Here is a 132,811-nt window from a genome sequence, read left to right as displayed (position 1 = left end):
CTTGCAATTGCCAGCATTGATCTTGCTCAGGTACCAGGACTCTGCCTTTATCTGAAAGTGCTATATTATTTCTTTAAGTCAACATTACATTTTTTTAGCACTCGCACATTTCTGCAAAATACCGTATGTTTTCAGCCAATGCAGCCTAAGGCATGGGGATCTTCAGTGAATAATGGAATTGCTTCAATGGTTCCTAAAACACCAATGCCAGTTGGTGTTTCACCATTCAGTTTCATACTGTCTTGAGGAATGATAAATAAATGCATGTATTTATTATAGGATAATAAATACATTTATTTATTATATTATCCTGTCTTAGAATGGATTATGACCCATAAAATACACAGAATAAAACATTAACATGGATTTTTGTTAAAAAAAAAACAAATAAAACAATAATAACCATTAATATGATAATGCAGCACATATTTTTTTACCATTTATATTGAGCCTTATGCCCAAAAGACTCTCGGTTTCTCTACTGGCTTTCCATACTTAACAAAATCAAGGATTCCAGTGAATTTCAAGTGTGGGTAACATTACTTAATGATAGAATTCACCCATTTTCTCCCCTTTCCTGTCACTCTGTGGCTATCCTAATTTTTTTCCTCTAGTATAAAAAAAATAACAGTGATTCAAGGACTATCACATCTAGGTTAAAAAAAAATCAGAGAATGACTTGACAGCTAAAGAAAACTCTTAAATCTCTGCTTCCATCTAGTGATCATCTGGATTTGTTCAACCCAGAATGAGTAGTTAGAAACTATGCTTTACTATGGGGTCAGAAGAGGTGTAGGCAGCAAATCTGGAAACTAATAAAGAACCATAATTGACTCTTCTTTATTGGTATGCAACAAGGGAAGGAGAGGCAAAGAGATCGGCTCTGGTCTCATGCCCTAAATAATATACTGCTCAAAAAAATAAAGGGAACACAAGCAGAAGACATCTGAGATCTGAATGAATGAAATGGCCTTATGAAATACTTTGTTCGTTACATACAGTAGTTCTGTGTTTCCTTTAGTTGTTTGAGCAGTGTATATTCCTCCTATAACTTTAACTGAGATATAAATTCTCTCTTGGGGAGGGAGGGTTTATTTCCAACAAGCCGCATTTGATCTCACAAAAAGAAATCCTTTCTCCAAAGCTATTAAAGAATCAGAAAGCCCATCTATACCACAGTCTTGGTATGATCATAATATTATTTGACAAATGTTGCCATTACCAGAGTGTATTTGCATTTCTTCTTTATTTCTTTTTTTTTTTAAATATACTTTCACAAAGTGGGATCACAAAGTTTTGTATGGTCAGCTCTGTCTTCATAATCACCCAGTGAATTAGTTTAAATTTACATAATAATCTACTTACTGGGTCTTTCTTATAAATGGCCAGTTGGCAAGTGCCCAAAATGTGAACAAGTGCCCACAGGACAGGGTGTATGCAGCCACTGTAACTTCAAAATTGGGTCACAAATAGCTTGGGGTAGAGGTCGCTAAACAATCAGTCAAAGACCACTTGTATTGGCAACAAGAAAAATTAAGCATTTAATTTCATTTTCAGGTAGGGAAAATAACTGTAACCCTAACATTCCCCTTCCCCTCCCCTTTTCTGATAAGCATCAGCAACAGACTTGATTTATGTGATTTTGCCAACCATTTAAAGACGAAGTCTCAATCTCTACTGGATATATGAACAAGTTACCATGTTTGTTCAAAACATATGTATCCATTATTATTTTTATTTCCTACTTTTCCATTTCTCCAACAGGTTAGCCAGATGTGGCCTTCCTATCTGCCTTCTTCAGCTTTTCACGAAAGCTAGGTCAGGCCTGGAAGCCATCTTTTACATTGGGCCTTCAGGCCTGCTACATTTAGAGTTGTGAGAAACTGGGAGGGGGGATTGTATGGAGCTGGGGAGATACAGTATATAGCCATAATAACATTCCTTTCTCTGGGAGTCAAGGACATCCTGTCCTGCACTTGGAGGGGTGTGACTGGGAGGCATCTCCAGTTAGGACGGTGCATTGATTGGGCCATGCAATGGACATGTGTGTGCTGGGCAGGAACGTGGACTTTCCTTTGGGTGGGGAAACTCTGGAAGCTTCAGATTTGGGTTTTCCCAGATGTGTCAATATGACATCTCTAATAAAAAGGAACTTCGAGGAACTTCGAGCCTCAGAGTCTTCTTTCGTTGGGAGTGTTACTTGACCCCCTGACAAGCTATCTGTGAGGAATAACATTGTCCCTTCTGCCTAGTCTTCCTTCAGTGGGTCTTCTACAAAACTCTCTATCCCAGTCTTGTCCAGGCTCTCCTGAAATGAGCAAGGCAACTATAACAACACTATCCAGCACCCAATGGTTTGCCAGCCCAAATAGGCTAAGACTGGCTATGTATTTGATCTCAGATCTTTTCTCTTGTTTATCTTTAGCCAGCATATTTATATGTCCATGAGGCAATATTCTTATTTGGATAACTGGCTGTTTAACAATTTTTCTAAGTCCAGGCTCCTCTAGAAGATTTGAAATTGAATTTTAGAAATATTTATGACAAGTCATGGTGTTCCTTTTTCAGACCACATGCTGGGCAAGCCATAAACTAAACTTGAAAAAGAAAGAACTTGGCTGTGTTTAATGAAAGGTTTTTCAAGATCATTGCACATAGGAATCCTAGAGGAGCAATGAGGGCTACAACTACTAAACGGCCCAGATGGATATCCCATGGCAAATGACACCAGCCCATATTTTGTGCTACCTCCCAGTATTTTCTTTTCACCAAAGCATGATTTTTTTTTTTTGAAAGGAAAAAAAAGGAGAGGCGAGGGAAGCAGAAGGCTTGGTTTTCTTGGGGCATTTGTTTCCAATTTTGCAAACACCATGAATGTGGTTATTTGCAAAGCCATGTTATGAAAGCATGGCATCTGAATCTTCATCTTATGGTTAATTATAAATCATTTCAGAGGCCCACAATAAAGTTCTCAGACCCTGAAACTGAATTGTTTTGTGATCACTATTCTCTCAGTCCACTCCCATCTCCTGCTGTCAGATCCTCTTTTGGGATGCGGGGGGGAGAGGAGGGCTTTATTTTAAGATGTTGCTCTTGGCTTGGAAATCCATAAAGTGTCAGTTCCAAAATATTTTTTTTCCCAGAGCAAGATAAACTCGTTTGGATCATCCATCATTTGGGCTTTTTTTGCCTGACTTGACAGGACCCCACATTTAAATGCTTTTTGCAGGATCATATCAGATGGATCATGGGAAGGTTGTTGTTTTTCACGAGGATGTATTATGAAAAGCCCCTTTCAGAGGCATTGGGCTTCCACCCAGCTCTACTTCTTTAACAGTCTCCACAGCAATGCTTTTTCTTCTGTTCCTTTTAGCACCATTCGCCTGATTTAGATAATATTTTCAGAAGGAGTCATCTGGGGTAGGGAATTCCTCTGTTCAGCTACTTGTTTTGTTTTTCAGAATAATACTCAACCCTTTTTAAGGATCTTGCAGCATAGTTCATCTCCCACGTGTTTATTCAAACAAATGAAATGGAGCAAATATTTAATTTTGGAAAATTACACCATATATATATATGTTGGACCTTTCTTACTTAGAACAGGTCAACTCTACTCAGACAGTGTGGTATTTATAAGAAATTAAATATTCAATTAGATTTTCTTGCTTTTATTTTTAAAAGATCAAAGTCTAACGCAGCTCCTACTAGATATATGACTTTCCTTCTGGGGGTATGGAGTTTAGAATAACAGAGTTGGAAGGGACCTTGAAGGTCTTTTAGTCCAACCCCCTGCTTAGGCAGGAAACCCTACCCTACACTTCAGACAAATGGTTATCCAATCTCTTCTTAAAAACTTCCAGTGTTGGAGCATTCACGCTTCTGGAGGCAAATTGTTCCACTGATTAATTGTTCTGTCAGGAAATTTCTCCTTAGTTCTAAGTTGCTTCTCTCCTTGATTAGTTTCCACCCATTGCTTCTTGTCCTACCCTCAGGTGCTTTGGAGAATAGCTTGACTCCCTCTTCTTTGTGGCAGCCCCTGAGATATCAAGGGTGATGACTCTACATAGGAAGGCATTTAAATTCAATTAATTCACAATAATTGAATTTATTTGATCAAACAAGATGTGGAGATGTGGTAATTTACAATCGCAAGAAAATGTGTTAGTCGTGTGAAGGTTCAGTGTCTTTTAAGGCTGGGGACTGAGAAAAATCTGATTTTCAAAGTCTGTGGAATCTCCTCTGTTTGGTTCATTGTCACTGTTGTGGCTTTGGGAAGTTATTTTCTGCTTCTTTCTCCTTTTCCCCCTGTGGATTTCTGTCTCTGTCTTTTCCTTTCCATGATAGCTCTAGTTTCTACTCTCTTATCTTTTTTTTATTCATTTATTGTTGTTGTTGTTGTTGTTGTCCTTTCTCTTCAGAGCTACAGAAGCTCTTCAGCTGCTGCCAGAACTTCTATTACCTGCTGCTCTTTGTATATTGGATGCTTCGTGTCTGTCTGCTCTCTTTTCTTTTTTCTTTCATGTAGCTTAACTACACTAGCTTCACTTTAGAATTACAGTACATTTTTAAAGTCATACATAATTTAATAAAATATGCTTCGATTTCTTACTCTAAGTTTAACCAAAAAATTCATTTGTTTTAAAAAAAAATACCAAACAAACCAGAAGCTATTGCCGTCTGTTCTCCTAATATATGGCACTGGCTTGGAAATTCAAGGTTTTACCCTAAAAAGCCTAGAAGCCTAGAAGGTCCTAAATAAGATTCAGATAATGAAATTTAATTGCATGTAAAACTATTATATCTATAAATACTCAGATTCCATTATTAATCCCTGACAGTAACCAAGACAAGGCAAAGCTTCAGAAATCAGTCCAAGGTAGGATGTTCAAAAATAAAAAAAAAATTAGACAAGCAACTCTGACAGCAATATCTGTTCCCATGTTGACACAGAGGATCGTCCAAAGTAAAAAAGTTTTGTGAACTTGTTCTTTTTAAAGGAAAATTAAGCCTCTTTATTACATTAAATTTTAGTATTTTGTTTATATTAGGATCCTGGGATTACTTTATATTTGTTAAATGCTGATTTGTTTATATTTTGGGGGTGAGATGTGGTATGTTTATTGGAATGGGATACTTTGGTATTTGGGGTGGCTTTCTTTGAAACTGTTGGCATTTGGGATGGAGAATGTACATTGGAGCTTATCTTTTTTTTAAAAGGAGAAGTGATTCTTTTTGATCATGTTAAACTTGGGGGTTTTTTGTGGGGGTTTTTTGCACTAGATATCAAGAACATTTTAGGGCTTTGGCTTATGGCTAAGAGTTGAGGTATGCAATATTGATTTTAGATATGTTAACATTATTTTAGAACTCTGCTTGGACTTTTAGCTGGACTGGAGGAGACAATGCCTGTTATTAAGAGAGAAGTTCTGGGATGAAGAGTTTTATATTTGTTAATTAAGAAGAGGCAATGAGATTATGAAATTTTTATGCTTGTCATGATTAGAGTAGGAAGTTGCTCTCTTGAGGGGGAGATCTTTTTAATTTTTTAGGGTTTTTTTGCTTTCTTGCATTTTTTCTCTTCTCATTTCTTTTTTAGTTTGTGTTATATTTCATTGTTGTAAGTGAAACTTTTAATAAAGTTATGACAAAAAGGGCATCTTCTTGCTTGCCAGAAAAATAATAGGCATATTTTCAAAAGTATTTTCTGCAGAACATAACAGTTGAATAGGTTTATAAATGGGAGATGTAGTCCCTTAGGTAATCAGATCCGGCTTTAAAATATGGAGCTGAAATCCATCGAAATCCTCTAATTTGGATATAGAATATTCCAAGAAACACGTGAATAGTTCCTTTCTTCCTTCGAGAATGTGCCAGTTTGGCCATTCTAGTCTCATTTGGTCATTTTCTAGAGGTATGTTTCCAGAACAGAACATGATTCAGTGCCATTATACAGTAACTTTAAATGGGCACTAAATGAATTGTTGTAAATCAAGGATTACCTGGATTATATTTTGTAATTTGTCCAGATAATTCTTATTGGCATCTTTGGTCTAACCTATTTCCCTATCACCCTGCCAACAAAAGTGTGTATAGTCAAGGCTATGGTTTTCCCAGTTGCAATGTATGGGTATGAAAGTTGGACCATAAGGAAGGCTGAGCGCCAAAGAATTGAGGCCTTTGCACTATGGTGCTGGAGAAGACTCCTGCGAGTCCCTTGGATTCCAAGGTATCAACCAGTCAGTCCTAGAGGAGATCAACCCTGACTGCTCTTTAGAAGGCCATTGTCAGCCCACATCGTCAGGGCTGTCATTCCGGTGGGAATGGAGGTAGACAGAGTATGCAGCCCACGTTCCTGCCTGGATATCTTGCCTTGCCGTCACTTGCCTCCTCCTCCATTCAGACAGTGGAATCCACTTCCTTCAGCCATTCACAGGGCCTCCAGCTGAGGGTGGATAGGACTGCACTTGCGTGGATAAGATGCCGGCTGCATTAGCCAGCATTAATGGAGGCTTACCAGACCTATCCCGATCGGAATGGCCCCAACAAACCAGGACTAAATGCACTGAATTACTGGCCGAGAGAAGGCAGCTGAAGCCCTCCAATCAGCACAGGGATTTGGGGTGGAATCTGGGGGACGAATAGCAGGGTGGGGCGTGCTAGGTTTAGAATGGGAAGGGAAAGCATGTTAAGGTTAGAGCTGACAATATTTCACTGTAATTGCACTGAGTGATTGTCAGAGCGTGCCAAATTTAGGAAGATAAAACTTTAGAACAACATCCACCCTGTTGTCTGCTATTTATTTTCTTATCCTGATTTGGAACCTGACAGCCAGATCCTGAAGATGAAACTGAAATATTTTGGCCACCTAATGAGAAGGAAGGACTCGCTGGAGAAGAGCCTAATGCTGGGAAAGATTGAGGGCAAAAGAAGAAGGGGACAGCAGAAAATGAGGTGGCTGGATAGAAGCCACCTGAAGCAGTCACTGAAGCAGTCGGTGTGAGCTTAAATGGTCTCCGGGGGATGGTAGAGGACAGGAAGACCTGGAGGAAAGTTTTCCATGGAGTCGCGATGGGTTGGACACGACTTCGCAACTCCAAGTTTGAATAGTATGAGAAAAGGAGAGAACTATCTACCTACTTTTTTACGCTATCCCTGATCTTATGAATCACTGTCATGTTGTCATCTCCCTTTTTTAAAAAATGCCTTAAATACTGTAACTTCCCTCATAGCAGAAAGTGTCTCATTAAGTCTAACATAATCATTATTTGTTCAGTACATGGTAAAGATACACCTGCTCCTATTAAATATAACTGCTGTGGTTATGGAAGAAAAAAGATTTCTTTTTCAAAGTCATCAATCTCAATTTTATTTAAGCACCATAAAAGCCCAATTATATTCTAGTACAGCTGCAAAGAAAGTATATGCTAATTCAGTATCAATGCAATTAATTACACAAACTTTGCAGTATATTTTAAACAAATCAAATCTGTTCTTAATTATCATGCAGAGGCAATTTTATTTTAAAATCTCAGTTAAGATATTTCTACTGCCACCAAATTGCAATATTTTAAATCTGCAAAATATTGACAGCTACGTGCTTGCAAGTGTTTAGTCACTGTATAGAAGACATGAGTAATAGCTCTGTGTTTTTATAGTGGCCCTTCCAAAATTTCCACATAACAGAGGTGTTACATGTGCAGCTCTAGGGGCACCCAAGACTGCTTGGGCATTCTGCAGTAGCTGCAACTAGTTGTGGTAGGCTACAATAACAGATTCTTGCAAGTCTTCTTGTGTTTTACCCTCCCTCCTCTCAATGAATCAGGGAGGACACAGTTTGAGGGTTGTTGTTTTTTTCTTTAACTATAACACTATCTCCTTTTGTAGGAGAATGAGGTGGCTGGATGGAGTCACTGAAGCAGTAGGCGTGAGCTTAGATGGTAGAGGACAGGAAGGCCTGGAGGAACGTTGTCCATGAGGTTGTGATTGGTCAGACACCGTGGTGGGATTCAAGTAATTTAACAACCAGTTCTCTGCCATAATGATTTCTTCCAACAAACAGTTTGCCAAACTGTTCAGAAAGTTAACAACTGGTTCTCCTGAAGTGGTGCGAACTGGCTTAATCCCACCACTGGTCAGACACGACTTCGCAACTAACAATAATCTCCTTTTATGGGGCTTAAGAATTTTTTCTGCCACTGTTGTTTTCTGTAACAGCTTCTGAATATTCTTTTCAAAGATCATTTCTGTCTACAGAAGGACATTGATCTGTTGCACGCATAAATTTTGAGCTACCTGCTCTGGACTTTGTAACACTGGAGAAACCACATGGAATAACCTTTCACCCTTCAAAGCAGGGGTGGGTTCTACTTACCTTTACTACCGGTTCGCAATGGAGCCACGCAAGCGCAGAAGTGTTTTCATGACATCAGGGTCAGTAGGCAGGGCCTCCCACCAGTTTTACTACTGGTTCTATAGAACCGGTGTGAACCGAGGGCAACCCATCACTGCTTCAAAGGCTGGGAATGGCACACTCAGCAGCATACAACATCTTCAAATAACATTAACTGCATAATTTGCAAAAAGTATATTAAATACGCTATTTGCATGATGATATCATTTATGATATCACTTCCTACTTCCTCCTGTGTATACCACTCAGTGTTAGCACTGAGAAAGACCCTTCCTTGGATTGTGAAAGACAATTGTGGTCAGCATGGATGGAGGGGGGGGGGTATTGTTAATAGAAGGAAACAGAAAAGATACTACATGTTTACTAGCAAATAGTTGCAATAAAGAAATCAGTCAAAGTTAACCATAGATAAGAAATTTACAGTCTATGTGGCTCATCCAGAGAGATCCTGCACATCACCTGAAGGCAAGACTATATGATACAAAGATCATGTTAAGTTAGCAGCAGGATCCTAGCTTCCCTGCTGAGAGGAGGTCTATTTTAGTGGGCTCCTGGGAGTCAAATTGAACAATCAAAATAGATATAATGCCTCTATTATCCTTTATCGGTCTTCATTTGACAAAACCCAGGCTTGGGATATTATTAACTTTCTAAAACCCTTGCTGATGGAGAATTGCTTCGTTACTTTACTTGCAGTTCATATAGCCATGGCCCAGTTTTTCAGGAATTATTTTGGGATCAAGAGTTCTTTCCTTGTATCAGATGAGAATAAAGAATGTGCCACCTGGCTGAAAGCATCTACACTTTGCAATTATCTAATCGAGAGGTAGAAAGTAGCCAACTCTTGTTCTTTCATGTTTTGGTTCCTACCTCTATTTTAAATTCTTTGTCAAGTGCTACCTTGATCAAAAGGCCTGTGACAGCATGACCAGAGTCTGCTTCTAAAAATGCTGCCAAACACATTCATGTCATAGAACCATAGAGTTGGAAAAAGCCATTTAGGCCATCAAGTTAACCTCAGAGTAAGAATCCAAGTGAAAACATACCTGACTGACGGATATCCAGTTGTTGCTTGAACATGTCCAGTGAAGGGGAGGCCACCATATCTCTAAGTAATTGGCTTCACTATCAATTTGCTCTTACTGCTAGAAGTTCTTTCAACAATAAATTATTGCAATTATTCTGTAGTAATGAGAACCAAGGGGAAAGCTGAATTTCAGTATGTCCAGCCAGTAGGAAACACCAGATCAAAGATTCAGGATGGACAATAGGAAACTATTATTCAAACATGAGATAGTTAAATATAGCATTGCCTACTACAGAATGTGAAAGTCTGAAGGATCAGGAGCATTGTGGGGACTGACCATCCTGAAAAAGATCCATCTATGTCACTGTTACGAGTCAACACCAATTTGATGGCACATAACCATAATCACTATAGAATGTGTTAATGGTTGTGATCTTACATAGGATTAAAAGAGATTAGATATATTTAAGAAGACTGCTCATATCAATGGTTACACATTCCAATAAATTCATGATCCCAGAATCGAAGGCAGTATGTCTTTAAATACCAGTCATTAGGAACAATAGCAAAAGGCAGCTTTGACTTCATCCTGCAAGTTTCCCATTAGCGTTTAGCTAGCTGCTGGGCAAAACAGTACCAGAGAGAAGATTTTAGATTCAGACATCAGGATCTTTCTTCATTCCAATAAGGTTATTGCATATTAGCACACTTACATTTTGCTTAGGAATCATGGTGGCCCAGTGGTTAGAATGCAGTATTGCAGGCTATTTGCCCACATCCAGGAGTCAACCCTGAACGATTCAAGGTTGATTTAGCCTTCCATCCTTCCAAGGTCAGTAAAATGAGGACCCAAATTGTTGGGGACAATATGCTGACATTTGTAAACCACCCAGAGAGTGCTGTAAAGCACTATGGAGCAGCATATAAGTCTAAGTGTTATTGCTAATGCTATATAAGGAAAAATTATCCCTCACATTTAGACTGTCAGAGAGTGTGACTACTAGGCTAAAACCTGCCTCCAGGGAATTTTGCTTTCTGCCTGAATCTGTGAAAACACTGGCAGACTAAAGGGTGAAAACTACCAAGCTGCTTATAATGCATGGTCAGGAGTTCCCAAAATGTAGGGAACCTCCTCTACTAAATATCTGTAAAATACATTTACAGAACATTGTAGATTATTTTAAAAAATCAGGTTTTGATGAAATAGTTAAAAACTTGTAGCGAGAGCAGAAGCTTCTGTTGCAGAGGCTTAAGTAACAAATTTCACCCCTTAAACTTTCCTTCTAAAGGTTGAAAAGATTGATTCTGCCCACTTCAGAGATGCTTTAAGTATGGACCACTTAAAAGGAGTTGGAGTACTTTGCATGGCCTGCAAGCCACAGTTTGCCCATACCTGGCCTTAAATGCCCTGACTCTCTAGAAAAACTGATAGAATCAATAGATCACCTTGTTCAAGTTATTTGTGGGGCTCCGGATGGTTCCATAGTGCCATATTTGTTAGACTAAAAGCAATTCCACGACCATACCTTCTTATTATCTTTCTGGCATCATTTGCTGATGATTATTACGTTGCTTGGTACACAAAGAGCTTCTGCACCAAAGACAAATTTCTTGTGTGAATAATCACACTTGGCCAAATAAAGTATTCAATTCAATTCAGTATTAATGTGCTATCCACCAGTTCTTGATTTGGCAGAAAATGCAATATGCCAGCATAAATAAAGAAGCCACACAAAATCTGACAAAATCTTTGAAAGACACTGTTTAGACATGGCACAGTTATATCTGTTCTGATCTCTCTTGTGGCCAAACCAAATGCCAAGAGGGGGCAATGCTCAGTGATCGAAGGGAAGGGGGCATGTCTGAACCAGCCTAAGTAGACCCATAGGAGGTGAACTGATTCTAACCTCTGACTGCCTCCACAGCCCACAACGAAGTATAATAGATCATATCCATGGCAAAAATTGTGCTAGAAAAAGAACACATTACTTTAAAACTGGAACAGCTAAATATAAGTTTAAACTGCCTCCACTGTGGGCAATATTATGTCATTTAAAATCAGTTAGTGGGGTGCGAGGATTAACTCTGATTAGAGGAGCACTACCAGTACCAGCAGCAATGATACCTCTAATAATAGTTCTTTTTAAAGTCTTTAGCAAACACTGCAAACTTTCTGAAAGATTCCCATTTAGTTTATACTGATAAAATTAAGCTGCACATTAAATGGGAAGAACCAAAATAGATCTTGTGCCTTCTTTTATCATACTTCCTGATATTTTTGTTTAGCAATGATCTATCAACAAAGTGTAGAAATGTCTGGTCCAAAATGCAATTCATAATTTACAATGAAATGAGTATAATTTCCCAGGTAAATTCTTCAATTCAATTATTTGATGGAAAACGTAACTTTATTTGCAAACAAGCAACATACAGCATTTTACTCTAGAAATAGATTAAGTGAAATATCATATTTCCAAATAATTAATCTTTAAATTATCCATTCAACTATTCATCTCCCAAAATAATAATTTTAAAAAATCTTAGATGTAGAAATTGTCCAAAGTACTGAGGTTTGTTAATGATTATCATGTTACTGTGGGTTTGATTCAGCTAATATCCTGTGGAGGGAGGGGTGAGGTTCAGCCAATTCAGACCCGTTCGGGGCGGGCGAACCAGTAGTATTGACCTGCTGATGGGCCCGCCCTGCCCACCCACCTTCCCTGGCACTATGCCATCCTATTTATCCGCAAATTTTAAGCCACGCGCATGTGTACAAACCGTGCACACATTTTCTGTGCTGGGCAAACCGGTTGTTAAATTATGTGAAGACCACTTCTGTGTGGAGGTATACTGAAGTCACTTGAGACTTAAACTTACACGTTGCAGCTGTTTCCATAAATCAGTAAAACTTTACAATGTTGAACTTTGTCTCAATTGAGATGTGAGTTACCTGGATAACTACCTACTAACAACTTTTGAAATCTCAGATCAACCTTTAACTGTGCAACTTCTATCTGGTTCTCTTGGCAGACTGTTTCTGAAACGTAGCAAACTTGTCTTATTTGAGAGGCATTTTGTAGGCCACAATCATTTCTTAGGAAGCATTACAAAAACACAATGGAAACTGTTACGGTTGTGTTCGTACTGGTAGTTGGTATTAGCAGGACTGCTTAAGTGAAGCAAGTCATTGTTTTGAAATTGGTGTCTTATTCTCATTGTTCCACTAGATGTCATGGCAGAGCACAGAAGCAGACTAGATTTGATTAACAATTTCTGATTCACATGAACATTTTCTTGTGGCTAGTGACACATGCAGGACTGCTGTTCTCTTTTATCCTCTCCTGACACCAGCAGTGTTGAAATCCAGTTTATAATTTGGGAGCCTTCTGTGTGTCACTAGAGAAACGACCGTAGTGCTCTTTTGACAGGATCCAAGAACAAGAGATTTGCAAGGCTGATTGACTTCGCCAAGGAGAACGGAGTTAAATGTCCATTCCATTCTCCGATATGCCCTGGCTGCTAGGATACCAACGATTCTGGGCAACACACTGCTGCCAGTAGCACACAATCAACATTAATTATTTAGGGCTTAGCAACTTTTACAGCCATTTTATTATCTTGCCTCATTCTAAAAGCATCTCCCTGTGAAAATGTTCCGGGATGTACTTTGCCATCATAATATAACCTTTATTGGATTTTTTTTCCCCAGCTTATCAAACATCTGCAAGAGTGAATTCCTCCCTCAAACATAAACCTCATTGGATACTGAAGTGTACTTATGCATTGTCCCCTCACAGCTGAGCTATTCTTTGAAAATGGTAGCCTTCATGGGTAATAGCCAGCTGCTAGCTATTCTTTAAGTACATACAGGCTGACCTTAGATTTTCCCAGCTGTTAAGTATGCTGGACACATCTTCCTCCTGTATGCATTCAGATATACACTGAATAGGAAATGCTAGTCAAATGCTCGTGTCCAAAGATACAGATTCAAATACTAGGTTCATGCTTGCCTACGGTGTCCTGGTGATAATCAGAAACTGGGAAAACAACCACTGTACCTGAAAGTTAACACAAGAGGACACATAAAACTATCCATTACTTTGTTGCCATCATGGCGGTCCTTCATCTATTGCATTTTAGCAACTTCTCCCATATTTTTGAAACACTTGATAAGCATCTGTTATACATTTCTAAATAAGAACTCTACTCTTACAGTGTGAACGTAAAATTTACATTTCATAGTAAATCTTATAATTTAGGACCTAGGTTTGGGTCTGACACAAATAAAATCTTGAGGCCAAGATTTGGACATTTGTACAATTTTTCTTCACAACCATCTGAAAGAGGAAGGGAGGGGGAGGGGGAGAGGAAGAGAGACAGAGGGAGGGGGAGGGAGAGGGAGAGGGAAAGGGAGAACCTAGTTTATATTCCAAAAATTAGCTTCAGGTTTTGACATGCAGGACTAGCCAGAACTCACTAGAAAAAATGTCCTCTTTGGCTTTTCTTTCCTCATGATGAGGTGCTGAATTTGTTCCAGCTCTCTTCCATATGACCTTTCCAAGTCTTTCAAGACACAGGGGAGATGAGGTAGAGTCCTATCATTTGCTGTCAACTTACAAGCGGCCTAAGTAATCACTGATGTGGCCATGCGGACTAGAATTTTTCCTCCAGGCCTTTTCCTCAATTACTTGAGGATCATGTCTGCTAGGAGAAATAACCTCTAATCAGCAGATCAACAGTTTTCGAACAGCAACATCTGAAGAATATTTTTCCTTCTCTAAGAATTCTGTATTTGGCCACTGCAACCCTTGAAAAAAAGATCTGCCAGCATACAAACCATACAAACACCCTCATAACACACATACACATACATTCATATACATGCTGGTTAAAGCAAAGTGAGAAGGACATATTTCTTAAGATTTTAGAACGGCATCCACTGATTTCCCCCCCCCCAAAGGGGTCTCTCCACCAATTTTCCAGCAAGTTGTAAGTCATGCGAGGAAACACCCGGAATTATTTAACTCTGCATTTCTGTGAGGGAATCTGTTTCCCCAATGAGTCGGTTTGACAATTCATCTATTAGCAGGTGTGAATATGTCCCCAGCTTCTCCTCCTTTCCTTCCTTTCAGGACCCCCAGGGAGCCACAGATCACTTTCTTAGCAGAAGGAAATGTGCTGTCGGAGGCAAGGAGGGAGCCAAAGCCTTTTCAGGAAAAGAAAAAATGTTTTGTTAGGGTCTCTCCTACCCCTTTTAGACCAGCATAATGGAAAATTGATACGTACCGAGATTTGGATGCCCTGATGGGCAGAGAATGGCTCTCGCTTTGTGTAGGTTTTTCCTTGGGGAAAAAGGCAAGATGGGTATCATGGCTAAAGAGAAGCACTGGCATTTCAGAAGAGGCTCAGATAGCAGCCTTGTTCAGCTTCTGTTTCTTATTCATTTGAGGCTTGCGCATTTGGAACATGACTAGCCTCCCACATCACACAAAGCAGCCTTTAATAATTCTATAGGTAATCATTTCAGGCGTCACCTCTGACAGGGTTGAACAACAGAGCCAAAGTAAGACCGGAGCACAGGGAAGACTGGGCAGCAGGCAGGACTCAATCAAAGCAACAGAGATGTCTGGGGGTGGGGGGGTGTAATATGGTACCGTAGTTGTGATGGTATAATTGTTACTCCACCCCTGCTTTAGCCATTTTGTTCATAAAGAAAGGGAGAGGGGCTTTGATCATGATTTGCTTTTGCTACATTGATTTTTGTTATTACATATTATTAAATTATTGACTTCTTATTGATGCCTGTGTGGCCCTGTGTGGCCTTAGGATGCCTTGCATGGGCCTAATAGTTGTTATTTGTCAGCTATTCCCAGTTAGCTGAGGAACCACTTTTGCTAATATGTAAATAGGAAATGTCAGCCAATCAGGATCTGTACTGTAATGCACCTTATGGACATAATACAGATGGGTTAGAAAGCTTTAGTTTAGTTAAATCAATTATAACACTTTATTCAGCTTTTTTAGAGCCAGTGATGCTCTAATCCAGTGGTGGCGAACCTTTTACTCACCGAGTGCCAAACAGGTACATGCTTTGTTTATGCACGGCTCCCCAGTGCGCTGCGCACGCAACCGCACCATCTGCACATGAGCGTGGCTTTCGTACGGCTCCCCTTGCGCTGTGTGTGCATTTGCACCATATGCACATGCGCGTGGCAATGTATGCACACACAAATGCCACCTGGGCATGGGTGCGCTGCATGCAGGTACTCACACACACATGTGCAAATGTGCACACCTGCACAGGAGAGTCCCAAAGACCAGCTGGGTCTCCGGAATTGCGCACATGCACACCAGAGGTCCGAACACCAGCTGGGGCCCACACGCATGCACAGCTGCAGGTGAGTTGGGCAATAGCTCGCGTGCTCAGAAAGATGGCTTTGCGTGCCGCCTCGGGCACATATGCCATAGGTTCGCCATCACGGCTCTAAACAATGTAAACAATACAGATAGTCCTTGACTTACAACAGTTCGTTTAGTGACCATTTGAAGTTACAGCAGCACTTTAAAAAGTGACTTAAGACCCCTTATGAGCCTTGCAGCATCCCCATGGTCACGGGATTTACCGTACATTCAGATGCTTGACAACTGACTCACGTTTATGACGGTTGAAGTGTCCCAGGGTCATGTGATCCCCTTTTGCGACCTTCTGTCAAGCAAAGTCAATAGGGAAACCAGATTCACTTAACAACCGTGTTACTAATTTAATAACTGCAGTGATTCACTTAACAAATGTGGCAAGAAAAATCGTAAATGGGGCAAACCCCATTTAACAAATTTCTCACTTAACAGCATAAACTTTGGGCCCAATTGTGGTTGTAAATTGAGGACTACCTATACAAGAAGAACGATAGGAGAATATGCAAAAGAGTAAAAAAAAAATCAGGCACAAATAATTCATTCCTATCAGATACTGTATTTATCATGCGAAACAAAGTTAAGTTAAATTTTGCAAAGAGAGGGGATTTTATTCCCCTCTTTATCAAACTCCAACTTGAAGACAGGGATGGGGAAGGATAGAACAATTGGAGGAAAGCAACTCAGAAAGGAACCGCAGTTTGTTTTCTGTTTGTTTCTCATTTTTAATGCATTGCTTTTTCTTGTATACCACTCAGAAGCTGCTTGGAATGGAGTGCTGTAGAAATCTTTAAAAAATAAATGAAAATAAGAACATTTTGCATGACCATCACTGTCCAGAAAATAACTGCTAGGACAGGGAGTTAAGGGAGTTGCCCTCCACAGCAGAATAGTTGGCAGGACTCCCAAGCAAAGAAATGCTGGATGGTATGTGTTACAGAAAGTAAAGCAATAGTAATAGGCCCTACCATCTGGCGCCAGAATTACTAAAGCTAAATTTACCCATATATCTGTGTCCAAATCCAGGCTCTGTGCACTTACTTGGAACAAAGCAGAAAGCAGCAATTCTTCATAAGCTGGCATTAATGTGTCATTTTGCTCTAATTAAACAGGATTGGTAGGAACCATCCTTCCCATTAATCAGACTGAAGTAACCTCCTCAAGTTTGGTATCATAAAAGAGTAGCAAATTGTTTGTACTTAAATATAGAATGATATTTTACTGCAGCGGAGGAGGTTATGGCATTTTCTCAGGCAGCCAAAAATTTTGGGCTGGTCTTAACTGGATTTTCTCTATTTGAAGTAAATATGGTGGTTTTAAATTACCAGTATATACTGTTTAACTGAAACTAGATTGTGAGTTTTAGCAGAAGCCATTTCCCATGAAACACAGATTTCTGGAGTTTTCTGTTAAAAGTCAATACTGCCTATCCCATGCTTCTGCAGTATAACCATTCTTTGCCTGAAGCTAAGTTACATATCAAAAAGGAGAAGTAACCCATACTCCACAACAGTTCAGTTGATCAACTAGAAGAATCAGATCTTAGAAAAAAAGAAAAGATATCTTAAAGGGCTTCAGGTCATAATTGTTGGCATTCTTCATTAATAACGGAGTTGAACAACAAGCCCAGTAAGCTGTGGTAGTCATCCTGCAACCATAATGATGGTTTATTATATCTCCAGGCTGACAATCTCTCTCTTTCTCTTCCTACTTGAGTCACCTTTATATGTGCAGTCCACATGTAACGTGTTCTTTAAACAAAAAAAAAAAAAGCTTCTTCCTTCCTTATCTTTTCTAACAATCAACCAAACCAGCAGGAACCTTGAAAATAAGATATAAGATCTCAATATGGCCATTTTAGGAGCACATATTTAACACATATGCAAATCAATATATCTCTTTTCAGGTGGGAAGAAGTATGTGAATATAGTGATTCCATTTTAAATTAATTTTGTTGTGAAAAAGATTTTTTTTAAGATAAAAAGGAAATGAAACTAAAATGTTAAGAAAAATGACTAGATTTTTTTTCAAAACTTTCAAAATTTTGCCCAAGCATAAATCCCCTCTAATCACTTCACAGTAAGATTTCAGAGAGTTTAATGACAGTTCTAAAATATACACATACAGAACCATCACATTAGTTCCTATCATGGTAAGCAATGTTTTGCAAAACAGAAGAATTAAAGGCATGAGATAAGAAAAGAAAATTTAATGTTGGTAGCTATTGTTTACATCAAACCTTTCAGCAATTTTTTTTGTACATTTCTGTCCTTGCAAACCAAGTTCGCTTTCATCATACTCAACTCCATAATCACAACTATTTTTAGTCCTCCCATTCCGCTCAAGCAGCACAGTGGTTCAATGGTTAAGATGCTTGTTGGCTGGAAAGCCAGCAGCCAGGTTTGAGAAAACTAGCTGAGTAAAATCACAGGGACTCCTTTACCTTTCTTGTTTTAATTTCTCTCACGCATTTCATTTTTCTTTCATTCTCTTGGAATGTGGTCCACGCATTCTCTCTCCATTACGAAACCACCTCAAAATATTTATTCTGTAGTGGTGCTTCTCTTTTATATTTAATCTATATCCATTCAGCACACATTCATTTTTTTTGTCTATATGTCTTCTTGTTGTTTTATGCAGACTTCTGACAGAGCCAACTCTCACTTCCATAAAACAAAGGCTTCAGACATTATCACTTCTTTCAGCAAATGTTCATTTCTCACAACAGATCATATGTTATGCACAACTTTTTGTAAGCATTTGAAAGCCTTAAAGATTCCCCATCCATTTTCTTGTTGTTACTAAATATTATATTGTGGTGTACAAATTAGTCTCCAGACTTTAAGGCTTTTGTTTTACCTTTTATTTATAATCTCTAATAATTTACTCTGTTTTCTCTGTCAAGCCCAACTACTTTGGTCTTTGGTATATTAATTTTCAGATCCACATTTCTTATTGTATCATGCAGTCTAATCTAACATTGTGGTTCTCAGCCCAAAAAATGACATCATTTGCCTACAAAAATACACACATACTTATATCTTCAATCAACACTTAACATCAACATGATCATTCTTTATGTGCTTGTCCATAAATAGATTAAAAAATTAAGGGGATTTTACACATCCTTGTTTTTACCTCCTTGTCAACACTGAACCATTTATTAAGCATTCAATTTATTGTCATGCCCACTTTACTTCCAACATATCCCAAATGTAACTGCATTCAACAACCAACTTACCTTTATATTCACATTATACTATCTATGATCCATTGGGTCATTGTTTCACAGCTATTTACCTAAACCAATAAACAAAAAATGCAGTGAGAGCAAAAGTGATTTCTGACTTCCTACTTCCTCCCATTGACTTTCTGTGTGGAAATCTGGTGGGGATGGTCAGAAATCATGATCATGTGACAGCAGCTGATGGCAGCAGTGTGGTAGCACTGTAGTGGCTACAAATTTCCCAACATAATTGGTCTGAAGATCCTTGAAATTTAAATTCCACAGGAGTAAGGGGTCCTAGTTTTTGGATGTATTCTTTAAATTAGCCCATTTGAGATATCTTGATTTAAAAATTGTCACCCTATGATGCAGCAATTTACTGAATTGAAGATTACAAATGGACAAAAAGACAGGAGAGTTTTAGTCTTATATAGGTACAGTAGATAAATTCTAGCCATTTATCAAGTACTTCCTTTAAATCAATCAATATACAATAGAACTTTTTCTCCCACAATCATATATTTCTCAATGAGCTGTTGAAGAACAAAAAATCTGGCCAGCCCATCTGTCCAGCATAGAGCTGCCCTGCAATTCCTATATTTTGCTTGTCATCATCTCTTTTATCTGTTCAATTGCTATTTTGCCAAAGATCTTCCACGGCACAAACAACAAACTGATTCTCTCATCATTACCTTTCCCATACAAATCTTTAAAATATTCTGTCAAGCTTTTCCTCGTTGTGGTTTCACCCTGAATGATTTTCATTTTTAAAAAAATTCTATTCATTGCTAGAGGCTCCATATTGAGTTCTCACACAGTCAAAAGTAAATAGTCTCATACTAGATCAGGCTATTATCGAAATAAAGAACAGATGGATGCAGTATCTCCCACTCAAAAGCGATTCACTTCTAGTTCTTTATGTAGAGTGGGCAGAGGAACTAGACAGAAGAAATTTGATTATTGTTACAAATAGAGCTTGGATTTGATACACATTGGACAATTCACTGGAATTCTTTCATAATGGCTTCATAGTTTTGCAACAATAAATCCTATCCCAGCCTTTGTGTCTTGATAGATGTATTCTTGCAATATTTTGTGTTGTTAGCTGAGAAAAGCCTGACATTTAGCTGTCTTCCCACATTTCCAAAATATTTTTTTATTCCCATCAAAACCATTTTCTTTGCATCTTTTAATCTAAACCATTCCTTGCTTTCTCTGACTGCATTCTTGGCAACATATTTTTTCTCTCCTCATGTGTTATGCAATTTCTGTCTCTCATCCCCATTTTTATAGCACTCATCTGCATATATGCATTGGTTTCTTCAGCCTCAGATGTTTGAGGTTAATCTGTCTTCTGATAATTCTTTGTACAGAATTTGTACTTTCTCTTTCTCAAATAATTCTACATTCCTTCCAGGTTTTTTCCTCCACTTTTCGCCTTTTTTCGTATCTATTTCTTTCAAAGAACTACACTTGGCAGAATCTCTTATCACCACTGTATCCTTCATAATTCTCTATATTTTTCATTATTAACAATCAATAAATCATGTGCTTGGGTTGATTCTTTTACCATTTTTATCTATGAATGAGCTTATGCTTAAACTATAAAAATAAGCAGATATTTTTCTAAGCTAATACATTCCAGTCACCTTTCTCATTTATTTTTGGATCTCCAAATGGCCCATTCACTTTTTCTATACTCTGTGTCTCCTTTCCACCTATGTATTCATGTTACTTAACAGAATCATTCCTAACCCACTTGCCTGGATCAAATTAAGAATGTTCTCGTCTCATGTTTTCATTTATCACTCAAAATTAATCATCCATAATCACCATGCATTGGACCATAATTATGAAATTATCATCAACTTATTCACCAATAACAATTAAATGATACTAACCCATATTTCTTAACTTCATTTTAGTCCTTTCATTCATAAGCAGTTAAAGTGTTGGGCTAGAAATGAGGAAACACAGATTCAAGTTTACCTTCAACATGGAAGCCTGCTGGGTCACTTTGGGACAGGCATTCTCCTTTAGCTCAATCTTCCCCACAGAATTGTTGTTGTGAACAATTATGGAGAAGGGAGTGCTATTCATGCTAATTTGAGCTTCTGAAAGAAATGTGGAATCCTTATGAAGGGTCTGTCACATAGAGACTACACTACATAGTGTTGATGCATATTCTAGGGAGTGGAGTGGAATGGAGTAAACTAAAGTATAAAGTAAAGTAAAGTAAAGTAAAGTAAAGTAAAGTAAAGTAAAGTAAAGTAAAGTAAAGTAAAGTAAAGTAAAATAAAGTAAAATATCAGCCAATAATTAAAGCAATGAAGATGAATTCTTCTGACCCATCACAGCCATTTAACTCACAACAAGGTTGTGCAGTATGTTATAGTCAGTATTCAACGAACTCCTTGTCTTAAATGATTATTTGGGCCTCAATTTTCTTGCTGTTGATATGGCCAAGTGACCCTGATAACTTCATAGTCTTTTCTCATCCTCTATCCACTAATTTGGAAAAGAAAATTAATGCAGATTAATAAAAACATGTCACTAATTTATAACCCTATGGACATTTGAGTACATTTAAAATGTAATATCAGACAAGCAAAGGACTGACAGTTTAAAAACAGATTCAGAATTTCCAGACCTAAAATTTCCTCTTTCAGGCTTGAGACACTGGTGCTTTCTGGGACTTAGGGATCATCCATTTTCCCATTGCTGGAACTTTTGTCTCATCTAGTTCCCTGTCGCCTGGATTCAGATCTCTGCAGTAGATTTCACAGGGAACCCCAATCTTAATTCTTCCTATCATCTGCTAGCCAATTAACAATCTCTGTAAAGCTGCAATGGCACATTATGATGCAATAGAAACACATAAAAATAGATTTATGTTCACTGTTTATGTCTGTTACCAGTTTGTGTGGAATGGAATTCATCAGTGCTTGGAAAGATGTCAAATGTTTTTAATTTTCTTCCTCTTTGTTTTGTATTAAAGTACAATAGTTATATGCCCCTTTACTAGATAAATCCTACCTTGGGGTATTCAAAAAATTCCTAGGTATATGTTCTTGTATTTTTATTTGTTTAGTAGGTATTTGAGATTTTTGTTTTGTTTTTTTTTTTGTTGTTGTTTTGTTTGTTTTAGACTGGGGAAACATTTTATGAATTACCTGCCCTCTGCCACATATGAAAAATTAAACTGTTCTAGGAATGGTGCAACAATAAGATTCTGAGTATAAAAATTAAAAAGTGCCATAGATTAGGGTGTTCAATTGCTGGGAAAATAAAATTCTATTCTGCATCAGAAAAGAATAGGACTGGAACAAAAAGCAGTATTTGAAAATACAGTAAAAGCCCTTGATTTAATTTCTCTACCTCAAATCTTCATTCAAATACTAAACACCTCAATACCTTTTATTGCTTTTTCACAGAGACGATCTTCATTGAGCCCTTCCCTTCCCTGTGATGGCTCTGCCCCATGAAAAGACAACATGCCCAGCAAACTGGTGTTCTTAAAATCAGGTTAATTTCCACTTTCAATTTATGAAATAAAAAAATGTGGCACTGAAGAGAAAAACAAGTAGGGGAGCAAAGGTAGGACCTCCATACCTTCCGCCGGGCCCTGAAGACTTTTTTATTTCAGCAAGCCGGGCTGGGTTAAAAATCTTTTAATTGGGGAATTTTATGGGTAAGGGGTTTTTAAATTGGGGAAGCCAAAGATAAATTTAATTTCGTTTTATAGTATTTTAATGTTTGTATTGTGTGTTTTTAATTTTGGCTGTTCACCGCCCTGAGTCCTTCGGGAAAGGGGGCGGTATAAAAATTTAAAAAATAAATAAATAAATAAATAAAAGAAAGGGGGGTGGGAAAGAAGGCAACTAAGTCACCACTTCTTGTGGGTTCTGAATTCTCAAAACTAATCCAAAACTAAGTGAACAAATTGCTTATAGTTCAAATCAGACTTATTAGGTCTTTGAGAAATTGGCTATCTTAATATGCTCAAAAAAAGGCAATACAGTGGAAACCCTGTAATCTGACCACTTCTTGTACCTCTGTTCTGCAGATAAGGCCCAGATGAAACTGCCATTTCCAAAGCAGATGTCCCACACACAGAGAGACACATGTTTTCCTCTATGGACAGTTGGTTCCAATGACCTTTATGAGATGGGAGCAGGCTAGGTTTGAATCAGCTGATAATAGTCATGCAATGGATGGAAATGACAGTTCCTCGCCATCTGTTTCTTCTTCCTGGAACAATTGCTTAACAGATTATTAACACTGCATTATTGGTAACTACTAGAATTACTAGCATGAAGCAGAGAAATACTATGGACATGGTGTACTTGAGCCACAGAAAAGATTTCAGTGAAGTTTTATGAGATAGTCTCCTTAATAAAATGGTAAAATATGAGTTAGATGAAACTAGTATTGCATGGATTTGTCTTTGGTTGAATGACTATACTTTAAGATTATTCATTAATGGCTCCACTTGAGCTTGGAAAGATGTATCAATAACATTGTCACTGGGCTCTATAATGTTTTTATCAAAGTCTTGGATGAGTGAGTTGAAGGGAAGGCTTATCATGATTGTAGATGACATAAAGCTAATACTGAAGATTATTAGGGAGGGATGGCTAATACTTAGAAGAGACAAAAGTCAGATAGGCTGAGCAAGCAAGAACAGGGAGCTAAATTGAACAAGATGGAATTTAACCAGAAGAAATGTCAAGTTCTCCATGTGGATAGGAAAAATGAAAGTTAGATGCATTACTCTACTTACAAACTTTTGAAATGCAAACTTTTGCTGATGTGAACAAACTTGTCCATAATTCCAACCTAGAAAGTAGGCCCTGGAAGTTGGGGAAAATGAGACAGGGTTAGTTTCCATCATGCCACTTATGTAGGCAGTGTTTTAGAAAATAACTCTTTCCTGTGTTCTCCTATCTTCCTTTCCCTGACTTCCACATAGATGCACTGTTCATATAGATGCACTTACATACTGTCAGGTAAGAACTATACCATGCATATTTTGAATGCTTGTTAGACATGTGCACAAAACAGACTAATGAACAGCCTCTTGGAGCATAACCGTTTTGTAAATAGAGCACTATCTGTACAATGGAGGAAACCTGGCTTGGTGATAGTACATGTGAAAAAAATCTGAGCGTTCTTGTCAAATTAATGCAGCAGCTAGAAAGGAAAACGTTATTTTGTAATGCAGCAACAAGAGCATAGAGTTGAGATTATGGAATGTCAGCTAGCAAACATTCTAGACCAGGAGTGTTAAATTCACATCATCACAGCAGCGTCATGTGATGTATCGGGACTTTTTTCCCCTTCGCTAAAACGGTCATGGGCATGGCCAGCGTGTGACGCATCCGGCCCGTGGGCTGTGAGCTTGACAGCCCTGTTCTAGACCATATTTACCATGCCCTGCTCTGGTACCACAATTAAAAAATGGCAGTGATGTTGGGAGCAAGTTCAAAGGAGGGCTATCAAGACAGTGGGGAGTCTGGAAATAATGTGGATATGTTAAGACTTCAGAAAAGGTGAGGGAAGATGTGGTATGAGTATTGTATCATCTAGAGGATAAATATCTAAAATATCTAAAGGGTTGTCACATAGAAGAAGAAGCATGACCAGAACCAATGGGTTAAAATTAAATGGAAATAAATTCAGGTTACACATCTGGAGGAACTTTATGCCAGTATGAACTGTCAGCTAGTGGAACAAGCCACATATAAAGAGATGAGTTCTCCTTTGTTGGAAGACTTCAAATAAAGACTGAATAGTCATTGATCTGGGATGTTCTAATCTAGCGGATCCTGCACTGAGAAGGATAGTGGACTAGAATACTTCCATAGTCCTTTCCAAGTTATGATATATTTGTGTTGTGCTTTAGAGGCTACAATGCAAATATGATACTAAGATTAAATTGGCTGCAACTTTATTATTTGAGATACACCCCACTATATTACAAAGAATAATGCCTTTTATGCATAATGTGTATATGTCTATGAAAATTCATTGCAGCATTTTCTCCAAGAGAATACAGATATTCTTTATAGATATGGGTAAACAACTTTTAAAAGTATTGAACACATAAAATCAATGTGGGTTCTCATCCCACAATCCTTTTGTGTTGTGTTTTTTTCATGGACAGCAACTAGTCTCTGTGCAGTTGTCAGTCACTGGACTATGATGTGCAGTTCAAACAGGAGAGTTGAAACTAGATATACCTCTCAGAGATACTGCTTGGACTTTTCCAACACAGCTATACTGGTATGTGACTAGACTAAACAATGAAATTCTTTCTTAGAATTTTCGTTCTTTCTGTATTGATTCCTTAACAGTCAACATATATCCCTAACTTCCAGTTGCTTTTTCTTGTTAATTGTAATTCATTTGAGGATGGGAAGAAAAATGACAAAGAGATTGTAAATCTGAAGTGTATGATATTTGTCAGAGTAGGTGAATTAATAAATCCTGATGGATGTCATCTACTCAAATCTGATTTTGGGAAAAAAAATTAATCTAAAAACTTTAGCATAGAGTTTTAATATACAGGTAGTCCTCGACTTACATCCACAAAATTTCTGTTGCTAAGTAAGACATTTGTTAAATCTTAAAACTTAAGTTTTGTCCCATTTTATGACCTATCTTGTAACAATTAATTGAATCACTGCAGTTGTTAAATTAGTGAGTCGGTTGTTAAATGAATCTGGCTTCCTCATTGACTTTGCTTGTCAAAAGGTCGCAAAAGGAGATCACATGGCCCCGGGAAACTGCAACTGTCATAAATATGAGTCATGCATGAGCATGCAGAGCTACCAAAAGGCGGGAGTGGTTACTCAGGAGGAGGTCTCCTCGAGAGTAAGGCTTGGGGCTAATTGGCAACTCCCTTAGCCTATTTAAGTTTGCACACAGCTTGTAAAAAGGTGCAGGAAACAACGTGTGATCGTCTGTTCGTCCGCTGATCATTGAGTTTGGACTTTCTCTGCAAACTTTGCTTCTGGGCTATCTGCCAACTCTTGTTAAGACTCTATCTTATCTGTGGAATTTCGGGCAGATTGTTCAGAACATTTTATTAACAGCTTGCATTTGCAAAAGACTGCGTTTTGAAGTAAACTGTGTTTTGTTCAGATTTTGTGTGTGCTGCGTTCTTTGGGATCCATAGTTGGGGCAGAACAATATTATTATTTTTACAATCTTTTCTTTCAGTATATAATGGTCTGTACAAATTTAATTAAGAGTAAAGATACAGGGTTGTCTTCTCACAAAACAGTGTCAGAAGCAAAAAATTGAAAAATATTCAGGAACTATTTCTGCCTTTTAAAATGTAGATACAGTTAATATTTTTATAGAAGTTTCATTTCAGCTCTATTGATTGTTAGTCAAAAGACCCGTGCCACAGACTATCAAAAATAAACATAATCAAGGAACAACAAAATCCATATATATCCTAGATCCTAAAAGACAAGCTAAAAAGAAACATTTCAGTTTAGCAATTATATGCTGTCTGAGCGCTTAAGTAAATGGGAAGGTGAGATGATTGAAGGACCCTCATAGCTTCTTTGTGCAAGGAGCCACTGGGTTAATATTTGAAAATTAGGCTACTAACAATAGACTGTCATATAACAATGACAATCTGGCAGGATGCTAAGAATACAGAAGCATATTCCACTATTCCGTGCTAATAGTACATGAACATGTAGCTGAGTCCAAGGCAAGAAAAAAAGGAAAAGGAAAAAACTGTCTGACAGCTGTTCAGTTTCTGTATTTCTTCTGTAATAATGTATTCTCCTTGCAGTGGAATGCCATTGCCTCTGGCAAGGTATCCCTTTTTCTGAGGCAAATGAAAAGCTCAAAGCTATGAGAAAGTAAGTATGCTCTTGGTGCCTACAGCTACTTGTACTTTTGTGACTTTCCTTCAATGCTAAAAGTACATATTCCTCAAAGATTCCAGCCACTTTAACTCTAGTCCATGATAGAATTGTTTCAGTAATAATAAGCACTAGGGCACAATGGATGCAGATTTCAAGCGTAACTTTTCATAGAATGTTGTTCAGTTTCTATAAATTCTCATTCCACTTCTGCACTTACTCTCCACAAATAATAGTATGCTTCTTAGCAAGGTGATCATCCAATCCTATGATTTTTTTTTCTCATATTGAAGAGTGGAAAATCTTTTCATTTAATGATTTATTAACCTTATACAGTGTGCATAGTCCCCATATTTTTCTAAAGATCCATCAGAATCCATCTGAATAGATTTTAACGTTGAATCCACCCATTCACTGTTATGTAAGTTTTATTAAGTGTAAAAACTGCATTGTAGGAGGAGGAGAAACACCACCATACTGTATATGCTTTTGCATATTGCATTTAAACTATTATGCCAACTCAGGCTCTTTAAAGAGAAATGGCTGTCCTCCAAATCTCTTCAGAAAGAAGTAGTGTCTTTACTTTTGACTAGCTGTCCCTAACAATGTATATACTACTGAAAATCTCTTCGTGCATTTCTGTTTGTTTGTATCCTCAGGTGCATTATATTGCAACAAGTGTTGAATCAAGGTATCTAAAATCCACTAACTTAAATAATGCATTGAGAGTTGTTTGCCGCTACAATTATTTTTCTACTTAGAATTTATACTCTTTTAGATGACCCAGCTTTGAAATTAAAAAAAAAATACTGTCAGCCTAAAATCTAATGTTCATTCTGATCACATCAGACTGCACTACCTTCCTCTCAAAGGATGACCCTTAGGGTTGTCTAGTTATCTTTAAAAGGCTTTCATACTGATTCCACTTTATGAATCCAAAAAGTCTGAATTAGGTAATTTACTAAGCTCCACATAATGTAGTTTCTGTGGTTTCCTACCTGTATAGGAACACAGCCTTTATTTGTTCCACATGAAACTCTGGTTGACACATCAGCATAAACCTCTCCCATTTCTGCATGTGGCAGTTCTGAAAACAACCAAATCTTTCTCAGAGCATTTAGACTTGGTAAAATGAAAGTTGGTCTCACTGTCACTGATTACAGTTTTTCTAAAGCTTTCAAAGCACTTCATGTCTTTAATGATGAAGCAAAAAAAAATGGTTTATATAAATTGAGATAATTCTGCAACTTCAAGGAGAAAAATACACCAGTGCTTTGTTGACTGAAAACTGTCACTCTTGTGTTCTAGCATTGTAGTAATTCTAGTATACTTAGCTCGCTTTAGTAACTAGGGTTATGACAGCATTTCAGATTTCAAGGAAAACCATGGTTCTGATCATGTGAACATAGGACTTGCATTTAACATTAATCAAAGATGTATTTTTCTCAGGATGACTTATCTGGAACTAAACCCATGAGATAGCACTGAGGAATAACAATTACAATGTTGTAACAATGTTGTAACAAACATAATTACATCAGTGGTGGGTTTATTTATTTATTTTATTTATTTATTTATTAGTCATATTTCTATGCCGCCCACTCTCCAAGGACTCTGGGCGGCTTACACCAAAGACAGTATACTAAATAGCATATTGCCCCCAACAATCTGGGTCCTCATTTTACCCTCATTTTATCCATTGGAAGGATGGAAGGCTGAGTCAACCTTGAGCCGGTGAGACTTGATCCACTGATCTGCTGAACTAGCAGTCAGCTGAAGTAGCTGCAGTACTGCACTCTAACCACTGTGCCACCTCGTTTGCTCCTGGTTTTCCCCGGTTCAGGCAAACGGGCGGTGGCGGGAGGCTCCGTCCACCCACCCAGACATCATCAAAAATGCTCTGCACATCCGCAAAAGCGCTGCACGCTCACAAAGTGAGCACGCACACCCGCATGCTACTGATAGTGAACTGGTAGCGCCGGGATTTAAAACCCACTACTGAATTACATTGATTCCATTTTCATTAGGATTTGTACAATTTAAACTGAGTATAGGGCTGGATCTTTAGAGTAGAAACATCTGATTATGAATGCTGCCCTGCCCCAACAATTTACCAATAGGTACTACTAGCTGATTCAGTTTTCTTATGTTGTCTATCAGCCACATCCACTTTGGCTAATCAGAAAAAAAAAATACCCAGTGCCTGCAGCTTGTTTCTCTGGTAAGCAGAAAGAGGCGGAAATTGCTAATCTTAAAACCAATCCTAATTAGATCAATGGTGGTCACTTTTGAGTTGTACAATATTAATAAATAATGATAAACAGGCTTTCCAAACAAGGTGCCCATGGGTTTTGCATTTTTTAAAGCAAAAGCAAAAATTTACTTCCATCTAATATGATTCGAGCAAAGAGAATAATAGATTGTAGCATAAATCTTTTGTGGGCCAAAGCTTCTTCTATCAGATGCATCATATATTCTTACTTTGAACACAACAGCTATTATTGAGTATTTATTTTTTATTTATTTTATATGCCAAATTCCAAACAGACTCTCAATGCCTTACAAAATTAAAACACAAAATGCAACACACATAACACCAAAAAAACAAACAAATCCTCATCCCCCCAACCCATTGACCATGATTGGTGTCATATCCCAAACACTCTCAAGAACTCTACCAACAACTTCTTCTGGAAAGCAGATAATAATAATCCTAGTCAAAACTCCAAGAGGAGGCAGTTTGTTAGTCCTGCAAGATAGATCAGACTAAGAAACCAACACCACATGGGTCAGGAGTACTTTTATTTTAACATGCACACAAGAGAATTCGCTTTTCCCTTCCTCCATGTGAACTAGGAAGAGACAAAATACATGGATGGAGGTAAGGGTTTTTTCCCCTCTCTCACGAACATTGAATTGAAATATTCCAGACAAAAATGTGGAATGATCAGCACTAATAAAATGAAGTTCTACACTCAAAGGCAGGGGTGGGTTTCACTTACCTTTGCTACTGGTTCGCTTGCTCATGTGCGCATCACTTCTGGCATGCACAAAGCTTCTTTGCCTGCGCAGATCGTATTTGATGACGTCCAGGTGGGTGGGGAGAGCTTCCTGCCGCCGCTACCAGTTCGCCTGAACTGGGGCAAACCGGTAGCAACACACCACTGCTCAAGGGTATGTATACTGTGGCATTTGCTAGCAGATTGGTGTTGTTAGCAATTCACAATTTTAAAAGTGAAGTAGACAAAGTCATTGATTGGTGGATTGTGCTATCCCTAGCTAATAGACTTAACTGCTCTGGAACCTCAGACAGCATACCTTAAATACTTAAAGCTACTTAAAGCTTTTTTGGTTGGCCACAGTATGCCACAAATACTGTATGTCATACTTCTTAGTAACGCTGGCTGAGCATTCTAGAACGTAGCAAGTTATTTATACACAGCAAGCTGAATAAACCAGAATGGATTGGATTCACATAGCTTGCTGTATCACAGGCAAGCAAACACTGTTTGGTAATGCTGTGTTTCAAATCACAATCTAATAGATCTGTAAGTTAATAGATTTGGGAAGTGAATATTGGTACCCAACCTCCTTTCCTATGATGACTGTCATTCTGAAAAATGATTAAGAGATGCCTTTTTCCATGCTTGTAGCATAATTGGATGAAAAGTAAGATATTTTCCTACCTAGGTATAGGCATCCCTTTCATCAACCTAATCCTCATCAACTTAATCTAATCACTCTCTTGGGTGTTGAATTACTTCCAGTTTATGATGATTTTTAAAGATTAGGGTTAAATCACAGGGATCTGTAATTCAAGTGGTATATTCATTAGACTGATTTGTTATTGTTTTAATGGTACACTATAAAGCATGCATTTCTTTTTTCATTTTTGCATACCCCATCATTATAGTCATGATAGTTTGAAAGGACAAGCAATGTAAACAATACGAAATATGAATAAAAGGAAAAGACCAAGTAAAACCTACCCAACAGGGGAAAAGAAAGCCTTTTTTCCCCTGAATACACCCATCCTTCATTACTGGAAAGAATGACTAAGCTTTAGGGAACTTGTGTGCAAGTTAAAACTTGAACGTGCAGGGATGTTGAAAGGTACCACCCTGTTTTCAGTGAAATAAGCAGGACTATCAAAGTGCTCTCACGTGCAAAGTAGTAATTATCTCTCTTCTATATCACTAGCAATCAACTTGAATAAAAAAAGCTTGGTACAGGTGCACGTCAGCAGCTAAATTCAAATATCAACACAGAAAAGGTATAATACATTTAATGTTAGGATATATTCTGAATAGATGCATCAAAACACATGCATATCTTCAGACAAAATATAACATTGGAATAAATAATGGAGGCAATATAGGAAGACAATTCAGTAAACATTTCATAATTTTAATTTAAATTTCATAAAAGTTATTTTAGCCTAACTTGGAGAGTTTATAATACCATAAGAGAGCTTTATAATTTCTGTGTACTAGCAAGTAGATGGTGATGACGTTGAAAACAAAACCTGCAATGTATTGTTGGCATGTGGGATGAATCAGTATTCTTTTGAGGTAGTTTTTTTGCATAAGTCGTCATAATTTTAATTTAAACATGTATTCACAAATCTTTTTTCATATTAATAGTTATAAGTAAATAAAATACAAAGGGTTCCTCAATACTGATCATAAGGAGAAAAAGATCCAGAATGAGAAAATATCTTTATTGGAACAACGTAACTGACGTATATAAAATAAATCTTTACATTTCCAAATCTTAACTGGTTAGCATAATCAAAAACCTAGGGAAGGAAAAAGTTCAGAGATTGTGGTGGGAAGAAATATGGCTACTGTTAGGACCACTTTTGGGAAACACTGCAGATATATAAATCAGGTCCTATCAAATATAAAAATGATGTTTATTTCTACTGCAGAAGAATCAAGCAAGAAATGTGGTCATCTCCAATTTTGGAAATATAAATTTAATCTATAGAAGTATAAATAACAGTTTCCACTCTTTTTTTTTAATGTATTTGTTCAATTTATAAGGTACCAAGCCTAGAAACCAGGAAATAATGAGTTCTAGTTTCACTACAGGTAAGAAAACTGGTTGGGTGACTTTAGGGCCAGTCACTCTCAGTCCAGCTCGTTTCACAGGATTTCTTTTGTGGGAGAAAGAGAGGAAGAAGGAATATTAGGTATATTCATTGCCTTGAGTGACTGTATTTATAAATATAAAAAAAGTCAGGATAAAACAGTCTAAAAAAACATTTAAGTGACCCTAAGGAACAAACATATTGAATTGAAAAATAAAAATAAAAAAGTAGTCAACAACAAAAAACAGAACTTATTATTATAACAGGCAACAATACAGCATGAACACCAAATTATAATATCCTACTCAGTATAGGATCCCAAATTGCCCTGTCCCAAATCTGTACTGAGCCAAGGTGGTGCAATGGTTAGAATGCAGTACTGCAGGCTACTTCAACTGACTGCTAGCTGCAGTTCAGCAGTTCAAATCTCACCGGCTCAAGGTTGATTCAGCCTTCCATCCTTCAAGGTGGGTAAAATAAGAACCCAGATTGTTGGGGGCAATATGCTGACTCTGTAAACTGCTTAGAGAGGGCTGTAAAGGCACTATGAAGCGGTATATAAGTCTAAGTGCTATTGCTATTGCTGTTGGAAAGTTACATTTTTAGGGCTTTCCTAAATAGCAGCAGGGTGGAGCCTGCATACTTCAGGAGAGGGGTGTATGATATTGCTGCAGTGGGCAGAGGTAGCCACAGAAAAGCACATCTTTCGAATAATGCTATTTAGCATGACCCAGAAAGTGTGCCTTGTCTGTTGCAGCACCCACCCTCTGGAATAGCAACCCCCAAGAAATCCATGTGGTTCCCACCCTAATGTTGTTCCAGAATCCTTCTTTCAGGGTCCAGAGTAGGGTATTTTGATTTCATATTGGGTATATTTTGTGTCCTGCTTAGACATTTATCTTCTTTTTGTTTAATATTATGGATTTTTAATTTTTATAATGTAAGCTGCCCAGAGTTGTTCTGCACTTGAACAGCCTTAAATCAAATCAAATACAAATCAGTAAATACACCTCCAAGATCCACATTTTGACATATTTTTAACAGTGGGATCTTGAGCATCATCACTTGTCTAGATTTAATAGGACAGTAAAATAAAATTGAAGAAAAGCAGTCATAATCAGAACTAAACCAAGAAAGACTTTTGTAGATAACAACCAGCACATGGAATTTTATCTAAAGGCCAACAGAGGAACGGTGCAGCTTGTGAAACATAAGTGTTACCTGGGCATATAAGGTATACCATAACTGCTTGAGCCATTTCAGCCTGTAGCTTCCAAGTGGTCTTCAAGAGCAATCCCAAGTAGAACAGATTGCAATAATCCAAATATCATTGAGTGATTCTAGATAGGGCTTCCCATTCAAGGAAAGGGCATAAATGGAACACAAAGTAGATCCCTGCAAAGGCTCTACTGGCCATGACTGCCACCTGCTCTTCAAAGAATTGCTCAGAAAACTCACAAATTATGCATAAGTTCCATCTGGGGAATAAAACTCCATCAAGAACTAAGATATTTATGTTGACATGCAATGTGCTATATTTAAAATAGAAGGCACCAGGCTAGAAACCAAGAGACTGTGAGTTCTAGTCCCTCTTAGGTAGGAAAGCTGGCTTCATGATGTTGGGCCAGTCACTTTCTCTCAACAATCCAGAAGTAAACAATAGTTCAATCAAGGAATTACCAACTCAGGCAAACAACTGAAGGGAAACAGTAATAAGGATATAATAAATAATACTAGAATATAATATACTGGTAACAGGGGTGGGTTCTATTTACCTTTACTACCAGTTTGGAACGGGATTGCGCATGCGCACAAGCGAACAGAAGCTTCTGCGCATGCGCAGATCACTGATGACGACTTCTGGGGCAGTGGGCAGGGTCTACCGCCAGTTTTACTACCAGTTCTTGCGAACCGGTCCGAACCGGAGGCAACCCACCACTGACTGGTACACTAGAATTAGTAGAAACTTGTTATTCTGTAACCATTAAGTTCCTGTAATACATATATAGCCTTTCTATTTGTATAACACACATATATTGTATCTTTATATCTGTAACACAAATGTATGCCTTTGTATTTGTATCACATATATTATGCCTTTATATTTGTATCTCCTGTAACAAACATATTCTGTAATGTACCTGGTATTTGTCAAACATATGTTCCTGTCATTTGATCTGAACCCATATCAATCTTCTTCCTGTTTTTCTCGTGCCATCTAAGAGCATGGTACCTATCTCAGTTGGAACTGCAGACATCATCCGGGAGATAATTTACACTTCAGCCCTAACTTACACCTTTGATCTGTTCCCTGCAGCCCAGGGGGCCAAATGAGCAATTGGGAGAACAAAGGAATGTTCAAGGAAGCGATAACGCTAATTGGGAGGCTTTTATTCCTTTGCATGTCAACAAGGAATACACAAATCTAAACTAGGCGGCCAGAACTGGGTACTAAGCTGATGTCTCTGAGGGTATAAAAAGAATGCCATATCTTCCCCAAGGTGTGGCTATCTCCTCACATGCATTGTATCTGTATGTTCTAGATATAGTCCCATCCAGTATTTTGTTTTTGGCCATAAATAAAATCTGCTTCTTTTTGCAAATCTCATCTTGAGTCTCTCTCTTTGGCATTCTGGTGACTCAAGTATATTTTGGGACCTTACACAACTAACAGTAAACAATAACCCGAAGAACCACCAAGAACACTTTCACCAACACTGACAGGGCAAGCCACTGGCGAGCAAACCGCACTACCTACCAGCATGTTACCTAATTTGGCATTGAAATTTCTGCAAGAAAATAAGCAAGCTCAAAGAGCACCAAAACCCCATAGTTCAACCAGAGGTATAAATATTTACTTCTATCTGCGTTCTTCCCAGCCAATTCACCTCACAGGATTGTTGTTGTGAGAAAAAATAGAGGAAGCAGAGTTAGTTATGTTTGCTGCCTTATTTATATAAAAAAAGAAAAGTTGCTTTAAACATAAAATAAAAATAACATGTCAAGAAGTGGCTTGAACTACTTTGGAGAACATCAGATGCTGGGCTTTCCAATAAAAAAGAGGTAATGTCATTTATGGAATTAGATCTAGATTAATTAATTACTAGAGGATTCAGTAATTAAGTAGGAGATGCGGTGGCTCAGTGGCTAAGATCGAAAGGTCGATAGTTCAGCGGTTCAATCCCTAATGCCGCATAACGGGGTGAGCTCCTGTTACTTGTCCCAGCTTCTGCCAACCTAGCAGTTCAAAAGCACGTAAAAAATGCAAGTAGAAAAATAGGGACCACCTTTGGTGGGAAGGTAACAGCGTTCCGTGCGCCTTTGGTGTTTAGTCATGCCAGCCACATGACCATGGAGGCGTCTTCGGACAGCGCTGGCTCTTTGGTTTTGAAATGGAGATGAGCATCACCATCTAGAGTCGGGAACAACTAGCACATATCTACGAGGGGAACCTGTACCTTTAACCTTTTTAGAGAATTCATTGGAAAATGAATGCACTACTATTAATCTTCTCATCGTTCCCATCACCCATCTCCTCCCACTTTTTGTTTTTTAATTTGATTTATATGCCACCCTTCTCCGGAGACTCAGGGCGGCTTACAATGCGTTAAGCAATAGCCTTCATACTTTTGTATATTTATACAAAGTCAGCTTATTGCCCCCACAATCTGGGTCCTCATTTTACCTACCTTAGAAAGGATGGAAGGCTGAGTCAACCTTGAGCCTGGTGAGATTTGTACTTACAGTAATTGCAGACAGCTTGATGTTAATAACAGTGCTTTAGTCTGCTGCGCCACCAGGCTCAAGCAGGCCCACTTATGACTGTATGACTGTAACCTTGTTGCTGGTATCCTTACGATTTATATTGATATTGTTTCCTGGTTGCTTATTTGTAACCTATGACTATCATTAAGTGTTGTACCTTATGATTCTTGATGAATATATCTTTTATTTTATGTACACTGAGAGTATATGCACCAAGACAAATTCCTTGCATGTCCAATCACACTTGGCCAATAAAAATTCTATTCTATTCTGTTCTGTTCTGTTCTGAAAAGACCCTGATGTTGGGAAAGATGGAAGGCTAATGGAGAAGAGGACAGCAGAGAATGAGATGGTTAGATAGTGTCACCGACACAATGAACATGAATTTGTGCAAATTCCAGAAGATAGCAGAATCTGGCGTGCTATGGTCCATGGGGTTGTGAAGTTGTGACTCTTCACAACTTAAGTGACTGAAACATCACATTTAACCTTGTGAGCAAAACTTATGCATAACTGCTAGACATTAATCCTTGTGGAATTCACATTAGAGTTAGCAGATCTGGACCACTACCATAAATGTTATTTGGATGTAGTCTGGCACATTTAGGAAAGAACAATTAAGCTACTTCTCCACCTTCAAGTAATATGTTAAACAAAGTCTGAATTTTCCCTTGTGATTGCATGCCAGAAAATAACTATTTAAATGAAACAGACTAACTGGAAATAATTTGCTGTCTTTAAAAGTACACGTAATGTTTAATTTATAAGTGTAGCTTTGTGTCCAATTAGGACTTTAGGTTCTTTTCAGAATAAGGATTCCAGTTTCAGATCACTGAATAAGCTTCAATAACAGAAACAAAAATACGAAATGAAAATCTACATCTCTTCCGTATTGCTTTTTGGCAGACAAAAACAGTTACGTGGACATTCAACTGCTGAAACCTTTAATTTACAGCTCACTTAAAGTTGCATCATTACCGCTTCCTTTACCACGAATAACTGCCGCTGAAATCCAACTCTCCTGCGCCCAAGAAAGCAATTAATTAAAACTTCAATTCCCAGCAAGCAGTGCGGGACAGAGCTTTCTTTTTTTCTAAATGCTTCCAACAGGGAAGAAGAAGAGCCCGGAAGATTCCCAGGATGCCGTGCGATGGAATGCTTTACCTTTCCTATTTTCTAACAGGCAACGTCGTTTCTATAGTTCAGGGCTTCTTTGCGTCCAAGACTTCATATCCCAGCAGGCTTTGCGACCATGAGCTGCCGGTTTCCGGAGGCAGAACCGAGTTTGTCTCTCTGTGCCGTTGGCGAAGCTGGGGAGGTGGCAAGGCTAGACGGGCCTGACCTGGCGGTGCCGTGGCTGACGAGCGGCTAGTTGGGCTCCGAGGGGAAAAAGAAGTCTGGGGAATTAAGAGGGGACTAGACCGGGAGAGGGTCTCTCGGCGGCGCCACCGCCACGATGCTCAATATGTGGAAAGTCCGGGAGCTGGTGGACAAGGCGTGAGTATTATAGGGTGCCTGGGAAAGATCCGTGGGTCTCTTCTAGGCTTCCCCATCCCTCTTAGTAAACCCACCCAGATTTATGCCTGTAATTCATTTATTTTCCCTTCCACCGCAGCTTCTTCCTCTCTCTGGCCACGGGTTTCACCCACCAGACGATTTCCCCCCCCCTCCCCCGTCTAATGCTTCCTACTAGATCCTAACCAAGATGCCATCCACGTTGGCTCTTCTCTTTGGGTTGCCTCTTCCGCCGCCTTTGCAATTTAGAAGCCGTCACTGAAACTTCTTTCCTTCCACCTGCTGTAACTGATATTCTTTACCTGTTGGCGCTCTGGAGACCTGGCCTTTGGTTGTGGTGTGGGGGTTTTAACCGTCTCCACCTTCCTAATCCCATTTGATTGCCCCATATTAACTGATTTCAGCCATGCCCCATTGACTGAGGGGTGGTTGGCTTGGATTCCCAGGGTTTATCCATCTGTACCAGTCTCCCCACTACACACTGGTAGTTGCCTCTGGCTGATCCTGAGCATTTCCTTCCCAGGGAGGAATCATGTTTAGCATAATTGTTTCTTATCTTGCCAGTTCCCAACCCCCGCCCAGTACATTCACAGTTCTTCATGGGGAGGGTGTGTTGAGTATGCTGGCAAAGTATAACTTTGCATAGAACGGTGCCAGTTCATACAGCGATTGGAAGCGTCCAAAGGTTTACAGAAATTCATCTCTGGCTTCCATATCTAACACGGTCTCCTTATTACCTTGCTGTTCTGCTAAGCCTGCTCAAAAATGGAGGAGGAGGAGAAAAAGGATAGTGAGAGCGGAAGTAAAATAACTTGCTGTCTTTGGCAAAGGTGTGGTGGTTGCCATGTGTAAGAAGTACATTAATGGCTTGTTGCATTTCTGTAATTGAACCTTTGTGTTTCTAACATAGCTGTCACAATAATGCTGGTATCTGCCAGTAATATACAGACTGGATAAATTCAGTAATTTTCTACTTTTGCTTAATAGGAGGAAGCAATACTTCCATTAACAGCCTTGTCACCTAAAATGAAAAAAAAATGTAGAATGAAATTGTTTCTCGAAACATGATATAATTAAATAAGTTTTCAAGATCAGTAACTCTCAGAAATGTTGCATTATTATTTGACTGCTGGTTAAAGGATATGTTAAATTGTTCTTCCCACCAGCACCTTGTATAATAAGTAAGTAAGTCCAAGTTTGACTTAGCGTGAGCAGGGGGTTAAACTAGATGACCTCCAAGGTCCATTCCAACTCTGTTACTAATTACTTTTGTAAACTAAGAAGGAAAGGAATCTTTTAGGGACATTTTGAATAAATTTTGTTTTTATCTGAACAATCTAAATTTATTTTTGATGTCTTGGTCTTTGATACAAATGGGCCTACTTTTAAGGGGCTATGCATAAAATACACAAAGTACTTGTTTAATGGTTCTTGAGAAATAACATGTAAGGAATGCTGAATGCATCTTCTAATCTTTACAGATTACAGTTGAGTTAAGAAGAAAATTAATTCAATCAGAAATGTGTGTTTCACAAAATAGTTCACTGATAGATTGGATTTAATACCAACTCTTTATGTTCCATGTAGGTAATATAGGTAATCCTCAGTTTATGACCACAGTTGAGCCCAAAATCTATTTTGCTAAGTGAGACAGTTAAGTAATTTTGCCCCATTTTACACCTTTCTTGCCACAGTTGTTAAGTGAATCATTGATTTTGCTTGTCAGAAGATCGCAAAAACTGATCACATGATCCAGGATACTGCAGTCATCATAAATATGAGTCATTTGCCAAGCATCTGAATTTTGAGCATATGACCAGGGAATGCTGTAACAGTCAAAAATGTGAAAAATGGTCATAAGTCACTTTTTTCAGTGCCGTTGTAACTTTGAATGGTCACTAAATGAACGGTTGTAAGTCAAAAACTACATGTATTGTAGAAGTTTATTGTAATCAGAAGTAAGTTTTAAGGCTTAACTCAGCCCGAGTAATGTGGTCTTATATTCACCAATTTACATATTTGTTTTATAAATAAAAATGTGTGAAAAGAAATACTAAGTCCAATTTAGACAATTTCCTACATCAAAACAGTTAAATGACACTACAGTCTAAGGAATATGGGAAAAACAAGGGCCTTAAATCTTTACAAGGAACTGTGCTTTTGACAGAAAACACATCACCTCTACAGTCTCTGTACCAGAAATTGAGTTGATGAGAATGGCTTCCTGGTGTCTAATAATAACAATAACAACAATAATACAGTTAAACCTCAGTTTAATAGTCCTCAATAAAGAGGGCTTAACCATTTGTATTATTCTACTGTTGTTTAAATGATAAAAATTGGTACAAATTAAATTAGAGCAATTTGCTTAGTTGCATCACTGTGTAAATAGTATAAATTGCCATATTTGTTTACTTATTTAACAGTAATTTGTGAATAGTTGATGCCCTTTCATTAGTAGTTGGAATGAAATTTCCCTGGATATCCCATTTATTTAATGAGCATACTATTTGAAGCAAAATTTTAGGTACTTTTCAGTTTGAAATTAGTTTTGACCTTGGAATTCCTTGCTGTTCTTCACTAACAATTAAAAACAAATGGAAATTAATAACTTGGAAAACAAAGGAGGTGGTGAATTTTTACGAGTTTTATTTTTTGTAAAACTGTTGTGTCTCTTGGTTGTGACTACCTTGGACAGAACATGCTAAATTGAATATAATAGGTTATTATGATTTATATTTCTGAGTTTATGATCTTGTCAATTTATGATTTTTGGGGCACATAGACAAGTATAAATGAATTTAGAAATTTTGGATTATTTTGGATCCTCTTCAATATCAGCCTTATATGTTCAGATTATATATAACATTCTGTTTTGCATTTTTTTTTATAAAAATCATTTTAATATACATAAAGGACAAAAGAAAACAAGTGAAAACAAAAGCATAATGTATGCAAAAATAAAACTGTTCAGTTTTTAAACATTAAACCATGACCGCAAAGAATAATATTGATCAGAATTTTCCATTATGTTCATAAACATAGAGTTCTTAAACAGAAAGTAAACATCAGTCTAAAGCTGTAAATCTGAGATGGCACTAACTATTGCAAAAAGGGTAATTGTGTTTGTTCATAGTTCATGCATGATAAATTCATAATTCATCACATACTGATAAATTTAATTTAATGGAAAGTTCCAAAATGTTGGCATATATTTAAAATCACATTCACTTCTTTAAATTGTATTACTATTGTAGTCCCATACTTTACTAACAAATGTATAGATATTAAACCAAAAAAGGTCAATAGAGGAACAAATCCTTATGAGATGTGTAAGTGTCTCATGATTTTACATTTCCAGTATAATGAAGTTGACCACCAACTTGAGGTGGATAAAAATATGGGGAAGGAAGTACTTTGTTGAATTAGTCTCATCCTAAAATTATAAGTAACCTCTTTAACATTTTTTCACGCCATTAATGTTTCAGATTTCTTGCAAATTAACACTATCCATTTTAGGAATAACTTGTAGGCCTTGGTAAACTACCCATTTAGCAACCTTTACAGCGGTCCTAAAAAAAACCCTAATTTTGCAATCAATCCTTGCATTTACAACTTTCACTGGTGTGTAAAGCAAAGGAAAGCTGAAGTAAGATCGTAAGCAGGGGTCACAGTTTCACTTAACAGCCAAGTTGCTGGACCTGGGATTGTACTTAATTTTTTTAGTTAGATATATAATTCTGTGGTTGTATATAGACTTTCAATGTAACAGGTGGGTTAAATAAATTATAATTTAAAAAATATAGTATCAAAACTAATAAAAGAGTGGTCACCATATGTAAAAATGGCATAATTATATAAGAAAGCAGGGAAGATTAGCTAGGTTCACAGAAAAGGGTACCATGTAGTTCTGACCAATTCACACCTGTTTAAAAAGAGCTTCTGCATGTTATTCCAGAGTGATAGAACTTCACCAGGTTATTTTTTTAAAGTGATATATCTGAACTAGAACTTCTTGATTGTTCCTGTCCTAACAAATGAGAGTTTGACCTTATTTTCTCAAATTGAAAAACAAGCTAGGAATTACAGTTTTACTACACAGTTCTTTTTTCTTTTCTTGTGGGCAAGTTCTTGGTTACATTATTTTTGTTGGCAGAAAGAAGCAAATGAAGTAGTAAAAAGTAGAGATCACCACAATTTTAGTTCATGAGGTTATAGAATATATCCCTTATCTACTTTGGCATTCCTAAAATTGATGTCTCCTCAGAAAAGTTAGGATTACAACTAAGATAGTCAATATGGCACTCAACTTGCAGAAAAGGGCCTCCTTTCTGGATGTACCCATCTACATTCCTGATGGTGGAAGCATCCATCAATACGTTTCTTCTCAGAAAAGCTACTAGGGAATTAAATAACATCAGATTTATAATCAATTTAACTTTTCCCAAATAAGCTCTCTATTTACATACGTTTACATAAGTCCAAGAGAAAAATATAGGTATAAAATATAAAAAATACCAAGGAGATCTACTTCATTGTGAAAAAAGAGACAAGTACTATACATAGGAAAATTTGCTGTATAAATTATACTATATTGTAATTATTGTTATTGAGATAAACTATAAAATCCATCCAAGTTTGATAAAATTGTGGTTCCTGCCTCTGATGTCTCATTAATTTAACTTTGTAAATTTTTTAATGCAGAATTGAAGTTTTATTAATCCACAACTCAGTTGTTACATTGTAGTTTTCCAGTGTTGCACAGTTATTAATTTAATAATTAATCTTAACTGCTAAGATTAAATATTTTTTAAGCTTATGATTTGATCCTGTAAATAAATTCAGTAACCCTAGCTCTGAGAAACATTGTCTTTTTATTAGTGTTGGTGCTTATCTTCCCCCACACAAATGAAAAATTACCCTTTTTTGGATGACCCACCAACATTTGGAGGAACGATTTTGATATATATGAGCCAGCCTAACAAGAGTCAAGTCTCAATGATATATAATCTTCCACTACATTTCTTGCATTGAACTGGAGCTGCCTAGTTTTCATAATTTCTGCCAATTGGTCTCCTGTATGGAATTACTAAAATGAGTATCCCAAGCTTCCTTTAAACCATATGGTTGGTCCTCTATTTCTGATTATAGTAACAACCTATACATTTTTGAAATTTTTTCTTTTGATTGTTCTAAATAATGAAGTATTAAATTCTTGAAGCTCTGTACTGATTACCTGATTGAGACTTTAAATTTTGAAAATGGCTTTTTTCCATTGCGCTGCTCCTCCAATCCATGGATGGGTAGTATCTCCTAGTTGCTGGGCAGAACTGAGTGCTAATCACTTCCCTTAGTTAGGCCACTCCCACGTCCACCAATCAGCATCAGTCTTTCTCACTCAGTTGCTGTGAGAACTTGGCAATTTGAGTGCTCTTCAATTGAATTTTAATCCTTCCCTTTTATTATTTTATTTTATTATTTTTTTCCTGTTCTCTTCATCTAATTTGAGTTTCTGTGTGAAGAAACCTCTGGTGCTGTGTGCTGAGGGCGAGCTTGGGGCTCCAAGCCCTCCGGCCTATCTCCCCACCGATCGGGGCTTCAGCACGCCGGATTCCGACCCGGCTGGGCGGATCCGCGCTTTACTAGCTGCTGGCGACGCGCTAGCCTACCGGGGAGCCGGTAAAGCTGCCGTCGCTTCAATCAACACCTTCAGCAGCGCCGGAGCGCCTGCCTTTGCAATCGGGCGGCCTCCGATGATCTTCAGTCAGCTGTGAGGCGCGAAGAGGGCACAGCGGCTTCGGAAGCAAGCGCTTGCCGGGAGAAGACCTTCGGCGGCGTTTTGAACTTCTACGCATCCAAGCAGGGCGTGAGTTACAAGCCTCCTTCCCCTCAGAGCTTAACTGGACGCCTCACAGGGACGCAGTCTGTGGCCGGCCGCCATTTTGTTTCAAGTTTTGTCGGCGTGGCGGCCGCCATTTTGAGTGCAGTTTAAAAAAAAAAAAAAAAAAAAGAAAAAAGAAAAAGAAGAGGAAAAAAGGGACAATAAATCAAAAGCAGTGACCTTGGGGGGCCTTTTTTTGCTGCACTTAAATACTTGCCTGCCTGCCTCATTGGGTTCTGAGCCCGGCGTCTTCTGGGCCTAAGTTAACCCCTACTAAGCGAAGTCCTCACTGTGGGCATTCCCTTGAAGGGGCCTCGGTGTTGCACTATTGTGTTCCCTTTGTGACTCTGCTCGCCCTGTACCCTGCCCTCATATACCATGGCAGACATACCTTTGTCTTCGGACTCAGAGGGCGCCTGCAATTACCCTGCCGCCCATCTCAAGGCAGGAAAGAAGAAAGCAAAGTCCAGGAGACATAAATCTGGTTTGGCCTCTAAATCTGCTAATGTCAATAAAGCGGAACAGAGACGCCATGAAGCTTTAGAAAAGCAGTTCGAGAGGGCCCAACAACATCAGGCGGCTCTGTCAAGACAAGTTGCCACTTCTGAGGGCCTTACAGAACCTTCTGGTACCCTACAAGCCGGTGCCCCTGCAGAACCATCAGCAGGGCTCACAACTTCAAATCTACACCGCTCCAGAGGGGTATCAATGTCACTACCAGATGTTTCTAGCCATTCTGATGCATCCTTGGCCTGCAGGCGGATACCAGAGGCTACCTTTACACCTACAGCGGCGGGGCTCCGCCCTGAGGTTCCTGACACTCCTGTGAACTTTCAAGCCATGTTATCGGATGCCCTGGCTAAGATCCTGGCAGCGGGCATGCAACACGAGACGGCTAGATCCAATATTCCATGCCAGCCTTCTCAAACCCAGGTCCCTGACAATGAGGCTGTGCCTAGTACCAGTAAACAGCGACCAGTCCAATCTTCTTCAGAGGAGTCTGAAGAGGGCGAAATTTGTCCAGAGGATGTCGAATTCTCAGAGGATGAGGATCTCCCCCCTGAGAAGCCCTCCTTCACAAATTTGTTTAGACCTTCTGTCTTCAAATCTTTATTGCATAAAGCTAAGATGGCTACAGGATTTGGTATTGCTGAAGGGTCCGCAGACAAACCAGCTGACCTGCAGCACCCTCACGATACTCTTTTCCAAGTGTCTCCACAAGACCAGGATCTGATTCCATGTCCTCCCTTATTTTCTAACGTTGTTAAATCTGCTTTTGGCCAACCAGGTTCCCTGACAGCTCCGAGTGGCCTGGACAAACGCCTTTATTCTGCTGAGTCACAACTAGAGGAGCTTCTTGCAGTACCTTCTGTAGACGCTCCGGTCGCAGCCCTATCTACTTCTTCTCTGCTGACAGCTGACGTGGTGGATGGCCTTAGGGCGGAGGACCGCAAAATGGAGATGGGGTTTTGTAAGGCACACCAAGCGGTGGCTTGGGCTATAAAAGCGGCCACGGCTACATCATTTTTCAATAGGGCCTCGCTGATATGGCTCCGCCAGCTGCAAGAGAGGCTTCCCCCTTCTGATACCAGGCTGCACCAGGATATTAACAAGCTGGTGGCAGCAACGGAATATTCCGCAGATGCCTCTTTGACGGCAACAAAATTTGCTTCTAGAGCGATGGCTGCAACAGTTACCAACAGACGCCTTTTCTGGCTGCGCAATTGGCGTGCAGATAACAAAGCCAAATGGAAATTGGCATCAGCGCCCTTTACAGCTCCGTCTCTGTTTGGTCCTTGTCTGGATCCAATTTTGATAGAGGATAAAGACAAACGCAAAGTGTTACCATCCTCCTTTCGCCGCTCTGACCGGAGATACGCGCCTTATGCTCCGCGTCAGTCCTTTCGATCTTCCGGTTCAGGAGGCTCATACTACCAGCGCTCCTATTCCCAGGCACCTGACCGGTCTTCGGAGAGACAGCCATTTCGAGACAGGGGCCGGAGCCAATACCAATCGAGGCGTCCAGTCCGAGGCTCCTCCTATCGACCTCCACGCAGGGGAAAATGACTTGTTGCTACAAGGCACCATTGGAGGTCGGCTCCAGCAATTCTCCCTCCAATGGGGCCTCTCAACCACCGACTCTTGGATCCTAACAACCATTCATCACGGCTTGAGATTAGAGTTCCATACGTTTCCGCCCACCACCTTTCGCCGCTGCCCCATTCCTCATTGCAAAGTCCAGAGAGAACTCATGGAAGCAGAAATCTCACACCTCCTCTCCATCAACGCAGTGGAGCCAGTCCCAAAAGGCCAGGAGAGAACTGGATTCTACGCTACCTTATTTCTGGTGCCCAAGTCATCGGGGGGCCACAGGGGCATCTTGAATCTAAAACGGCTCAATCAGTACATCTTGTATCGCAGATTCAAGATGCATTCCCTCACTTCAATCCTGGCGTCCATCAGACAAGGGGACTATCTCCAATCTGTAGATCTGCGAGAAGCATACCTGCATGTGCCTATACACCCGTTGCATCGTCGCTATCTCCGCTTCGAATACAACAACATGCATTTTCAGTATCGGGCGATGCCTTTCGGACTGTCCTCGGCCCCCAGGACTTTCACGAAACTAGTGACGGTGGTCGCGGCTTCCATCAGGTCGCGGTCCATACGTCTCAGCTGTTACCTAGACGATCTACTAGTAATGTCAGCATCACAGTCGCAGGCACGCAAGGACATGGAGGTGGTCCTCCAGACGTTCAGGGACCATGGTTTCACCATCAACTGGCAAAAAAGCCATCTGACACCTACGACGAGACTTCAGCACTTGGGAGCGGTGATCGATTCTCAGCGAGGACAGGTGTTTCTGTCTCCAGATCGAATTCACGACATCAAATCTACGGTGCAGGTCATTCAATCTCAGAGGAAGGTTTCCCTCCTTCAGTTGACTCAATTGTTGGGAAAGTTGATATCCTGCATTCATGTCGTTCCGTGGGCACGCAGACACTCCCGGCCCCTCCAATGGCTGTTGCTTCCCTTTCAGAGAGCGCGCCGCAGCACATCGTCGCATCAAATTGTCTTACCTCCTCAGATACGTCTATCGCTCACTTGGTGGAGGTCCCCTGCACTTCAAAAGGGATGTTTCTTTCTCGAGACGGATCGAGTGGTCCTGATTACAGACGCCAGTCTCTCGGGCTGGGGCGCACATCTGCAGAATGCAGTGATTCAAGGTCAGTGGTCTCCAGCGGAACGGGCGAACAGCATCAATTGGCTGGAGTTGAGGGCTGTTCGTCTCGCGTTACGTCACTTTGTCCGCGACTTAGAGGGGAGACATGTGCTAGTCCGGACGGACAATGTTACCACCAAGGCACACATAAATCGGGAGGGAGGCACACGGTCCAAGTCCTTGATGGTGGAGTCGGAAAGTCTGTTAGCTTGGGCGGAAAGGCACACTGCTTCTCTAGTGGCGGACCACATCTCCGGTCAGGACAACATCATGGCGGACTGGCTCAGCAGGGAACACATAGACCCTGCGGAGTGGTCCCTCAAACCTGCCCTCTTCCAGCAGATTGTACGTCACTTCGGGCCTCCGCAGGTGGACCTCTTTGCCACGCCCCTGAATGCCCAGCTACCGAGGTTCTACACACGTTACCCAACCAGGGGAGCGGAAGGTTACGACGCTCTGCGCTGTCGTTGGCCTCACGACCTCCTCTATGCTTTCCCCCCTCTACCGTTGATTCCACGCCTAATTCGGAAGATGTTATCGGAGGGAGCCGAGTTGATTCTGATTGCACCTCAGTGGCCTCGTCGGCCCTGGTATGCGGACTTAATGGGCCTATCTACAGCTCCTCCATGGCCGCTGCCGCTAGAGAAGGACTTGCTCTGCCAGGGAGCCATCTTCCACCCCGATCCAGGTTGGCTCCGATTGGCCGCCTGGCGCTTGAGCGGCTCCAGCTACAAAAGGACAGATTATCATCAGATGTGATTAGGGTGATTCAAGCGGCCAGACGGCCCTCTACCACTAGAATTTATGAAGCCTCTTGGCGTGCTTTTTCGTCCTGGTGTTTGTCCCATCACGTGGACCCAACATCGGCGGATATCCCAGATGTACTAGCTTTTCTACATGAGGGGTTAGCTAAGGGGTTAGCTCCCGCCACTCTTCGTCGACAAGTGGCAGCCTTATCCACCGTCATCTCATGCGAGAAACACCGGGCTCTCTCTCACAATCCTAGGATCAAGAGTTTTTTACATGGAGCTTCCAACATCTCTCCGCCTGTAATACACAGATACCCATCTTGGGATCTCCCCTTAGTACTCCAAGCGCTTACCACTTCGCCCTTCGAACCCCTAGCCTCAGTGTCTCTGAAATTTCTGACGCTTAAGGTCACCTTTCTACTGGCTATTACATCAGCCAGACGTGTTTCTGAACTCTCTGCCTTGTCTGTTCGCAAGGATCTTTGTATTTTTCATAGCGATAGAGTGGTTCTGCGTTTGGACCCATCTTTCTTACCAAAGATAAACTCAAGATTTCACCGCGCTCAAGAATTAGTCCTGCCTAATTTTTGCCCGAATCCTCGCCATCAGTCGGAATCTTTATGGCACACCTTGGACGTTAGACGTGCCCTCCGGCGTTACATCAAACGTACTGAGTCCTTTCGACAGTCGGAATCCTTGCTTGTGTCTTTCACTCCATCCTCGATGGGGAGGAAGGTGTCATCTAATACTATTGCCAGGTGGATTAGGGCTTGCATCACGACGGCCTACGATGCAAGAACACGTCCTCGACCATCAAAGATTTACGCTCATTCAACTCGAAGTGCGGCTGCATCAGCGGCTTGGTCTACCAATGCATCGGTGTCTGACATCTGTAGAGCTGCTTCTTGGGCGTCTGAGTCATCCTTTATCCGACATTATAAAATTGATCAATACGCCTCGTCGGATGCATCCTTTGGCCGTAGAGTCCTACAACAAGTGGCCACGTCCCAGACAGAAGATTCCAGTCAGCCTCCCCCCCGGGGCAACTGAACTTGGGTACATCCCATCCATGGATTGGAGGAGCAGCGCAATGGAAAACGGACGTTGTGCTCCTGAACGTCCATTTTCGGGGCGCTGCGACTCCAATCCATACCCACCCATTCGGCTTCCTGTTCTGTTATTGTATGTTTTGCTTTGTTGTGGTTTTCATTGTTGACCTTGTTCCTGCGCCTTCGTGAGGAAAGACTGATGCTGATTGGTGGACGTGGGAGTGGCCTAACTAAGGGAAGTGATTAGCACTCAGTTCTGCCCAGCAACTAGGAGATACTACCCATCCATGGATTGGAGTCGCAGCGCCCCGAAAATGGACGTTCAGGAGCACAACGTCCGTTCTGTATTGGTGTAACAACTCTTGTCTAACTGCATTTTATTCTTGTTAACTGTTTGACCACAAGAGTCTTGGTCAAATCTCCCTGAGTTTTACATATCATTAAATTAGATAAGAGCATAGAGCTTTTTTATATGTCTATTTAATATACATTAAAATTATAAGCAACCCAACTCATATTAAGGTAGCATGCAAGATAAAAATAATCCAATATAGTTCAAACAAAATAGATGATAATCTGGAAATTAATGTACCAAAAGTAGAATTCTCGCAGAGATATTTCCTAACCTAGCACCTAGGGAAGAAACCATGTCTTTAAAGCTGACTTAAAGGATGGAAAGATTGAGGTAACCCAAACCTCCAGGGGGATACTATTCCAGAGGGCAGGTGTCACACCAGAGTAGACCCCCCACTTCAGTCCCATCAGATAATACAGTTTTAAAGCTGGGATCTGTAGCATACCCACTTTGTCAGATCTTGCCAGACAGGCAGAAACATTAAGAGAAAGCTGATGTCTCCAATGGCCAGTCTCTAGGCCATGAAAATCTTTATAAGCCACAACCAACACCTTGAATGGCATCTGGGAGAACAAGTGCACTTTGTACAGCAGAACAGTTATGTATGTGTACCCAGATGTATTCATAACTGGCACAGGCAGTAGTTTCCAAATGGACTTCATTGGCAGCCACATACAGTATAGAGCAAATTGCAGACGTCCACACATGAGATGTCTATAGCATAAGTAAACATGAGAAAGGATTCCCAATCTGAGAAAGGGCATAGTTGGCACACCAAGCAAATTTGAAGAAAAGCCCCCGACCAACAGCTGCAATTTGAGCAGGAGCTGTGATCCAGCAGAAACTCAAATTGTGTCCTTGTTCTGTCCAGTGGAGAGCTACCCCATTTAGAGCTTCAGGTAGATGGGGCTTCAGACTTGACCTCTCCTGCCTCCATCAGAACCAGCTGCAGAAAAAAAGAGGAGAATCACTTCAACACTATACCTGGCACTCCTGATCCCTGTAGTTGGGCCAAAAGAATACCATAGTTGAAAGCTGATGAGAGATCTGAGAGGATCAAGACAGTTGAATCACCCCTATCCTAGTTCCACCAGAGCTAAGTCCAAGTGCAATTAGTAGTCTCCATGTCCTGGCCTGAAATCTGACTGAAAATGCTCCAGATAATCTGTTTCCTCTAGGTAGAGTGATGGGAACCCATCAGTGGTTGTTGGGCATCCCAGGAGTTCTGAGTTTTTAATTCCTGTTTTTATGGTTTTGTGATTTTATTTCTATGAGCTGCACAAAGTTGTACTCTAAGACAAACATACAAATATTTTAAATAAACGAACAAGCAAGACCAACTATTGTATTAGCTATTGAATAACAATATATTTTTGGATAAATTCATCTTGTATTCTGGCCTAGTGCCCAGGAGAAGAACCATATAGAAAGCCAAACCTTCAGTGGAATGATATTTCATAGGACAGGTGCTAGATATAAAACAATTTGAAGTTCTAACAAGATAACATTAGCGGCATTCTGCTACTATATATTGTATAGGTAGGAGATTTTTTTAATTACATTTTTTTTTCTTTTAATGGAATAGCTCACTTAGTGCAGAGTTTATAAATAATTTATTACAGAAGTAGTACCAACTATCACAATAGCTCTAGTAGAATTTCTCCAGTGCATCAATTTTACAGTGAGGTATTATCTGCCTTAGGGTATAACTGCTTCTTGCAGTTTTCTCATTGGATGTTTTTATCCTTCCTTCTGTCTTTTAAGTTAATTTTAAACAGTGGAAACAACAAGACCTTTGATTTTATGAGCTTGAAAACAGTTCTTCAGCAAATGAAATTTCAAGCAAGAGACTGGTTTTTTCCTTGGCTCTAGCAATTTGGCTGAAGAACTATCTAATATTTGGATTTTCCAACTTCTTTCCTGCTATTCGCTATTCTTCTGAGTGGTGTGGATTCGATTATTTTGTCATCAGCTGTTTGTCGGACTGACTGAATTCTGTGTCGCGGCCGGTGGGTTAGCCCTGGGGTTCACACCAGGGGGCTCCCCTCCGTTCGCTACTGCCTTTAATTCTACTTCATCAAAAACTATTTTAGAGTGCCAGGGTAATAAGCTTTGTGAAATACTGTCCAAATATTTCACAAGTTGATTAACTTAGAATTTTTTTAAAACATATATTTTTTCACTATGGTTATTCCTTACCTGTCTTGACCTGCCCTACCCTTCTGTACCCTTCTATCTAACCTTCTTATTATTTGTTCTAATTTTGTTGCAAAGTTATGACTAGTATTTTATATATTAAATATTTAGAATTTCTTCCTTTTCATTCTTGTTGAACAAGATACTTTGTTTTCCCTTAAATGAAAAGATTGTACAAAGAAGCTTTGGGGGGAAAAGCTCTAGTTGTTAGCATTTTTATCTTCTAAATTAATATTCCTTGATTCAGTTCACAGCAAGAAAAGTTCAAGTATTATTGGCAAGCTCCTTTTCAATTATATTTTACCTATCTGAATTGGTCTATTCAATATCTCTGTAGCAACATTAATAGTGAACTGGTTTATTTCAGAATCTGTAGCAACATTAATAGCGAATTGTAGTGACAGTTCAAAATTTACTTTGTGAATTATCTATTGGTTCTCAATATTTAAGTAATAACTAGGCAGAAAAAAGTAAGGACTACTATAAAAATCTTAAAGTTTAAAAATTGAAAAGCAGAAATATTGTTAGTTTGAAACATTTACTCGTATAAATTTTCTCTTGAAGATTCATATCAATAACATTTACTCCATGGAATTCAGCAATACTTACATTTATTATTGGTTAGTTGTTAGATTTATATGCTGTCTTTTGCAGAGAAGGTCAAGATTCCTCCTGCTTTTTTTTTTTAATCCCCACAATAAAAACTCTTGTCAGGTAGGTTGGGTTGAAAAAGATTGGCCTAGTATTGGGGATAAATAAAATCACTACACCACAATGGCTTACTTAATAATATGAAGCTAAACTCTGACCTACCTAATTTAACTAATTAAATGTTCAAGCTTGGTGAACTATAAAGTGCAGCAAAAATTGTTTTGGAATTAAGGTGCTTACTGCCTATCAGCTACATCTAATGCAATGTGTGGGGATTTCTGTTCATACAATAGGTCTTCCTCTCACTCTTTCCCTACTTGTTTCTGTCACCAAATTTGACATTTGGATATCTAATACAGATATGGAATGACATTTATGAAAGAAGAAAAAGCCATTAAGTTAAATGGACATATTTGGATTCAATTACATGCCCCCATTGCATTGCTTTATAAACAATGTCATAACTTTCCCTCAATTTTTTTCAAAGAAAGGTTAGTTGCCTATTACGAGTTATAGTTATGTAGGCAGTTGAGTGGGTTGGTAAAGGAGAGGTAGAATGTTCCATCTATTTTGTATATACAGCAGAGAAACCAAGCAGCTTCCACAAGGTGGAATCATGGCTTCTGCACCAGAGGCAATATTGAGGGGCAATATTTCTGAATGCTGAGATGTCAATTATGTCAACAAACAATAGTTGCCCAACATCAAGGCCAAGAAACACAAAGCTAAAAGATTCTTTGAACTATGGTAGAGTTGGAAGAAAAAAGTCTTATAATTAAACCATAATGGTTATAAAAACGGTAATTGCACCTTCTAACTGTGAGATGTCATGTCTTTGAGAGCCTTAAGTAGGAGTTTAGTCAAATTATGTCAAGAGTTTTGCCTATAAGCAGGATGCTCTGTACCTGATTTAAATCAATAGCTGACTGTGGCAAGGGTGAAGCTTTCTTTCCATTCTTTGCATATCCTCTTTAGATTAGATTAGTATCGGTGTGTGTTTCTGTTTGTGTGTGTGTGTGTGAGAGAGAGAGAAAGAGAGAGAGAGAGAGAGAGAAAAGCCAATTTAAAAACTTTTGTGGGTTTTCCCCCCCAAGGTAAAATAAAAATGCAATTAAGATTTAAACAGAATTAAAATAATCTTTTGAAGGGTCTTAAGGCAAACTAAATATGAAAAAGATAAATTGGTAATAAGGCCTAAGAATGAATTGCGTCATCACAGTGATGAGTAAGTGTGTTGACTTACTTGTTTTTCTTTTTTGCAATTGTTTTATTTATTTTAATTTTCAAACTCATATTTCCATTCAAAAGCTGCAGAAAGTATACAGTATTTTTATATTGCATTGCATCAGCAGTGCTTGCAGAATCATAAGTGTTGAATTATTTAAAGCAGTTAAAACTAAAAGTGATTTAATATATTAATATATTAAAATTATAAATAATGGCATACGTTTGACTATGCTGTATATTTTTGTTTCACCTTACATCTATTTTTCATTGCATGTATTTTTTCATACTCGTATTTTGATTTCAATAGCTACAGTAGTTACTGTATCTTTAAAAAGTGTAGACTACACTAGAAATTTGGGGAGAAGGAATAAACTGCTTCCTTGTTGTTACTAAACTTTTTAAGAAGCTGTTTTTAGTGTTTAACAATGGTTTTTAATATGGAACACAAAAGCTATGGTTTTAAAATAATATCAAAAAAATTCTCAAGGTATTTGCAAATTTGAGAGTTGGGTATTAAAACATGTAGGTAAAAAACATTGACTCCATTCAGAGCTAAGCCATATTCAAATCTTAAATTTGAATTATGTTTAATTTTTAAAGTAATTTTTTAATTAAAAAAATCAGATTTAAGTTACATTATTTTTTCTTTGACTAAGTATATTAATCCATCAAAGGATAAGGCACATGATTACATTGGGTAAATTTGCAACAAATACTAAATTGGGTTTATAATTAAAGATTTCAGGTGAGCTCATTTAAAATTGTATATATTTATTTTATTGGCATCCCACCTTTATTATTTTTTACAAATAACAAGGCAGCAAACATATCCAACATACCTTCCTCTTGCCATTTTTCTCCACAACAATTTTTTTGAAGCATATAGAAATCCATAATATGAAAAAAGTATCCAGACAGAGTGGCAAACAAGAGACAGTGTAGTATGTACAGTGTTCCTTCTTCTCTTCTGTGCTGACAAAAGAAGGTTTTTGAAACTTGATTTTCTACCTAATAATAATGTCTAATATGGATATATTAGTATATCCATCGGATATACTAATGATCTATAGGATATATTAATATTAAACCGTTACATATAGTTTGCCAGAAAATCTATCACATTAGGCCAAAAAGATGTAATATGGATATTTTTCCCCACCACATTAAATCGCTGGTTTGTATAATATTTTGATTGCATATATTGCTGCATAGACCTACCCCAAGTGTAAAGTGCATTTAATCATATCACTGTAATGATTTATTCTAAGTTTTTAATTATATTGTATTAGTTGTTAAAATGATGGTCTTTGAAATGTTCCTTCCAATTTCTCTACTAAAAAGAAATAACACTTTGTTGGTTCTAGATATAAGTGCAGAGATAAAGACTATTTTTAAAGGGTGGTACAAGTTTCTTTTTCTTAATGTATTATTATAGTTTTGAAAAAGCATATGTTGTTGGGACTTTAAAAATATTATCACCAAATCAAGGAAATGTTTGACATGGTATGATTGAAATCCTTTTTGTCAGAGTTTAGGCAGTGTGACTAGTATTATGAGATAAACCCAGGAGCAAAACACAGCACACAGAGCCTTTAGATAATTAACAGTGGTTTTATCTACAGCTAAATATATACAGATTTATACATGGTAAATACCTTATCATATAGCTACTGACACAGAGCAATGAGATACATGATGAGAGAGAACATGAGGAGAAGGGAGATCCCCTCTAATGGCTTCCCTTATATAGACAGCTTCTTACCCAGCTTCTTAAAATGGCAGTAACTCTGCTGCCTCATTCCCATTGCATCGGCTTCTGGTTGCCTCTATTTACAACATCTCATCAACTTACAGCTATTAAATCTATATACCCTGACACATTTGGTATCCACATACAGTATGTAACACCTCACAATAGAGGTCGTCAGAATAAATGATACCCAGAGGTATCACTAAACAACAATTTTTGCTGGCCGTTTGTGGATTCCAAATGGTGAAATAGTAATTAGCAAAAGAAATGTAAATATTCTTTATATTATCTGCTATAGTTAAATATAATGAAAATCAGCACTTGATCTCAAAGTACAGAATTAACTCAGAAGTATCCATTACTGCTTTAGAATTGCATTTCCCGAAGTTCAGTATCTTCCAATTGGTAAATTACTATTCCCAAACTTCTTACCAATGATCCTAATAGCTAGGAAATCCTGGAAGCTGAAATCCATACTCTTGAAGAGCATTGGACTGAGGAAGTACCAGGTTTCTCTGTCTTATTTTTGTTTGACCCCTCCCCCCAAAATAAGGCCTTGGCCTTATTATTGGGGGGGTCTTATTATTTTGGGGGTGCAGGAGGGGGCGAGCGTGAGACTGGATGTCCCATTGCTGCCATTGGCTCCCCTCCTCATTCTTTGCGCAGGCCGAGCAACTGGCCGCCGCTGCCCTGATGTGTCCTGCCACTGCCGCTTCCTTGTGGAGCAGGACTCTGCAAGGCTTGTGCCATTGCATGCACGAACTGCAGCACTGCCGCGAGCATCATCATACCGGCACAGCTGGCGTCCTGACGCTCACAGCTATGCCAGTATGTCGAACCTTGCGGCAGTGCTGCCATTCGTGCGAACAACGGCACAAGCCTTGCAGAGTCCTGCTCTATGAGGTGGCAGCACGATGAGTCTCACAAAGACTCATTTCTGACAGGTGGGGCAGGGAGAAGTGAGATGCCTGGAGCAAGACGTGGCATCCTCTTCGCCAGACATGGCAGGGCTCCTGCCCCTTGCTTAGCCACCCGCTCCCTTTAGGGATGCAATTTGGGAGTGGCAGGTGGGGCAGGCAAGAAACAGGACACGCGTCTTACCTTTTCAGCACTGTCACATTCCTCGCCGTTGTGTCCAGGGAAACACATTGTAAAAGAAAACTCGAGTTCAAGGAGTTTGATTGAACTTGTGAGGGTTTAAAGTGGCTAATGATGCAGCTGCGGTCTGGCTGCATACATCGGACAAACCAACAGACGAATAAGTGCACGCATAGAAGAACACAAGAACTCAGTCAGAAAAGAGGAACCAACTTCTTCCCTGGTCCAACACCTTAAAGCCACAGGACATGATATTGACTTTAAAAAGACCAGAACTATCGCCAAAACTGAACACTTTAACAACAGAATAATCAGAGAAGCCATCGAGATAGAAAAACGCCCACACAGCATGAACAAACGAGACGATACCTCCCGCCTACCAGCCATTTGGAAACCCGCCCTTATTGACAAACGAGTCCCTAACACGACGAATGACACCAGACCCACACTCACGAGAGCCACACAGGATGTCACCACCACACATCCACGCAGAAAGCAGACTCAAACCCACACTGATAATGAGCCACGACCAAGGACCAGAAGCCAGACCGCAGCTGCATCATTAGCCACTTTAAACCCCTCCAATCCATACATGAAGCAGACTGACACCCACCATGAAGAGCTCGCACGGCCACAAACACGAAGCCAAACAACAACAACGCAGCTCACCAGCTCAAATCCCCCTGCAACTCAGACTAAGCTGAGCACAACCAAGCCCCCACCCAAACAGAACACACCCCCAGCCAATCAGAGCACAACCAACCCCCCATCCAATCAGAGCACAGCCAAGCCCCTAACCAATCAGAACACACCTCCACCCAATCAGAACACAGCCAAGTTCCCACCCAATCAGCTCACACCCCCACTAGCAGTTAAAAGGAAGAGACAGCTGCGATCTCACATTGCTCCTGGAAGCACGAAGCCGAGAACACCAGCCTGAAGATGACGAATGAGACTTCGTCGAAACGTCGCCAAGACACTTCCAATTTTACGTGGGAGAAGACCCGAATAACCAAAGACCTATATATATAGATAGATAGATAGATCAATTTTTCATCCATCCCCATTAGAATTTTATAAGTATTATTTTTTCTATAGTAGTAATGACTCCTTATACTTGTATGTCTCAGATTCCTCTGTTTTCTGGGGGGGGGGAAACTGGGAGGGGGGGCAAATCTGACTAATTAGAAGTATTTTGTATTATTTGTGAATCAAATAAATAGTAGATCTGACTTTACTATTCCATTTTTTTCTTTTCCTACATCAATGACTAAATGAGTTATAACTCTTCTTGCAACATTGTTTTCTTTCAGTTACCAAGACAACATAATGTATATTTTTATATATGATTATCTGTCTCAAAATTGATTATAATGTGCTAATTATAAGGAGACCCAATTTTCTGCAGATTCTGTAGGAATCGGCTCTTGTTGCCTTTTCCTTTCATTTCTGGTCATACGGTGAAATTTATTTCAGTTTACTGGTGAGTAGTTCATAATAATACCACCCAATTATTTTGACTCCAACATACTGTAGTCATTCCTGCAGTGATCATGGCTCATGGAATTTCATGAAATTGCCTTTCTGGTGTGAACCATTTAGTGATTAAGTTCTATTTCTTGGCCTCAAAACAGTACCTATTAAGTTACTGTGAGTCTGTGTGTATATTTATCCATCCATCCATAGGTGCATATAAAATGAATCATAAAAGTCAGTTTACATTATTTAATTAATGGTAACATTACATCCTCCTATTTACCTCCTGTTATTTGACTTTCCTAAAAGGAACCTTTTTAAAATGGTCATTAAATTTTATCTTGCATTGAAGATTTATTTTAGTTATTATAAACACTCTTAAAGTAGAGATCACTTTGATCATGGTAAATGAGACATTTAACCTGTAACTATATAAATTAACCTCTTCTGATGCTATATTGAAGATCATTAAGTTATTTTGGTATTTTGAACCATCATGTATTTATATGCAGAAAGTTGATTATTGGTTTATCCTGCCTAATTATGTCCCCTCCGCTCTTCTATAGTACAAACTGGGGAGTGACATTTTATAAAATTAGATAATGAAATAATTTTGTCCTTCAGAATGTCACATGCAGTGATTTCCCTAGACCATTGAGTACAGAAGTTTAAGACAGTATTTGGTACCAAGATAAACATTATAAATTAAAATTTAATTCTTATACAGGGTTTGTGACATGTGTCTTTAAAAAAATGAGTCAGCCAAGTTCTAAATATATGCCATTTGTATAACTGTTGCATTTCCTGTGTCTTACTTACACTTAAGTGGCTGTATATGTATCTTCAGTGCCTATAGCAGGTGGAATGGGTGGGTTTCAAAACCCGTCGCTACCGGTTCACTCGTGGGTGCGTGCGCACAACACTTCTGAGCAGAAGCATCCAGTCGGGTGGGCGGAGCCTCCCACTGCTGCTACTGGTTCATCTGATCCGGGCCGGACCGATAGCAACCCACCACTGAGGTGGAATATTAGCTGATAACCTAAGCAAGTTGGCTGTGATTAATACTTAGATGAGAAAACCTCCAGTGAACATCAAGACTATAAGCTAGATGGCAAAGTCAGAAAACATCCCTAAAGAAGGTAGTGACAAACTACTTCAGTGTAGACAACAAGAATTCAACATCAACATCCATGTCCATTTTCGCAACATATATATCACTAAACAAGAATGCCATTCAATTAGGAGACTTTTGTGGATATCTTTTGCTGTTTATTATTGACTCCTAGCAACTGATTGGACTAGCCTCTAGTTTGCTTGGCAACATTTTCAGAAGTGTTGCCCTCGCGTTCTTCCTTGGAATAAAGGAGGAAGACTTTACCCTCAAAATCACAAGTTGGCTTTGTGCCTAAAACAGGATTAAAAATCACAATCTCCAACCTGGTGCCTTAACCATTACACCAAACTGGCTTTCTTGTCTAAATTACAGATATTAAAAGCTAATTATATTCTACCTTTCATACATCTAAGTAACCTTATTGTATAGTCAGATGAGAGCCATTAAGACCTGGCAGTTCTTCCAAGCATGAGGGGTCAACTTAGTGGAAATTCTCTCATAATTGTTTTGTTACTTATTTGGTTGCTAATTTATATTTGGTATTTATATACTGTTTAATGTTAATGTGAGTTCTCTATTTCTGTCTTTGTTTTTGTGCTATACATCACCCTGGTTGAGTTGGGCAGTCTTGTAAATCTAATTAATAAATAAATAAATAAATAAATAAATAAATAAATAAATAAATAAATAAATAAATAAATAAATAGTCATGGCTCTGGATCAGCCTCTGTCATTCTGATGTCTTCAACCACAGCCGTGATTCTTGAATAGTATGATCAAAAGATATTTTAGGTCTTCTATCAGCAACCTGCACAGGTTTTTAGATACTTGCCAAGCTTCCACATTTCTTATGTGTGAGCTCAATTCTTTTCCCTTTATTGTCTCTTATCTATGATGATGTATGCAATCTTTTTTCCTCAATCATTGGGCTTTTTTCAAAAAGTTGAAAAGTTCTGTCAGTGAATTGTTGATGTCCATTGTAAGCTGCTGTTACTAAGTAAATAATCAGAATACAAAAGTAAAATGTCTTCTTCGCTGTTATAGCTGTTTTTCTGGCCCTAGATGATTGGCTTGATTTTGCGTACTGTTCATCAATTGCTCTTTTTTAGTATGTAGGGCTTAATTTGAATTTATTAACCCTAATAATGGGAGCTGAAATCTAACACTTTGATCGCACTAGTGAGAAGAAGGTTGTTTTACTTTATTGGTGTGGAAATAATAATAACGATTCATGTCTTGATTATATACAGTCTGTTCCCATAAAACAAGGAGCCCTGAATGCATTTAGAATTAGGGATTCATAGCTTTAAGTCTGGATTATTACAATCTGAAATATGGAAGGAATTGAAATGTGTCGCAAGGTGATTAGGTAATATACATAGCATAGCAGTCTGATTAGCAACAGTTTTAGGTAGCTGGAGCCATAATTTTAAAATAAATTTTAATTTTTTAAAAAAACATTTATCATTTTTGGATCACTTTTATTTTAGAAATTAAAAATGTACAAAGGTCAAAAAACAAATGTCATAATATTTGGCAGTCTCATCCCTACGGTTTCACACAAATATGCCAAAATATTTTGACATTTCTGTCTGAAAATCTTGAAGGGCTTCAAACCAGAACAACCTTGTGCAATTTTGATTATTTTTCTTTTAAATGAAGCAACTTTGTTAAGAAAAAAAAATTTGGAGACTTTGTACGCATATGTATTGAAGTATTTTTACACTATGTTGGTCATTCATGTCATCATCATAACATCTGATAGTCCTTATTTGGAAGTCTGAAGAAGTATAAAGAAAACACTTTTGGAGTCTGTAATATAAATAAAAATATAAATAACTTAGTGGTTAAATATTATGAATCTTACAGCAAGGCTATGGTTAAAATTGTCCTGAATAAAGAAACTGCTAATTCTGGGTCTGCACCATTTGGACTTCTGCTGGGTATTGTAAATAAGGCAGAGCACACATTACGGCTTTTAACCCAAAACTAATTACTATTCTATCTTTCCAGCCCATTGTGCAACTTCTAATCAGGTCAATTCTTTTCTTTCTATTTTCCTGCAAATATCTTCTGTATAAACACTTGTGCTGTCTAAATTCTACCTAAATACCACATGAAGGCTATTAGCTGGAATTAAAGGGCAGCATGAGTTGCAGAATTAGTGAAAAGCACTAGCTCTTAAGTTTAGATAAATTGGTATGTGGAAACATGAGCTGCTTTGTTCACTTTAAATGAAGATGTTAAAGGAGGGCATTAATTCTCTCTGGCCCTTTATTGGTGAATGCACTTCAGTACTCGGAAGGGAAAGTAGAATTTTTCATGGTCTGTTTCTCCCTGTAGTTTTTGGTAACTACATGGTGATGGTTTTGTGCAGCCAATAGTGAATGCCTCTAAATTGCTTTGAACTGTCTTAACTTTTCTTACACACATCAAGGGAAAAATAAATCCCCTTATTTCTTGCTTAGAGGCTGCTTAAAAAACCAGTCATCTGTTCCAGGCCTCTAGATTTCATGCATTTAATTTGACAGTGGAGAGTTAAGTCTAGTGGTGACACTGATAGTAATAGCACTGTGGCAGTGTGTGAGAGGTGATATTAAAGGCCATCTGCTAGACATAACCATTTAAAGAAGTTTAGCAGTATGCCTTTAATACGTAGTGTCATCTTGAAATGTATAGTTCATTGCCAGCCATTTCCGAATCTTAGGAATTCTAAATGCCAAAGCATGTACCAATTCCATAAACTACCTGCAAGTATTTTGTATAGATTCTCTCCTTTTTATTTTTTTACATTTTTCTTCTTTTTCATATTACTCCTTGTCCATGTTATGGCCTTCTGGTTTATGAGCACAATTGAATCTAACAGTATTCCTACTTGTTTTGGAATAGCATAGATGTACTAATAAGTTCTTATTCCTCTCCATTCAGGTTATTTCATGAGGCCTCTGTATATTGGGACCTCCCGAAAACTGAGCAGTCCTAAAAACATACAGCACTCTGGAGGGTGTTACGGCCTTATGGCTATGTACTTACGTTCCATCTTCTAACATAAAAATATGTTTCACATTGTAGTCAAGGGACAGATTGTCTAGTCAATGTATTTCTTCATTTGACTAATGAACACATAGGTGAATGGAAGGCAGCAATTAAAAGTATAACATTCCTTCAAGTTCAGTACAAGTTGAAAAAACAGCTGGATGTGGAAGAATTAGGAGTAATGCTGTGTATTATTCCCCATGAAGGGAAAAATTGGGGCCTGAAGTCAGTATATCATGTTGGTAACTGAGTGTGACCATCACATTTTCTCCAGATACAGTGAAGGATATTACCATGAACAAGCTTAAATTATTAAGCTTGCCTTTGGTGAGGTAAAGACTTCTGTTTGGCTCAGATTTGTAGGTCTGGCTTATAGATCAAAAGACAATCCTTATTACTCTAAATATTCTAAAATTAATATTGATATTGGTATTCATTATTATACGTTGTATTTTTATTTGCTTCAGTAACCAAGTAGTACATGTCAGTAGAACAACTTGCCTCCAGAAATTGTGGAGTAACAACCAGAGGTTGTTAAGAAGAGACTGGACAACCATTTGTCTGAAATGGTATAGGGCCGTGGTAGTGAACCTGTGGCACACGTGCCAAAGGTAGCACGCAGAGCCCTCTCTGTGGGAATGCGCACTGTCGCCAGCTGCTCTTCTGGGTTCTGTCATGCACATGCGGGCTGGACAGCTGCTCTCTTCCGGGTTCCGGCGCTATGGCGCGCACACTCCAGTTTTGGCACTCAGTGCTGAAAAGGTTAACCATCACTGGTATAGGGTTTCCTGCTTCAGCAGGGGGTTGGACTAGAAGACCTCCAAGGTCCCTTCCTGTAGGAGCCTGTAGTCTGCTATGTGTAGGACTGTTTCCTTATCTTGGATGGCAAACCTCAGATAAGGAAGGTTACTCACATGTAGGCGCCAGGAAATGGCATTAAGACCCTAACTCTATAAACAAGAGGAACAGGAGGAAAGGAAGTGGGATGTGTGTTAACCCTAGATAACATTATAAGTGCTTAAGCAAAGCAGTCATGGTTAACCAAAGACTCTAGTTACCTGGAAGGTTCTGTAGCCAATGAGATGCTGCCAAGTACACTGTAACTTGAAAGTAACAAACTATATAATGTCACTATGTAAGACAATAAAGTTACCACATACATCCTCTGCTGTCGTGCAATGCCAGGTCCGTGGTAATTAAAGCCCCCCTCATTTGCGATCTTATTCAGGAGGGGGGGAGCGGACCTGGCAGGTATTACGGAGACCTGGTTGGGCCATGAGGGGGGGGGTCCCCTCGTGAGTATGTGCCCACCAGGTTTCCGAGCATTCCATCAGCCGAGAGCTCAGGGCAGGGGCGGGGGAGTGGCGGTTATTATAAAGGAAAGTCTTGATCCGAGGGAGACCACTGTTCCACAGATAGCTGGATGTGAGTCCCTTTTTGTGAAGTGGGGTCGTGGAGTACAGATGGACTTGTTGATCATGTACCTGGCTCCCTGCCGCGTGGCAACGGCCCTGCTCGAGCTGCTCAACATCATAACTGAGGTGGCGGTTGGTACCCCCAGACTTCTAGTCATGGGGGATTTCAACCTGCCATCTGTCGGCGAAACGTCAGGTGGCTCGAGAGTTCATGGCTTCCATGACGGCCATGGACCTTACTCAGTTAATTCATGACCCTACTCACACGGGTGGATACACTCTGGACTTAGTTTTTGTCTCTGGTCAGTGGTTGAGTGGCCTTGATACAGGGGATATAGTCATCGAACCCTTGTCATGGTCTGACCGCTCGCTCCTTCAACTGGACTTTCTAACCGCTGCACCCCGCCGCAGGGAGGCGGGACCGACCAGGTGGTCCACCGCCTGATGGACCCTGATAGGTTCCAGATGGAGCTTGGGCCATTTCCTGAGACTCTGGCTCATGACTCGGCTGAGGACCTGGTGGCCGCCTGGGATAGTGCGGCTGCCGGGGCCTTGGACCGTGTCGTGCCTTTGCGGCCTCTGACCCGGCACCGAACTCACCTAGCTCCTTGGTTCTCCGAGGAGCTTAGGGAGATGAAGCGCCGGAAAAGACGCCTGGAGAGTAGTTGGAGGACCAGCCGCTCTGAATCCGACCGAATACTGGTGAGGTCTCATATTAAGACCTACCTAGTGGCGATAAAAGCGGCGAAATCTAGCTATTTTGCCGCTCTTATCGCGTCATCAGATAATTGCCCGGCCGCCCTGTTTAGGGTGACCCTCTCCCTCCTCCATCTGGAGGTGCGGGATGACCCCTTGTAGGGCCGAGCTGAGGACTTTGTGCAGTATCTGTATGACAAAATCGCTCAGATTCGGGAAGGGCTGGCCTCTGACTGGGTATGTCCGGACGGGATGACTGAGGCAGGTCTTGAGAGTGTTATCTGGGGGGAGTTCGATCCTGTGGCTCCCGAGGACATGGACAGGGTCCTGGGACGGCTGAACGCGACCACATGTTTATTGGACCCATGTCCCTCCTGGTTGGTACTGGCTTCCCGGGAGGTGACACGAGGCTGGCTCCAGAAGATTGTTAACACTTCTTTGAGTGAGGGGGTCCTGCCGACTGCTTTGAAAGAAGCGGTTGTGAGGCCCCTCCTCAAGAAGCCCTCTCTGGATCTGGCTGTTTTGGCTAACTATCGTCCACTCTCCAACCTTCGCTTCGTTGCGAAGGTTGTTGAGAGTGTGGTAGCGCAACAGCTTCCCTGGTACCTGGATGAAGCCGTCTATCTAGACCCGCTCTAGTCCGGCTTCCGGCCTGGGCAAAGCACGGAAACGGCATTGGTCGCGTTGGTGAATGATCTCTGGAGGGCTCGGGATAGGGGTTGCTCCTCTATCCTGGTCCTGTTAGACCTCTCAGTGGCTTTTGATACCATCGACCATGGTATCATGTTGCACCAGTTGGCGGGGTTGGGGGTGGGGGGCACCGTTCTGCGGTGGTTCTCCTTTCTCTCCAACCGGTCGCAATCTGTGTTGACGGGGCAGCGGTCGACCCCGAGGCACCTTGCTTGTGGGGTGCCACAAGGGTCGGTCTTCTCGCCCCTTCTGTTCAACATTTATGTAAAGCCGCTGGGTGAGATCATCCGTGGCTTCGGGGTGGAGTTCCATCAGTACGCTGATGACACCCAGCTGTACATCTCCACTCCAGGCCACCCCAACGATGCCCTTGAAGTGATGTCCCAGTGCCTGGAGGCTGTGCGGGCCTGGATGGGGAGAAACAGGCTCCGACTCAACCCCTCCAAGACCGAGTGGCTGTGGCTTCCAGCGTCCCAATATAGCCAGCTGACGCCATCGCTGGCTATTGGGGGCGAATCACTCGCCCCCACGGAGAGGGCTCGTAACTTGGGGGTCCTCCTGGATGCACGGCTGTCTTTAGAAGATCATTTGACGGCAGTGGCCAGGGGGGCTTTCTATCAGGTTCGCCTGATACGCCAGTTGCGCCCCTTTCTAGATCGGGACTCCCTATGCACAGTCACTCAGGCACTCGTCATTTCCCGCCTGGACTACTGTAACGCTCTCTACATGGGGCTCCCCCTGGGGTGCATCCGGAGGCTCCAGCTGGTCCAGAACGCGGCTGCGCGGGGGATTATGGGGGCGACGAGGCGCTCCCATGTGACACCTCTCCTGCACGAGCTGCACTGGCTCCCGGTGGTCTTCCGGGTGCGCTTCAAGGTGTTGGTGACCACCTTTAAAGCGCTCCATGGCTTAGGGCCGGGGTACTTACGAGACCGCCTTCTGCCACCAATAGCCTCCCACCGGCCAGTACGCTCGCACAGAGTGGGCCTCCTCAGGGTGCCGTCCGCCAGACAATGTCGGCTGGCGACCCCCAGGGGGAGAGCCTTCTCTGTGGCGGCGCCCACCCTCTGGAACAACCTCCCCCCAGAGTTACGTACAATAACAGACCTCCGGATTTTTCGTCAGGCCCTGAAAACCTATTTATTTCAACTAGCTGGGCTGGCTTGAGTTAAATTTTAAATTGATTTTAAATTGGGTTGTTTTAATTTACGGCCAAAATATTTAATTATTTTAATACTGTTTTTTAAATTTTGTATGCTCTGCTTTTTACTTTGGCTGTTCACCACCCTGAGTCCTATTTGGAGAAGGGCGGTATAGAAATGGAAACAAACAAACAAACAAACAAACAAATAAATAAATCCTCAACCTTTGTGCGTGTGTGGTCTCTACACCTTCCAACTCTGTTATTCGGTTACATGCTTAATACATTTCATACATAAAGCACTTCTTGGACTTCTTGGTACTTCTGCTGTTGCAGGTAGGAATCATAGAGCATCTTTTCTGAGAAGGGATTATCCAGTTGCTTTTCCTCAGAGTAGTTTTTTAAAATATATTTGCTGACAGATTCCTGTAATTGAATTATCTCACTTTATTTATAAGACATGATAGTTATTTGAGAAATGTGTGCTACCAATTTTTAAAAAATGATGTCTCTGAAATCTGTAGAGATTTAATATAGATCTGGAGATAAACAGGGCATAGTCTCTTGAAGGAAATAGCAAAAGAAATGTTGTGAAAGACTGCTGAAAGAGATCAATTGTCATTTGTACCTGAGTGAAATAATAACAGAATTTGGAATGAAACCTGGAACTTTCTGAAAATACAGTGGCCAGTGTAGTTATTGCAGCATACAAATGTATATCTAATGCAAAAGTTATAAAGGTACAATATAGCTTTTTTTATGGATAAACTGTATGATGCACAAGGAGGTAGGCCATTATATTAGCAAGTTTTATTAATGAATATGCCCGGGAATAGCTTTCCTGACTGTCTAATAATTCAGAGAAAATAACAATATACAGTACTAGTTGAAATCACTATAATCATCAATGAATTTAAAAATAATATTTATGTGTGACATACTATTATTTTAATAACATAATTTTAGATATTTAAATTTAAATTTTATAATTTTACCTGATAGAAATTGAAAGTAAAACTTGTCACTTTTCTTTGAGCAGCATTTTAAAGGCCTTACATACTGTATATTTTCCTTGGCCATGTAAAGGCCAAGGACAATATAGAATATATTAAATATATGACCAAGGGATAATGTTCACCCTACTGTAATATTTATTTGCTTTTTTAGTTTAGTTTTGTAAATTTAGGAAAATGAATGGCAAGTAAAATTTGTCAACAAGGCAGGGATCATTCCTTATCAGTGTTTATGCAGCTTCTTCTTTAGACAGTTGCCTTCTTCTCCTCCCCTTCCGGGTTGCCCAAAAAAAGAGAGATGAATCATATTAAATACATGATGATAAGCAAGAATACAGTTTTTAAATTTGTTAAAGGTTTGTTTTGTCATTTTTGGTGCATCAAAGTCATTGTTGATTTCTGGAGACTCCCTGAGCAATTCCCTGCAGTTTTCTTGTCAAGATGTCAGAAATGGTTTACCCTTGCATCCTTACTAGGGCTGAGAGAGAATGACTGGCCCAGGGGCACCCAGCTGGTTTTGTGTAAGCGGGACTACAACTCAGAGTCTCCAGATTTCTAGCCTGAAGTCTTAGCCACTACCTCAAACTAGCTACTGTTGATTAGAAAACAATTACAGAAAATTGCTTTTACAATTTGAATGAGTAACATATCCAGCATTTGGTGATAAAGTCATGTATTTGTGTCTGTAGCCAGTTTTTCCAAGGACAAGAAGCTGTATTTGGAGATAGATTTACTTGTTTCTGTCTCTGCAGCTTTGGTATTGGATTTCGTAGGAGTTGAATTTCTTTCTACATTTAGTCCCATAGTGGCTATGCCAGAAAAAAAAAGACCCGTTAAGGTCAAATTTTAATGTTCATCATGAAAAGCCTTTTGTTGAGATATTGTTTTAGCAATATATTTGTAAGTGGTAGCCAAATACCTGCTCTATTTGGAATTATATTGCAGATTCTCAAACACTTAAAAATCGTAGGAAAATAAAGAGCTATGTTTACTTAAAGATCATATGTAAAGTTTTAGTACAGCGATATTGGTTTTAGCTAAATTTTAAAAACTCTGAAATATTTTTTTATTTAATTTTTAATTTCAAAGTCATATTTGAATTCAATCTCAGGAAGCTCATTTCATCCGTTTGAGTAATTCTATTATATTAGTTTTCTTTTAGCTAGTAATATAGATTATCTACAATAATATAGTCTAAACATATTGACACTATAAATCCCAGAATCCTTAGACAGCTTTATAGCTGGGAATTCTGGAAGTTTTAATTCAATAGTATCTGGAGATAGTTTTACAATCAGCGCATGAAAATAATTGGATTTAAAATCTTTACTAAATATGCATGATGATATGCATGAATTTAATACATTTTTTTTTCCTATGACTTTTTTGTTCTTTTGTTCAGAGCAGCAAAATAAACCAGGAAACTGCAGTTTTGAAACTAAACAGCAATTTGCTGTAGCTTATAGTAACAGTTTGAACGCTAACTGCAATTTCTTGACTTATTTCAGAAAAAGTGTGCCAAGGGAATAAAAATATTTTACATAGCCGTACACTGATGATTCCTAATGTCTCATGCTAATATGCATTAACAGAATGTAAACTGCTGGGATTTACATGTACCATATATAGCAATAGCTACCAGTGCTTTAGGGAAAAAGGATTGCTGTAGTTAGAATATGGCTGATTTCACAATGATATGGGCAATCAGCTTGAAGCAGCTTTAAATCCCCAGTGTATTTAACTCAAGGAATTCTGTGCCAGATTCAAACTTTGTGAATAGTTTCATTCTTCCTAGAGCTGGATTGAGAGCATCCAGGAATGGGTAATAGCTCTATCTTCTGCACGGAGACTGAGCACATGATCTTTATTTGCATATCTGGTCACTCCTTCCTCGTCTAGTGTTTCCCCAGTTTGTCTCAGTCTTCACGCAGAAGAGATGTCTTAAAGAGAGCTGCGCTTTTGGGCTGGATTCTCTAATCGTGAGCTTTACCAAAAATTTTCCTTCCTTAGTGGATCGCTTCAGCGATCAGGCAGCTTTGTGGTCCGCCGATTAGCTGCCTCCTTTCTGGCTTCAATCAGCTGAGGTCCCAGCCAGCCACAGTTAGTGGTAAGGGCCTGGATTTAGGATCCGGCTCCTTGGAGAGCGGAGGCCCAAGCATTCCCGCCAGAAGAGCGGAGGGGGACTCAGTCCCTGCCCAGCGGTGCCTGGGGCATAATGTGATGTGGCTGGAGCATGGGGAACGCAATTTGAGCTGCAGCAGCAGCTACCCATTGCAGGTCCGCCTGCCTTACTAGAAGAGGGAGATGGCATCTCGTGCGCCCTCGTCTAGCCAGTAGTCATCAGTGGGTGGCAAGAGATCTGGCCCCTGGTCTTCCCCGATTCCAAAGCTGGGCTCATCTGGACCGAGAGTGGCAGCAAAAGGAGGTACAACCAGGAGCCAGGCTACTGCATCTAAGAGTAGCAGAGGCTCCAAAATGGCTGACAAGGACCCAAAATGGCGCCAAAAAGTTATTGAGAAAGAGCTGTCTATGATCCAAAAGACTAAGAAAAGCCTGGATCAAAGAGGTTCCCCTATGGGAGGGGCAGAAGTTTCCCACCCTCAGGAAGAAAGGCCATTGGATCCTGGTAATAACCCAGATCCTCTGCAAGCAGCCTCCCACAGGGAATGGTCGCCAGATGGCGCCAGAGAGGCGTGCTATCCAACTTTAGGAGAGGTTTTGGATAGAGCTGAAGCCTTTTCTCTTGCAAGTTCTAACTTGCCTGTAGCAGGATCAGTGGAGCCTATCTCTCCTCCCAGAGCTAGGCCAGAAGCCTCGTTTATTCCTATAATGGCAGGGAGCCACCCAGTGGAGGAAGCTGGTTCAGAATTGCCTGAACATTTAAAGGAGATTATTTCCCATGCTATTACGCAGGGAATAGCTGCAGGCTTGTAGCAGAGAAATCTACCTTCTCAAGAGGCTTCCTCTTACCAACATCAGTGCACAGCCCATGATTCAGGAGGATTGGCTGGATCCTCGGGAACTTTCTTCTCTTGCTTCTTCCATGAGGAGTGGGGACTCCTTGGCTGAGGAGGAGGAATTTCAGACCTTTTCTGAAGATGAAGGGCTGAATCCGGATCCATCGCCTTTTACAGGCCTTTTTAAGTCGGATTTATTTAAGTTATTACTACGTAAGGCCAAGGCCATAACAAATTTGGATCCTGACCAAGTTCCAGAATCGACCCAGAGTCCTGGGGATTTAGGTCATTTCCTCTTTTCTGAGCCCATGGTGGAAACGGAGGTGATCCCATCCCCCAAATTATTTCTGGACATGGTTCAAAGACAATGGACCAATCCAGGAGCTGGCATGCCTCCGTCTAGATCTGAGAGAAAGCTGAACAATGTAGCCTCAGATCTTTCTGAAGCATTGGAAGTACCCACAGTGGACAAACCAGTGGCTGCCATGACTTCAGTGGCACTCTTGCCTGCAGAGGTAATGGATTGTTTGAAGACAGAGGACAAAAAGGCTGAATTGTCCTTGCAAAAGGCCCACCAGGCTGCTGCCTGGGCAATTAAGGCTGCCACATCAGCTTTTTTCTTCAACAGGGCTTCCTTGCTTTGGCTTCCCCAGATGCAGGAAAGGATTCCCCCAGAGGATGTGAGAATTCACCAGGATATAAATAAGCTGGTGGCTGCAGCTGAGTTTTCAGCAGATGCCACCTTGAATGCGGCCAAGTTCGCATCCAGATCACTGACCGCCTCAGTGACAGCCCGTCGCCTCCTATGGCTTAAGCATTGGCAGGCTGACAATAAAAACAAATGGAAGTTGGCTTTGGCCCCTTTCACAGGCAATAACTTGTTTAAGGAAGCCCTCAACCCCATCCTGGTGGAGATAAAGGGCAGGGGCAGAACCATGCCTCCCCTTTACCGGAAGGGAGACAGAAGATTCTCACCTTATTTTAGGAGGCAATCCTTTCGTACTCCAGAGTCGGGAGTCGAATACCAACAATTCCAGAGGCCATATTCTGGCAGACAGGACAAACAGATGGAGAAGTCAGAGTTCCAGGGCTACCAGCAGTTTCAGGGTAAGCGGCCCTTTCGTGGAGGAGGAAGTCATCCATATCGTCATTCAAAATGACTGCAGGGTTGCAGGACCATTCCACAGCTGGGCGGTCGGCTCAACCTCCATTTCCATCAGTGGAAGGCCACTATATCAGACAAGTAGATACTCAGCACAGTGTGATCCAGTTTGGCTCTGGAATTTCTCTCCATTCCCCCAAAGTTTTTTATCAGCTGCCACCGGGCAGCTGATAAAAAACTTTGGGGGAATGGAGAGAAATTCCAGGGATGCAGCCAAAAGAAACCTGATGGACTCAGCGATTCAACACCTGCTGGAGATCCAGGCAATTCAACCTGTTCCTCAAGAGGAATAGGGACAGGGCTTCTATTGAATACTGTTCTTGGTGCAAAAGAGCTCCGGGGAGTGCAGAGCTATTCTAGACCTCAAACATCTGAACAAGTGTCTGGAATACAAATGCTTCAAAGTGCAGTCACTCCAATAAATTTTGGGGAGTATACCACAGGGCGACTTCCTCACCTCCATAGACCTCACAGAGGCATACCTTCATATACCCATCAGACCTGCTCACAGACAGTTCCTCCGTTTTTCATATGCAGAAAGGCACTATCAATACAGGGCCATGCCATTCGGCCTGTCCTCAGTGCCAAGAGCCTTTACAAAGATATTGGCAGTTCTGGCGGCTCACCTTCGATCCATACCAATGTTACTTGGATGACATTCTGATTCAGTCCTCGTCAGCAGTTCAGGCAGAGGCAGACCTAAGGATCATGATCCAGGTCCTACAAGATCATGGCTTTCAATAAACAACAGGAAAAGTCATTTTTCTCCAACCACCAGATTATTCCATCTGGGAACTGTAATAGACACATCCCTATGCATGGTCTCTCCATCACCGGAGAGACAGGACAGCTTGCAACAATTAGCAAAGTGCATCACGGCCATGAGCATAGTACCACTCGCACTCCTGTCGCAGCTCCTGGGGAAGATGTCGTACATTGTACCGTGGGCATGACTACACACCAGGGCGCTGCAATGGTTCCTCCTGCCATACCAACGATCTGGCAGGAGCAACTCCCAGGACAGGGTAAGAGTTCCCCTTCAAGTACTGCAGTCCCTTCGGTGGTGGAGGTCACAGGCCCTCGGGGGATGCCTGTTCAAGGAGCAAAGACCGTCTGACCATCACAACAGACACCAGCCTTTATGGTGGGGGGGGCATTGCCAGTCACAGATTGCACAGGGCCGGTGGACCCAGGCAGACGTGCCTCACAAGATCAATTGGCTGCAGCTCAGGGAGGTTTATCTGGCCCTCAAGAGCTTCATGGAAGCCATAGTGAGACAACACATTTTGGTCTTAACAGACAACATGACAGCCAAAGCCCACATCAATCGCCAATCATTCCAGGCCTCTCATGGCAGTGGCAGATTGTGTGGGGCACTGGGCGGAGAGACATCTTCAGTCTATAAGGGAAGAGCACATCTCTGGGGTCCTGAATGTGCAGGCAGATTGTCTCATCAGGGTGACAGTGGACCATTCAGAATGGCGTCTGTATCCAGCACTTTTCCAGGAGCTGACAGTTCGTTACGGGAGACCAGTTATAGATCTGTTTGCCTCTCCAGAAAACACTCACCTGCCAAGGTTTTTCAGCAGGTTTAGGTCACAGGGAGCGGAAGGGACAGATGTCCTATGCAGTCCATGGCCTCGGGCCATGCCTTTCCTCCCCTAGCCTTGATTCCAGTAATCATTAGGAAGGTACTCACGGAAAAGATGAAGGTGATCCTGTTAGCTCCCTATTGGCCCAGGAGACCATGGTTTGCCGACCTGGTCCACCTGTCAGTGAGACCTGGTGAATACCTTGGGACAATATACCTCAGCCAGGGGGACTTGGTCCATCCGGAGCTCAGTGGCTCCAACTGACTGCCTGGCGCTTGAGTGGAGGTCCCTGAGGCAGGAGAATTTCTCTCCCAGAGTCATCCAAATTATCCAAGCCTCCAGACGACAGTCCATGGATAGGATATATAATACGACCTGGAAGGCATTTTGCACCTGGTGCTCTAGATCAGGCTCCGATCCCTCAGAGGTTTCAGTGGCGCAGGTCCTGGACTTTCTCCAGCAGGGATTAGACAAGGAGTTAACACCCAACACCATACGGAGACAGATAGCAGCGCTGTCTTCCGTTTTATCATGTGGAAGTTTAGATTCACTTACTAAGCATTCCACAGTGTGCAGATTCCTCAGAGGTGCCTCCAAATTGCACCCACCTGTGGTTCATAGGTATCCCACCTGGGATCTAACTAAGGTTTTACAGGCCCTCACGGAGAGGCCTTTGAGCCATTATGATCAGCCAGTCTACGTTTCCTCTCATTTAAGGTGGCCTTCCTAGTAGCTATTACATCGGCCAGGAGGATTTCGGAGCTGGCAGCTCTTTCCGGGAGACAAGACCTCTGCATATTCCACCCGGATAAAGTAGTCTTATGTTTGGACCCTTCTTTCATTCCAAAAGTCAATTCATGGTTTCATAGGGCCCAGGAGTTTATCTTGCCCAACTTCTGCCTGGGCCCGAGACATGGCCTAGAACAGAGATGGCATACGTTGGATGTTAGACAGGCCCTCCGTATCTACATCAAGCGCACATCTTCCTTCTGGAAGACTGAATCCTTGTTTATTTCTTTTTAGTCATCTACATTAGGACACAGAGTCACTCCTTCAACGGTGGGTCGTTGGATTAGAGTTTGCATTGCCAAGGCATACAAGGTTCAGAACTTGCCAACACCTAGGCACATAACAGCGCATTCCACCAGAAGCGTGGCCACGATGGTGGCGTGGGCTACACAGGCCTCTATTGAGGAAGTATGTAGAGCAGCTACATGGTCCTCCCCATCTCCATTTATTCAACACTATAAGTTGGACTCCTTTGCCTCAGCAGAGGCAGCCTTTGGGAGGTGAGTACTCCAGAGGGTTCGTAGTGTCGGGGGGGGGGGACTTAGGACCAGACTGCACCCACCTGTAGGGGACAGGCCATCTTTGGTATGTCCCATTCCTGGATGCTCTCGATCCAGCTCTAGGGAGAATGGGCAATGGTCCTACCTGAATGCCATTTCTAGTAGAGCTGGATCGAGAGCATCCAGCCCCACCCTTACTAACATCTGGCCCACAGTCTGGGGGGCTACTATTTTTCAGATCACAAGTCTATTCATCGCTATGCCTTCGCCGAACTGGGGAATCACCAGACAAGGAAGGAGTGACCAGATATGCAAATAAAGATCACGTGCTCAGTCTTCATGCAGAAGATACAGTGGGGCAAAAAAGTATTTAGTCAGCCACCAATTGTGCAAGTTCTCCCACTTAAAAAGATGAGAGAGGCCTGTAATTGTCATCATAGGTAGACCTCAACTATGAGAGACAAAATGAGAAAACAAATCCAGACAATCACATTGTCTGATTTGGAAAGAATTTATTTGCAAATTATGGTGAAAAATAAGTATTTGGTCACCTACAAACAAGCAAGATTTCTGGCTCTCACAGACCTGTAACAACTTCTTTAAGAGGCTCCTCTGTCCTCCACTCATTACCTGTATTAATGGCACCTGTTTGAACTTGTTATCAGTATAACACCTGTCCACAACCTCAAACAGTCACACTCCAAACTCCACTATGGTGAAGACCAAAGAGCTGTCGAAGGACACCAGAAACAAAATTGTAGACCTGCACCAGGTTGGGAAGACTGAATCTGCAATAGGCAAGCAGCTTGGTCTGAAGAAATCAACTGTGGGAGCAATAATTAGAAAATGGAAGACATACAAGACCACTGATAATCTCCCTCGATCTGGGGCTCCACGCAAGATCCCACCCCGTGGGGTCAAAATGATCACAAGAACGGTGAGCAAAAATCCCAGAACCACATGGGGGGACCTAGTGAATCACCTGCAGAGAGCTGGGACCAATGTAACAAAGGCTACCAAAGGCTACCACTACGCCACCAGGGACTCAGATCCTGCAGTGCCAGACGTGTCCCCCTGCTTAAGCCAGTACATGTCCGGGCCCATCTGGGCTAGAGAGCATTTGGATGATCCAGAAGAGGATTGGGAGAATGTCAGATGAAACCAAAGTAGAACTGTTTGGTAGAAACACAACTCGTCGTGTTTGGAGGAGAGAGAATGCTGAGTTGCATCCAAAGAACACCATACCTACTGTGAAGCATGGGGGTGGCAACATTTCAGGAAAGGGACCTGGAACATGCCTACCCTATCCGATCTAATATTGCAAGTAAAAAATGGTTTTCACTTGTACTAAACAAGTTGTAATTTAAACAACCATTATTCTGGGACTTTGGATTCAGTGAAGATCATTTTTTTCTTGGTGTTTTCCCAGAAGTGCAGAGTCCATTTTCTTTTTCTCTTCTCTTCTCTTCTCTTCTCTTCTCTTCTCTTCTCTTCTCTTCTCTTCTCTTCTCTTCTCTTCTCAACTGAGCATTAATCCATTGGTTGCAATAGGAATGGGCTGAGAGTGACTGGCCCCAAAGTCACCTACCTGGCTTTCATGCTTAAGGCAGGATTAGAACTTCCAGTTTCCTGATTTCTATTTTGGTGCCTTAACTATTAGACCAAGCTGGCTCTCTGATTCAGTATAAACAGGTGGTTAAAAAGCAGAAAGCCAATGATTTAGTCTGCCATTTTTGAAGCCGAAAAGGAGGGGAAGGAAAGCATGCAATCCTGGAATTTACATAGTATGGAGTCATAGTTTCTTATGTGGGAACCAGGCTGCTGTTTTTATTTAGACTAATGGGTAGTTTCTGTTGCTTAAAGCAAACTCTTGTGTATCGTGTCTGCTCTTCAGGCGTATCTATACAAAGAACCACTTGTTGCTGTCCCAAAATGTGCGGCACTCTATATAAAATGCCCAAATAGGAAAGATACTGTTATTTTCTCCAGAGCTGAATGTAAAAATCCTTGAAGGCTACAAGTTAAAACAGAAAAGAAAGAAAGCAAAACTACATAAGTGTAAATTCATTTAAAAGTACATTACAAAGTGAGAGAATATATAATAATTTGGCATTATTTTGCATCTGAAGAGTTTTCTGTAGATGCAGCATTTATATATTTATTATATGCAACTTCATCATATTTGAAATATTTAAAAATTGCCCATAGTTCTGCCTTGTGTAGAACCAACATCTGAACTAGTTATAATAGATTGTATCTGCAAATAAATAAGCAAATAAATGTAGGCTTGAAAAGAGAAAGAAAAGAATTATAGGAACTAAAGTGTTAAACATAGACGAAGTTCATATTCCTGGTCCTGTATTCATTTTCTATTCGTTGAAGAAAATGAATTACAATGGACGAGAGAGATCAATATGTTGAGTTTTTTTTCTCCCTCTTCTCCAAATAACATTTAAAGCTTCACCAGCAGGAGGCAACTTCCTGCCTTACAATACAGGAAGCTAACCCTTTATGGCCTTTAAAGCTCTCTGGTCTTTTAAAAAAACTTGCAGCTTTAATTAAAGGGCTACCTGAAAGATCTCACTTGTATTTTTAATCTTTCAAAGTTCTCCAAACCATTTTGACAAATGTGGGAGTTCTGAAGAGTGATTCCCTAACCTGAAAGCTTAGCTTAAAAGAAAAAGTCTTCATTAGCAAAGGAGAACTTGTCACACTGTGTGCCAAGACTAGAATCAAACCCATGTCCTCAATCTTCAGCTGTTCTGAACGCATAGAAAAAGAAAGTCTGCATAATGAGCTTTTTTCAAAAAAACCCACAGCAGATGTGAGTAGGAAATGGTTTTTTATGGTTCCTTCGTACTCCAAGTCATAACTCAGTTGTGGACGTCAGGATGCTCTTATCTTTTTCTGTTTAGTTTGCCTTGCACATTTGCCATATAAAGTAGTAAGATTTGTACATTACATCTGTAGATAATTTTTGTGGCATTTTACAATCTGATGATTCTTAACCCTGTAGCAACTAATTTGAGAATTGCTTTGTAACACATTGCCTTGAGGATATTTTTGAATAAGAAAGGGGAAAAATCTCTAAAATCTCAAATGGATTCTGAACTGGGTCTTTCAAAAAGCCAGTCCACAGACCCGATCTATCATTTGTATTTATCCATGCAATTATGTGTTAACAGGATTGGATTGGTTCCCCAAATTTTCTTCAGCAGCTATTAGAGATCAAGCTGCTGAAATCTATCAGTAAATTCCAAAGTTGATTTATTTTATTTTATTTATTTTATTTTATTTTTGAATTTGTATACCGCCCTTCTCTCTGAGGACTCAGGGCGGTGAACAGCCAAATAAAAACATCAAATACAAATATTAAAACACATTTAAAAAATATATATAGATTTGGCCCCATTAATTAAAACGATAAACAAAACAAAACAATTAAAAAACCCTTAAAAAGAAATTAAGCCAGCCCGGCTTGTTGAAAAAAGAAAGTTTTAAGGGCACGGCGGAAGGCACTGAGGTCATGGATTCTTCTTATTGGAGAATTGATGCAATTTTCCAGAGTCCATTTTTTTAAAAAAGTATCTAATCACTTCTGCAATGTTTGCAAGTGTGAAAAATGGCCTTAAGTCACTTTTTTCAACATTGTAACTTTGAATGGTCACTAAATGAATGATTGTAATTCCAAGCACTATCTGTATACATCTGTATCTCTATTAAAAGTAATACATTTCGTGTTAACTGAATAATCCATGAATCAGGTTTACTGTGAACTTCATATATGGAAGAATTGTTGTTTGTAATCTCAGAAAATTGTAGTGGCCCCCCCTAAACCTTTTCATAAGGTCTGATCTTAACTGCCAAAACTGTTCCCAGGCTTGGGTTTAGGATGCTTGTGGAGCTCCTGTCGTGCTTTTGACTAAATATTATTGTTGCTGTTTTGTCCTAAGGATTATGTTTTAACTGTATTTTGAAATTATATATTTGAAATATTGTAAGCACCCAGAGTCTTTTCTGAGTTGGGCAACTTTAAGAATCAAGTAAATAAGTACATAAAAATAAAACTACTTTTCTCCTGACATACGCTGGGTTTTTGACAATAAAGGCAACAGACTGTAATTGACTTATTTGCGATTATGATACTTGCCAAAAGTATTTTATATTGCCAGTATAGATATATATTGGGGTGGGGAAAGTAAGTTAATTGAATTAATTAAATTAACAGTTTCTTGCTTTCTAACAGTGGAAGTGTTCTTGAAAAATACAGTGCTGGAGAATATTGTTATTTTTACATCTATGCTTAGCTTCTTCCTAGTCTAACTCTAATCCCACACACTGTGTTAAATTCAGTTCCCAAGGTCTGTAAGGGAACACTGAGAAGAAGAAAGCATATAGAGTCCATGGTGCAAGCCATCTGATCTTTTGCTGGCCCAGATTATAGGACTTGAAGAACCAAGCAGCACCTGCGCTTCATTTAATCTTGAATTTTTGGAATGATTGGCATTGCTGCTAGTGCAAGATTGGCGGCAAATGAAGTTATCTGTCATCTGTTACTCTTCCTCATGTTTTAGTATTATCATTTAGTCATTCAGGCAGGGAAAAGGAATCTCTTTTCCAATTAGGCATTTTACGGAAACTTGAAAGTACCAGAAGGAGGGACCTACCTAACAGATGGATGTGTCTAGGCTTTCAGAAATGCTTAATTTGCTTTGTTAGAGTATACAAATTCTTCCGTCATATTAGTCACTAGCGGCATGGCATATTCTTCGAGAGTTTTATTAATTTAGCTTTGGAGGTGGCACCAAGATCGTTTACTATATATGTTGGGATAACGCCTCTAGGAATATTGGTGGAAGACCTGTTGACTTTTTCTGTGAACAGTAGGTAATTGGTAACAAATCATAAATGCTCCAGTTCATATCTCCATTCCTTCCCTTTGCTGTCTAGCTCTTTGACACCTCGTATCCAGAGTATCTTCCCAGGGTGGTAGTTTGTTCTTCATGGGCAGGCTGGTATCGAGTGAGGTGCAGTGAGGTGGTTCTGTGGTTCAGAATTACAGTTCTGGTCCTTGAAACGAATATACTTTTGCTGTAGGATTAGAGGGGAAACTTGATGCCAGTTGTTGTTAGTGCACGGATCAGCAATAAGGGACCAGATTTCGGTACGTATAGCTTGCTTTGGTGTCAGTGGCATTTCCTATTGTCCATAGTTGATGGCCTGCTAGTTGTTCTACAGTGTATGTACATTTATTTTAAAACTTAAAGCTTAATAGCAGAAAGACAAAAATAGGAAGAGCATATTCTCACACTGTGAAAAAATAAATGCAGCCTGATACCAGATTAATCCATGACCAAAATGAGAAATAGATGGAGCTTGTCTTTCCAGTCCAAAAGAGAATAGTTTCCTGCCCTTTTCATCATAGGTAGGAGAAAGAGTCATAAGAATATAAAGAGTGATTTGTTTTGCAACTGCAAAACATCAAATTTTGCATTTGATATGCAACTGTTGCTGGAACTCTTTCCTAATGGCTCCATAGCTTTTCTACAATCTCTTTAGCTGAGTATTTGTTTTGAACTTTTTATCTTGACATTTAAGGAGCCTGAGAAAACATTGATTGAAGTCATCACTGCTGAAGGAGATGCTACCAATGACTAAATCTAAAGTTTCACAGTTTCCAAGAAGGACTTTGAATGTTGGTTCAGAGTGTTCAGTAAAGCCACATTACAGTTCATTATTTCGGATGCTGCTGCTTTAACTACAATCTCTTTATCAACAAGACTTAAACGGAGTTCTGAACAGATTATAAGTATTGGAATACAACTAGTCCTCAATTTACAACAGTTCATTCAAAGTAACAACGGCACTGACAAAAGTGACATGACCATTTTTCACACTTACGACCATTGCAGCATACCCATGGTCATGTTATCAAAATTCAGACACTTGGCAACTGACTCATATTTATGATGTTTGCAGCATCCCAGGGTCATGTGATCACATTTTGAGGCAAGCAAAGTCAGTGGGGAAGCCAGATTCACTTAACCATGATATTTAACAACTGCACTGATTCACTTAACAACAGTAGCAAGAAAGGTCTTGCTGTTTTGTTTTTAGGATATTTTTGGATGGAGGGCAGGGTGGTAGTGGTGTTGGTGTTGGTGGTGATGATGACAACATCTTCTGAATTCTAAGATGCAATGATAGATGGTCATCAATAGAGGGAGTACAGTTGATAGGATTTTTTTTTCATTGCAGAGGTTAATTTTTGCATGTGGTTTGCTTGCCTCTGGTGGTTCATGAACAGTGCTGAAATTCTCAACTGCGCCCAAATTGGTTGCATTCCTGAGCAAATGCTCTATTAGACGTTTCAGGCTCAGCTGGGGAAGCATTACATAAGTTACTTTTATAGCAGATGAAAAATACTTCTGGAAAATAGCTTATAGTAGTCTTTTATTGAAAGAGATGGATGGGCAGGCGTATGTTACAGCCATGTAATTTGCATGTAAGCAAGCTGAAACCTGGAGTGTAGGCTATCTAAAGTTGATTTCTAATTCTCTACGAAGAAAGAGAAACTTTAATCCATGAAAAGTGGCTATAAGTTTTTCTTCCTGGAAAACATACATTATGTGATGACCTGGGGCAAGGCACAGAGGCAAAACAATCAGCAAATAGTTCAAACCGCCCCTTTATTGCTCCAACTTTCCCCCAAACGCTCCCACGTTTCTGGCAAGTCCCAGAGCAAAGTGATCACACACACACCTCCAGCAGCCTCTGGCTGTAAGTAGTCCAGCACAATGCTGGGAGCACAACGGCTGCAAAGCAAGAAATCCAGCAGGACAAGGGAATAAGTCAATGAGTTCAGGAAGCAAAGGAACAAGGCAATTAATCCAGGAAGCAAGAAATAAAGCAAGAAGTCCAGGAAACTTCAAACGTCAGCAATGGCACACAACACTCCATGAATTCAGCATTTGTTCCTGACAAATGCCCCTCCCCACAGCGTCCTTAAATCTCAGTCCCCAGGTGTGCCTTGTGAAGAGGGGCAAGGTGCTCTCCTCCCAAGTCGTTGGGTCATCCTGCGCTGTTCCCACCTTCTCTCTACTCTCCGTGCTCAGGGATCAGGAGGGGATGGTCCTTGCTCATTGCCTGAACTCTGTCTCTCCTCATGTTCACTGCTTAGCCTCTCTTGGTCATCCTGCCCCCATTCCTCCCTGCCTACAAGCCGTCCCAATCCTGAAAGGCCATGGCCTGACTCGGCCTGCTCCTCCCCACATTCCTCTGAAGCTAGTGAAGCCGCCCCCTCGATCTCTGTTGGCTCCAGCTCATCTTCCTCTGCAGATTCAGGCTCCGGCAGGGGCATGACATATTATGTTAACTGTCCATTACACTATAGAGAACTTTGCTCTGCTTTTTCAGCCAAAACATTCTCAGAACAACTGATAACAGTTTTATACTTTTATCCCCTCCAATAACGGAAATTCAGAAGCTGAATCATATGGCAATCCCTTTCTTATCTTATATATATATATCTGTTCACCTTGATGACCCATGATTACTGTGCTAAAACTGCTATGAATCATATTGTGAAGTATGTGGATGAGACGGCACTGGTAGGTCTTATCCAGAACGACAGTGAAGAGGTGAAGGCTCTGGTGGACTGGTACAATAAAAGTAACCTGGTTCTAAATGTTAATAAAACAAAGGAGATCATTGTAGATTTTAGAAAGAGAAAGATACTCCACTCAGTATCTAGGATGCAGCTGTAGAGGTGGACAACAGTATTAAGTATCTGGGGGTGCAGATAACTAACAATCTGAACTGGTTTCTCCACATGTCATCCTTAGTGAAGCATACAAAGCAGCATCTGCATTTTCTGCATTGAACGAGGAGTCCATAGCTCTCCTTCACTCCTGGCCACTTTTTACAGAGGCATGATTGAGAGTGTTTTAACAAACTGCATCACTGTTTGTTTTGATGGCAGCAGTGCCTCAGATAGTCCATTCAGAGAGCGGTAAGGACAACCGAGAAGAGTATAGGAAGCTCGCTTCCTGTTATTTAGGATACTGCTTATAAGCGTTATGTGCTTTGGCATTGTTAGAGACCCCACACACCCACTTTACAGTTTGTTTCTGTTGCTCCCCTGTGAGAGGTGATTTCAAAGTATTTCTAGCAGGACTACCAGATTCTGTAGCTTGATGGCTTTGTTCCCTATGCCATCCATCTTGTAAATATGCAAGATTCCTTTTTCTCACCATGTACATGTATACATTCGTACTAGACAGTGTTGTTTATGTCATATATGTAGGTATATGCATAATTTTGCATTTATTTATTTTGTCATGTTTATGTAGTGTATATTGGAGGTGACCTTTTGAGAGCTATATGCAATGAAATTTCATTTTAATGTATGCCGATTAGTGTACATTCAAATTGACAATAAAATTGTCCTGTCCTGTCCTGTCCTGTCCTATTCTAGTCTAGTCTAGTCTAGTCTAGTCTAGTCTAGTCTAGTCTAGTCTAGTCTAGTCTAGTCTAGTCTACACAGATTACTGAACTCTTATTGTTAATGGTAATCTTCTAAAAATGGTTGTTCTTCTATTTGCTACATTTAAATTCATTTGCTGGGGCTTCTCATATTTGTCTTTCCTCTTTTTTAACATATGTGAAATACACTTCTTGGCATTTGTTGATACTAGGGCACCAAAACATGTACTTAATTAAAATTTGACTGGAATCAAACTTCCAGATTTCCTCAGCACAACTAATTTTCTTGGCCACAGTACTATATTATGGTGATTTGTATAGCCACCTTCCAGATTTTTATTTTTATTTTTTACCTTACAATCTACAAAATATCTCCTATGTAGATGTTGACCTTATCTGATCAAGCTTAGTTTGAGTTTGGCAAGATTATTTAGATCAGAGTTTCTCAACGTTGACAGCTTGAAGTTTTATGGATTTTAACCAAGTTGGCTGGGGTATTCTGGGAATTGAAATACACACATCTTCAAGTTGCCAAGGTTGAGAAACACTGATTTAGATGCTATATTGCTGACGTACAATAAAAAAAAATAATTGAACTTTGCAGAAATGCATTCTAGGCTTACTAGTCTATTGATAGGGGATTGTATTGTTATATCCCTTTTCCGCTGTTGGTTGCATTTCTGTGCTAGGACTGGAGGATGAGGCTCTTCTTTTTGGTTTGCCTGCTTTACTTTTATATATTTGCCTGCATCCAATTAGTTCTTTTTTGCATACCATGGTACCTAGTGCATAAGTACATGGTTGAAAGGGACTGATGCAGATTCATAGCAGGTATCCACACGTGTCATTTGGGCCCTTTACACACAACTATTGCTTCCTTCATCAAATACCAGTCATTTTACCTTTTCTTGTATTACTGTGTCATAATACCTTGTTTCCCCCAAAATAAGACATCCCCTGATAATAAGCCCAGTCGGGCTTTTGAGCGCATGGCAATAAGGCCAAGCGCTTATTTCAGGGTTCAAAAAAATATAAGACAGGGTCTTATTTTTGGGGAAACACGGTATAGTAATGCAATACTTTGCCTGTCCTCTAGCAGGGAATCCACCTTTTAGTAGAATTGCTTTGCTTTATTGTTCAGAGTTGTAATTTATGCAGAAATGCTTGGTTGAGAAATAGTGACCCGGAGGACTTTATCACTAAATGGAAATTTGAACCTGGGTCTAACAATACTCTTAAGCAGTATAGTACAACAGTACTTAAGTAACTGCCAACACCTTTGATACATTTAATCCCTAATCAGAAGTTTCTTCCTTTTAGTTATATGGATCTTTTAGAGGTTTGTCTCCTGGAATTTAGCAGATTAGGTCATTTTTCAAAAACAGCACTCTTTGTAAAATCCTAAATGTGGCTTTTTTTTTTCTTTGAAGGAATGAATAGCTCATGTGACTTTTCTAGGAAAGGCAAACTAGAAAATATCTAGAGATAATCCAATATAGGCAACTCATTCACTCTGGGGATTGTGGTAAAAATAGCCACCCCATAAAACTGTGACACTGCCGTGATCCTAATTCAAGATTGGGATTATTTTTATGTCCTGTATAACAGAAGGAAAGGATAAGGAATCATTATGTGGTGTGTATGTAAAATATGATTATTATTTTTGAGTTTCTAAAATGTTAGGCAAACTGTTTTGGGGTTTAGCTAGCTAGACAATCAGTCCACTGTTGTGTTAAGAAAGGACTTAAATGTTTTCAAAGCTGTGTCAGATCCTAATACTGAATGGCACATGTTCTAAACTTCCCCTAGAATAAAAGAAGGCAATATAATGACTTCTAAATACTTGGCCCTTAATTTAATCTGTCCAACTAGCATAACTAAGAGCAAAAGAATAGGGACATTTAAGCTCAAAACATCTGGAGATAAAGGTGCCTAACTGGGCGATCTCATCTACAATATTGGTTTTGTGTACCATTCCCCATATTGTGCTTGTTGGCTTGTAGACAGATGTCCTAAGGGCAGAATCTGTTCTTAGGGAGTAAAAGGACAAAACTGCATTCAACCATTCTTTCTCTTTTGCCTTCCCTGCTGTTCAGTGAAAAACTGTTTTGGATCTTGGGAGATGCTTCAGATTCGTGCATTCTTCTGTCCTTCTTTCAATGGTTCTGGATGCCCTTTTGCTAGATGACAGACATTTCTGTATCATGGAACTGTGCTTCTTGGGAAATGCTTTAGTTACTGATATATGCTTTTTTTCTTAAGGAAAAAGATAAATTTATATGGCGTGTATAAATTAGATAAACAGTTGAAAAGACTAACTCTCAGAAATCCAGAAGCAAAATTAACTATGAGGAAAACATTAAGTTTCCAAAACCCAGCTTTCCCTGCTGTTGAAATTTTAAGATGCGAAATCATTTTTATGTTAAGAATTGGTGGCCAAAGGGAAATATTAAACTGTAAAAGTTCCAGGAATTCAAGGGCAAAATAGACTTCCTTTAATTTTTATCCTCACAACAACAATCCTGTGAGGTAGACTGACAAATAAAAATGCTGGTTCAGAATCACCCAAATTCCTTGGACAGGTTACATTCTTCATATTTGAAGCTTGATACTTAATCAGAACCAAGGTCCTGATTTGTAGTAAAGGTACTTCTAGTTCATTTGAAAACAGAGCTTGAATTCAACTGACGGCTTCAAAATAGCTATTCTACTTTGGAAGTAGAATTGAAATAACAAGGCAGATCCCAACAGAATAAATGTTTACCATGAGATAAATATATCCATGCACTTCATTTATTTATTATACAATACAATACTTAAGAAGATGCTCCAATCCATAAATACTTTGGGTGGCATGCAGTAGTTCAAACTATAATCAGAGACAAAACAATTAAAGTGATAGTGATCCTCAATTAACTATGATGATCATCCAAACAAAGCTAAGGACCCAAATCTTCCTGGAATTGTACCAATTTAACTTTGATAAAGTAAGGAGACTTGGGTTGCTGGTGCTTCTTGAGGTAAGAAGTAGAGGAATCCTCCATATTAAATGTTAAATTTAATTGATGACTTTTTCCTTTTATTTTGTATACTATTTTTTTCTTTTTACGGTTGTTAGGGTTGAATGTAAGCTTTTGTTTCATTTTGTTTTACTGTTTGCATTTTATTTTTATGATAAAACAATAAATAATATTTTAAAAAGAAAAGGTGATTTGATTTGATTTTTGATTTTATTGAATTTGTATACCGCCTTACTCCCAAAGGACTCAGGGTGGTGAACTGCCATAGAATAAAACATATAAATTCAAAATTTAAAATAGAAATAAAACAAATTAAATAATTTGGCTGAACAAATTTAAAACCCCAATAATTTAAAACCAAATTTAAAATTCCCATTTAAGAAGGGGAAAATTTAGGTCAGGCCAGCTTCATGAAATAAGAACGTCTTAAGCGCACGACGGAAGGTACACAGATCCGGGATCCTCCGTATCTCCGGGGGGAGCTCATTCCAGATAGTAGGTGCCCCCACAGAGAAGGCTCTCCCCCTGGGGGCCGCCAGTCGACATTATTTGGCCGACGGCACCCAGAGGAGCCCCTCTCTATGGGAGTGTACTGGTCGGTGGGAGGCTATTGGTGGTAGCAGGAGGTCCCGTAAATAACCAGGTCCTAAGCCATGGAGCGCTCTAAAGGTGATAACCAAAACCTTGAAGCGCACTCGGAAAACCACCGGGAGCCAGTGCAACTCGCGCAGGAGAGGCGTTACATGGGAGCGCTACGTCGCTCCCGTCACCACCCGTGCGGCCGCACTCTGCGCCAGTTGGAGCCTCCGAGTGCTCCTCAAGGGGAGCCCCACGTAGAGAGTGTTACAATAGTCCAGACGGGAGGTGATGAGGGTATGAGTGACCATGCGTAAGGAGTCCCGATCTAGAAAGGGACGCAACTGGCGGATCAGGCAAACCTGATGAAAAATCCTCCCGGTCACGGCCGTCAAATGCTCTTCTAAAGACAGCTGTGAATCCAGGAGGACACCCAAGTTGCAAGCCCTTTTCCCCCAATAGTCAGCGATGGCACCAGCTGACTATATCGGGACGTCGGAAACCACAGCCACTCGGTCTTGGATGGGTTGATCCTGAGCCTGTTTCTCCCCATCCAGACCCGTACGGCCTCCAGGCACCGGGACATCACTTCAAGGGCATCGGGGTGGTCTGGGGTGGAGATGTACAGCTGGGTGTCATCAGAGTATTGATGGTACTCCACCCCGAAACCACGGATGATCTCGCCCAGCGGCTTTACATAAATGTTGAACAAAAGGGGTGAGAGGACCGATCCTTGTGGCACCCCACATATAAGGGGCCTCGGGGTTGACCTCTGCCCCCCTGTCAACACAGACTGCGACCGGTCGGAGAGAAAGGAGGAGAACCACCGTAGTACAGTGCCTCCCACCCCCAACTCTTCCAACCAGTGCAGCATGATACCATGGTCGATGGTATCAAAAGCCGCTGAGAGATCTAATAGGACCAGGACAGAGGAGCAACCTCTGTCCCGAGCCCTCCAGAGAACATCCACCAACGCGACCAATGCCGTTTCCGTGCTGTACCCAGGCCTGAAACCCGACTGGAACGGATCTAGATACGTCGTTTCATCCAGGTACTGTGGGAGCTGTCGCGCAACCACACTCTCAACAACCTTCGCCACAAAGCGAAGGTTGGAGACTGGACGATAGTTAGCCAATACTGCCGGGTCCAGGGAAGGCTTCTTGAGGAGAAGTCTCACCACCGCCTCTTTCAAGGCGGCGGGAAAGACACCCTCGCCCAATGAAGCATTTATAATGCCCTGGAGCCAGCCTCGCATCACCTCCCGGGAAGCCAGCACTAACCAGGAGGGGCACGGGTCCAACAAACGTGGTCACGTTCAGTCTACCCAGAATCCTGTCCATGTCCTCAGGGGTCACGGGATCAAACTCATCCCAGATAACATTCTCAGGACCTGCCTCCGTCATCTCCACTGGATCTACCCAGTCGGAGTCCAGATCTTCCCGAATCTGAGTGATTTTGTCATACAGATACTGAACAAAATCCTCGGCTCTTTCCTCCAAGGTGGAACTCACTGTCAACAGAAAGCCTGTTTGCAGCATACGTCTCCAACCTGTGGTTCATGGCCCACTAGTGGGCTGTGAGGGGTTTGCAACCGGGCCGCGGAAACAGCCAGTGAGCATGCGCACATCCTCACTTGCATGAACAGCAGGTGAGTGTGTGCACGCCTGCTCCCTTTGCGTGAGTGGCAGTCTCAGGTGCTCACCACTTGCACAAATGGAGCTGTGTACATGCGCTTGCCATCCACTCGCATGGAACCATCTCCTCCCCGCTGGCCTGCAAAGCCGGAAACATTGGGGAACTCTGCCTTAAACCATAAACAAAGTACAAGCACTTTGAACTGGTTGGATTCATCTTTTATCTAGAAACGGGTAAAGGAAGTTTGAGCCTTGTGCATGAACTCTGAGTCATTAGTTTATAACCTGCTTGGGATTTTCCCTGTGTTAATGTTGCGCAGGTCTTCGCAAAATAAGCTTAAATTTCTGTTTTCTTTTACTGCTATTACATCAGTGATTTTACTCTGTAGAGTATTAGTTTTTGTTGAAACAGTTCCGGGGTGGGAAACGAGATTTTATAATTTTTACTCATATGAACATTTTTAGAAAATGGTTTACAATGAAGATTCTAATTGAGGATGAGAAAAAAGAATGTAACCTCTGCCAGACAGCATCTTGGAGTTTAGCAAGCGTTAAGCACAAAGTGTCCATAGCCCATTTGTCAATCCGGCTATTATGTAGCACATTCATATTTGCAAAGAATTCCGTCCATGAAGTCCAACCGGATTCTTTGGAAGAGGCCCAGGATAAACTAATTCAGGAGCCCCCTCCCCTGGTGTCTGAAAGTGTCCTCAGATATCAAATTTATATCAATCACAGGAAGTCTTGGCAGTCAAACCAGTCACTTTTTCCCCTCACATCTGGAAGTAAATTTTTTTCTGCTTTAAAGGTCACAGGCATCATGGGTAGGGCATGGATTGAGGGCCATAGAAAACATGGGAAAGGAAGAATAAAACTAGATTTCCACCTTTTTAGAAACAGTTATTTTTAAATGGCCTGGAACGCAGCCAAACTACACAACCCTCTTTCTCTCTTACTCCCTCCTCCTCCCTTCCCGGTTTACATTTGTTGCTGAATGAAATGTGACTGCAAGATTTTTTATTTTTTTGTGTGCGCTCAATCACTTCTTGAAATTTACGAGTACTTTTGTTTGCTGAGAACAATATTTTTACAACAGGATGGATTCAAAAATACATTGTGTTCCATGCTGCTTGTAATTTAGGGTTTTGTGCTGTTTTTCCACTTTCACAATCTTTAAGTACCTCACAGATTGTATTACTCAGGGAACTTTTTTTCTAAAGTGACTGATAGGTGTGTATGTATGTGTGTGTGTGTGTTTATGTGTGGTGTTAATGGATGCTTGTGGCTTTTCTTTCCTGCATGACTTGAAATCTTAAGCATTTAACTTAAAGAAATGGAGGAAACACTTCATCTTCCAGTCTTTCCTCCAGCCCTTCAAACAAGAGCTTGGGGAAAGGTTGTAAAAACAAAACCTTTTGCATTTGATCTACAGGTATTTCTTACATTAGACAAAAGAAGTTGTGTGCTGAAAGCTACAAAATCTCTGAAGCCTGTCTTGAAAACCAGTTCCATATGAATGGGAATCAAAATTGGCATTAGGTTAATATGTGCCTGTAGAAAAAATGGGATTGCAGAACATTAGGATGAAGGGTGTGTTTTGATGGCCCAGTTTTAGTGGTGAATAAGTGCAGTTCTAATTGTTATTATGTAAATTGATTTATTTTGATAGAATCTGAGATATGTAATAGTTTTCATTTGTAGACTGACAATTATATCAAAATAAAGCAGATTCGGATTATATATTGGCCAAATATAATATAAAAAAATTAATTAGGGCCTTTATTTATTTATTTGTTGGTTGGTTGGTTGGTTGGTTGGTTGGTTGGTTGGTTGGTTGGTTGCTTCGATTTATATGCCGCCCTTCTCCTGAGACTCAGGGCGGCTTACAATGTGTTAAGCAATAGCCTTCATACTTTTGTATATACCTGCTTAGTAGGGTTTTCGGGGGGGGGGCCTAAGCGGTGTTCTTTTTTATACAGAGTCGGTTTATTGCCCCCACAATCTGGGTCCTCATTTTACCTACCTCTAAAGGATGGAAGGCTGAGTCAACCTTGAGCCTGGTGAGATTCGAACTTGCAGTAATTGCAGGCAGCTGGTGTTATTTAACAGCACTTTAATCTGTTGCGCCACCAAGGCTCTTTAAAACTTGACCTTAAAAACTTTCTACTATTAAAACAAATATATTTTGGAGGGGGTTTTTTTTAGGGGTGGGATATTAAAGCAGTGTCAATCCCAACTGTTACTGTACCTCCAAATTTTATAAGGTCACATTATGAGCAATGAAAAACTATGTCTGAAAAAATCAGTTCTAGGTATTTAATTATTTATTATCAAATTTATATCCATCTCTTAACTCCGAGCAGCTTACAAACAGAGACAAATATAAAAATAGTAAACAGAAATACAACAATTTAAAAACGGGGGGAGGGAATGTAAAAAGCATATTACAAATACAAAAATATATAACATTCGCAGTAGAGGTAAAAACTTTCCATCCATCAAAACATATAGGACAGTCACTGTACCAGCTATACCACAATCGTGGTTTTCCATGGTTATTGGCATCACTGTAGTTTTAAGGTCTTGAAAAAGGCCAACAGGGTCGGGGCAAGCTGATTACTAGATTGATGATGTTTCTACCAGGTGGATGCCAAAGCGGAAAAGGCTCTCCTCTTGGACCCTACCAAACAACATTTCTTGCCTGGCAGGACCTATAGGATACCTCTCCTGCCAAACTTGTTTAAATAAATACATACATACACACATATATATTACTTCATCCGTTTTACAAGGTATGGGCAAAAAAAATTAATGGATCATACTTCTAAACATTTCCAGCACATTCCGCCAGTATCTTTATCTCCCTCCCAAGAGGAACCCTGGTCATAACTTTTTTAGCTCATTTTAAGATGAAATAGGTAGATGATTCATCAGGGGATAATTTGAGTATGTATGGTTCATGTTCAGAAGTTATTGACTGACTATTAATATAAAGTTGTGGCAGTTCCACAATGATTCTATTTTTTTTTTTTTTACTATTCTGCCAGGAAATAGACAGTATTTGGTTAAATGTTCTTATTTTTCTAGAGTAGTGTTTAAGTGTACAACAGGTGATGATGATTCATGGCTATAAAGGTATGCTGATTTGTAAAGTAGATCCAATGGATGTATGATTAAATTCATTACTGACCAACAGCCACTTTTACTTTCTCCAGAAAGGGAACCCAGCCAGCAGTTTAATTCCGCATTTAATCTCCAGGAACCCCCTTATATCATATAATATCATATATTGTTTACTCTTTAGATTCAGATTCCAGAGTTGCTATTGGTGCATCAGTTGTAACTGATAAAACTTCTGCTACTGGCAATAGCAAGCAGCTAGGAATAGTAGGCCTGACTGTAGAAAAATACCTTTCTGTAAGCCTGCCTGTTCAAGAGAGCATTATTTTGCCCCAAATAAACACTATTTAAAATAATTTCCTCTACTTTGACTGAGTTCAACTTTTGTTGTCTCTCATTAATGAATGCCCGTAAGAACTTGAAGAATCAGAGTTTAGCTTTTCTACACTTCACCAATTTCCCAAAACAATTTAACAGAAATTGGGCAATGGTTTGTGAAAGCAAGAATATCAGTAATGTATGTATTCACTCAAGTCTGCAAAATCAGTTTAGCTCAAGGCAATCTATGACCCAGTATCTAATCTAATTGAAAGAGAGCTATCTTCTGCTGCCTAAATGATAGATGGAGGAATGGAAGTTCTGGAGCTGGCCTGTGGTTATCAAGATCATCTACACACATAGAAAATACTGTTTTCTTCAAAAGTGTGACTTCACTTTTTCGAAAACAGATTAATAGTCCCTACATTCAGATGCAGTTACTTTAAAAAAATAGGCAAGAACTAAGAACCATATATATATGGTGAAAAGTATGATGCAAAGACTGTATTTTACATTAGTTATTTCAATTACCAAGAAATGAGTGGGAATCTCTTATGTTGAATGGCAGTAGCTAGGAAATTATCTTGGGTTTTTTTTATCACAAGAGAATTCTTTAGAAAATCTTGTTTTTCCATCTTGTCCATCACAGATGTTTTTTATTCTTAGAATTAAGACACTGAGTACATGACTGTTCGAATGTAAATTTTAAAAAATGTTCCCAATGTTAGGATGATTTAAGAGCACATAGTGAAATTTCAATAAGAAGAATGTAAATATACCTGTTCCTAGACCTACCTAGAGCAGCAATTTATGTGTTATTTCAGATCCATCGGCTTCAGTGTGAGCCTTATTTTGAAATTCTTGTGAAACGGTTGTGAGTCAATCATACTGTTAGCTGCTCCAATCTATTTAGCTGTTATATTCTATGGAGATTAATCTGTTTTCCTATGCATGTTTGAAAAAAAAAAGTAAAAGTATGTTAATTAGACAAATTTTCCCTATAGGGATCTGCATAGAAATAGAAAGAAAAAGCCATTTTTATGTGGCCTTTCATATAGTTGATACAAAAATTCTTACAGGCAAGATATTGAGCACAAAAATGATTAACAGCTCTTTTATAAGGGAGTGGTTCTTTGGATTTTTCCATACTGTTCTACCTTGCTCAGGCTATATTCATGCTATTGCGATGCTGTACTCACTCTTTTTTCCCCCCCTTTCTGTAATTGGACAGGAATCTGCTAAGAAGAGACACAAGTCTTCTTTTTCACAATGCAGTGGTTTTAAAAGAACACACTTCTCACCTGATTCCACTCAAGATAGGGTGTAGTTTTATGGGGGTTGTGATAGAAGGCAAGTAACTGTGCCTTGAGCTGCTACTGCCTTCTTCAGCAGCTCAGTTTCTCTTAATTTTAACCAAAAGCCATTTTTAACTGGACTGTTTCCAAGTCTCATGTAACCCCTTATCTCTGATCTATATTCCGGAAGGTTAATGGGATAGTAAAACCTTCTTAAAGATAGATAAATGTGTTCCAGTTTCCTCAGGGTAGTTCTCTACTAAAGACGTTTTCTTTCCCACCCTGCCGAGGTATCTCATTAAGTTCCCCACTAGTGCCATTATTAAGTTTTCATGTGTTTCTCTACTTTGATGCTAATCTTTGTGCTTGCATTTAATTCTGTTCTGTACAGCACCAATGTGGTTATGAATTATTCTGAAATTGAGTCTAAGGTTCGAGAAGCAACCAATGATGATCCATGGGGACCTTCAGGGCAACTCATGGGGGAGATTGCCAAGTAAGTAATTCGATTCAGCTCTGTTGAAAGATACATCTTTAAGTATATATGCCACTGCTGCTTCATCGCTCTTGAAGGATATAAATAAATTAGGGAGCGAAGTGTATTAATGATGGAAAAGAATGATCACAAGCAGCTCCTTTTAAATACAGGTTGTCCTCGTTTAGTGACCATTTGCAGTTACAATGCTGATAAAAAAGTAATTTTGTGACCAATCCTCACATTTAAGCCCTTCCCAGGACTGTAAAACACGTGAAGATTATAAGCATGGTCCCCTTTCACTTAATTTTGTTTAAATTGCCAGTCCCAATTGTGGTAACTAAACGAGAACTACCTGTGTTCCTTTTATTAAGTAACACATAATATTTCTTTTGGATAAGAATCTTGTAATGCATTTTTGAAATATAAATAGTGGGGCTCCTTCACAACCATGTTTTCCCACAAAGAGCACATGAATGTCATGTTGGACTAAAATAATAAAGCTGTCCTTATTTTTATTTTTTCATGATTGCCAATGGAAAGACATCAGCATTGCTAATTCTATATATGAAATACTTCTGTATAAATGGTCCATAGCTCTTAATTGCTGGTGGAGGCTTAACTCAGAGCAAGTCTGCCACCTGCTGTCAAATGCAAGTGGTGACATACACCATTGATAATTCTCTCTCCTTCTTCCTTCTTCTTCCTCATTTTCATCTTTTTCTTTTCTAGAGCTACTTTTATGTATGAACAGTTTCCAGAACTTATGAACATGCTTTGGACACGGATGTTAAAAGACAATAAAAAGAACTGGAGGAGAGTTTATAAGGTATGTACAATAGTGACTTTTTGTATTCATTTATTAAAACCATAATTTTGGTGTAAACTTTGAATGCTGAAAAACACATCTGAATGTTTTAATTTTACCACAGTGTCCTCTGGCAATTAACTCAGTTTTGTGCGTTCATTAACATAATATCCATGCTAAACTTCACAGGTTTCCAGATCCTCTGTGTGCAATTAGTAGAACTTGATTTTAATCAAGTTAATTCTTTTTCAGTATACATTTTTAAGAAATGGTCTGCTTTGAAAACCAAGGGATTTTTTGGGAAGTGGGGAGGGGTCTGTTGTTGTTTTTATAAAAAGGTTCTTAAATTGAATTCCTTCTAGCAATTTTGACTTTTATTGCTTAATAAAAACCAAATAAGGGATCCTCTGTAGCTTGATCTTCTAAATCCCTCCCAGCAGTCCACTGTTGAGAGACCCAATTTTAAATATTAGTTCTGAATGTTCGTTAAAAAAACTCAATTTGAAGCTGTTAAAGGAACATTCTACATTTAGTTCTGATGCCTTTTATATATTCTGTTTTCTCCCTCTCAATGCACAGGCTTATTTATTACATTTTATATATTTTTATTTCATTTTACTGGGCATAGAACCAGTTGGTTATCTCTTGTTTTACTCCCATTATTGGCCCAGTTCAGTTTTATTTCTTCTACACTTGCTCTTCCATTATACTTTCAGTGAAATTCAAGTATGTGTAATGCCATATTTCCATGGTATCTTGCAGCACTAAAAGGCTTTAAATTTAAAATCTATACAGTCCACATAATTTGGAAGATGTTAACTTTTTAAAAATAGGAACTTTGTGCCTGTTTTGTATTTTGATTACTTGCTCTAAACATACATACATACATACATACATACATACATACATACATACATACATACATACATTTTAAAGCTATTATGCATTTTGTTCAATATTGTTAAGGTTATATAGAATGATCTATTTACTTTCAGTTACAATTTATAGACATGTTTCTGCTGAAGGTGAATGACTTCTATGCATCTGTGGGCGTTCCATTTTGTTTCCCTGGTTTTAGTTTTTCAAAAAGAGGCAAATTCTGGAAGCTGTAGGAAGTTTAGAGAATTAACATACTTTAAAAACTTATTTTTGTTTTGAAGTTTGCTTACATTTATCTGAAAATACTGAATTTTATACATCAACACATTTCCTGTAGAAAACGGCATAGAAAAATTGCTGTAAAATTGCTTTTAAATGGAAAAACACTGGGGAATAAAGTAATTGCAAAAAAGAGACACAAAAGAAAATTGTTTCAGTCTTTAAAGTTCAGAACGTTTTCCCCCAAATTGCCTTAACTGCAATTTTTCTCTTCCTAGAAAAAAAAATCATTCTTCAGGCAAATATCGTATGAATTAATGTTCTCCATTTATTCTTTTGTCTCAGTGCAAAACACAGATTTACATCTACACAGTATTGCTAGTAGTTCTGTAACATTTTTAAGTTGGCTCATTTTTACCAGAATGAATCCTACTTTTCTTTCTAATTTATTGCATGTTTAAGCTTTCCTTTTCATTGCAGTTTAAAATACTGATGGCATTTTTCATGCATTCATAAGATGCTTTGTATTTTTATAGTCTCTGCTGCTGCTATCTTACCTCATAAGGAATGGATCAGAGCGTGTTGTTACAAGTGCCAGAGAACACATTTATGATTTGCGATCCCTGGAAAATTACCACTTTGTAGGTGAGCGATAGAAGAATCTTATAAGCAAATTAAAGCAGTTGTTGGAGTTGTCAGTCACCTGAACCAGCTTAGAAGCTTCCCTGCTCTAATTAGAATGTGACTGTTGCCGGTTGTGTGAAGAGTGCAGAATCCAAGACGTGGGGCCCTAGAGTATTAATTAGTGAAGACAAGAACTTGCAGAAAAGACCAGCTAATAACAACAGAACCAACACAACATGAGTGTTTGGGTTTATATTAAAATATGCACTAGAGAGTTGTTCCCTGTGGTGTATATAAAGGAATAGCTTTAATCATCTGGGAAGAAAGGTTAGAGCTCCAAAACATACACATCTGTTTGAAGCTAGGGATTTTTTCCCCCTCCTACCAAATAATATTTATAGTGCTCAGGCAGCAAGGCCAGTGTTTTTTCTGAATAAAAAAGAGGCTTTGAGAGGTGAAGCAAATTTTAGTGTGTAGTGCACTTCAGCTGATAAGATTTTAAAAATACAGATTTGAAGCAAGATAGAAAGCTAGCAATTAGCATTTTTAAAAATCTGATTCATTTTTTTCCCTTTTCAAATACCCCACCCCTTCCTAAAGAGTTAAGAAGCAAGGTTGTTTTAAGTGGGTTAAAACTGACAGGAAATGTGTTTTTAAGCATCATATTTTTCACTTTTTTTAAAGTGAGCTTTTTAGTAAATCAATGTGGGTTAGAAAACCGTAGAAACTAAAATTGTGCTTTAATGCTGTCACTTTAGGTTAAGATGAAATATTGGCTATAAAAAGTATAACTTACATTCAATAAATAAAATTGTTTAGAAAACATAACCTTAGCAGTTCTTGGGTACATTTTATATAGAGATTTCTGCAAATGCTTCAGGTTAAAGACCGTTCCCAATTTCTTTTTGTATGCGCCTTTTTTCAGATGAGAATGGCAAGGACCAAGGTGTAAATATACGCCAGAAAGTGAAAGAAATGGTAGAATTTGCCCAGGATGATGACAGACTTCGTGAAGAAAGGAAAAAGGCAAAGAAAAACAAAGATAAATATGTTGGGGTTTCTTCAGACAGTGTTGGAGGATTCAGATACAGTAAGTCCAGCTTGGAGAGAACAGGTGGTGGCTTTAGTGACATGCAGTGGTATTTTAAAGTTAGTGAACCCTCTTGAATTTTTGTATTTCTGCATAAATATGACTTGAAACCTGACCTGTTTACATATAAGTCCTAAAACTAGACAAAAAGAACCTGGTCAAACAAATGAATCAAAAATCTTATACTTTGTTTATTGATTTATAGAGGAAAATGATCCAAAGCTACATATTTGTGTGACAAAAAATAAGTATGAAATACAGGTGAAGCAGACACATAGTGCATGGATACATACATACTTAAACACATCATAATTTGAATGAAGTTAATTTGACATAAAGTACCTAAACAACTATATCTCAGGTAGAACAAGTAATCGTTGGTTAATGATGGTATTTGGAACTGGGAACTCATAAAAGCATAACATAACATCACATGACCATGCCAACTTACAGTAGCAGTTCCAGTTGCTTTCATTAGGCAAACCCCACAAGGTCATTGATTGGAACATCACATGATCACCATTTGTAACCACCTACCAGCTTCTCCATTGACTTGTGTAGAAACCAGCAGTGAAGGTTGCAAATGGTGATTTCGTGACTGCAGGACTTTCTGACATTGTAATTCAGACCCGGCTGCCAAGCGCCTGAATTGTGGTCACCTGACTGCTGGGATGCTTCAATAGCTGCAACTACGAGGACCAATCCTATGTCCCCTCAGCACTGTCTTAACTTCAAATAATAGCTGAATGAGTGGTCACTGAACAGGGATTACCTATCTAGGAAAGGAGCCTTCACATTTTTGAAGATTTATTATCTAATATTGAAATAATTACTTTTTTCATGATGGCTTGGTTTATGTGAAGGGGAGCAGAACCTTATAGTTTTGTGTGCAAGTAAGTATTGATGACTTGAAATAATGCTTTTGATGAATCCGCTTGGTGATCTTGAGAGAAGTTGAACTAGCAATTTGCCATATTCTGTGAACTGTACTCATTTCATCTGGAGGGTCACAAATGAAGAAAGTTATTATAGGCAAAAATTGCTGAAGCAACTTCATTGGCCCAGTTCTTGTGCTGTCATAAAGTGGCTGCCATCAGAGTTGAGGCTAATCAAAAAACACAGAGACATGAACAGAAAATAAGCAGATGAGATTGCTTTTTAATACGATATTTAGCTCCTGATGCAGTTGTCCAAACATAAACCATTCCATGTATAGTGCAGCTGGTTTTGGTGGCCCATGACCAAACTGAAATGCACTTGTTTCAGATGTTTGCAGAATAAAATGTGATGGAATAAGTAGACGTGTCCATTAGAGATATCATTGTTCCAAGCAGGAATGGGAAAAAAGAAAAAAAAATGAGGCCCAGGGACTGACTTTGGGAAAATGGCCCTTGACGCTGCTGAGGGAGAAGAGAAGATTGGAAGACCGGAGGCCAATTAAAAAATGTCACCCTTGGAGGCTCTTCTAGATTGCCTTGCTTTCCTCAGCCCATAAACTGCTTCAGAAGCCCTCCAAATTTCGTTTCATCCTAAACCTGGAGCAATCAAGCTGGAGGGGCGGGGGGGTTGGTTGGTTGTTTCAGCAGTCCATGAACAATCCAAAACTATTTGTCAGAATTTCTGAAATCCAATAGTTTGTTTCAAGGTTGCAGCAGTTCTGTGTATGCTCCTATTCTTTCCTATTCTGTCTTTTTTTTCTGGCTATGGAAGCATATTTTCTAACAAAGCACTGAGCTACTGTTACCAACAGATATTTTTTCCCAAAAATGTCTGTGAGGGGCCCAGAAGCAGTCTTGTAACTCAGGATGGAACATGGTACTTTGCAGCAAGCCAGCTTCTCATATAAAATACTCTAAAAAGAAAATTAAACACAAATGGAGGCAAGGGACAAGGGATAGAATAGCGGACATATTGTCTCCATGGATGTTGTGTATCTTATCTGTGATCATCTGGTGCGATGTATAAATGGAGCTGTGTGAGCAGAGGAGGGGACTTGGTAATCTCAGATTGGGGGAAATAACCTGCCATGACCTAATGGAAATAAGCAGAGAGAAATTTTTACATGTAAGTAATGTATGAGTTTGTATTTTATTACTCTTAGCGCATGTGCCATGGTATAACAGGGCTAAGTGCTTGTTCATGAATATAAAACGAAGTGATGTTGCACACAATCGAGTATCAATACAGAACATCAGCAAGTACACCTCAGCAATTATAATTGAAATTCTTTTGCCCACTGTTTGATGGATTGTCCCCAAAAGAAATTAAAAGAGAAGGTACTCTGCATTATTGTGATACAAATGACAGGATTTTAATATGAGAAATAATCTGCATTTCGCCAGTATTTTTTTTTCCAAATTAAAAGAATTTGGCAAACAAAATCACAATTTTGAGAATTTTAAATAAATCTGCAAGGGATTATATTCGGCTTTAAATCTTCCCTCTTGGCTACCTAAACTGTATGGAATTTAAACCTAACCACTTAAAACTGTATTTAAAAACAACTGAGGAAAACTGGCACCTTCTATTACAGTTCACAGCCAGTTGGCTCTCTTGCAAAGCAAATTTTGTTTATGTAGCTATTGGGGGAAAGGGGTGGGGTGAGGGTGGGAGAATGGGGAAATTAAAAACTCCTAACTAGCACATAAGGGGATAATGTGCTGCATCGTCATTAAAGACTTTGATGAGAGTTTAAAATTGTTAACTGAGGCTAGAAATATTGCCGTCTTGCAGGGTTTGGTATGAGATCCCCATGACAGCCTGGTTAAGAGTGTACTAATGATCATTTATTATATTTGGACTTTATTTGTCATACATACTTTATATGAGCCTCATTTTATTGGGCACGAAGATGCCTTTCTACTTGCTTTTACAGTGTTTAGCTTAGCATATTTGTCAACAATAACACCTTTTAACTATATTTTCTGGCAATAGAACATTATTATGTGCAATATAATGAATTATATGTTAATTCATCTCTGTAAAAATGCTTAAAATTTTTCTGTTGTTGTTTCTAACTCAGATTTAAGTTACATTCTGAGTAAAATTGCTAGAAGTAGTAGTATTTTAGGGTTATTCACTTTTTTTCTTTTCTTTCATTCTTTGACTATCTGTTTACATTACATAGGTGAAAGATACGATGCTGAGCCCAAGTCAAAATGGGATGAGGAATGGGATAAAAACAAAGGTGGATTTCCTTTCAGCGATAAACTAGGCGAACTGAGTGATAAAATTGGGAGCACAATTGATGACACCATCAGCAAATTCCGAAGGAAAGACAGGGAGGATTCTCCAGAGAGATGCAGGTATTTCTGGCATCAGTCTTGTTTTTATGTAGTTCTTGTAATAGTTCTTTTAATAAGCTTTTAAATATTTGTTTACTGAAAAATTACATTTTCTGTGTCGAGCATCTTCTTCAAAGTGGTTTATAATCTAGTGTTTTAATATAAGATATGTTAGTTTTCTTGGCAGCAATACGGAAACAATTTGTAATTTTCTTTTTCTAGATTGCATTTCACTTTCCCAATTTATCCTACAACCTGAATATTTTCCAGAACTCTGTTCAACTTACACCTACTGTTCAGCAACCATTCAAAATTACAACAGCGCTGAATGAATGGTGGTTATGACTGATCCTCAGAGTTCTGACCATCCCCATACCCCCTCAATCAGGTGATCACAATCTGGGTGCCTCACAATCACATGATCCCCATTTGCAACCTTCCCTGCTAGCTTCCCCAGAAAATCAGTGGCGAATCCAGCAAAGATCTCAAGCTGCTGGGATAAGTCTTCCTCACTTGTACCCCAGCCCCCCTGTGCTCCCACCACACTGATCACACACACATGCTCTCTGTGCCTCTCCCACCATTTGTATACCCTGCACATCCTCTGGGAGCTTCATCGCACTACCCTCACGTGTCCTGCCAAACCTCACACATACTCTCACCATGCTTCCCTTGTAGTCCCCTGTACTCTCACTGCGCTTCCCTCACACCCCTACCCCCCTCCAATCCTTGCTACACCCCCCTTGCATCCTCAGGCGCCTGTTTGCACCCTGAGCCTCATACGTGCCAAGCTGGATGATACTGAGAAATATTGAAGTGCTTCCTTCTGTGGTCTCTGTTATATTGCCTTATCTTTACTGTAAAATATATATCTGTTCCAGGATATTGGTAATCTTTGTGTGTTCAATATGTATTAAAACAGTCTTTTCCTTTTTTATGAATTCTACAAGTAAGCATATCTTGTGATTTTAGTGCAACTCTTAAGCATAAGTTCTCTTTATTGTGGTTAATTTGATCTTCCAAGGCCCTGACAACCTGTCACACTAGATGGAGCAGTTGCACTTCCATCATTCCTGATTGACACCAGCCAACTTTTAGTCTTAGACTCTGCTTCAATATAGACTGTTTCAGACAGTCAGTCTTGCCTCTCTATTAAAAAAAATACCTTCACAGGAGAGGGCATGAAAACAAAACAAAAGCCTGTAGCCTAATATTGCATGAGTTGGTTCTGTCTTTTTGATATGTCCAGATCTGTAATGATTCACCTTACAGCTCAGGATGTGTCAGGGTTTATCTTTATGTGCTCAATTGAAAGCTACTTTATAGTAGTTATATGGAAGATTAGTGATACCAAAATATATCCATACAACTGCTTCCCCAGTTTGCATAGGACTCAGTCTGGCTATATAAAAAAATCAAAATATAAAGAATGATGAGCGGACATGGTTTATGTGCATTGAACTTCTGTAAGTTAGCCCATTTACTTTGGAAATTGTTTTCTGCGATGCACTAGTTTGCCCAGTTGAAGGTTACAAGGTATCAAACAGCCATAAAAAGTTTTAATAGTTATATAGATGCAAAATTCTTTCCTGGAACAGAGTAAATTCTATTTTGTCTTAGTATTGCTATTGCTATTGCTATTCTTTAGTATTAGTATTATATTATTTATGAATATATAATATATAATATTTTAAAATCAATATATTATACTATATTAGTATTCTTAGCATTTCTAAACATTGGTAAGCACAAGCAGATTCAAGTGTAACTGAGGTCAACTCAAGGTCAACTGATTCGTTGATTAAAGTCTGCTCCAAATTTGACTAATCTCACTAATTTTGCCTAATATTAGTCATAATATTCACTAATACTGAAGTTTTTCCTAAGATAGTTTTCGATGAAATTTGTTTGTGATGTTTTCCACTACTAAGCTGTAACATATATTTTTAAAAGTAACACTTGTCCCAAAATGTATTCCAGGCAGTACATATTATAATGAAAAAAACCTAATTCATGAGGTATATGCTTTACTCTTTACTCTTGTAACTTTATTCTTTTTACTTCAGCAAAAAGAATTTGCATGCTTTAATGGCTTGGTATATTCTAACCATATAGTTGTCCAGCATTTCTTTTAGGTTATTTCAGCTTTTGTATTAATCCTGTTTAGCTCCAGTGGTTAAAGTTTATGGGAATTATATCATTACAGGGCCTGTCCTGTAACTTGCCCTAAATCTGGAATGTCCCATGCTTGGAAGTTGGGTTTTGGGTGTTAAATCTAAGTTTGATCAAGTTGAATAGTGATTTCAGGGTAGTTTTGCTGGTTATTTTCACTTCCTTTCTATATTCCGTGTTGATGTTTTATTTGGTACATTTTCAAATTGCTTGTTTTATGATTATCTGTTTTAACACTTCTTAATTCACATCCTAGTCAGTGTCTTCTCTCAGTTTTACCATCGGGCAGAAGACACAGAAGTATAGCCAGCCGGACAAACAGGTTTAAAAACAGCTTTTATCCATGGGCTGTCAGACTCCTAAATACAACTACAATCACTCCATGCATACATGGAAACATATGACTTGTTTCTCCCTAATTACTTGTATAAGGACCATTTTCTATATTATTCATGTTGTTTTGTATTTGGTTATGGATTGCACAACTAGAGGCTAAATCAATTTCATTGTATATATGTGCAATGACAATAAAGGTTGTTGCTGTTGTTATTATTAATGAGCAGCTTTGGAAATGTTTCTTGTATTTAAAAGTAAGATAAGTGTGAATGAACAAATAGAAAAATCGTGTTGCAATGCAACAGCACAGCTATTTTTTAACGCTTGACACGTGTTAGCCAGGGATCACCGAAGTGGCTGCTTGCCTCTGTGAAAGGATTTTTTCCAGGCAGTGTTATCTTACCCGCAGGACGCCTGAATGCCAGTAGGCAATCGGGGGAGGCTCCTTTCCTGTCCCTGTATGGTTTATTCGCTCATGGGAATCGAGCCACCGAACTGTTGACCTCAGAGGAATGCAGGCTCAGTATCTTACCATGTGAGCCACCATGGCCCCAATGCTTTTTTTTTTAAAAAGCACAGCTATAATGTGGCTTGAACTTTTTCTATATTTTAGTAAAGACTTCTTTCTTTCAGAATACTTAAAAAAATTTACTTTAAAATAAATAAATAAATAAATAAATAGTATTTATTCTTATTTTATTTGGTTAGGAATAACCATATTAGGAATTATGATCACTGATTTAATGAATTAAAATCTGGCAAACAGCTAATATACAGAGATACAATGGGGAAATATAACTAAGTAATAGTTATAAAAATAATAATGGCAAAGCCTGAATCACTGTTTAGTAGAAAACAAAGGCTTTCCCACAGGGATACTGTACAGTAGTTTGTGTGCCTCCATGCTGACAATAAGACAACCTTTTTTAAAAGAAAATGGTTTAGTGCTCTGTTGCATTATTCAACACAAACCTGGTGCAGCTAATTCTTGTTTGAGAACAGTGTTATCTTTCAAGCTACCTCACAGCATATTCTTATTATTCAACGAGGCAGCTTCAGCTCTAATATGAGCTGCAGTTTTGCCTTATCTTTTCTTTCTGGAAAAAGCACAAAATTTGAGTGGATCAGTAAGCCTTGTATTCTTCATAAGCAAGGAATCATAATTGCACCCAAGATAATCTATATAATAGACTGTATACAGAGTTGCCTTAGCCTATAGATAAGCAGCATATAAATTTAATAAATAAGTAATCTTATACAAATTGCATTCTGAGTAATAAATTATAGCATAGTCACTAGAAAAAAATGGGTTATCTTCTAAGGAGAATATCAACAGTAGTAATAAAATTTTGGTGAAGATCCAGTATTTCCAATGTCAGTGCCCTTAAGGAAAAAGAGAATTTTCTCAATCAGTAGAATTAATAGTGAAAAGTCTGGCAATGATTCAGCTCATCTTACTTGATTGGGCATCCCAACCAAATGTGCAGGTAATGAGATTTAGTATCTTAAATAGAAATTATCTAAACAGAATCCTTTCTGATTTTATAAAATCTTAATCATAAAACTGACTAAGCACGTGGTGCTTCGGTATTGTACCGTGTATTGAAATTTGATGAGGATGTTGCTTAAATCAGAAGTCAGGAACCAGGATAGAGGCCAAAAGTATTACAACTTTATTTCATGCTACCTATATACAAGAATCTGAACTACTAACAATCAAGATGAATTGGTATCAGATAAGAGTCAATGGACTTCAAGTAAGGCTAGACTTAGGTCTCTCACAAAACATAGAGACTCCAGACTGATGATGTATTTGACCCCACCCACACTTTAGCTGAGCCTGGTCATCTCATGTCAGATTTGAAAAATATTATAATTTTTAACCAAAATTTTATAATTAGTTAACAAAAACTTAAGTGAAGTCTTTAAGCAACAATTCCCACAATAATAAAAATAACAAATGGGTTGGAAGAGATTTTGGTTTTTAAATGATACAGTTTGGATTTCTTGATTAAAATTCAGGTTTAGAAGATGCTCACAAGTTGATTGTAGACTGAATAATTCCTATAAGTGTGTAAGATATTTCAAACAGGTGTTTCAGATTTGGGACACTTCCAGGTGGTTGAAAGAATTTCAGAAGTAAAATTGGAATAGCTTTTTCAACTTGGCATTGCACTACTAATTACCGTTGCAGTCTCTTTACTTGTGTCTTCATATAATATCTAATAGATGTGTTTTGGTTTTAATTTTCACAGTGATAGTGATGAAGAAAAGAAATCCAGACGAGGTAAATCACCAAAAGGTGAATTCAAAGATGAGGAGGAAACGGTGACCACAAAACACATCCACATTACACAAGCCACAGAGACCACCACAACCAGGCACAAACGCACGGCAAATCCTTCCAAAACCATTGACTTGGGAGCAGCTGCCCATTACACAGGAGACAAAGAAAGTCCAGACCAGAATTCCGGAACTTACACTCCACAGTCAACAGCTAAGGTAAGAAAGTAACCAAAGACACCATTATGAGTTAGAATTCTCATTTCTCTTAATCCAAATTGCTTTTGTTTAAAGTAATACATATAAAAAAGTTTTGGCTATGCTGGAAGAGTCATTTATTGAAAATAGCTGGACTATTTTTGTGTTGAACGATCAATGGTTATTGGAAGTCATGGGCGTAAGAACCACAACTTACTAGAAGTAGTGCTTGTGATTCATGAATATGAGGTAATTGTCATAAGCTTGACTTAGGTTGGTATCCACAGATTCTCTTTTAAAGGTCTAAGCATCTTCTGGAGAACCTACAGGCCCTTCCACACACTACAAAATTTTAGTCCTTGAGCTAGCTAAACTCTCACTAAGGCTACCTGGCCTAGACAACCTGTACAAGCTTTCCCAAGAAGCCAAACCAGTTAGCAGCCGCTCTCTGTATAAAACTGCTTTTTTGGTAGGCTGCATATTCCCATCAATGGTCTACTGGGAGGAGAATAAACCAAACCACATTGCTGAGTAGACTGTTGGCTGCTTCATCACTTATTGCTGCTTCAGTGTCCATCGTGATTGAGTGCTTTTGATCTTAGCTGTCAAATCCAATGATTTGATATTAAGTGATGTTAACATTATATATAAAACTGTTCAGTATTGTGCTATACTTCACTGCAGACTGGTATTCCAGGCGCATGGGAATATAAACTGTCTTTGATTCAAAGATAAGACTTTGCAAACACAAGAGAACAGGGCTCAGATTTTGGACTCTATCAGTTTTGCCTTCATCTTCTATAGTATTGCAAGTCAAATTTCACGTTTGGCTTCAGTAAATTTTTCATTTACTGAAAAGATTGAGATAAATCTATTGATATTTTTTTTTAAGTATCTGTAATACACGACCTTAACTGTTAAGGGCTTAGCATCAGACTTCGCTGTTTTATGGAATCAATCAAGCAGGCAACTTGAAAGGATATTGAAGGGATCACAGAACAAAGGGACAACCTCATCAGCCTTAAGGAAGTTCAAATACTAGAAATATTATGTATGCTAGTGAGTATATGGAAACGTCGTTTGTTTTTGCATAGATAACATGTATCAGCACTTCACTGGCCCCAGCACTGGCAGGTATGTGCTATAATAAAGAGGAGTCCATGTCATAAAAGAATCTAGAAAATAGTGAGGAAAGGTACAAGCACTTTTCTTCCCACTTTATCTACTTAAGCTTACTTAACCTCAATCGAAATTAATGCAGTGGTAAAATCAGCCACTGAGGTACAGTTTTCTCAAACTAAGCTGAATAAAGTGTAATCGGGTGGCACAATGTTTAATTATGTCCTAAATTAAAAGATGGTTTGTTTATATTTCTTTCAGCCACCTGAAAGCAACTATAATTTAACAGACAACTGTTCGGTAGCACCCCTAAACAAATCATTTTTATCTGAATTGTCTATTGTCAAATATATCTATTTACTTTATTGTAAAATTGTTTTTTGTCAAATTACTTAATTTTAAAAATGACCTCATAAAGATAAAGACATTTTATTGGTTAGAATTTTCCCTCAGAGAGGAAAGAAGCTTCGACTCTGTTTCAAATAAAAGCTTGCAAATTGCCCTAGATATTCTAGAAGTGAAGTCCTATTTGATCTGTACTGTATTTTTCTCTTGTTCTTTTTTCCCTTACGGAAACAATCAAGGGTATGAATAAATTAAAAACATACAGTCTGCAGTCACATCCTAGAAAAAAACTCTGTTAAGGAATTATCTGTGGGAATTAAATCACCTCCACAGAGCTTCAGATCATGTGATTTCCTGCTCCACAGCTAATATGGCCATTGCTGAGAACAATGGGATTTGAAATCCATACTTCTGAAAAGTGCCAAGGTTGGGAACTACTGGCCCATAGTTTTACAGTACATCTCATATGAAAGAGCCTCTAGAGGAGAACAGGGTCAATTTCTTGAAGGACCAATACAAGTAGTCCTCAACTTACAACAGTTCATTTAGTGACCATTTGAAATTACAACAGCACTGAAAAAAGTGACTTATAACCATTTTTCACACTCAACGATTGTTGCAGCATTCCAGTGGTCATATGATCAAAATTCGGATGCTTTGCAACTGGTTTATATTTATGACAGTTGCAGTGTCTTAGGATCCTGTGATCCCCTTTTGTGACCTCCTGACAAGCAAAGTCAGTGGGGAAGCCAGATTCACTTAACAACCGTGTTATGAACAACAGTGATTCACTTGACAACTGTGACAAGATAGGTCGTAAAAAGAAGCAAAATTCACTTAACAACGGTCTCATTTAGCAGTGGAAATGTTGGGCTCTCGTAAGTCAAGGACTACCTGTATTTAGTATCTATTGCCCAACTAAATGAAACATTGGATAGATATATCACTGAAATTTTGGTTACTCCCACATCTATGGTTATCTTGGTGCTCAGTGTTAGAACCTACTACATAGCTAGGAACATTGCACTTTTTAAGTTTTGTTTCCACCTCCGTTTTTCCTTTAAACTCAAAAATCAGTCACAGCACAAGCCTTTTTTTCCCTCAGAAGTAGGAACCACTATTCTGATGTACCTTTTCTCTCAAAAGATGTTGTGGACTGTGTTACGCTTTCTTCACTTGTTATCCAGCAAAGGTTTTTTTTTTGTTGTTGTTTCCAATTATAATTTATCTAACAGTGTACTGTTAAACTAATGTATTGGAGAAAACATCATTAAAAAAAAAATTAAGGTGAGCCATTTGTCTACTTAATAATGCTGCAATGAGTAGATTTTCTAAAGCTCATCAGGTATGCAGAGTTTACTATAACGTGTGCCAACATTCATGGACTATTAAAAAAAGATAAGGTGCTACAAGAAAAACAACTTTCTATCCATTGTTATTTGTGACTAAACAGAAAAATGTACATTATCAGATCACACATATTAAAATATAATGGCTTTATGAAATTATTACCTTGCAGTTTAATCAGTGATTTATTTTAGTAAATTCAGGGCCCAGTGGCAAGATAAGTCATCACAATAGTTTAATTATTAATAAGAAATTGAGCATTTTGGAAATGATATGTAGCATTCAAGAAGTTCATTTTCTAGCTTAGTAGTTTTATCAAATATAGAAAATTTAAAATATCAGTGGTTGTTTTATAAGAGCTGGTTTAAACTAACATGTTAGCTTTGAACTAAGGGGGATGTCAAGTCCTTTACTGAATTTTCTCTGTTAGTAGAAATGTTTTTCTGGACAGTCATTGCTTTTTTCTTGTTTTTTCTATTTTCAATGTTGGCTCCTGGTGTTGGCCAGTCTTCTAAAATAAATAACACAATTTACAAATTTGCTTACCTTAGGTGGGATGCAATGTTAACCACATGGGCTAGAAAATAAATATAGTAAAATTAAAAATCTTACTTCCAAGATTTGAATGCTGAATTTAAACCACAAATCAGTTTTCAAATTAGTGATTACAGAGGGCTTAGTAAGAATAAATAATGGGAAAAGATATTTGTGAACAGCTACAAGCATTTTATGAAACTGGAGTGGTTTTCCTGATATTCTTAAAGTCCTAATATCAGTTTTAAGGAGCCAACTTCATATAGGCATTTGTTATCTTTATTTTGAAACTGTTTAAAACTATTTCTTCCTTTTCACATCTTTGCAAACACTAATGGAAAGAAATTGTTGTACTAAAATTGTAATAAAATTCCTTTGATATGTTAATTTCTAGTCTTCCATTTTCTAATGTTTTTAATATGAATTTATTTCTAATAAGGTTTCTTGGGATGTACACTCCCTGGCCTGTATCCAATAAAAGAGGAGCTTTATAATGCTGCTGTTTTCTTCAGTTTTGTTTATACTATATATTTTTAAATAGTTCAATTGTGCTTGTCCTAGGTTTCTGGTAACAAGTCATCCAATGATCTGGTTGATCTTTTGTTCGCTGGTACAGACCAATCTGTTTCAACAGGTAAAGTGCATTTTCTTTTTTCCATTTGAGCTTAATTTTCTGTTTGAGATACAGGACTATGGAGATACCGCATCAACATTATTTATTTATTTATTTATTTTATTTATTAATTTAATTTGTATACCGAACAAATTAAATTAATTTGTATACATGAATTATATTTTGAAAGTAAACTAGAATAATCCTATCTCAGCAAAGTTTTCAAATTGGCTAGACTAGTTATTTATTACATTTCAGAAAACTATGCTTGGAGACAGGGTGGATAAAAAGGGACTCAGGGCAGTGAACAGCCAAAATTAAAAAACATACAAATACAAAAGTTAAGATAATTAAAAAGAATTAAATCACTAGCTTCCCAATTTAAAACCCCCAAATCCATAAAGTTTAAAATCCCAATTTAAAAACCATTGCTTCATTATATAGATTAACACCAATATTAATACTGAGAAGGATTCATAATTAGTCTGTCAAGAATTATAGTGACTGGAATATGTGATCCAATCAATTTTCAGCCCTTACCATGCTATACACAATGAGAATAAGGAAGAGGGGATGTGGAAGTGGATAAGTTATATTTCTAAATCTGTTGTACGGTATTTTGTAAGCATTAATTTTTAATTTGTTTTTTCTAAATAAGCCTATCATCACAACTAAGAATTGTATGTGATCGCTATAAAAAACCCAGACAATTTTAACTATTTTTGAAAGCTATCCATGATCATCTCCCAAGTTGAGTAGATGGAGGATCCTGTAGAAAGGCCAGGAATGTAAGCTATGCTGGAAGGTGGGGAATCTAGGAGGCAATAGCAAGCAAGTTCCATATTTCTACCAAGTAGTTTTATAAAAACATTTTCTTTCAGATTGGATTGTTAACGATTTGCAAGATGTTCAGTCTCAAGTATAAAACGGGATTTTTCAAACATTTTCAAACTTGAAAATTTCATTAGTTTTCCAAGTCCCATTCTTTCCATTTTCACAATAGAAATGTCCCACTTATGGAAGCTGCGAAACTTGTGTCCCTCAATATGATTTAGGACTATTAGCAGAAGAGAGGATGATCTCATCCCTCTTGCTGCATGAGGAAGTAACTTTGCTCATGTGTCTGATTAGCCCAATCTACTTAACATTATTCTCCATGCCTCTCCCCCTCAAACGTTTGGCAATGAGTACCAGAAGATTCCATGTCATCTGGTCTAGGCCTTTTTTTAGGGAGAACACTTTAACTGAAACTGAATGCCAGAGGGGTATTTAGGAAGCTTTTAATAATATGCATATTTTTATACATGACTTCATTCTTTATCTCCAAGCATGGTAGATTTGATTTAAATCAAGTCGATTTAAATCATGATTTAAATCACTAGTAAAAAGACTTGATTTAAATCAATTCGATTTAAATCATAATTTTTAAAGAGCAGCTGTCATCTCTGTCCCGCAGCGGCTCCTCCTCTGACCCATTGTTGACTCACCGACAGTCCCATTCACTTTAATGGGATGGCTGGTGATGCAGCAGTGACACAACAAGGTGAAGGACATGGCGGGCAGCAGGTGAGTGAATGTCCGCTAACAGGCGCTGCCATTATGAAATGACAGGTGCTCTTTAAATGTAAGGACTCATTTTTGCTGGTAGTTAGGATCTTTAATATTATTATTTGCAAACAAAATGAAGGTTTCCTATTTAGCTTGCAGAGCTTGGATTCATTGAATGAGTTTACCAAAAATGTAAATATTGCAGAATATACAGCCTCATGCTACATAACTAAGCTCCATTTCATGCTGATTAAACTAAATCATTTATGTATCTTAAATAGAAAACTATCTTTAGATAGATTTTTACTCCAAAGGCATTTTATTAAAATAAATTTGATAAAAAAATTTAAAAAATCCAATTTAAATAAAAAAAATCCAATTTAAATCAAACATCCAATTTTTTTTTAAAAAAAATTTAAATCATCAATTTTTATCCACCCTGTCTCCAAGCATAGTTTTCTGAAATGTAATAAATAACTAGTCTAGCCAATTTGAAAACTTTGCTGAGATAGGATTATTCTAGTTTACTTTCAAAATATAATTCATGTATTTGTCCATATATACATGAATATGTATGTATATTTTGTTTGTCCATATATACATGAATACATGTATGTATATTTTAAAATACACTACAATATGTGGATATGCTCTTTTGAACAAAGACGCACAGTTCAGTCTTACTATGTTTTAATCATCGCTCTTTCTTAAAGCATACATAGTTGCTTATTAATACAAAGGTAGTGTCAAATATATTTTATTTTCTTGGTCTTGATTATTTTAAAATATAAATATTTTGTTTATTTCTTATTTTTTTAATAATTCACTATCTTTTCTTTATAAAAACAGGTCATGTTTCTATCTAGGTAAACATTGCTCTGAAATCTGTGTTACAGTAATGACCTAATCTATTGACTTTTTAAATATATCATCATGTAGATAAATATTTTTTCGGGCAATATATACAGTTCATAAAAATAATGTGTTACAGCACATTACCTAATACTCACAGCAGCAGTATGAATTAAATATAGATGCTGTTAAGAACAATAATTTGTTATCTAACCTATAGCTCTCTCCTACTTAAAAATTAGAGGGCTTCCCTTAGTTCCTGGGGCTCACTGGACGTCTGCCAATTGGTTAGGCACAGAGCCATCTCTGCAGATGTGTGCAGGAGATGTAAAGGGAAGAAGAAACATACTTTCAGGTGCTACTGGGACACTTTAGGCACATCCTTTAGTCAGATGGGAGCCACTTCCCTTTGAGTGAGTCCTATGCAGCTGGACTTGAAGCAGAATGGGACTCCTATATTTGAGGATTCATCTAAAAGGCACCTTGGTTCAAATACATTGAGCTTATAATGCTTGTGACTTATCAGCTCTCTAACCAATATATTCCTCTAAAAAGCAATTGGTCACAAAGGCTTTAATTAATAGGAGTTGTAGTCCAAAATACCTTTCCCATGCATAGGTCAGTGGTAGTCACAGAATGCGCTCCTTTACATAAAATATTGCTAAGAATATGCAAAATGAGTATGTAGAAAATACAAAATATGTGTTTAATAAAAGTAAACACATTCTTTAGAATGTGTATGCATTGAAATGAAATGCTACTTATGCTACTTATTTCTAATGATGTAGAAATAGCCAATTACTGTTGTATTTTTTTTCCACGTCCCTGAATTAGATGACCTGATTTAAACTACTTGAAGTCAGGCAAGTGATTCACATAAGTGTTGTGGCCTGCCAGCGGCCAGCAGAGCTGGCAGTAGATTCGGACAGTGAGGAGATTGGGGAGGAACGTGGGCCAGTCCTGGAGCCTGGGGAAGGCTCGGACGAGGGCTCTGCATCAGAGGCAGAGAGGTGGGCAGGGCCATCTGATAGTTATGTGCTGCCTCCAGACCCTCTGTAATCTGACATCAGCGAGGCAGAAAAACAGTGTGAACCTGTTCCCAGTGTGCGCATGCACAGAGCTGCCAGAAGGCAAGAACAATTAAGAGAAAAAAAAGGTTACTCGGGCTTGGAGATGATTGGCCCCTCCCATAAGACATAAAAGAGGAGCAAACAGACATGAGCCTTTGCAGGAAGCAATTAGTTCATATAGTCAATTCAAGATCTGAGAAGTCCGTTTGACTCTGTGCGCCATTTGGCCTTGCAAAAGTAATTGACAATTAGATCTCTGGCAGCGTTTCATGGAAGATAAAGGTGGGTGCTTATCAGCATTACCCTGAAAGACTGTGTCAACTCGATTAAACATCTGTCGGAATCTTCACAGACTGTTTGTGAATCATTACGTGCTGTGAATGACCATAATTCACAGCCGTCTCAATAAAAGAGTTTTTTTGGGACTAAGATTGTGATTTATGCTTTCTCAGGAAACCTAGGTCAGAACAATAGGAGCTTTTCCTATAGGAATAATATGAGCCCTTCTCAGAAATTGCTTTATCCACGAGCACTTCTCAGTTGGGCACAAAGCTCTTTGGATCTCAAATGGAAGAGAATATTTGTAGTTCAGGGTTGAATTGTGAGGTCCTTTGTGCTCTCTGAGCTTGGTTGGTCTACCACTGATGATGTTACCTAGTTTGGGAATGAAATATCTGCAATAAAACAATCTAGCTCAGAGAATATCATGGATCCCACAGTCTTTGCATCCCACTCTCAAACCATATCCTATATAGTTTGTTTAATAACTGAATTCTTCCCCCCCCCCATTACACCAGATGAAGCATTTTAGCATTATTAGCTGTAAACACTTTATAAAAACAGAGTATGTAGATCTTTCTTCTGAATGCTGAACGCTGGAAGGTAATCCATTCTGCTTTCTGTGCTCTGATGGAAGATAGACTTATCTCTCTTTCCACACCATATCAACATTTAGAAGATGTCCTAGGGATCAAATGTATTACTAGCTTGCTACCACAAATAATGTCATTGCTGGCCTAAGGGGGCATTTAGAGTTACTTTATTATGACCATGTTCACTCTGGAGTCTTTTTATGTAGCTGTTGTCCTTCATAAGCAGATAAGCACTGTCCTTGGCTATGTGAAACTTATCGTGTCCTTGGCATTGGTCCAAATGGGCCATACCACAAAATAGGTCTAAGGTTTTACTTCTGTAAAAGAAAAGGACAGGAAAATGTATGTTGCAAAGAATTTGTTCATTTTCTGCCAGAGCTCTTCATACAGATTTAGCAGTTTCCTCAGCAATTTCACCTTGGAATTTAGCTGGTATTTATCATTCTAGGGTGACACTTAAATTGATTATTTAGGGTTCTTTTGTCCTGTGTTGTCTTAAATATGTGTTTAAGACTAATTTTCTAGTTATCAGACTTTCCTGAAACTCATATATTGTACAATACAGTGCATGTACAGTAGATGTGCTATATAAAATTGTACAATGATAACTCCTATTCATCTTAGTCCTTTTGTTTGTATGTATGTTTGTGTGTGTGTGTGTCTTGCACAGCCTCTAACTAATTGAATCACTGAGGTGATGTCCATCTTTTATAAATTGCTAGCATGAACCCACCCACTCCTGTCATTATTTTAAATCTGTACCAGAAAATAACCAGCATTGCTTTTCTATAAGCATCACAGAAAAATTAACAATATAAGAATTTGAGACAGATATGGAGTCTATTTTGTACTTAATAACAAATCAGTGTACATTCCAAAAATAGAGGCTTCTGTTTGAGAGTCAAGCCAGCCAACCTAACCTTGACTACAAATGGCATTAAAAAGAAATACAGGTACACATGTTGTAGAAAGGGAATTATTCATTTTATTGCTGCTAGCCATTTATTAAAAAAGGAGATGGTTCTAGTTTAATTAACTGAGTTGAGTGCAGCAGATGGAACAGAATGTCTTGCAGCTATAAGACAATTCCGAAATGGTACCAGATGTTGGAAACTGTCCCTGGTGTTGTTTGAGTGCAACACAGATGTTACAGTCCCACCTGGCTAGTTTCTAAACACTGCAGGCTAAACAGCTGTGATGTAACCCATATAATGTACACAGGCACTAAAAGTAGAATAATTGAGCCACTACTACTTCCTATAAGGCTGTGACCACTCAAAGATGACATTTTTTTAAGGACAAATGAAGAGTAAGGCCAATTTTTAGTACTTTCAGGGGAAGAAAGGAGCTAATTAATACATTGCCCAGGAAGCTCAAATTCCTATATTAATGAGAGGTTGATTGTGCAGCAATGAACATTGGCTCAAATAAACACTCTGCAAAAGCTCATTAACATATACAGGTTTAAAAAATTAAAGAGCAGCTTTTCTCCTGAGTCTAATAGCAGTTTTATAGGGGGCTGATTTTTTTTTTAATTCCAATTATGCCTATCCTCCTGAAGTATCGCAGCCCCAATTTTTGTCCATCAATCTTGTCTAACCGGTAACGCCAAATATATAGTAGTGCTAAGCTATACGGTTTGTTCTTCTAGATTGAGAGTCTCTGTGAAACGCCTAATGTATTATGATTATGCTCAACTGAATTTTAATACATTTTTCTATTTTGATTGATAAAGTATTGTTGGGAAGAATAATTGGAAGTACTGAAGTACTTTTTGAATAAAATGGTTTCAGTGCTGGAAAGAGAGTATGTCAACATATAAAAAATAAAGCCCAATTTACTTTACCGTATTTTCCAGAGTATAAGACGACTGGGCATATAAAACGACTCCCGAATTTTCCTGTTAAAATATAGGGTTTGGGCTATACTCGCCATATAAGACTACCCCTCTTCCAACGCACACCAAATAAAAATTAAAAAACATCAACTGGCTCACCCACAATGTAAAAGCAGCTGTGCTAGACCCAAAATGGCCCCTGCAACAGGCAGAAACCTCACACAGCCACAAAAAGCCCCAAAAAACAACTTTCCCACTTTACACACACACAACACAACACAACTGGCTCACCCACAATGTAAAAGCAGCTAGACCCAAAATGGCCCCTGCAACAAGCAGGAACCTCACACAGCCCCAAAAAGCCCCAAAAAACCAACTTTCACACTTTACACATACAAAATTCCACATACAGCTTTGTGAGATTTTGTGTGTTTGTGTAGTTAGAGTGAAACACTACAAAAACACACTAAATCTCAGAAAGCTGCACAAATATTATTTTATTTTATTTTTATTTTTATATGAAAGCTAAATTTAAAACTTCCTAAACTTTAAATGGCTAGGTCTAAAAAAGAACAACTAAAAAAACCCCAATTAACTATTTTTTTTAAAGATCCCAAAGGGGAAAAAACTTACCCAATAGAATAGGGGTCTCCAACCTTGGCAACTTTAAGACTTGTAGACTTCAACTCCCAGAATTCCTCAGCCAGCTTTGTTTTGCTGGCTGAGGAATTCTGGGAGTTGAAGTCCACAACTCCCTGCCTGCTTGATTGCAGGCAGGGAGTTGCTTGCTGATGGAATGGATTCAGGCAAGTGAAGCAAGGCAAGCGTTGCGACTAGCAGCTAAGGTAAGCAAGCTGGAGGGGGAAAACTTTTTTCCTTCTACATGGCTCTGGCGATCCCAGCTGAGTTGCCTGATTAGCAGATCGTCAAGAGTTTGGATCGCCAGAGCCATTTAAGGCTCATCAGAGCCTTTGGGGCTGGTCTGCCTGGTTACAGGAGAACGACACCCGGCGTATAAGACGACCCCCGACTTTTGAGAAGATTTTCATATGTTAAAAAGTTGTCTTATACGCCGGAAAATACGGTATATGACTTAAGATGTGGAATCGTGTGTTCACCTTTTATGCTTTCTCTTGTTCAAGATTTAATTTGTTGTATGACCGGCAGCATAATAAGCAAAAAAGAGGGGGATTTTTTTTTTAAAAAAAACCAACCATTATTCTGTGTCTTATTTGATTAGAATTGTTTTAACTTTTGCTACTATAATAACAAGCCTTTTGTCTATAGTAATTTTTTATGAGTTTTGACAAGGATTATATCATGCAGCCTTAAAAATTCTTTTCATTCTATATAAATATATAAATAATAAGATAGACTTGAGCTATATAAGAAAAATATTCAGCATGATTTGGATTAATATTGTACATAAAAGGAGAAAATGCCGTTTATGGGCCTCATTATATATTTAGTTTGGATTGGCATTGTTTAAGAGTAGTTTATTGTCCCTGCTTTCTCTCTCTCTCCTATTATTTTCAGCATTAGTATGGACCTTCCATTTTCTGTATCCATTGTGAGATGTGTGCTAGATTACATTCTCTTTGGTTTTTCTTATTAAAAGTATGTGTAAACTTTACCAAAGGAAGCGGTTCTGGCTTTCTTCATGACAACCTGCCTTCTCATTCCTTTGGTTTTAGGTGGCTCCACTGACCTCTTTGGAGGCTTTGCTGACTTCAGCTCTCCTGCAGCTGCCTCCGCAAGCTGTCCCCCATCACAAGGTAGGAAAGGGAACAGAATAGACCCCAAAATTGTTGATCGCTATTATGCTAGAACCAAAAGCCAGTCCTTTCGTTTGAACAGAGGGCTTTTTTTAAAAAAGCTGCTGATCTAAGTATGAGAAAAGAATCCAGTTTGTTCAGTACAATCACCAAAGGCTGGTGATAGTAGGCAGGATGATAATTCACACCGACAGGAGGAGGTTTTGTGTTTGATTTTGGTATACATTCTAAATGTGTTAAACCTTTCCAGAGGCTTATAAAAACGATTTCTTTGGGTTAGGGTTCTGCATGAAATCTCATCTCTGCTTTTTGGCGGTTTGCCACTCATCTTTTAGAGAGCATCAAAGCCCACAATAGGGGGTTTGGGAGCCATAGGTTTCCCCACCATTGCTTTAGACCCACCTGTTGGCAATTCAGAGAAAATTTTATTGTTGTCCTCCCTCTAATAGAGTATTTGCCCCAGTGTATTATTATTCTGCTTCTTATAACATAAGAATATAGCTTGTTTTGAAAATCTTTAAGATTTAATTTTTGCAAGGTTTCAATTTACCGCATTTCCTCCGATTCTCTTTTGAGTATCTTTATGTTGATCAAGTCATTCAGAATTAGGAAATATCAAAGGTATTTATTATGCCTCCATTGTGCTTAATCAATAATTCCATTCCTCACATACTTCCCCCCCCCTTGCTTGTGGAAATTTGTGCAGTTTCTCTCGCAGGTTGTAGGTTTCATGCCTCCCTTTCTCTCTCTTAAGGAGCTCAAGAATTGTAAGGCTTCTCATAGCATAAACATATAATCGGTGCTGTTTGTTTTGATACTATGTTAGAAGTGTTGGCACCTGGTAATATGACGTATCATCATTGTTTTTGGGTCATGTGCGTTACCTGAAATTCCCAGAGAGCTCTTCGTTGCTGAATCCCAGGACTTATTAGGAACGGGTTCATCTATGCGTTGCCTCTGTTTAGAATTTGAAAGCAATGGGAGAGGGGGGAGGGAATCAGCTTTAGAAAGCTTTCAAAAATTTTACACATTTTAACTGATCTCAGCATTTCTCTGGTGTTTGCAATAGTTCTAGATCCAGTACTTTAATTCTAAAACTCCTTGGTTTCTTTATAAATACATTTTATAATCATTTACTAATGCCTTAATAGATTTTAAAGCAAGGTTGTGTAGAAAAACCTTATACTTGTTGACAATAGATTTAAAAAGTGGAATGGCATGTTTAGAAAGCCATTGAATAAATGATGTGAACTTGGTATTTCTGCTGCGGTCTTTGCTGTATAATCAGAAGACATTGACTGGGCAATAGCAGTCAATACACTTTGATACCACTACGTAATCTCATTTTATTCCTACTTGTTAGAAGACTAGATTTAGACAGTCACAGGGTAGATTTAATTTAAATCAAGCCAATTTAAATCACAACTTAAATCATTATTTAAATCACTGGTAAAAAGGCTTTTTAGAATCTTTAATATTATTATTTGCAAACAAAATGAAGGTTTCCTATTTAGCTTGCAGAGCTTGGATTCATTGAATGAGTTTACCAAAAATGTAAATATTGTAGAATATACAGCTTCATGCTACATAACTAAGTTCCATTTCATGCTGAATAAACTAAATTATTAATGCATCTTAAATAGAAAACTATCTTTAGTTAGATTTTTACTCCCAAAGCATTTTATTAAAATAAATTTGATAAAAATAAAAAAAAAATGATTTAAATTTTAAAAAATCAGATTTAATTTTTTAAGAAATCCAATTTTTTAAATTTATTTTCTTAAATCATTGCTTTTTATCCACCCTGGACAGTCAAGAACCCAGAATTGTCTCAGTAATGACAGCAAATGGCTGTGTGATACAATGTTTGTTGTTGTGCACCATATTTACTACCTTGTTTCATGTATGATGTTATGATTTCTAGAGTATATTTAATATTTTGTTTTTACTGTGTGAGCTGGCCAGAGTTGATTTGGAATCAGGCATCACCTAAGACTAATTAATTAATACTTTCATGTGTAGATGTTATTTGGACACTCCATTCTGTTTGCTATGATAACTGTAATAATGGTGCTTATATTCCGCCAGGCTGGGCTATCAATATAATGATTTTAATTGGTTTTAAATTGGGTTTTTAAATTTGGGGTTTTATAAATTAGGCCTATTATTTAATAATTTTAATTAGTTTAAATACTGTCTGTCTTTGTGTTTTTAATTAGGCTGTACACCGCCCTGAGTCCTTCGGGAGAAGGGCGGTATAGAAATAATAAAATAAAATAAAATAAAATAAAATAAAATAAAATAAAATAAAATAAAATAAAATAAAATAATAAAATAAAATAAAATAAAATAAAATAAAATAAATAAAATTAAAAAATAAAATAAAATAATAAAATAAAATAAAATAAAATAAAATAAAATAAAAAAATCTACACAAAAACTCTTTTTAGACCCATAAATCATGGTTCTGTATCTTGTGGTGTTGAAAAATATCCTAAAAATAGTTGCATGTCTTAGAAGGAAAGAGAGAATTGCTTATTTTCATTATTATTTTTTCTTTAAGATTCTTGCAAAATAAAAATTGTCCAGTGGAGGGGAAAAGGCCTGAAATTTCTTACTCCTGATATCAAATCCCAAACTGATAGATTATCTCACCCAGCAGTTTCATGTACGCATGAAACAAAAAGCCTTAGTCCAACCAGTTTCTCAAAAACTTTTCTTAAAAAGAGAAGGGAGATGGGGCAGTAGTTATTTAAACAACTGAGTTTGAGGATGGCCTCTTCAAGAGAGGGCATACTGTCTCTGTCAAGACTGGAAACATTCCATGCCCTTTTTAAATTAAAGCATGTCACGGGTTGGGAGCTAAGCCCAGTTAAAAGTGGTTTTCAAAAAAGACCAATTTAACTATGATCCCAAAGCAGCTTTAATGCACTTGACATGAAGCAGGTCTGCACGACTTTTGATTGTCCCTCCCATATCTTGGGCCCAACCACCCCAAAAATGTGATGAATAGATTTCTTGATGCACTGGGATCCAGAATGTATACAGCTTCCCCAAGAAAGGCCCTGGGATGGATTAAATTAAAGCCTGTCCTTTTTTTTTTTTCCATTCATCACCAAAACTACATTTTATGAGAAAAGAAGATCTGGGTTGATCTAAGAACTGTGCCTTTAAATACTTCAGCATGCACTGTTCTACCTAAATCTTCACAGATTATTAAAACTGTTGTTTTGGATAGCTGAATCCTGTTATGCAAATATCATAGTATAATTTAATAATATTCCTTTATCACTATTACTGTGATTAATCTGTACTGATCACCATTATGCAAACAGGCAATTATGATTTATCTTTCTCGAACAACAAAGCCCCTCTAGAAATCTTGGTTGATTCATCATCTTTCGTGTAAAGTTCCCCAAAGAATGGCAATAGACACCTTTCTATTTCCCCATCTCCTTTGTATGTGTATTTGGAATATGAGCATCCAGTAACTGGAGAATCAACACATTCAGCAGTTACTTACCCATCAGGAATACTTTAAATGTGCTTACATTTTTAATAGGCAAGACTAATTGAAACACTCCCAATAAAGTCCTTTTTCTAAGGGAGATCAAAGCAAATGTTTCATCATTGCCCCAAGCTAATGAATTTCAACCTGCTACTTGCAGCATTAAAGCGCACCATTGTGCAGAGAGGTGTAGATCTTCTTTTCCCTCCCCGTCCTGGCTTACTTAAATTTTAATCCATCGTTGGAAGGAAATTAATTAAAATAAAGGGTTTTGTACCCAGGTGCACAGGTAATATTAAGAGTTACTGAAGTGAGATATAAATTATTGCAGCAACTTTATAATTAAGCACATTAGATTCTAGATAATCTGCAAGTTTGTCGATCACTAATTCCTTATTATCACTACAGGTCGGATTACTCTGCAGTCAGAAGGGTCTCGTTTCTGTGACCTTCTATTTCCCCAGTCTTTCATTGCTTGTTTCGTAAAACTCATCCCATGTAATTCATGAAAAAATCCTGAATTATTCCCTTTTAGTCCTGCCTGATATTAAATATAAAATGTTACTTGCAAGGTGTAAATCTGTATAATAAGCAACATTGCTGTCCATTACCTTCCTGGTTGAAGTATGGGACAAAAATGATTGGTTAATCATTTATTGATCAAAATTTTCTTTCATTATGTGTGACTAAAAGTTATAATATTCATCAGTGGCTAATGAGTGAAATTTATCATCAAAATCTACTTCACATTTTTAAAAAAGAGTAGGCTTTGCTTTCATCGTTACAGTTTCATCATAAGGTTTGCTTATGCGGGTAACACTCCACTTATGACCATTGGTTTAACAATGGTTTGAAGTTACAATGGCCATAGAAAAAGTGGCTTATGACCCGTCCTTAAAAATACAATCATTGCATCACCCCCATAGTCACGTAATAGCAATTTGGGTGTTTGGCAACCAACTCCCATTTGTGACAGTTGTAGCATCCTGCAGCCATGTAATCTTGATTTGCAAACTTTTCAACTGGCTTCTGACAAGCAAAGTCAATTGGGGAAGCTAGATTCACTGAACAACTCTGATTCACGTGACTGAGTGATTTGTTGAACGACTGGCAAAAACGGCTGTAAAAATCAGACCCAGTCACATGATAACTCACTTAACGACCACATCACTTATTGACCGAGATTCCTGGCCAATTGTGGTCATATATCTGGGATTACTTGTACGTTTATTCAAGTTAAATATGTACTTTTATAAAATATGGAAATAGATTCCTCTATAAAAAGAACAGAAGTAATTGGAGAGCTAGTCAGTATTTTCTGTGGAAAGATTTGAATGTGTGCGAGAGCTTTAAATGCATATTTATCAAAGCACCCGCAGAGTGCTAAATAAATACTATATAATGCTGTCAACCAGCACAACAGAGGTGAGATAAACACCCAGAGGCAGTTGAATTTGAAAGCCATTATTTTATTGGTATCCCACTTAGCTATACTGATTTAATAACTCTTTGTAAGCAAATAATTTATATGTAATCGGATGAGTTTGAACAAATTGCTGTTTTTATTACTTACGACCGTGAGACCATTCTTGTTTATAGTGATTGATTCAAAGCCTCAGCCTAAGTCAGTGTTTTCTGTTTTACCTAAGGCTCACCATTTTTCAGTACTAATAATTTAAATACTGAACCTCTGACGCCTCCTCTATCTATCATGCGCTTGTGGGTTAGATGTTATACTGTCCAGGAATTTGCATCCTACTGATAAACTGTCAACAGGTGTCACCTATCCAAGCCATACTTTCTGCTATTGGCAAGTGAATTTCTCATTTTCTTGCTACCACTTTCAAGTTGTTAGAATATTCATGAGGGAGAGTAGGGCCCAAATGGAGATTCTACCTGCAGATGTTAATCTGGGTGGACAAATGTCAATTCCCATTTGTACCAGTTCTTATAAGGGGGCATTTATTTGACTTACAAAGGGTTTCTTTTCTTTTTCCTCTCCAGGTACAATTACAAGCGGGAATGGAGAATTTGGTGACTGGAGTGCCTTCAACCAAGTTGCTCCATGCCCAGCTGCTCCAGCTGGAGAACTCTTCAGTAGCTCTGCTCAGCCAGGTGCTGAGCTCTTTGGCAGCTCTGGTCAGCAGGGTCTTGGTCAGTCTCCAGGTGCTGCAAATTCTGCTGACGTGTTTGATTTGATGGGCACCTCCCAAGCCACAATGACCTCTTCTCAAAGCATGAATTTCTCCATGATGGGCTCTAACACTGTCAGCATTAATCTACCTATGTCAAGGTCACAGGTATATAATTGTTCTGCAAGCCATTAATCGCCATTTTCTCTATGTTTGAAACGGTGTCTGAATAATTTAGACAAATACTTAGCTTATTTTATCTGTTCTGAGTATTTTCTAGCCTATTTTACTTTGATCGTTATTCTTTGAGATTCATTTAAGTAGAAAAAAGAGTCATTCTAGAGCAACAGAACATATTGTAGAATTTCTAGCTGTAACGTTTTAATGGTTCGGAAAAAGTGTCAGTTGTTTCCTGTGTTAAGAGTTTGAAGAGGGAATTGCTCAATTACAAAATATTAGTCCTTTAGTTAGGTAAATTTCCATCTAATTTAAAAAGATTTCAAAAAATAATTGGAGAGGTCAAACATGGTTGGGAGAAAGAAGAGGATTTTTCTGAGTTTCTGGTCTTGGCATTAACTAATGATTCAGTTCCAGAATCTAAAGAGTTGGGAAGGACTTCAGAGTCATGTAGACCAACTACTTGCCCAATGTAGGATTCACCAAATCGTTTCTGACTGATGACTATAAAACCTTGTAGTTTTATCCCACTGGTTCCAGTCGTCCTCTCTAATTCTCTAATTCTTATTCTCTAAGAATAAGTCAAATACTTCTATTGGTAAAAAAGTAAATTCCCTTTTCAGATATTATCATATTGCTACTTGGACATCTGTTCTACAGGCTAAACATATTCAAGTCTTTTAACTGCTTCTCATAGAATTTGGTTTCCAGACCCCTTACTATCCTGGTAGGCCTCCCCTAAATTAAATTGTCAGTGTCCTTTGTGATCTGTGATCCCATACTGTGCGAACTTCGTAGGTTATTCCTGTGTCAAATTCTAGACCATTAAAGGAATGAATCTCATAACTCTAAAAAAAATTTTTCAATGTTTCCAGCCTTTGCAAAGTGTTAATCCAATGATTCAGAAGCCTAATCCACTATATAATCTGGGCACAGAGATGGTCCCCAAAAATGTAAGCAAAACTCTGCCTTCAACATGGTCCGATCCCAGTGTAAATATCAGTTTGGACAATTTAGTTCCTGGTATGCAGCCTTCAAAACCCCAGCAACCATCACTGAACACAATGATTCAGCAACAGAGTAAGCAACCATTCTCTCCTATCTGTTCATGCATGTTTCTAAAACAGGTCTCTCTGAATCAGGGGTGAAATCCATTTTTTTTTACTACTGGTTCTATGAGCATGGCTTGGTGGGCATGGTGTGGCTTGGTGGGTGTGGCAGGGAAGGATACTGCAAAATCTCCATTCCCACCCGACTCAGGGGCCGGTCAGAGTTGGTATTGGCTGGTTCTCCAAACTACTCAAAATTTCCACTACCGGTTTTCCAGAACCTGCTGGATTTCACCCCTGCTCTGAATGGGTTTGTGTAGGATTAAAGTTATCTCCATTTTGAAAATACTTTACATAACTTCAGTTTCAGTGCTCCTAGTATTTTTTTCTCAATAGAATTCATGTTACATTTCAAATAAATGTAGGCTTTGCCAGTTCAATAGTAAATTATGATTTTGTACCCATAAGATACCCAATACAATCTCAAGGGAAAAAATGCTGATTCTTTTGGTTGGCAAACTGCTTCCAGTAAAAATAGACAGTATTGAGATGAATTGAATAAGGGCCTGATGATCTTTTAATGCTTCCTGTAAAGCTTGTCACTAAACACAGATGTGGTGGCTCAGTGGCTAAGATGCTGAGCTTGTCAATCGAAAGGTCGGCAGTTCAGGGGTTCGAATCCCTAGTGCCGCGTAACGGGGTGAGCTCCCGTTACTTGTCCAAACTTCTGCCAACCTAGCAGTTCGAAGCACATAAGAAATGCAAATAGAAAAATAGGGCCCACCTTTGGTGGGAAGGTAACAGTGTTCTGTGCGCCTTTGGCATTTAGTTATGCTGGCCAAATGACCACGGAGACGTCTTCAGACAGCGCTGGCTCTTCGGCTTTGAAATCGAGATGAGCACCGCCCCCTAGAGTCAGGAATAACTAGCATATATATGCGAGGGGAACCTTTACCTTTACCTTATAGATAGCAATTCAAAAGGAGTTTGGATTGAGGAATGTTGGAAATGAAAATGAAGCTTATTCAGGAACTACTGACTAGAATTAATTGGTTCCCACACTGCTATGTTCTTTTGTACAATATAAATTAGTGGTACTCAACAGTTACATGGTTGGTTGATTTATGTTTGCTTTAACCTATCTTTAAATGTTGGAAATGTACAGCATCATCATGAATGGCATTTCCAAATATCAGAAAGTGGTAACTCTTTATTTCTCTGTTTTGGTTCTGAACCTTTTGTAATCCATCAGTATGCATTATAGTTTGCCATTAGGCAGCGGGGCAAGCACAATTGTAAGTAATGAGATGATGTCAGCTTGAAAGCTCACAAAGTGTAGCCATATTTAATCTAGTGGTATATCATACCCATTTACTTCTTTTGTTGACCTCTTTTCCCAAACACTTGGGAAATCCCAAATCCATCTCTCCAGGCAATAATTGCTCTTCTTCCTAATTCTAATGTTGTCCGGTCAGAGATAAGGGAAATTCAAGCAGAAAAGGATATGAGTTCCCCCCCCCCCCATGAGGTTGGGAATGTGCTATAGGTGTATAGATCATTCAACATCAAAACATGTTGATACAGATTTTGCTAAGGGAATAGAAAGAGAAGCCGAAATTTGGATGCAGTAAATCTGCAACAAGTAGAAGTTAATACTATATAGTAATATTAGATATTAGAAAGGTATGGAGGTTGTGACTTGAATTTTAATTTATTTGAAGCTTTGATTTGACCTCCAGGGAAAAGAGAGAGAAAAGATTTGCCTTAAATAAGTAAGACAGCAAACATTTCAAATGCTTTATACTTAAACCACATTTTTCTTCCAGATATGCAACAACCTATGAATGTGATGACTCAGAATTTTGCAACTTTGGGCCTCAACTCACCTCCCAGCATGATGCCTCTTCGACCTCCAGCAAACCCATTGATGGGCAGCCCTGTTCCCGTGGGGATGGGAATGCCTACCGCAATGACTAGCACAATGGGGATGGCTTCCATGGGAGGCCCTAACCCTATGATGAACCAGGGCATGATGGGAATAAATGTGAACATGGCAATGCCAACTTCTGGAATGGGTTTGTCGGGTACAATGGGCATGGGAGTTTCTAATATAACTGTGGCATCCTCTATGACTCCTGGAACTGTGCAACCTAAGCAAGATGCCTTTGCCAACTTTGCCAATTTTAGCAAATAAAGATTATAAACCAATCAGATCGAATGAAGGATTTTAGCTGCACAAATAAAGCTGGGATAAGGGTGGAAAATGCTGATCAAATGCTTTTTTCCTTCTTTTTATTGCTTATTTTAAAGGAGTCCACATAAGAATCCAAAGGTCATTTTTTTGAACTCTAAAACTACTTTTGTTCAAGTTTTGGAATTGAATGTTCTTCCAGTGAATTGACACTGCAATGTCTAGGCCATGTTTTATAATGGGACAATTCAAAGCTTTTCTGGTAGCAGCAACAGTTTTAACTTTGAAACTTATGGGAAGAATGGAATTTGGGGGTAAATACGTGTGAAACTAATTTTATACTTGATTTCTTTTTCCCCCATTGGAATCTGTTTTATCTTAATTGGATCCATTCCTTTTCCTACCACTGAGTCAAATTTGAAGTCAAAGTATGCTGATCAATTTTTTATAAGAAAATATATATATATATTTTTGTCCAAAATGGCTTACATGTGTGATTATGGCTAATTCAAAGAGACCTGGAATGTATATATACTTTTGCTACTCTTCCAGCAACACTGCTGTACTGTCCAAATTTTTATTATAGACCTCTTCGAGCAATTTGCCTACGAATAAAGCTGGGGCAGGGAGGGATGTTCCTGCCAGGTTCTGCTATAAAATATTCAGCACAGGACTGGTGGAAATATTCTCCAGAACTGCTACATGGTTTCCTTTTGGAGAACTCTTTATGTATAATTTGGAATTCTTTTAAAATTGTTTTCTGCAGTTCTGCATCAGCGGCCAGTGGCATATTCCCTAGCATTCTCTGGGGTTATTGTTTACATCACCGATAGTCTGAAGGCAGCAATGTTTATTCATTCATTCTTTCTTGCAACTTTACAAAAAACAACAAGAGGATGACTGTCTTTTAAGTTAATGGTAATCATCTTCAAACATTTTGTCAAGCCAATAGCATTAAATTTTAGATTTTATACAATTGTTGGCTTTGTTTTATGTAAATATGGCCTTAGCAATTGCAGAATCCAATAGAGAGGAGTTAAATATATATAAATATATATATATTATTATTATTAAAGGAAACCTGTAGCAGTCAGATTTTATGAATCAAATGAAAATAAAAAGTGAATGAATGAATGAAAGATTTTTTTTCCTTTACCTGTTTAAAAGAAAGCCTCCATTTAGGATCACCCACATATCATGATTTTTGATCTGGCATGCAGAAGTTCAATTTATGTTTGCAAAGTCAGGGCTGCTACTGAAATAAGTACTATATTCTAGGTATTAAAACTTCATTGCTTCCCCCTTTCTTCTGTTGGTTACTTTATTTTTTTATTGTTCCTATTAAATTGATTAAAATTTATTTCTATTGTACTCATAATGTTCTGTTATGCATAACATTAAAGTGTTCATTAAAAGCACTGTTGGGGCTGTTCTTCCTTTCATTCCATTTGATGTTTATGAGAGCAGTTGGGGGGAATAAGGATCATTTGGGTAAAGTAATTTTTATAAATAATTTAAAAATGTTTAATGACTTCTTATCACCCACCTTTTCTATCCGACTCTACTGTTAAAAATTAAAAATGAAGCAGCCAAGATATCTTGACCCACTCCAGCCTTGCTAATGCTCCATCTACAACATTTCTAATTAGGCAGAAATTCATGTACTTCAGCTAAGTGGTAATGAAAAGTGATTCATTTGCTGAATAAGAGATGAGAGTGAGTGTAATTAGCTGACTGCGGTTTTTAATCTTTCAACAATTCAGTGTGTTTAAATTAGTTTCATAAAATAGGAGCTTTCAAGTGTTGTTACATCAAAGTAATCAAGACAAGCTTTACTGGCTGAGCAGGACAGATCTTCAGTTCCAATTTTGAAATCCTTGAACTTTTTGTGGGAATTGTCTTCATAACTTCGGCTTGTGACAGATGTTAAGAAGCAGAAAAAGAAAGCAAGCATGCAAATAGAACATGAATTGCAAGTGATGGCAGCAGATGGGTTCTATGAGGGAATAGAGAAGTGGTCAAAAATATTTTTTTATCCACTAGGATGGCAAAGTACCAAAATCCAGGAATATGGTCTATCTATACATACAATAACAGACCAGATTGTGTCTCTTCAAACTAGAATGTTTTTCAAGAAATGTGGAACCAAGCTGGGTTGAACCTGGACTACATTAATGCTTTGGAACACATGGTGAAACCTGTCAGATATTTTGCTAGAAATATCTGATTGTCTCCTGCTGTACCCTTTCCGTGGACACTGAGGCACGTAACAATATATTCAGGGCAGGTGGGAAGTATAAAAGCAGAACCTATTGGCAGCTTTTCAAATCTGAAGCCTCTTCAAACCTGGTCAACAGGTACCAACCAGACTTGGATGTGATTCTGGAATATGTTTCTGCAAATATCCAAGAAAGGAAATGGAAAGCAAATATAGAAACTGAGAATGTTTCCCTGAATTTTGATGATGTGAATATTTTTCATGCATGGCGGGATCCAAAATATCCTCCCAATAGGCAGATTTAATTAATTATATTTGACACACACAGACACACTGGCAATTTAACGATTCAAGTAATACAGCCCCCCCAAACGAATGTTCCAAGAAAAAAGAAATTGGGTAAAATAAACTTTTGGGGGCAAGCGATGGCATGCATTTTGGGGAGTTCAGCAATAAATCTATCCCTAAAGTCCATCTTCCATTCTGATGGCAGAAGACCCAGACAAGATTCTTCCCCAAGGATGCATTGGACACACATTAATAAGAAACTTGATGTATTTCCAACACACCAAAAAGTCCAGGCCATAGTGATGCTGACCATTGAAACAATGTTTCATCCTTCATGGAAAACAGCCTATATTTTGCCATTTCAAACAATAGCTAACGAATAAATAAAAGATTTATTGGTAATATGGTAATGCAACATATTCTAACAGAAATGATGTTTAAAACTACTAAATGAGAATGTGTGGCAGCATCTGTTTTATCTTGATCCATCAACAAAGAACCGCCTAACATTTTTCTATGGAAAGAAGGAACAAAAAGGACAGATTATCAATAAACAGCTTGTATAATGTGAGCAATCATCCTGTGCTTGGCTGACAGTAATAGTAAAACAATGCTTAAACCCTCTTTTTTTCTCTCTCTCCTCCTCAGAGTTTAGGTTTCTAGAGATTGCAGGAAATTGAACTGTTTGGCTATGTATTCAGTCTGAAGAGCAATAATGATCCTAAATGCTAATTATGAAAGCCTTTTTGAAAGCAGATAATTATATAGCCGGCAGCACCATCACAAATATTGGCAGACTTGGGGATCGCAACATTCATATTCTTCCCTAGTAAGGAAAAGATTGGCTAGAACTGAGCAACAGAAATCTGACTGACTCAGGATTGACCGTAATGGGAGGAGAAATAACATTTGAGTATTTTGGAAAAGAGTAACAACAGCAGCAAAATTTTTTAAAAACAGGAGCCTCACATACATATTTTGTTACACGTTACCTTGTAAATGAGTATTTTGTCTATGGCTTGTTTCTGGTTTAATATTTTAACATATTCTTTGGAACTGCAAAATGAGATTTTTTTAAAAAAAAAGTTATAAGTAATTTGATCAAAAAAATAATGATCTACAGTATAGATTTCATCCCCAACAACTCTGGGGAAACTAATGCTTTTCTCAGCGTAGCAAAGATGGAACATTGACTTGGTAAATGAGTTTTCATACAGGAAAAAAAAACAATCACACAAAAATTTTGGTGGGGGAAAGTCAGCTAATTACATGTTTAATACCGAGTACAAGAATCTTTCGTGCAATCTTTGCAGAAAGATTGGCCTAGCATGCATTCTTCAAAACCGCTTAGGTCACACTTAGGTCTTGTGATTCCAAAGGAAACAAAGAATTACATCAACATCCTACCTATTCGGGGCAGGAATGCATATTAAAGTCAGGAGAACTTGGCCATTTTCTTGAGATTTGAAGCCATGTCAAGCTAAAATCAATATCTGATGTTGCATGTGCCAGTCAATTAGAAATTTAGTTATGACCGTGGAGCTGTCCTTCTAATGTTTGTGGATTTTCACAAAAAAAGAGCCGGGCAATTTATATCAGTATTTCTCAACCATGGCAACTTTTAAGATGTATGGGCTTCAATTCTTCAGCATGCTGGCTCGGGATTTCTGGAAGCTGAAATTGACATATCTTAAAGCCACCAAGGTTGAGAAACCCTGATTTACAACATTTTGCTTATTATGAAACAGTAATTTAAGATACAGATGGGATTGGATTTGAGATCAAGAAAACAGTTGATGTTCCAGACATTCTAGGTCATGACATTTATTTATTATTTATTTATTTATTTGTTTAAATTTCTATACCGCCCTTCTCCAAATAGGACTCAGGGCGGTGCACAGCCTAAGTAAAAACAAAGCATACAAAATTTAAAAAACAGTATTAAAATAATTAGATATTCTGGCCGTAAATTAAAACAACCCAATTTAAAACCAATTTAAAATTTAGCTCAAGCCAGCCCAGCTAGTTGAAATAAATAAGTTTTCAGGGCCCGACGAAAAATCCGGACATTGTCGTCCTTATAGAAGTTCCTCTTCTATTTCTTTCCTTGGAGATAATCAGAGAATGAAGCTCAACAGTTGTACTTGGTTATTCATATTGTGATATTTCTTGTGATGTTTCTCACAATTTAAGTACTAGTTATACTCAGTGGTTACATTTCCAGCAAGATACAACAAATTCTGTCGTCTATAAAGGTAAAGGTAAAGGTTCCTCTCACACGTATGTGCTAGTCGTTCCCGACTCTAGGGGGCGGTGCTCATCTCAGTTTCAAAATGGAGAGCCAGCACTGTCCGAAGATGTCTCCGTAGTCATGTGACCGGCATGACTAAATGCCAAAGGTGCACGGAACGCTGTTACCTTCCCACCAAAGGTGGTCCCTATTTTTCTACTTGCGTTTTTTAAGTGCTTTCGAACTGCTAGGTTGGCAGAAGCTGGGACAAGTAACAGGAGCTCACCCCATTAGGCAGCACTAGAGATTCGAACCTCTGAACTACCGACCTTTCGATTGACAAGCTCAGAGTCTTAGCCACTGAACCACTGCGTCTCTGTCATCTATAACAAGTGCCAAATAGGTTCACATGTCTTTAATGGAGCTGGAGCTGTTACCACAATAATGATCAAATGCAATGACTTTATTCGATTATTTAAAGAATTCTGACAAGGTAGTATGACCTGAAATGCATGGAACTGAATGCTGTGTCTTACTTAAAACCCATTACAAATAGAACCAGGTTGCAACTAAAATTGCTCAGAGCTGATGCTGCTAAGTATAAAAACAGAGCAAACAGTTTCAGAGAAAGGATTTTTACCTTACCTAGCAGAAAACAGCACAGGCCTAACATTTCATTTCTAATTAATTACAAATTGTGATTTAGACGCACATCTAGCCATTCAGACATCATTCCTCTTTCCTGAAACTGTCAGAACCCACATCATCCATTCACGATGGTTTGCAGTGAAGCATGCACCCACATACAAGATGCACCTTACTTCCACAAAGAGCTAGGAATTAAACATAGCTTTAGGCAAATCCCTGGAAAACAATACCTAGGTAGATTATTTTTATGTGGGATGCATTTTCTGAAACAATACTTCTTAAGGAGGAGGTAATTTGCACCCAAATGTTGTCAAGCGGCTTCAGCAGCTTCTTTGTAAGGTGCGTTTAGTGATTGATTTTTAAGAAGAATGATTGAAACAATACTGAAGACCTTTCCAACGGAGCCTTAAATAATATTGGTCTAGAAAACCATTTCCATGCTAGAGGCTGCTTCCCTGTACAGCCCTCTTGAGATTTCTGCTCCTCCATCCAACTAGACTGAACCAAGGAGGACATGCTCTGTTATTCTCAAAAGTGGTGCAAACTCCCTCTGGAAGGATTGGCCTACTGTAAGTTCCTTCAACTTTTTTTTTTTTTTAAATGAACTTCCTAAGTAGTACAAGTTGCCAGTGGCTTCTTTCTTCTATTGCAAGCTTTGATGAGTAATCTCTTAGAAGACTCCATGCCACCTTTGACCTCAGGCAAGAAATATACCGTTCATCCATTTCACAGTGCTGAGTTCTACTTGTATATACAATTGTACAAAAAAGGCGATCGCTCGGTAGCATTTCATTCAATGTGCTAAACATCTCTTTTAGAAATCCCAAGAGTTTTATGATCCAAATGGTTATTAAAAAAAGGCAAAAAATTACAGGGTACCATAAGGTTCTAGTTTAGTAATTAACCAGTTCTTTTAATAGACCTTCAATTACTTTGTTCCATCATAAAGTAGTTTGAACAGAGCACACACACACACACACAAATGCATGCATGGAAAGATATACAAACATTTTAAGATAAAGCTACATTCGACATCTGGGAACCTCTGAACAGCTGGCTACCTAATGAATATGCATCTGCTTAAGAGGCTGTAGTCCATTAATAAACCAATAGATATAAAGCAGAAACCATCTTCGTCAGCTTCAAATGAGATTGGATGCAATGTGCTGTGAAGTGTCATTGTCACATTGAATTGGGCTGCCGAGGTTAACAACCAACTCTTCGACGCCCACGCCTTTGTGCTTGCAAACAAAGCTCCATTTCCCCTCCATTGCAAAGCAGGGGAAGTAAAGACGAGATATTTTGTTTTGCTTTTTTACATTTTAAAATTTTCAGCTGTGTGATGGATACCGGATTCTTTTCCAGTGGAGATTTTCCCTCATCCTTTGAGTTACTAAAAACTAGTCCTGCGTTTCGGGGGGAAAAAACAGCAGCTAACTTCAGTAGTGCAAATCAGTTAAATAACTCTTGGCATTCTACTGTGCAAATAAATCCATTGCTCAATTGATACCTGATCTAGAAATCCAGCTTTCAATTTGGAGGACTAATCCTAGGAATAGTATATCTGTAAAGGCAACCAAATACGCTTTTATTCTTATTTTCTTCCGAAGTGCGTATATACTATTCGTTCTCATAGAAGAGGCTCTGGTGCCATCATCTTTTCACTATGCCATGAGCGGTATCTATGGTGGGTGCAAACTTGCTCTCTGTGTGTGTGTAGGTGTGTATGTAGGTGCTTCTTTTCATAAACTTCAAACCAATAAGGTTTCACATAGACTAATGATGAAGCTTTTCCATTCAATTGTATCCAGTCCTTGGTCAGTCTATTGGACCAGCTCTCTCCACATTTTCTGATCTTGTACAGCTTCCTTCAACCGTTTTATGCTCTGCGTGGCGTCAGTTTTGACAGTTTCTAGCCACCGGGGTTTTTGGCGCCCTCATTTCCTTTCACCACTGACCATTCCAAGCATAACTGCTTTTTCCAGTGAGTTTGATTGCATGACAGTAACGCGGAATTTTGTGATTTTGCCTTCCAGCGATATGTCTGGTTTTATATGTTCCACTACTTGTTTATCATCTTTGCTGTCCAAGGAATGTGCAGGAGCCTTCTGCAACACCACAGCTCAAATGAGTTAATTTTCTTCCTGCCTGGTTGTTTTAATGGTCCAACTTTCGCAACCATAGGTAGCTACAGAAAACACAATAGCACAGATTAATTCCCAGGCTGATGCTTTTCCTTACTTGAATCGTATTCATCATTGCTGTGTGACCTAGTGCGATTTGATGCTTTATTTCTGGACTGCAGATAGACACTAATTTACTGCTTTGATCAATCTGCGATCGTAGGAAAACGAATTCTTGCAGGCATTCGTTTTTTTTACCATGTCTTCATACCGTCAATCCTATTTTGACATTTCCATTCCTCATAGTGGTCATGAGATCATCTTTTTGATGTTCAGCAGGAGGACAAATTTCTTCACTTCTTTAATCCTTTTGATCAGACTTTTCAGACCTTTTTTCAGTTTTGGGGAGGTGAATTGTGTTGTCA

The 132,811-nt window shown here is 38.8% G+C and overlaps 1 protein-coding gene across 2 annotated transcripts; it reads left to right on the top strand.

The window, feature by feature from the left end:
- The first annotated feature begins 36,957 nt into the window (after nucleotides 1–36,957).
- On the top strand, nucleotides 36,958–126,297 carry CLINT1 (clathrin interactor 1). Of its 2 annotated transcripts, XM_034401502.3 has the most exons (12): nucleotides 36,958–37,317; nucleotides 91,934–92,038; nucleotides 92,750–92,846; nucleotides 94,460–94,568; nucleotides 95,473–95,637; nucleotides 98,765–98,942; nucleotides 103,685–103,931; nucleotides 107,817–107,889; nucleotides 115,742–115,822; nucleotides 121,335–121,630; nucleotides 122,515–122,719; nucleotides 124,515–126,297. In XM_034401502.3, exons 1-12 carry the CDS (start codon nucleotides 37,277–37,279, stop codon nucleotides 124,880–124,882), a joined length of 1,965 nt encoding a protein of 654 aa, XP_034257393.1. In that variant the 5' UTR covers nucleotides 36,958–37,276; the 3' UTR covers nucleotides 124,883–126,297. The 2 variants fall into 2 exon arrangements, with proteins under 2 accessions (XP_034257393.1, XP_034257402.1); XM_034401511.3 differs by lacking the exon at nucleotides 115,742–115,822 and having other exon boundaries at nucleotides 37,097–37,317.
- Nucleotides 126,298–132,811: the final 6,514 nt, after the last annotated feature.

Source organism: Pantherophis guttatus, chromosome 2 (genome assembly GCF_059756535.1).
Source record: "Pantherophis guttatus breed Tessera chromosome 2, ASM5975653v1, whole genome shotgun sequence".
NCBI classification, from domain to species: domain Eukaryota; kingdom Metazoa; phylum Chordata; class Lepidosauria; order Squamata; family Colubridae; genus Pantherophis; species Pantherophis guttatus.
This window is presented reverse-complemented; position numbering and strand designations above follow the sequence as displayed.

Coding starts and splice junctions, on each gene's coding strand:
- CLINT1 (XM_034401502.3), top strand. CDS start 37,277: ATGCTCAATATGTGGAAAGTCCGGGAGCTGGTGGACAAGGC. Junction 92,039..92,749: donor CTCATGGGGGAGATTGCCAA/GTAAGTAATTCG, acceptor TTTCTTTTCTAG/AGCTACTTTTATGTATGAAC. Junction 94,569..95,472: donor GGAAAATTACCACTTTGTAG/GTGAGCGATAGA, acceptor GCCTTTTTTCAG/ATGAGAATGGCAAGGACCAA.